Source organism: Halichoerus grypus, chromosome 5 (assembly GCF_964656455.1).
Source record: "Halichoerus grypus chromosome 5, mHalGry1.hap1.1, whole genome shotgun sequence".
In the NCBI taxonomy this organism is placed as follows: domain Eukaryota; kingdom Metazoa; phylum Chordata; class Mammalia; order Carnivora; family Phocidae; genus Halichoerus; species Halichoerus grypus.
In genome coordinates this window covers 178,086,860-178,228,857 of record NC_135716.1, presented here as the reverse complement: position 1 = coordinate 178,228,857, position 141,998 = coordinate 178,086,860, and the positions used below count along the sequence as shown (strand labels likewise).

The 141,998-nt window shown below is 49.3% G+C and overlaps 3 protein-coding genes, 2 long non-coding RNA genes and 1 other non-coding gene across 17 annotated transcripts in view; 4 read left to right on the top strand and 2 right to left on the bottom strand.

The window, feature by feature from the left end:
• Positions 1-5,779, top strand: part of VPS13D (vacuolar protein sorting 13 homolog D) — a 238,146-nt gene extending 232,367 nt beyond the window's left edge. Inside the window, exons 68-69 of the mRNA XM_078071798.1 lie at positions 362-602; positions 2,799-5,779. Coding sequence (XP_077927924.1) covers positions 362-602; positions 2,799-2,930 — 373 coding nt within the window. The 3' untranslated portion in view covers positions 2,931-5,779. The remainder of the gene's footprint in view (positions 1-361; positions 603-2,798) is intronic.
• On the top strand, positions 792-922 carry LOC118553976 (small nucleolar RNA ACA59). Its single transcript, XR_004926295.1, has one exon. It is a non-coding gene; the product is annotated as a small nucleolar RNA ACA59 (small nucleolar RNA).
• Positions 5,780-29,343: 23,564 nt separating the features above from the next.
• Positions 29,344-31,529, bottom strand: LOC144381789 (uncharacterized). 2 transcript variants are annotated; one of them, XR_013447610.1, is made up of 4 exons: positions 30,296-31,529; positions 30,090-30,156; positions 29,648-29,889; positions 29,344-29,542 (listed from the first exon to the last, which is right to left on the bottom strand). It is a non-coding gene; the product is annotated as an uncharacterized LOC144381789 (long non-coding RNA). The 2 variants fall into 2 exon arrangements; XR_013447609.1 differs by having other exon boundaries at positions 29,648-30,156.
• Positions 31,530-40,464: 8,935 nt separating this feature from the next.
• On the bottom strand, positions 40,465-77,983 carry DHRS3 (dehydrogenase/reductase 3). Of its 7 annotated transcripts, none has more exons than XM_036121213.2 (8): positions 77,963-77,981; positions 76,177-76,326; positions 48,829-48,972; positions 48,057-48,176; positions 47,530-47,768; positions 44,992-45,175; positions 43,192-43,317; positions 40,465-40,983 (listed from the first exon to the last, which is right to left on the bottom strand). In XM_036121213.2, the coding sequence occupies exons 2-8, from the start codon at positions 76,324-76,326 to the stop codon at positions 40,858-40,860; spliced, it is 1,089 nt and encodes a 362-aa protein (XP_035977106.1). In that variant the 5' UTR covers positions 77,963-77,981; the 3' UTR covers positions 40,465-40,857. The 7 variants fall into 7 exon arrangements, with proteins under 7 accessions (XP_035977106.1, XP_077929909.1, XP_077929910.1 ...); XM_078073783.1 differs by lacking the exon at positions 77,963-77,981 and adding an exon at positions 77,018-77,144; XM_078073784.1 differs by lacking the exon at positions 77,963-77,981 and adding an exon at positions 76,749-76,772.
• On the top strand, positions 75,003-96,444 carry LOC118553975 (uncharacterized). Of its 5 annotated transcripts, none has more exons than XR_013448378.1 (7): positions 75,003-75,163; positions 75,294-76,121; positions 76,267-77,716; positions 79,194-81,031; positions 93,341-93,505; positions 95,868-95,967; positions 96,227-96,444. It is a non-coding gene; the product is annotated as an uncharacterized LOC118553975 (long non-coding RNA). The 5 variants fall into 5 exon arrangements; XR_013448379.1 differs by lacking the exon at positions 96,227-96,444 and having other exon boundaries at positions 75,294-75,342; positions 75,618-76,121; positions 95,868-96,093; XR_004926292.2 differs by lacking the exon at positions 96,227-96,444 and having other exon boundaries at positions 75,004-75,163; positions 79,194-79,601; positions 80,925-81,031; positions 95,868-96,093.
• Positions 96,445-112,714: 16,270 nt separating this feature from the next.
• Positions 112,715-122,149, top strand: AADACL4 (arylacetamide deacetylase like 4). The gene is given in 3 exon segments (XM_078071754.1): positions 112,715-112,922; positions 115,941-116,000; positions 121,363-122,149. Coding segments are annotated over 3 exon segments (1,023 nt in total). The 5' UTR covers positions 112,715-112,738; the 3' UTR covers positions 122,142-122,149.
• The last annotated feature ends 19,849 nt before the right edge of the window (positions 122,150-141,998 follow it).

The window sequence follows — 141,998 nt, the reverse complement described above, 5'->3', positions numbered from 1 at the left end:
CTCTGGGCCTTAAACCCCCTAAAAACTCTCCCTGCAGAAAACCCCCACACACAATGCAATGTCAGGATATAAAGTGGTTTCTCTCGTTTATACTGTTGGTCGTCGTCACGAGCCGCCTTTCTCGAGCACCCCTGCGTAGGGGGCCCCATGCTGTACAGCCCCGGGAGGTCAGTGACACTTTTATTCCTAATCTGCAAATGAGGAAACTGAGGCTCGAGGTGTAGTAGACGTGAGGGAGCCTGGACTCGCACGGCACCAGGCCTTCTCCCCTTCTGTTGGCTCAGTGACCGGGATTGGCCCTGCTGTCGTGGCTTGAGGCTCGGCTCGGTGTGCCATGCTGATCTTCCCCCTTTCTCGGCAGCTTCATAGCCGTGGAGAACATCGACAGCTACTGTGTGCTCATCTCCTCCAAAGCCGTTTACTTCCTGAAAAGTGGGGACTATGTGGATCGAGAGGCCATCTTCCTGGAAGTCAAATACGACGATCTCTACCACTGCCTCGTCTCCAAAGACCACGGGAAGGTGTACGTGCAGGTGACCAAGAAGGCAGTGAACTCGAGTAGTGGAGTGTCCATCCCTGGCCCTTCCCACCAGAAGCCCATGGTGAGTGCGCAGCTGGCCCGTCTCCTTAGTCCCCCTGAGTGGCTGTAGTCAGTGGTTAAGAGATAGAAAGGGCCCTCGGAACGCTGTTGCCCTGCTTATTATGCTTTTCACCAGGAATTCATTTTAGGTTCACGCTGGGCTGTCCTTAACCCCTAGGGGTACTGCTTCTCAGTCCTACATACAGAAGGAGCTCAGTGTGCGTTAACTGGGGTGAGGCTGTCCTCCCAGCTCTACCAGTGACGACCCAGCCCGTGTGCCCCCACTGCCCATCGATAACAGTTCGGGCAGTAACCAGCTCTAGCAAGTGGCCAGGACCTGCTGACGTGATAAAACGCGACTCTGCCGTGCCTTGGCTCCGCGGTGTTAGGGCACGTGCTGGCTCCCATAACAATTGCAAGCTCGTTTTTCTGTGCAGAGAAGCAATATCTAGCATAGGCCCTTCCCCAGAATAAATTCTAAATAAATGTTTATAAATAAAATTTATAGGGGCGCCTGGGTGGCTCAGTCGTTAAGCGTCTGCCTTCGGCTCAGGTCATGATCCCAGGGTCCTGGGATCGAGCCCCGCATCGGGCTCCCTGCTCTGCGGGAAGCCTACTTCTCTCTCTCCCACTCCCCCTGTTTGTGTTCCCTCTCTCGCTGGTGTCTCTCTCTGTCAAATAAATAAATAAAATCTTAAAAAAAATAAAATAAAATAAAATAAAATTTATATATTGCCTCCAAAGGGTACGAGATATTGTCATGGCAGGACTTTTAAATACTAGCGTTCCCATTAAGCATACGCTGTCTGCCAGGCTAGATAGATACTAAGTACTTCCTGAGGGTTGTTTGGTGGTGTTCTGCCTTTGTGCCCACTTGCCTGGTAAGGAGGCTGGTGAGGGCCGCTGACTCGCTCCAGGTCATATGGCCAACACTGGGAGGAACTGGGGTTCACACCCAGGTGGTGTGGCTCCGGAGCCAGCAGTCTACACCCCTTTGCTTGCTGCGTCCACTCAGAGAAACTGTTGGCTCAGCAGAAGCACGCGGGAGGAAGCTCACCTCCTCTAGCCATAGTCAGACTTCGCTGGCTTTTCATGAGCCTGAGGTGTTAGTCATGCCGTTTTCACCTGGTTTGCCAGGATTTTGAGAATGATGGGCCATTCAAATGGCCCTGCTTATCCCTGGCTCTCTCTACAGATCAGAAACCGCAACCAACCTTATTGGGCCTCTCTCCTCAGGAATCCCTTGACCTTCCCCTGCTCAGGAATGCACTTGGGTTTGGCTTGGCTTGTGCAGGCTCCCCTGGGGTCCTTGGCTTAAGTCAGGGCTGGTAGATTCACAGAGTTAACACCCAGAAGTTGAATATTTCCACAAGTTCCTTTTGATGGTGAGGAGCGTTGCCCAGCTACGCTTTTGCTCCTTTCAAGGCAAGTGAGCAACTAAGCATTCTTGATAAGAAGGGCCTCTAGGCATTTGTCTGAGGATCCTTCTTCCCTCTTCGTCACCAGACAGTAGAATTCCCTTGGTGCAGTCCTTCCTTCTTGCTCTGCGTCTAGCCTCGGCAGACCCTCACCTCCTCAGGGCTGAGGCTGGTGCTCCTGTACACGGGGTTCCAAATGTCAGGTGACTGTGGTTTGGCTCCCCAGTCACCTGGGGCGTGTGTTAAAGATACAGATTCCAGGAATCCACCCCACATCTTGAATCAGCATTCACCAGGAGCAGGCCCTGGGAATCCTTCTTAAAAGTAAACCCATACCAGGGGCGCCTGGATAATTCAGTCGGGTCCGACTCTTGATCTCAGCTCAGGTCTTAAGCTCAGGGTCGTGAGTTCAAGCCCCACTATGGGCTCCACATTGGGCGTGGAGCCTACTTAAAAAAAAAAAAAAAAATGGGCGCCTGGGTGGCTCAGTTGGTTAAGCGACTGCCTTCAGCTCAGGTCATGGTCCTGGAGTCCCGGGATCGAGTCCCGCATCGGGCTCCCTGCTCGGCAGGGAGTCTGCTTCTCCCTCTGACCCTCCCCCCTCTCATGTGCTCTCTCTCATTCTCTCTCTCTCAAATAAATAAATAAATAAAAATCTTTAAAAAAAAAAAAAAGTAAGCCCGTACCGTTCTGATCTGCCGCCAGGCTGGGAGATGCCTGGGCCAATTTAATTGTCCACATCCTGTGATTTGTTTGGCCCCTACCTCTGGGCAGGTTACTGATTCTGTTTTGCTCTCCAGGTCCATGTGAAATCCGAGGGCCTTGCTGTCAAGTTATCACAAGAGATAAACTATGCAAAGAGCCTTTACTATGAACAGCAACTTATGTTAAGACTCAATGAAAATCAAGAGCAGTTGGAGCTGGACTCCTGAGAAATCCCAGCTGCCAGAGAGCCGCTCCCAGACACAAACCCCAGATCAATCAGGACGAAAGGCCCATAGGCTTGGCCTCAGTCAGAGGCAAAACCAGAATAAGGTTTGGGGGACGATATCAAGAAACGAGGGGAGGATACAAATGGAAACCATATTAATTTGTGGGTGGGGTGGAGGGTTACTTTAGATTATGGGGAAGTAATTTTTAAAAGGTTTTGGTTGAATAACGTTAAAAAAAAAGTGTACTGAGATAAATCTAATTTTTAGATTGCCCTGTATTTTGTTAACATGTATATATGTACAACTGTGTGTTTGTAAATATATAGGAGCATTTCTGGACAGGGCCTGTGATGTGTGTAAAGGTTTGTTAACTGTAAAATAATACAAAATTATATTGGATCTTCTATTGCACTAATTCTACACGTCTAATTCAGGGTACTCTCTTTAAAAAGGCATTCTTGAGAGTTGAAGAATGTTCTGTGTTAGTTTTGGAAACCAGAGAAGTCACAGGAACGAAGACTGAGTGAGATTGGAAGTGCTCTCGCGGGCGCCTTTGAGTCCTGTGGCCCCTGGGGCCGGATCGGGGAGCCGGAGCCGCCCCCGAAGGAGATGCAGGACTGTGGCTCGGAAACCCATCTTTTATTTATTTCCCACTCCCATTTTAAAAGTAGTTCCTAGATTATCACAAATTCATTTTTTCTCCTGAGTAATCTCGCCCAACTTTGAGATAAACTGTGTTCCGTTACTGTGTGTGTCTGTGTGTCTGTGTGTCTGTGTGCGTGTGCGCACACCCACGCACACAGCAGCATTATAAGATTTTCTTGGGTTATCATCAGAGAGGGTCAGTTTGAAACACTGGTAGGCTCTGTTGATTTGGAAGGAAAAACATCTCACAGAGCTATTTGTTTTAACAAATCAAAAATCCACAGATTTATCCAAGTCGCCAGTAAGAAGGCTCTTCTTTCTGGGCAACAACAGGGAGAAGGCCCTAGGACTCTCCTTTTTGATAAAGCCACAGGCAGGTACCACAACTGCGCGGCCCTGGCCTCAGCAGTGGTAACACTGGAGGAGAAGGGAGAGAGTCTCAGAAAAGGGAATGAAATCTCAGTGTTAAAAAGCTGTTTTGTCAGTTTTTCATGGAACCAAGATTTGGCTAGAACATATCTTGTCCTTGGTTTTAAATTCCAGCCAGTTAAGAAGGCCTGGTATGAGTGCCCCCTTCCTCCTGGGTCTTGTTTTTGCTGTTTCCCTTTTCTGTAAGGAATAAACACATTGGGAGGGGGGGCTCGCTCTAGAATGAATGACTAGCCTTGTGATTTTTTAATTTTCATTTTAATAAAGCTAATCAGTTTCTATGACCTTGTCACACATAGCTGAGATCTAAAATAACTCAGTGGGTCAGCAGATGTGTAGAAGGTTTTGGTGTTTATAACTCATGACCCAAACCCTTCCGAGACGCAGATGAAGCTGATTTGTCCATCTCACTGCCCCTCACCTCTGCGAGTGCGTGCACGTGTGTGTGTGTGTGTGTGTGTGTTTTCAAAGAAGCGGGAAGGGAGCTTTAGCACAAGTGCTCAAGAGCTTTCGCTAAATAGTGTTTCCAGGGTTATTGTCTTGAACCCCAAGGTCTTTGTCGTCTTCACGGACTCTAAGTTGGTGGATTGCAAAATCGGAAACTTGGCTTGGGAAGGATTGGGGTGGGTTTTGGTTTGTTGTTTGTTTGGCAGTCATGACTCTCCTGCTCACACACAAGATCCACGGCAGGGCAGCCCAGTGTCACCTGCCGCGGGTCCTCCTCACCAGCCGCCCTGTCCGTGCCCCACAAGTCCACCTTGTGGTTTTTGCCATCAGTGACCCACTGCCAGAGACCACGATCTCTTAAAGATAAGACTCTCAGAAGGGTTGATTGCCTTGGTGAGCCTTCTGTCGCTTTCTGGAATGAAGTCAGTGGAATTTCGTGTGACTGAGGAGGGCGGTCCTCAGCCCCTGTGGCAGCTATGATGCAGGGAGCCGAGCTGCTTCCTGTGCAGAGGTTTAGCGATGCCCTCCTCCCTGCTCCTTTCTAATTTTAATCAGCTCTAGAAATAGTCGCCCATCCTGGTGGATTGCGCAAGCCCTCGCCAAGCACCAGACAAGTCTGAGAAGACGCTAGAGCTTCTCAGGCTCTCTGCCCTCGTGGCCCCCACGCTGGGCTCCGGGGGCGGTGGGGGGGGGGAGGCTTCGGGGAGGGGGGGGTCCTTGGACATAGTTTCCTGCTTGGCCAGGAAAGAATTCAAAGCTCTGAAGGAAGCAGGCCCTGCCCCGGGCTCCTTGAATGCCCCGGTTGTTTTTAAATTGGTGTTTAGCCCGTGATGTCTGAGACTTTGTTATGATAATTTCTCCCAATTTTCATGCTGTCCCAAATACAAAGTTTCTCTCTGAGAAAAGTAAAAAAGAAATTGAATGAGGAGAAATTGGATAAGGAGAAATCAAAAGCCATCCTAATTCCCCAGTTGGCCAACCCACAGGGCTGATCGGCCAGAGCCGGCCCGGGGGAGGCGCCTCCACACCCCCAGGGAAGCAGGGTGAGGGGGGGATGCAGCCCCTCACCAGCCCGGCGCGGCTGGCTGCCTGGTGGGGACTCACCTGGATGTTCAGGAGGCTCTAGGGCCACGTTGTTTTTAAGCATCATCTGTGCCTCAAAATACCATAGTAGCTGCTTGATAAAACCTGAAATTAAAATATCTGGTTCTCTATTGTGTAAACATGATTACATACGGTCACCAATCTGTTAAGACTCTTTCGTCTGTTTCACATGTCAGAGTCGTTATTTTTCTTCCTGTGGAATAAAATGCTTTATTGACTTCCCAGACAGGTTGTTTGCTTCTGGTTTCTTGGTATTCCATAGATTCTAGAACCATCGCCAGTGACAGATGCCAAACACATTATGACGTTCACAGTAACACGCAGCCTCTCCCCAAGCTCCAGGAAAGCACAGTACTGGGGCAAAGTCCTCACCTTGAAGAAACCCTCACCTTTCCTCCTCCAGAGCCCAGCTTTGTGCGGGCAGCTCCTCCCCTCCCCCATTCGGGTGACTGACTAGGCTCGGCATCGGCAGGATGGAAGTTGTCATGTTTGCTGAGAAGGGGGGACTTCGGGGGAACAGGTTCAGAGCTCACTTTGTATGTGGTAAGTTCAAGGTGCCTACTTGACGCCGCTGGATATGTCAGGAAGGCAGTGGGGCATGCGAGTCCGGAGCCCAAGAGAGAAGTCCAGGCCAGAGGTGCCCCACTAGGAGTCATCAGCATCCAAATGACAAGTGGAGCCTGGGTGAAATCCCCAAAGCAGTGAGTTGAGTGGGGCTGGCAAAACAAAAACAAGAGGCCCCAGATCTGAGCCTTGGGGCTCCCCAAAGTTTAGAGTGTGGGCAGGTGGAGAGGAAGAGCGCAGGAGACGGCAGGAGCATCCAGAGACACAGGCGTGAAGCTGGGAGGGTGTGGGTCCTGGAAGCTGAGTCCAGAAAGGTTTCAGAGAGGAGGGCGGTTATCAAATGCTGCTGCTAAGTCGGATGAGGACGGACAATACTGGGCTTCCAGCATCGAGGCCCCTGGAGCCTTCTCGAGCAGCTTCAGTGGAGCGGAGAGGGGTTAGAAGCCGGATGGCATTAGAGCCCAGAGGAAAATGGTAGCGGGGACATTGGCAACAAGGAATATCGACAACTCTCTGGAGGAACCTGGCTAGAAATGGAGGGAGAGAAGTGACTGGTACTTCGAGAAGGGCCGGGGGGTGGGGGTTGATAATCAGTCGGGCAGTGAAAGGGGAGAACGGAGACTAGCCAGGAAGAGGAGTAGATGTGGTGGAGACTTCAGGAAATCCTCGTTTCCTCGTTTCCATTGCTTCTCCTTCTCAGATCAGCAGAGAGGGAGCATGGGCGGGACGTGATGGAGATTTGGAGGAGCGGGGGAAACTGGAAGACAGACATCTGAGATCATGGGAAAGTGAGCAGACCAGGGAGGTACGGACAGTAGGTCAGCCAGGAAACATGAAAGGCCCATTCGAGGTTGGGGATCATTAAAGTGAGACCAGGCAGCCTGGTTCTGGTTTTCTCCAGCCACACTCAGCCGCACGATTTAGCGTGGAATAGGCAAAGAATTGGATTTAATCAAGAACCGTCCCCTCCTGCCCATTCAGATGTTCCAGCCACCATGGCCCAACTGGAGCTCAGCAAGAGAGCCAGCCAGAACCAAATGTCAAACAGAAATCCGAGAGCTCAGAGAAGAGAAGGGAGGGGCTACACTTTCCAAACCAAAGCATGCAGCCAGAGACTATGCCCTTCCAAGTGGGAGAGACTCCCGGAGCTGTGGCTAACGCCCCGAAAGGCAGACCGCACAGCTAGAATAGTTCAGGGGCTCCGGGGCAGGGGGGCAATGGGGGAGGACAAGCTGTCCTCCGAGCACTCTGGGCCTTGGAGAAACCTAGCACAGAAAGGGCGTGCCTGTCACTTCTGCCTGCCTTCCAGCTCCTCGGTCCACCCGTTCACGGGGAGGCCAGGTCCTGCCCAGCCGCTACTGGTCCAAGCTTCCTTTCTCTGGCGGGGGAGGGGGGGTGATTCGAGCAATCATAGACACCAGGGGAAGAAGAACTTGTGCTGGAGAAAACTGTTGCAACTTTTAGAATTAGCTTAGATCTTTTTTCATACAAACGCAAACCAAAAATAGGATGTCACATATCCGTTATCGTATGAAAGCAGGTAACTGCAGTATTTGCCCCTCTGCCCCTGCATATCCCCCTCTGATAGCCTCGTGCAGAACAAGGCCACAATAAACAAACATCCTCCCGGTTTATGGGCACGTTTGGGGGTGGGGGCGGGCACTCCCTTGGTTTCCATGGAGTAGACTCCTGGGAGCTGGTTGCAGTGGGGATGTACGCCAGGTCATTTCCCAAACCTGCTGCTGGGGTTGTGGAGGGCTGTGGCGTCTGAGGTGCGGACCAGTCTGATGGGCACAGAGTGGTGTCCTGTCTTTACTTGGCTGTCTTCTCATTTGTAGGGACCCGTCAGCAATGGCTGCCGAAGGACAGCAGCTGACCTCTCAGCATCCATTCTTAGGACCACATTGATTTTTCCCCTGTTTAACCTTTTCTTTTTTTTTTTTTTAATGTCCTCCGTGATGTGGATAGATTTCCTGATAGGGCGCCACCCTTACTCCCTGGAATAAGCCCCATTTGGTCAGAATGTGTTAATGTGTTATTCTTTTGATACATTTCCTGGCTCCATTGGCTAATATGTTGAGTCTTTGCATCTTTAAAGTGAGAGGGCTCCATCATTTTCTCTATGTGCGTCAGCGTTTAGAATTAAAATTACTCCAGCTTCATAAAATGGGGCAGGGAGATGCCCTCCATTTTCTCTGGCTTGTGATAAATTACCTGAGAATTTCCTGTTCTCATTTTTTAAAGTTAGATGGAAGGTTCTAGACTCTTCTTCAATGGCTCCCCCTCATCATCACCCCCCTGTGCATTCTGCTGATTGGAACGTCCAATTTCCATTTCTTCATGTGTCCATTTTGGCAGGAGGTTTGGTGGGGGTTTTTTGTTTGTTTGTTTTTAATTCTTCAGTTCTTTTTTTTTTTAAAGATTTTATTTATTTATTTGACAGAGAGAGACACAGCGAGAGAGGGAACACAAGCAGGGGGAGTGGGAGAGGGAGAAGCAGGCTCCCCGCAGAGCAGGGAGCCTGATGTGGGGCTCGATCCCAGGACCCTGGGATCATGACCTGAGCTGAAGGCAGTCGCTTAACCAACTGAGCCACCCAGGCGCCCTAATTCTTCAGTTCTGATAGGTTTTTCCTGTGTTGCTAGACATTTGCTTGTGTTCTACTTCAGATGATTTGAATACCTCCTGAGTCTGGTCATTTCTCTTTCTCCTTCCTAATCTTGCGTATTAGTTATTTATTGTTCTTTTCAAAGAACCAGTTTGGGATTTGTTTCTCTCTGTTATTTTGTTTTATTATTTTGTTGATTACACCTCTAATCTTTTATTTCCCCTACCTGGCTTATTTTGATTTCTTTTACTGCTCCTATCTTGCTTTCTAAGATGAGTACTCAGTTTTGTTTTGTTTTGTTTTGTTTTGTGTCACCCTTTCTCCTTAAACAAAGATGGCATTTTTAGGTTATAAATTTTCTTCTGAATACAGCTCTGTTTAGCTCAGGTTTGGGTATGAAGTATCCTCTCGTTTTCTGTGTAGTTTTTACTTGTGCTTTAGATTTCTTCTTTGAGCTGAGAGCTACCTAGGAATAGGTCATTTCTAAATATTAAATTTATCCTCGCTAAATTAGTTATTTCAAATATTATTGGATTATAAGCAGTAAATGTAACCGAAGGTTTCTGCATTTTTAAAAAATGTGCTGTAGTTTTCTTTTTGTCCAAGTACTTGATCGATTTTTATAAATGTCCCATGAACATAGGAACAAAAGCGTATGCTCTTTGAGGCTTGTAATGAGAGGTGCGTACATACATCCATACTTATGCAGATAGAAGTTTGAGTTTGTAGACTATATTAATCAAATCCTGTATGGTCTGACTTATTTGTGTGTAAGAGAGCTCTGACCCACATCTTCAAGTGGCCAGAGAAGCGAGTTCAAACTTACACGTACTCCCCTGGAAAGTGCATAAAGTAAACAAACTTAGAAGAAAGAAAAAACCAGCAGCCTTAATTAAGCTGCCTCCAAGCAATCCAGTTGGAACTTCAGAAGGATTTGATGCCAGAACAATAGCACTGCACAGCTGTGTCCCTTCCCCTGGGAGCTGGGCCCACCCACTTGTCGCCTTCAGGGAGCCCGCCCACTTCTCCCACAGCCCTGACCCAAGCAGCACGCCCAGTGTAAATAGTTCCCAGGGGGTAATAAAACCTCACACCTCCTGCTTATTCCGAGCAGCCTCAAAAACACAAAAAGGTCATGGATACATTTTGCCTTGGAGTAAATGGATGCATCCAGACCAAACTGACCCTTGGAAGCCCTGAACAAGTGAGCCCCAGGGGGAGGGAGTGTGGGGAGAGGGGTTGAGATGACTTTAGTGGGGGATGTCCTGCCTTTGGGGCATGTTTTCCTAAGGCACTTAACTTTAGGGGTACACGGAGACTTCTGGGAAGTTCGGCCCAGCCTCCAGAAAGGCAGCTCCCAGTTTGTTTGATGGACCCATTCCTAGGCATGCCCGGACCACGCAGCTGTGGAGCTTCTGCCCGTCCAACAACCGGGAGGCACTGTCCACCCTTGTTGTGAGCATCTACCTGGGTTCAGGCTCAGGACTGGGTGCCAGGGATATGGGATGAGTAGGGTGACACTCTCACTGTCCTACCGGGTTCGTGGACCTCGGGGTGGGGCACGGAAGACTTCACTGGGGAAGGGACAGGGAGCCGGAGTCCAGAGGGCTGAGAGGAGCTAGTGACACAGATGAGAGAGGGGTGCTCCCGTGAAGTCCTGGACATGGGAGCTGCTCGGCACATTTGAGGACTGGAGTACAATGAGCTGAAGCTGAAGAGACGTGGCTAGGGGCCAGGCCATGTTGGACTTTGTAGGCTATATGGGCAAAGATTGTAAGCAGAGGATTTCACTGTAAGACTGGCATCTATAACTACCTCTCTAAAAAATAAAATAAAAGTCTCTCTGGCTGCAAAATGGAGCCTGGGTAGGATGAGTCCAGACTGGAAGCCTGCTGCACAAGTCCAGGTAAGAGATGGTGGGGGCAGTGGAGATCGAAGTGTATAGATGGGATACGCTTTTGAGGAAGAATAGATGAGACAGAGGGATGGATCTAATGTCTAATAAAGATTAGGGGAAAACGGGGCATCAAGGGTAGTTCTCAGGTTTGCAGCTTAAGTAACCAGGTGACCGGTGATGTGATTACCAAGATGGGGGAGCATTAGAGAAAGAGCTGGATGTTTATGGCTGTTCAATATGTGTTGGATGCTAAATGAATAAGTGAATGTCTTCTCAGGTTATGGGCATATTCGGTTTGAGACGTCAGTGACCTTTTAAGCAGAGATGGTGGGCAGTTCAGAGCTCGAGAGAGTGGCTTGCCTGTGAGCAGTGTTGGCGTCATGGAAGTCGATTAGATTATGGGGAGAGCAGCACGTGAGAGGAGGAGGGCTGGACCAAGCCTGGGAACTCCAAAGTCTAATGGGTGAATGTAGGAGCAGGAGCTAGTAAAGGAGGCTGAGAAAGAGTGCCCAAAGATGCAGGTAGAAAAGGAGGAAAGAATGTTTCAAGATGGTGGATGTGATCAGCTGGGTTGAATGGTGTTGAAAAGTCAAGATGTATGTTGGATTCAACCGTCTGGAGGACGTTCCCCGTAAAAAAAGTTTGTTGGAACGATGGAAGCAAAAGCTGTATCAGGGCGAGGCAGGTCGAGTGTAGATAGCAAGTGTCCTTTTCTGTGACAATGACCCACCAAAGGTGAGAGTGGCAAGTCTAAAAATGTATGATAAAATTCTCCTCCTCTTAAAAATCTTTAGTGGGCTTAAGTTCCATTGAGTTTTAATAGTATATAGGTAAGCTCCACATTAGCATGTTTGTAGTACTTATCCTTTAATAAGCCTTGTATTCCACATGGAAATGAATTCCAAGACCCCCCCCCCCGCACCCCAGTTATGCAGTGGTCTCCCAACACACAGACTCAGCTATACCCTTCAGTTGGAGAGGAGATTCTAATGACTTGGAGTTGTTGTTCAAGCCTACTCTGGGCACAGTTCAAGTCTCCAACCCCTGTTTGACTACATGCCTGTGTCTGAGTAGTATTTGTGAAGTCAGTGATGATAGGCAATGATTGTAAGACGAGGCAATAGAACTTGAGTCATTTTATGTGACCACTCGCAGTTTTTAACGTGCTTAAGATTTTAAACAGTGAAAAAGAGTGCAGACCATAAAGTGTAACATCTTTGTGTGGAAAGTGCAAATTTTAGTTTGTAAATGAAATATAAAGAGAATAGAGCACTCTATCAATGGTGTGACTTATTAGTTGCCAAAATTGTACCTTTTGCCAATGTGTTGATTTAATTAAAAGTCACTTACTACCAGACAGTTATTTAAATAAACATTTATTATGTAGGTCTATAACCAAACAAATAAAAATTCAAACCATTAAGTACAAAATATACATAAAAAGATTAAGTAGTTGTGCCCTTCTTTGAACTTTAATACTTATTTAATGCTTACTGACATCTTTGAAAAGTTCAATAAAATTTTAAACAGCATTTCTGTCCTTGTTACTATTATTTGTTTCATTCACGATTATTACTGGAGATACTTTTGATATATTGGCAAGGGGGATGTTAAAACAATCCTCTGAGTTTCAAGTACACCAGGTATGCCATTGCCCCAAGGTGAGGATCCTTGGGGATGCCCAGGTCTGCCATCCCTAAAGATGGGGCAGAAATTGGGTCTGACAACCAGAGAGACCAGACTGAGCCAAGACCCCCAATGGCCCTGATGAGAGGAATTCACAGAAGGCTAGGAACACAGCACACCTTCAGCACGGCCTGAATTGGGGTAGGAAAAGGCAAATGAGAGAGGCGAGATATGAAATGAAAGGACCCTGAAGTGGAATCTTGTACTAGTTTGGAATGAACTCGTTTTCAGTCCTTTGCCCCACTATGCCATGCCCCAGGCGACAATAATCCTGTCCACAGAGGCAACTACTTTCAACTCTTTTTTCAATTTCTTCTGGTATCTACCACATGTTTCTACTACCTGTTCTTGATTTCTTCCCATCAGAGGTGTAATCTACTGATTTCCTACTGTGGAGGTTTAGGATTTAGTTCTTTCTACCCACCCCCAACACTCCCCCTACGCACACACACACAATATTCCATGACGAAAAAAGAAAAGAGGGACATTATTACAGATCCTATAGACATTTAAAGGATAACAAGGGGATATTATGAGTAACTTTTTGCCTTTAAATCTGACAATTCAGATAAAATGGACACATTTCTTGAAAGATACAAATTACCAAAATTGACAGAAGAAATAGAAAATCTGAATAGCCCTAGATCTATTAAAGAAATGAAATTTGTAATTAAAAACCTTTCCACAAAGAAAAGTCAGGCCCGGATGGCTTCATTTGTGAATTCAGTCAAACATTTAAGGGAAAATTAATATCAATCCTATACAAATCCTTTCAGAAAACAGAAATCATTTCCAAATCATTTTATTACTCTGACACCAAAACCAGAGGTTTTACAACAAAAGAAAACTAAAGACCAATATCCCTCAACACAGATGCAAAATTCCTTAACAGTTTTTTAGCAAATAAACTCAATGAGTCATGTAACCCAATTGAAAATAAGCAAACAGTTCAATAAACACTTCACAAGAGAAATATACAGAGGGCCAAAAAGCACATGAAAAATGTGCAGTATCGGGGCGCCTCGGTGGCTCAGTCGTTAAGCGTCTGCCTTCGGCTCAGGTCATGACCCCAGGGTCCTGGGATCGAGCCCCGCACTGGGCTCCCTGCTCAGCGGGAAGCCTGCTTCTCCCTCTCCCACTCCCCCTGCTTGTGTTCCCTCTCTCGCTATGTCTCTCTCTTTCAAATAAATAAAATCTTTAAAAAAAAATGTGCAGTATCACTCAGAAAAATGCAGATTACAACCATGACAAAATACCACCACACACCTATAGAATATTAAAGTTACAACATCTGATAATAGCAAGTATTGGCAAGGGTGTGGAACACATGGAATTCTCATACACCACTGGTGGGAATGTCAAGTAGTAAAACTAGTTTGGAAAACAGCTTGGAAGTTTCTCGTTAAACACACTTACCACAGGACCCATCTGTTCTACTAGTTGCCTGCCCAAGAGAAATGGACACATGTCCACACAAAGACTTCTACACAAATGTTTAATCATAAGAGTGGAAAATTGGAGACAACTCAAATGTCCATCAACAGGTGAATGAATTAAAAAAAGATGGAGTATATCATAAGGATGGAATACAACTCAGCAGGAGGCCTGAGCAAACTACTGACATGCATGCCGAGAGACAGAAGTTCTCCTTAGGGAACCACTGAGATAGTCCAGGCAAAACAACAGACACACAAAAAAGAACCAACCTGGTACTTTGGGCATATGTGATCAGGAAGGAAAGGACAAGGTCATGGTACTTCTTAGGTTGGACATTTGCCTTGTTACCTGACCAGAAATCAGTTCGCCCTTCTTCTGGAAATAGACCCTAAATTCCTTTTGGGAAACCATCTCTCATCCACTGTCTGTTCTCGTAGTTCAAGAGGGGCTCCAGCCCCTAAGGGAGAGGCAGGAACTCAGTCCTGGCCAGCCAGACAACCCGGTCTTCCTAGCGACTGTCTTCCTAACATCCCCTAGGGGGGATATTCTTCCTAGTGACTGTCTATATATATATAATCCAATTGCCAACCGGTGCAATCCTATCTCTGGATGCAGGGATTGATTCTGGAATGGACGCTTGGTCCAATCAGAGTGAATCCAGGGAGTTGGGCAGAAGTCACCAGGAAGAGATACTTTCTTTCCACTGGACTGGAACCTGGAGCTGTCAGGAAGCAGCATGTCAGGAGGGCCTGCCTGCACCTGAAGCCAAATGGAGAGAGGCTGACCCAAGAGATGAAGGGAGGCCACGTCCTGAGGACATCACTCGAGGCACTGGGCTTTTTAAGTCTGTTCAAAGGTCCATTTACTTATGAAGGTCACTTGCAACAGGAACGGTGTTGACTGCACTACTTGAATGTGGAGAACTGAGAGGTGAGTTTCATTTTGGACCCAGTGAACCTGCGGCCTATGGACCATCCATTCAGCAGTGTTGGAAAGATAAGGATTTAGGAGTCATCCCGTTGGAGATTATTCTTTAAATAAACCGCGGAGTAAATGACAGTGCTCTGAGAGGGCATAAGGTGACAAGAGACAGGAGCTAAGGTCGGAGCCCTGGGGAGACCTGATGGAGGGATCGAGAGGGGATGAGGAGCCAGGGAAGATCAGAAAGGAAGTGAAGATGGCCGGGGGAATGTTCTGTGGGAAGGGCCTGAGGAGGGAGAGACTGGGCTAGGGTGTTCAGCTCTGCTCTGAGTTCAGGTTGAACAAGACTGAAAAGAGCCCAACGGATGTGGAAACTAGACCGTTGGTGAGTGTCACCCCAGCAGTTCTGGGAATGGTCGGTGTCAAAATAAGATCCAAGGGTGAAGAGGTGAGTGTAGATGTCTCCAAAATTGGACTGCAGGGGAGAAAGAGTGAGGGAGGGTTTTTTTTTTTCCTTTGTAAGTGCTTTATGAACAGTGGAGAGGTGGGCATGCTTGTGGACAGGAAAGAAGCCGGGGGAAGGGGGATGGTGAAGGAGAGAGAATAATTTAGCGGTGGGTGGAATGCAAGGAAATGGAATCTCAGATGCGGGAGCAGAAGGTCTCATAGTGAAGAGCAGGCCTCTTGCTTCTGAGATGCATCCAGTTGTATTTTGATACATTAATCAGTGTGTTTTATGTTCTCAGTTTTTTTCCTGTGGGTTTTTTGTTCTATTTTGTTTTTTACTCAAACTAGATTAGGGGGCCTCAGGGCCTCCAGAGGGACGGGCATCAAGCAGGGAAGCAGAACCACACGGTTATCAGGGAATCAATCAAGATTGGGTTGTAGGAGTGAGATCACACCCACCTGGCAGGTGAAGGTTTCGAGGGGAGTTCGATCAGAACAAGGTCGTTACGGGCACCTGGGTGGCTCAGTTGGTTAAGCGACTGCCTTCGGCTCAGGTCATGATCCTGGAGTCCCGGGATCGAGTCCCACATTGGGCTCCCTGCTCGGCAGGGAGTCTGCTTCTCCCTCTGACCCTCCCGACCCTCCCCCCTCTCATGTGCTCTCTCTCTCAGCCTCTCTCCCTCAAATAAATAAATAAAAATCTTTAAAAAAAAAACAAAAAAAACCAAAACGAACAAACAAACAAGAACAAGGTCGTTACTGTCCCGGTGCTGCGGAGTGCACAGGACTAAGGAGGGGGCTCAGGAACCTCTTTGGAAGATTCTTGGTTCTTTGTGGCTGCCCTCTTGAGTTTGCAGCAAAGGGTCTGGGGCGGGGTGGGTGTTGGTCCACAGCACCGTCCATCAGGAATGATCAGGGGCAAGAGCAAGGACCGACTGGAACAGCCTTGACCCAACAATGACCTTCAAAGCCCAGTGGCCACTGCTCACCTTTGCCTCCCAGATCTCAGGCGCCTTTCCTTTTGATGACTCTACCTTGGACACATTCAGGAAGAGAGTCTGAGAAACCTAGTTCTTAGTGTGACCAAGTAGATGCAGATTGTCTTATAGAAGTGTAATGCAAGTCACATACATAATTTAAGATTTTCTAGGAGTCACGTCTTACAAAAAGGAAAAAGAAATTGAAAATTAATTTTAATAATATATTTAACTCATCTGTCCAAAATACTATCATTCAGTGTGTAATTAGTATAAACAAGAATTAATGAGATATTTTGCACTACATCTTTCAAATCTGGTGTGTGCTTTATACTTCCGGAGCATCTCCATTCAGACTAGGCACATTTCAAGAGTCACAGGTCGCTGTCACACTGGACAGAACAGAAGGAGATGATAGGACAATCCATGGTTGGCTGTTACACAGAAACACAAAGAAAATGCTTTTGGAAGTGGCTGGCTCCTGAGCCCTCAGGGAACGCAGGCTGGGAACTTGATGTGAAGAGCCCTGTTCACAGAATGGGCCCCTGGCCCCAGCTGGGGAGCAGCCTTCAGCCTTCTTGGCCAGCACATCATCTGTTCCCTGTCTCGATCGAGAGAAACTGTGTCACCCACGACTGTGACCCCACTTGACTCTGCATGTGGACATAATCTTTTGTAATAGCTCAGGGCTCTCCCCAGCCCCTCAAGATGGCGGTGGGCTGGACCGTGGAGGGGCGGCTGAAGGTGGTATCAAGGGGCAGCACCCTTCCCTGTGCTGGACAGAGCCGAACCAGCTGGACAGTGGTGGACGGAGTCCCATGGGATGTCTCCTCCATCCCCGGCCCTCCTGGACCCCCGAGTGTGGCCAGAAAGGCCACCATAAAGATTCACGCCTCTGAGTGAAGTCCTGGGTCCTCGGGGAGTTTCTTGGATGGAGGGCAGATTGCTATCAGATACTCAGCCCTGGTCTGTGGGGGTCATGAATCTGTTTAGTTTTGGAGTTTTGTGGGAACACACTTGGATGAGAGGAGGATGAGGAACAGTCAAGAAGACCGCAGAGAGAATGCAAGACCCACGGGCTCCAGTGTTGGCTGTGGAAGCAGAGAGAATAGAGGGAAGGAGGGTGCTGAGTTGACAGTTCTGTCGGCCTTAGGGAAGGTTACTCCAGGTCTAATTGGCCATGGAATTTGGGGAGCATCTCCCCTGAAGACCCCTAGGGATTCAAAGAGGCAGGAAGGCCATCTGTTTCGCTCCTGTTTGGGCTCCCAGAGCCTGACTTTGTTTGCTAACCACCAATATCAGATTGGGCAACTCTGCAAATAAAACCAAGGCCTCTGGCTAGCTGCCCAGGTTGTTTAAAGTCCCAGCAGAGAGGCAGCAGATGTGGAACAGGACAGGGCAAGAGCCAGGCCTCGGTGGCCGGGTCTGACCCCAAGGCACCTCAACACCTGCCTGTCCCCGTGTGCCTCAGCACAGGAGTTAGTGATGATGCACTTCACTCAGTTCATTTCAGAAGATGACTCTGATGATGTTCTAAAAGCTGAGGTATTGGGGAAGGAGGCATTCTACCATCTTGCAGCTCACATTTTGACACTCAGCGTTGTTCTGTTCATCCAGTCATCTCATCAAGAGAGGCCACCCAGATGACGACAGAGAATGTCTGTGAATATTAGTGTTTTGATTCAATAATCCATAATGCTGAAAGTATGTCCACAGACTGACGTGACCAGGAGACTTGCCTACCACTCATGTCTTGTCAACTTAACCTAGTCTATGGTCGAATTGTTGGGTTTAAAAGTCCTTCAGATTTTCTTGATGGGATTTCTGAAGCATGTCTGTTTAGAAGATGAAATACAGTATTTAGAAAGGGAACAGGAAGTAAAGTAGACTATGTGAGTATTGTTTGTTACACACTGTCTTCTGCCATCTGTGTTTGTTTTTATTTATGCTTTCTTATCTTTTTCCTCCCTCCCACTCTTATCATCCAGAACCAGCTCCCCTCCCTGGTTCCTTATGTATTTTTCCAGGGAGATACACACAAACTATATCTATCTATCTATCTATCTATCTATCTATCATCTATCTATCTATCTATCTATCATCATCTATCTATCATCATCTATCATCTACCTACCTTCCTATCTACCTACCTATCTATCATCTATCTGTTTATCTATCCAGGTAATGACCTATATACCTATATACTTTGCTTGTTCTTTTTTTTTTTTTTAAGATTTTATTTATTTATTTGAGAGAAAGAGAGAGAGCACAAGCAGGGGAGCAGCAGAGGGAGAGTGAGAAACAGGCTCCCTACTGATCAGGGAGCCCTACATGGGGCCTGATCCCAGGACCCCAGAATCATGACCCTAGCTGAAGGCAGATGCCCAATGACTGAACCACACAGGCGCTCCTTGCTTGCTCTTTTCATTTTTATTTTTTTATAAAAATTTTAGCATACTACTTCCTGGCTTTCTTTGCTCAATGATACAACTTGGCTATTATTCCAAATCAGCACATAAAGACCTTTCTGGGGCGCCTGGGTGGCTCAGTCCATTGAGCATCCGTCTCTTGGTTTTGGCTCAGGTCATGATCTTGGGGTCATGGGATCAAGCCCTGTGACAACAGTGGCTGGGGCTGACACCATTTTGGGAAAGCTCCACTTCTCCATGCTCTGACACATGACCCCTCAGGCCAATTCTTCTCCTTGTGTCCATATCCCTTCCTGCCTACTCAAAGATACTGCACCTGCAACGGTCCACTCATTGTCCTGCATCACGAGTCCCCACCCCTCCTCGACTGTCCTCACCAGAATACACACATGCTGTTATTTCTCTCATTTGGATCCACCCTTGATCCCATACCCCAATCCAGCCACTCCTCATGTCTTTGCTCTCTTCAAAGTAAAATTCCTCAGAAGATTAGGGTTTCTCTCTCCACCTCCTCACATTCTCTTTTCCAAATCGTTTATATCTGTATCGAGTCATTGTGTCTGCTTTCTGTCAATATCTCAGAGAGGAGTGTTAAAATCTCCAATTATTATTGTGGATTTGTTGATTTCTTTTAGTTCTGTCAGTATTTGTTTCATGAATTGAAGCTATATTATTAAGACTATCAATGGGGCACAATTAGGATCATTATGTCTTCTTGCTAAATTGACTCTCTTCCATTATGCAATGTCCCTCTTTATCTCTGGAAATAGTCTTTGTCCAGAATTCTTCTTTGTCTGATATTAACACAGCCCAGCTTTCTTTTGACTAGTGTTTTCATTGTATACTTTTTCCCCCAACCTTTTTCTTTCTTCCTTTTTGTGTCCATATATTTAATGAACAGCATATAGTTGGTTTTGTTCTTGTTATCCAATTGGATGCCCTCTGTTTTTCACTTTGGGTATTTTGTCTGTTTACATTTAATGTAATTATTGATGTGGTTGGGTTCAATCTACTATTTCTCTATGTGTCTTCTATTTGTTCCATCTTCTCTCTGTTTCTTTGCTTTTCCTTTCCTTTCTTAATTTGGATTGAAAATACTTTAGAATTACATTTTATCTTCTCTCAACTTTTTTTTAAAATGACTTTATTTTTTAGAGTAGTTTTAGGTTCACAGCAAAATTGAGTGAAAAGTAGAGTTCCTATATACCTCCTGCCCCCAACATGGTACAACCTCCCTCACTATCAACATCCCACACCAGAGTGCTACATTTGTTATAATTGATGAACCCACATTTACACATCATTATCTTTATGGCTTTTAAACTACCCTGCCTTTTTTAAGTGTTACTTTAGATTAAAATACTCATCCTTAACTTACCACAGTCTACCTTGAAATTATCATACCACTCCTCATATTATGAAAAACTTTGAACAGCGTAATTCTCTTTATACTTTTCCTCCTTTGTGCTATTGTTGTTGTATATTTTATTTCTACACTTGTTATAAACACCATCATACATTGCTATTATTTTTGCTTTAACTAGTCAATAGTCTTTTAAATAAATTTTTGTAAACACCCACCATGTTTACCATTTCTGATGCTCTTTATTTCTTCTGGCAGATCTATGATTCCATCTGGGACCATCCTCTTTAGCTGTAAGCATCCTCAGTATTTGTTGTAGCGAAGTTCTGCTGAAACAAATTGTCTCATTTTCATTTTCCTGAAAATATCTTTATTTTATCTTGAGTTTTGAAGGTTATTTTCGTTGGAAAAAGAATTTTAGGCTGGTAGTTTTCTTTCAGCACTTTAAAGATGTCATTCTATTATTTTTTAGCTTCCCATGTTTCTGATGAGAAGACAGCCATTATTGTTGTTCTCTTGAATGTGATGTGTCCTTTTTTACTTTAGCTGATTCCTAAGAATGTTCTTTTTATCTTTGGATTTTAGTAGTTTGACTATGATGATCTAGGTATGGTATTTTTTAATTTACCTTCCTTGGGATGTACTGAGTATCTTGAATCTGTGGATTGATACCTATCATTTTGATACCTTCATTTTGGAAAATGGCCATTATCTCTTGAAATATTTTCTCTCTCCCATTTTCTTTCTCTTCTCATTTTGGAACTACAAATACATCAGCCTATTCAATATTGTCACACAGTCCTTGGATGCTCTCTCCTATATTTTATTACTCCTTTTTCCTCTGTGTGCTTCAGTTTGGATGATTCTGTTGAGAATGACCAAACTCATTCTTCTGCTATGTCCAATATGCTATTAAGTGCTTCCAAAGAATTATTCATTTCATCTACTACATTTTTCAGTTCAAGAATTTCCATTTAAAATATTTCAGGGGTGCCTGGGTGGCACAGTTGGTTGAGCATCTGACTCTTGGTTTTGGCTCAGGTCATGATCTCAGGGTGCACTGTGCACTCAGGGTGGAGTCTGCTTAAGACTCTCTCTGCCCCTCCCCACTGCATGCACTCTCTGTCTAAAATAAATAAATTTTTTAAAAATAAAATAAAATATTTCATTTCTGTGCTGAATTTCCCCATTTGTGCAAGTGTTTTGATCACTTTTTCCATTAAATCCTTCAATACATTTATATATTTTAGTCTTTGTCTGCCAATTCCAAAGTAAGGAATATATTGAGTTTGGGGCTATTGACTATTCTCTTGACTATGGGTCACATTTCCTGCTTCTTTACATGTTTAGTAATTTTTTATTATATGCTAGACATTTTGAATGTTATATTGTGGAGACTCTTAATTATGATATCATACTCTAAAGAGTGGTGTTTTATTTTTTCTGGTAGGCAGTTAAATCACAGGAGGATTATCTTGATCTTGTTGAGAACTGATTTTAGACTTTGTTAATGTGAGTTTATTTCAGTTTTGCCCATAGTCTTAGGATGGAGCCCTTACATGTATGGTGTAGCCCTTCTAAACAGTAAACTTCCTGGGTTTTCAGGGGAATTCTCAGGGTATTCACTGGTATTTCTTCTCTCTAGATGGCCCAGAACTCCAATATCACCTTAACACTAAGACCTCTGAAATCTCTGTTCAGCTTTCAGCCTCCAAGCAGGTTTTCTCCTAGACATGGTGGAGTCTTGTCCTGTACATGCATATCTTAGAATTCAGCTACAGACCCAAAGGGAATCTCTAAGCAACTTTTTGGGGCTCTATCTCTGCTGCCTCTTCTCTGTAGTTCTCTCTTCTTTGGTAATCTGCCCCCAAAATTTTAGCTGTCTTAGCAACCCTAAACTCTGAACTCTCTTTTCTCCACCCAGTGAGACTAGCTCTCTGCTTGGAATCTACTTCCCTGTGCCACAGTTTGAAAATTACTCCCAGGCAGAAAGTCAGGGCGAGTGTGGAGCTTAGCCTTGTGTGCTCTCCTTCTCTTAAGGATCATAGATTTTCATTGACTGTGGTTCAATGCCTGATCTATAGTTATTTATGACAGGCAGATAAGTCCAATACAGCTATTCTGCTCTGGATAGAACCTGAAATTTCTCCTGTTCTTCTCTGAGCCCTTTCCAATTAAGTTTTTATCCTCAAGACCCCATCCTTGGAGGTGCCTGGCTGGCTAACTCGGAAGAGCATGCAACTCTCAATCTCAGGATCATAAGTTCGAGCCCCATGTTTGGTGTAGAGGTAACTTAAAAATAAAATCTTAAAAATAAAAAAGACCCCATCCTTTTCAAGGTTATCATTGACCTCCACTTTGTCAATTCTCATCTTCATCATAAAGTCTCATCTAACCTGAACAATCAGCAGCATTCTTCACTGTTGATCACTTTCTTAATTTTTTTTTTTTTTTTAAGATTTTATTAATGTATTTGAGAGAGAGAGAGAAAGAGCGTGATTGAGAGAGAGCACAAGCACGGGGAGGGGGAGAGGGAGAAGCAGACTCCCTGCCAAGCAAGGATTCCGATGCGGGACTCGATCCCAGGACCCCGGGATCATGACTTGAGCCGAAGGCAGACACTTAGCTGACAGCCACCCAGGCACCCCATCATCACTTTCTTATTCTTGAAGCACTTTTTTTCTCCACTTGGCTTCCCAGAAACCAATTGTTTCTTTGTTTTCCTCCTACTTCACTGACAGCTCCTCTGAAGTTTTCTTTGCTGGTTCCTTCTCACCTTCTTGGCCTCCAAATGTTTGAAAGCCTTGGGACTTACTATGAAACCTCTTCCTTTCTCCATCCATACTATTCTTGATTATTTAATTGAGTCCCAAAGCTTTAAATACCATCTACATACTCAAAATTCTTAGATTTATATCTCCAACCTGGGTCTGTGCCCTGAAATCCAGACTTGGAGCCCTAACTGCCTTTTCAATATCTCCACTTGGAAGTCTAGAAAGCATCCCAGCCTTAACATGTCCACAACAGAACTCATGATTTTTTCCTTCACGAGACTGCCTCTTCCCTTGGTTTTACCCATCTTAATAGATAATTCTATTCTACTGATTGTGTGGACCAACCATTTTGGAGCCATTCTTAAAAACTTACCCACATCCAATCCACCTTAGAAATCTACCCACCTGGATTATTGTGATAGCCTCCTGAACAGCTTCCTTGCTTCCAATCCTTGTCCCCTGTATCAGCCAGGGCCACATTAGGATAGAGATGGCACACTTAGAGGATATGATTGCAGAGGTTATCAAAGGGGTTTTGTGTTAGTTATGGGTGGGTCAAGGGTACCAATAAGAGATAGTGAAGCATCCTGTAACCACCCCTAGGAATGGATGAGAGTTACAGATTCTGGAAAGGGCCACTTGATGTAAGTCATAGCCTTTGGTAGAAAAAGTCCCAACTCCTGCCACACTACAGCCCAGCAGAGAGAGAGCCAGGGGAATCTCCGATCGCCTGCCACTATCTCCCACTGGCTGAACCTAACCGGAAGCAGATGGTCGGGAGTCTATTGAAACAGTCCATGGAGATGGCCTCCCAGGGAAGAGAGGAGGATGGAGACAGGGAGAGTGGATGAAGGCAAATGGAGAATGTCCATCAAATCACATCCCCTCCCCACATATGCACATATAGTGGTCCATTCTCCATATAGAAGCCAGAGTAACATGTTCATTCTAACCAACCAGAGAGGGCTGCAGAGCCACAAGATGGCTGGAGCCTGGGTCTGTGAAACAGTAAATGGAGAAGAGCTGCCTGCCCACCAGGCCTTCTTGTCTTGGTTAAGTGAGTGAGAAACAAACTTCTACTGTGTTTGAATTAAGAAACATTTAGGAGTCTATTTTTTACCCTTTAGCCCACTTAACTGATACTTCTATAAAACAAGGACCAGAAGAGTATCATTTCCATATGGTTGTTGGGGAAATAAATGAGATATCATTGCTAGGGCAATGCTTGGTGTATTGTAAGTTCTCAAGCAATAGTACCAATTATTGTTATTTAATATTTGAAATGAATACATAATCATGCCATTAATAATTTTTTTCACATGCCTTGTTATAGGCTTTAAGCAATTCTTCTAGAGAATAGATGAACTATGGAAGATATATATATATACACAGAGAGAGAGAGAGAGAGAATTACAGCCCCCCCCCCCCCCACACACACCACCAAGAAGCTTCTGGTCCACTTGGCCTCCAGGCCTCCAGAGAACCCAGTACAAAAGAGAACTTGTTCTACCCCTCTCCTGAGCCAAGCACCCCACCCCCCGGGATCACATGGCACATGGTAGCCAGGCTCCAAAGATGCCCTTAAAAGACCTGCCTCCCAGCGTCCAGTGCCCTTGGTAAGCCCCTCCCACACCAGATCTGGGCTGAGCCATGACTCAGTTGAGGATAGGGCCTATTCCAGGCCAATGCCTTAAGAAACCCTAACACCTTCCATTCTTGTCCTTTTGGGAGCCCTAAGGCATGATAAATAGTCTGGCTACCCTGGGGAAAAGACCCCAAGACTCCATGGAGTTGGAGAGAGAGGCCCAATCACCCAGTGAGCCAGGTGTCCCCCCAAAGGCAGCCACCGTACATGCATGAGCTATGTGGAAGCCTTCCAGCCCAGAGGAGCCCCAGATGACATCCCATGGAGCAGAAAATTCACCTCGTGGAGTCCAGTCAACCCTGAGATTCAAGAGAGATTTAAAAAAAGTGGTTGTTTTAAGCCACTGAGTTTGGGGGATTTGTTTTGTTATATGGCAGCAGGTAACCAGACCGGGACCCAAGCTGGCCCATGTGAGCAGCATTTGTGGCCTTGAATTTCCAGCCCCGCCCCCATCGCTCCCTCCCCCCACCCCCGCTCTCATTGCAGGGAAAACCAAAAACCAAAGGCGATGTTGCAACCAGAAGCTTGCAGGCGGGGTGGAACTCTCTGTACTCTCTTTGGTTGGGGGAGTCTGGATCCTGCCCCCTCGGCCACTGGCCACCGGGAGGCTGAGCTCACTCCACTGGCTTCCATTCCTCTTCTTGATTGGCACTTTAATGAGGGCAGAAGGGGCTGACCCCCTGCCAGGGGGCCAGTTCATGCCCCGTTTATCTCACAGCTCCAGGCGGACTAGAACAACACTGCAGGCGAGCAGCCGGCCAGGAGCCCCCGCCCTCGGTGATGGATTGAGTGACCGCGGCGGGTTGGCAGCTGAAGTGTGTGGTGGCCACACTGTCCTGTCAGCGCGCAACAAAGGGGCCAGCCTGCCCCTCCTGCTCGCCAAGCTGCTCCCCCCCCCGGGGGAAAGTGACAGGGGCTCCCTCTGAGGGGCTGAGTTCACTCTGACTGCCCTCCCCCCAATGCCAATGCCAAGTTTCAAAATACAGGCCTGGGGCTGGAGCCCAGTGGGCTGGAGGAACTGTTCGGGGGGTGGTGCAGAGAGGGTGGGGGAATTCTGGGCTTGCAGGAAGAGCTAGCACAGAAAACCTCCTCTCAGGCTCCTAGCTTTGGGGTCCGAGACGGGACGGGCTTCTCAGCAAACCCCCCTGCTGACTGTGCTGGGCCTTTTACTTGCTGTGCAACCTTGAGTGAATTCCCTAACCTCTCTGAACCTGAGAGCCCTCATCTGTAAGGACCACCACTCCTTAGAGCTCCATGACCAGGTCCCTGCACCCATGACAGGAGACCTGTTAGCAGAGCCTCCCCTGCTAGGAAGCAGGGTCCTACAAGTGAGGCCTCAGTTTACCTGGCTGTCTCCAGCATCTCCATTTTCCACATGGAAAGACAAGCTCGGAGAGGAAAATCTGCCTGGGATCCCACAGAGAGTAGAGGCGGATCAAGGATTCTGACCCAGTGTTGTCTGGCTCCAAAGTCTATGCAGACGTTCCCAAAGCCCCAGCTTCTGGGCTGGAATTTCCCGGTAAGGATGGGTGGGAAGGCCAATGACATAGCTCCTGGGCGCTTGCAGAGGGAAAGAGCCAAAGCCTCTTTTGGAGAGCTCCCTTTGCAAATCATGAAGTGCTCAAGGTGGGGGACATCCTCACTGTCCTGGTGCCGCAGAGTGAACTTGAGGTCTGAGCCGTTCCCTGTACCTTGAGGGACGTTCCTCCTGCTCAGGGGAGTCACAGTGGCCTGGCGCAGCCCCAGGGTCCCTCCGTCCAGGGTCCTCCCACCAGGACCCAAACCTGTGCCCGGGACAGGACCCGTGTGGAGTCCCTTCTGCTTCACCCCTAGAGCTGGGAAGTGGTGGGGACAGAGCTGGACAAATGATTCTTTGGGTCCCAGTGAACCCTGGAAGGGGAGGAAGGGGTCTTCCTGGGCCTTCCCAGGCCTCTCTGGAGGGGAAAGAACCAGCCTCCCCTTGGAGGAGACTTCACCTCCCCATGAACTCCCGAAGGCGGGAGGCCAGGCTCCAGCTGAGGTCAGAGAAAGCAGCAGGGCAACACTGGGGCTCTCCATAGCCTTCCTTGCTCCCCGGACACCTCTCCCGCTGTCAGATGAGGTGGAGCGGGGGCAGACGGGCCCCTGGGGGTGGGCTGAACCAGGAGAGGGTCCCCCTAAACACTAACCCAGTGGACCAGGAGGGACCCAGCCTTTCAGCCCAGAATCCCGGTGCCAGACCTTGACTCTAGCTGTGTGGAAGCTTACAGTTCTGTTTCCCACCCCAAGCGTTCTGCATGTGCTATTCCCTTTGTCTCAAAAAGACTTTGCCCACAGCACCTGGTTAACTCCCCGCCAGCCTTCAGAAATCACCTGCGATGTCACCACCTCTGGGAAGCCCTCCCTAACTGACACCCCTGGGCCCCCGGATCAGACTAAGTCACATTCCTGTGTCATGCAGCCCTCTAGCTCCATGAGCCCTTCCTTTGTAGTTCATCCCTGTTAAATGGCACCCTCCGTTTATTTGTTAATGAATGTTATTTGGTTCATGATGACGAGCGCATGAAGTCAAGGGCCATCTCTGTTCACTTGGATGTCCCCGGCCGCCAGCAGACAGGCTGATACACAGTAGATGCTCAATAAATATTCACTGACAATGTGCTGTTAGCCAGTGTGTGTCTCCCCATAAACTGCGTTCCACTGGGGCAGGGACGTGTTTATTTTATTTACCGTTATATCCCCCAAATTCAAGACTTGCACATAGAAGGCTGCAAATTCGCTGCAAAAGAAGAAAGAAAGTGAGAACAACCACCAACACAAAAATCAAGAAAACTAACCCAGTTTGGGGCAAAAGCCACCCAGAATGGGGAGATTCTGAGTCCTTTCATTTCAGAAGAATGATTCCACAGGCTTCAATGAGCCAAGTCCCTGGGGGAACCATGACATCAGGGAAAGCTGACTGAGCTTGACACAAGGTCAACTAACTTACTCCAACTGGTAGACCTCCAGATTCTGGCTTCTGCTCACTTGGGTCTTGGGCAACCAAAGGAGAGGGGGGACTCTAATGCGACCCAGGACACCTTTGGGGAAGGAACAGATGTCAAAACCCAGAAATTTTCCAATATTCTAAATTCTGTGGACAGAGTAAAATGTCAAGGAATATGATGTATAGGAAGAATGGCTACAATATATAAAGAGCTCATTAAAATAAATAAGAAAAGAAAATCACGAGTCCAATATATGTGAACAAAGGAAAGGAAAAGATCGTTTACATACAAAGAAATTGGAGTAAGGCAGTTGGCGTGCCTTGAGCGCTTATCCTGCGGTAGGTACTCATTAAGAGTTTTACACCTCGTTTAATTATCAGAGGAAGTGCAGCAAGAAAATCCAACCAACAAATGTAGAGTTTGGTGACAGTGACATGTTCCTAACTTTTTCCTACATTATCTGTGAAATGCTATAACCCTTTTATTTGTCCCAAGAAAACCCCTGAATTCCCATCTTAATTAAATCTCTCCAACCAAGCAGATTTCTGATATCATCCATTCATTCGGGTGTGAAAGACTGGCAACTGCTTCCGTATTCACAACCCCGATAGCTGTGTCTGGGATAAAATTAACTTATTTCTGAGTTGTCTGGGTTCTGCGAATAATGTAACTACTATTGTATATCCAAGCTACTCTTGAAAGACTCAGGGCAGTTCTGAGAAATACTAGAAAGACAAAAATACATATTGTATTTACATATTATAAGCTCTTGGGGCAAAGAGCGTGTTTTGATTTGGGTACTCTGAAAGTGCTGTGTGGGCCTAAAGCTCCTATAGATATGCAAATAAAAAGAAAAAAATTGGCTGAATTGGAAAAATAAATGATGACAATAAGGCCATGAAGAGGTGGAGGTGTTATTCCCTTTCTATGTGATGAGCTGGGGCTCAGAGATGAATTCACTGGTCAAGCTCACTTGCTCCAAATTGCTACATTATAAAACATTTCTTTACACTAACAATCTAAAAAGGGCAGATTAAGGAGGCACTGTGAGATTATTTTATATTTACTAAATTGGCAAAAAAAAAAAAAATGTTTTTAAGGCCACACCCAGCATTGGCAAGAGTGCAGAGAAATTCATATCCTTACCCTGCTGCTGATGGAATTGCCAATTGGCGTCACCCTTTTGAAAAGCAAGGGGCTGACACCCAGAATAAAAGTCATAAAACTACTTGTGTTCTTGGTTCCTGTACCCCCCCCATTGGAATCCATCCCAAGAAAAATGTTTAAAAGGTGCAAACCCCCACAGCTGGTAAAATATCCATGACCACAAGTTATCAATGGCAAAAAAAAAAAAAAAACCCCGACACAACCTATACACCCATTAGGAAAGGAATTTACCAAAACTATGGGAAAGGTGCATGAAGGAAGAGTCCGAAGCCATTGAAATGATCTTTAAAGTGAGAATTCTGAAGGTTATGCACAGAAAACATCAGGGTGTTAAGTAAAAATTGAGAATCATAAACATAAGTAAAAAGCCTGGGCACATACAAATTTTGTGTGTGCTGAGCTGAGTCCCAGGACCATTCGCAGGCAGGAAAATGGTACTTGCTCGGGCAATGGGTGAGTGCCCTATTTTTTTTTTTTTTCATTTTCTTCTTTCTTGACACGACACCATCTTTTTAATAATACTAAAGAAATACTTTAGAACAATGAGCCCATGGGCGGACCATCTGCTCCGGGAAGCCCCTGGCCCAGGAACTGTGGGAAAGACAGGAAGCAGAAAGGTCAGTGTGCCCCAGGGAAATCCCACTGTTGGACAGGCCGGAATTCAGGGAGAACCTGTTTCTTTGAGCGGGGGGGCAGGATGCTGATGGGGGCATGATGCCCCATTCTTAAAGTTGTCAGCTCTCTTTGAAGGATCCTATAATTTTCTTCCTCCTTCCTTCTTTCCTTCCCTCACTCCTTCGACACATCTGCGTGGGACACCTGCCCCGTGACAGATGCGGCTGTCGTGGGGTGATCAGGGAAGGCAGCCCTCACACCGCAACATGGATGCTGACACCTGAATGCCTTTTAACAGTATTTTAATTTTTACAAATAATGAGTGTATATTATTTTTATAACCAGGGAACACAGAGCTAATTTCATGTCAGGAAGTGCAAGAAAGGTGATGCTTTATGGAAGATTTCCTGGCATCAGGGTCTCTTTGTAGGGAGGGCCCAACTCTCATCTTTCCACGCCTGGCCCAAGTTCTCTGCCTCCGTGGCCCCGCTCTGGAATGACGGGGTGAGGTAAGCGGGGCCCATCCCCAGTAGCGCCCTGTCCACCACAGCCAGGGTCCTGAGCCCCAGAAGCCCCAGGTGGGAGGGAATGACTACCTCCGTGCCGCAGAGCCCCCTCCTGGGAATGCAACCCGGGGGGACCGGGTTCTCCACATCAGTTGGCCGCAAACCAGATACACTTGCTGACTGGGGAGATGGCTCTGGGTCCGATGGTGGAGCAGGCAGCTTCTCGGAGGCCTCCTCCCCACCCTCCTTGCCTACAGACGGCCCGGGCCTTCCTGCTGGTGGGGACCAAAGCAAGTGGGTTCTCATTCCCCCCAGGGGCTGCGGCCGCATTTCTGTGCGGAAGAAGAACACCAATGCTCACGCCTTCCTGCCGGGCTGCCCTCCACCCTCTCCCCGGGGCAGTGCCGACTCCCAGGCAGCTCTCCTCTTCCTCCAGCCCCGGGATGGTCGGCACTGAGTTCCCATCTTGCAGAACCTCCACCGAGGCTCCAGAGGCCGCTGTCAGGTGCTCAGGTCCACCCAGACCACCCACCTCCATCCACAGGGCTTGTCACTGCTTAGCCCTCCGTGCTTCTAGGTGTCCCTGTCCGGGAGGCAGGCTGCCTTGAGCAGATGACAAGAAGATAAGCTACCAGAAGGGCCAAGGGCAAATCCAAGGTCGTGGCCTTGGCCCGGCCTCTGCTGCTGCCCATCAGCCCTGTGCCCCAGACAGGGGCGTCTCCTCCTTACGATTCTGACCTCAGCTCCCATAGCACATCCTGCAGGCAGCCTTCGTCGACCACCCCAGCCACCGACGGCTATTTGCCCTTGTGGCTGGTCCGTGTCCTCGTCTATCCGTCCATTCACCTGCTCCCGTGCTGTCCACTCAGCTGTCCCAGGCTCCTGAGCCCAGCTCATTCTGTGTCCCTGGGCCCGGGCCCAGTGCTTAGCATGCAGCGGGCGCTCATCCGCACGTGCCCCGAGAGCCAGTGAACACCTGGCAACATCCAGCCCCCTCCCCCTGCTGGTCTCCTGGCCCCGCGTACCTGCACGTTAGGGTCGTGCATTTCTTCCGAGCACCGTCTATGCATCCAGGCTGGACGGGAGAACGGGACAGTGGGAGGAGACAGCCCGGTGACCGTCCTCAGGACCTCCTCCTGCTCTTCTGCAGACTCCCTTCCTGGTGATGCTCCCTGGGCTCTGCTCAACACCGGTGGCCTCCCCTGGCACACACTTTGTAGCCTGATGACCCATGAGGCTGTGTCTGTCCATGGGACCTGGCACAGACCTATTTGCGGCACCGAGCCTGGGACAATGGCCATTGCTTGGAGGACCCCTCAGGCCCGCTTCGCCATAGAGAGGGCCTCTTGTCTTGCCCCCGAAGATGGAGCTGGTCCCCCTAAGGTGTGGCTCAGGCCAGAAGCAAGCCAAGAGAGGGAGGTCTGGGGTGAGAGGTCCCGCTGGAGATCCTGCCCTAAACCTCTAGGGCTATTTTCAGGAAAGACAACTCTGGCCCCACCGTAAGAGTCTCCGGCTCCATCAAGGACACGTGCCGGGTCTCAGAATCGTGCGACCCTCTCAGGATGAGGGTGTTGGGTGGGGGGAGGGCAGGGCGGGGGGTGCAGGAGTTCAAACTTCAGGCTGGGCAGGCGAGACAAGAACAGCTCCTCACCGGGCCGATGGCCTAGAAGCCAGAGGGCTCCATCCTCACCCCCTCGCCTCAGGTGGTCGTGGTGGTGGCTGGGGGAAGAGGCGGGTGACAACCCCCCCGAGAGGTGACAGCCAGGGGGCGGGAGATGCTACCACCTGAGTGGGTGTGGAGCAGGTTAGCTGGGGGAAAAGTTCACCGAGAGGGGAGCTGTCTGTTTCCCTCGCTTAATTTATCCACTATTTGGCTAACCTTGCTCTGAACCCAGGCCCCGAGACCCCTTCCTCTCTCCCCCGCCGCCCCACTGGGCTCCTGAGCCCCGCCACCAGACCTCCCGCCCTGTGCGGGGAGGCGGGGGACACACCGGCCTGGAAGAGGCCTCGGCCCGCGGGCCGCCCTGGGGGAGGGGCTGGCTGCCCAGTCAGGCTCTTATTTATGACCTGAACCTTCCCATCCTTAGTAACCAAAATAAAGTCCCGTTGCTGTCGAGGTCCAGGCTCCCAAACGCCAGACTTGGGCCAAGCAAGCGCTCGGAAGGCGCCCCACCCCGCCCGCCTCTGCCAGACACACAACCACTGCTCGGGACACACTGACCTTTCCTTCGGGGGCCATCTGTCATCCTGGCCTGGGGCATGTCACCGGCCACATGGACCAGCTGGTCGTGGAGAAGGGGCTGGCCTCCTTCCCTGGCCCTGGGGTGGCCTCTGGCCCGGCCTCCGGTCTGTCTTGGCCTCTCCGGGGGCTGGGGGCACCGACCCCTCCTCATCTGAGCCTGCTTTATTCCTGACATGTGCAGGGGGGTGGGGGGGGGTCAGTGGGTTGGGAGGGATTTGTGGGGGGGGAACCGGAGAGGACAGCCATAGCTGTGACAGCCGGCCCTGGCACTTACCACGTGCGATCTCCGGGACCCACCCGGTGGCCCCGGTCCTGGCTGGCAGAAGGGACTGGGCTGGGCAGAGCCGCCATCCGAGGCCTCCGAGCCAACCCAACAGGCCCGCGCCGGGAGCCAGCACGCTCCCTCTCGCGTTCTCACCTTTCATTCATTAGATCTCTTCTCAGAACTATGAAAGTGCCCCGTGTGGCAGCCACCAGTGACAACAGAAGACGCATAAAGCATGAATCGTCCCATCCCGCCCTCCCCCACATCTCAGGCGCCCTTCCTCCGCTCGCTCCGTGTGCACACATGCTCACAGATGGGGGGGGGGTAGGTGGGCAGATGCAGGGGTGTGTGAGTATGCCCGCGGGCACCGCGAGCGGCCGGGGACCCCCTTGCTTGTGTAATCACGGGACCCCACAGCCCCGTCACTGGGCGGCTGTTGACTAACTGTCTGGAGTGGGGGCAGCCCCCAGGCCCCACGATGCCACCTCCAGCGAGCTCACCCATCCGTCACATCCGCCCCTTTCTGTTGGGGGCCACCCCCCTCTCATCGGGATTACCCAGTTGCTCCCCACAATCAGTTCCCTGCATCCAGAAAGACCTTTCTAAAAGCCTGATCATGTCACTGCCCTTGGGAGAAGGGCCCAGATCCTTACCAGGGCCCAGCAGACCCTCTCTGGTTCGGCCTCCCTGCTTCTCCAGAGCTGGTGTACCCCTCCCCGCCCCCCAGGCTGCTCTAGTCTTCTTTCCCTGCCTCAGACACTCCTCTAGCCGGGCCTGCGCTCTCGGCTCCTCCGGAGGGAACAGGCCCGGGCCTCAGCTTACATGTCCCCTCTCTGGAAGGCCACCTCCACCCCCATCAACATGGCACATCTAAGTCCGGATCACACGGTCGCCGAAGAGACCGGTTGCAAGCTCAGTGAGGGCAAGCCCTGCCTGTGAAGTTCATGGCCCCCACCGCTCCCCACCACCCTCCCCCAGCCCCAGCACCTGACCCGTGATGGGCCTTTCAGAACTCTTGGTGGAAGCTGAGTGGGACGGACCGTCGGGGGCAAACCATGCGCCATTCTCACATTTCCTGAATCCCTGCATCCCGGGACCACTGTCCCCTGGCTTTCAGGGGCCACAACTCGCCCCAGAAAGTCCTCTAGCTCCGGCCTTCCAAACGCCATTTGCTCTCGGCCGCGGCTGGGGAGTGGCGGTGCAGGGAGGGGCAGACAGGGGTAGCGGCGAGCCCGGGAGATTTCCCTGTCCCCCTCAGGGCAGCCCCACGAAGGACTGCCAGATAGGGCTGGTCAGCTGCCAAGCATGCCAGGGCCAACTGCCCACCGGGGTGCCTGCTGACTGCCAGCCAGTAGGGGCCAGGGGGCAGCAGGGGGCCGCCAACCGCCTGTCACCACACCGGCCAACTGTCAGTCAGGAGAGGCCAAAGTCCCGCTCCGGGAACTCAGGACGGCCCATCAGGCACGGCCCAGGGGCAAGTCGGGGAGTCCGCCAGCGCTCATTCTGCCGATCGCTGCTTTCGCTACCCAGCATCCTTTCACCTTTCTTCTGTCCAGGGCAGCCCATTGGACTTCTGGGGACCCACCCCGGTTCCAACTCTCAGTCCAGGCGTTCCAATGGGCTTAATGCCCTTCCAGGCTGCAAGGACAGACCGCACGGCTCAGGTCTGGCCAATCAGAGCATTGCATTCCTCTGGCTTCTGTGATTGGATCACAGTGGACACGTGACTCAAATCAAGCCAATCATAACCAATCAGAACTAACTTGGATTGACTAGGAAAATCCGGTCTGGCTTCTTTCTGCTGCCCTTGAACCTGGGAGGGTGCGAGGCTGGAGCTGAGCAGCTGTCTTGCCCTCACTAGAACAAAATGTCTGAGAGTGAAGCCAGCCCGGAGGATGTGAACTGAAGGACAGAGAAAGAGAGACTGGGTTCTGAACCAGGTCCTGGAAACATTGCTAAAACTCCTGGATCCAGCCATACCTGAAATCATTTATCATTGGGATTTCTGATTATGTGAACCGATAAATCCCCCCCCCCCCACCTTTGGCCTTAGCAAGAATCACTGTGGGTGGGACCCGTAGTCACTCAGGGAGTCCGCCCGTGTCCCATGCAAGGCCGTCTGCTGGGTAGGGTACCTGCTCTTGTCTGAAGCCCAGGCTGGCTCCCAGGGAACTCCTGACCGAAAGCCAGAGGCACACAGCTTCCATATGTGCTTTCCCCGCTCCTGGCTGCTGAGGCGCGTGATCGTGACTCCCCTGATCAGATCCTCCCTCAGCCTTTGACTCAAATAAGTGATGGAGAAGTGGGTGGTGGGGATTCTCTTCGGTGGTGCCCAGAGCCAGGATTGTACAGATGAGGAGACAGGCTCCGGGAGGTTAAGGGACCTGCCACACAGAGCTGGGACTCAGATTTGGCTGGCTCCAAAGTGCAGCCTCTTCCCCTCTCTGTGTGCACCCTGGCTCCTGGCTAGGTCAGCTCCCTGGGCCGGCAGCCGACCCTCAGCCAGTGGGGGCCCTGAGAAGACATTGGCCAGGCCAGAATCCTCCTGTTCCCCCATCCACGCCCCCACCCCCGTAAGAAGCCCACTGCCACGGGGCATCCATCGTGGCGTTTTGGGGCAGTTTGCCTCGCTCTGTGAACACGCCAGGACTACCCACAGCTCGCCCCAGGCAGGGATCTGCGCACGGTCCCCAGTGTGACCTCCCCAAGCAGGATCCAGTTACATCGCAGCCAGCAGCTAAGGAACAAACGCAGCTTGTGTCTTCCTCCAAGTGCTTATTTCCTTTGTCTTGTGAACATTGAAAAATGAAAGGAATGATAAGGATTTGGGGGCGGGAAAGGGGGGGAGAAGCCCGGAAAATTCTGCAGTGTTGGCAGAACTTGCCAGGAGGGCGGCGTGAGGGAGTTTTCAAACCGAGTCCAAAGACAGAGAAACTCAAGTGTGCTGCCGGCAGGGGAGGCCGGAGGGGCCTGAAGCCTCCTGGGTTCCGGGCTCCCGCCTGGGAGTCGGGGCGCACCCTGGGGTGGGCGCTTCCCGTCCGTCCTCCTCTGGAGCTGGCCTCTCCTCGGCCAGGCCACCGAGCCTCCCTGGGCCTCCGCCTCTCTGCCGGCAGGTGCCCCGGGTGCCAGCTCCCATTGCTCCGGCTCGTGATGGGAGAGAAAGGGGGCAATGTGTGTGCTCAACCGGGGGCCAGTGAGCCCCTTGGGGGACACGTGGGGAATGGCTTGGTTGTCACAACTAGGAGGGTAAGGCGCTCCTGGCGTCTAGTGAGTAGAGACCAGGGATGCTGCCAAACATCCTACAGCGCCCAGGACCATCCCCATGGAGAACTGTCCCCATCTAAATGTCCGTAGTGCCTCGGGGAGACCCTGGTGTGGCGCCCTGAACACTTCATGGTAAATGTTGGTTTTAGGATTCAGGGGCCCATCTGGAATGTAACGGGAGGTGGGTGGGGGAACGGGGCATGCTGTGAAGAGGGGAGCCCACCGTGGTGCTGCCTCTGGCAAAGGCTCCGTCTGACGGGCTTGCGTCGGCGCCTTGCGCTCCTGCGTGGACCTGCCCTGCTGCTCACGGGGCGTCCGCTCTCCAGGGGAAGGGAGCCAGATGGACCCGGGGGGCAAGGAGACAGGATGGCCCGGAGTACCCTCCCAGAGTGCGGCCTGGGTGAACAGACCATGGTGGACACACACGCTGGATGATTATTCGGCCGTGCAAAGGCCCAGTTACCCTCGGCCACGGGCAGGGTGAGGCCTGAACACGTTTGCTAAGGGAAAGAAGCCGGCCACGAGAGAGCACATCCTGCACGCATGTTCCCAAAGGTGTCTGTGCGGCTGGTTGCACACCCCCGTGACTATAGCGAGCGCCACCGCACTGCGCACTCGGAGCGCTTGAACTGTGCGGCACGTGGATTCTGTCCCAACACAGCCGCGCACACGGAACCTTCGTCAAGGCTCGAGCCCACCTCCCGTCCGGTGAGACAGGCGCTGAGGGAAGGAAGGGAGCGGCTGCGGTGGGGCAGCCCAGGCCTCCGGGGGCAGGTGCACACCTCCCCGAGGCCCCCTCCGGGGCGGGCTGGTGTGCGCTGGAGAGGGGGCTATGCAGGCGCGCCCAGGTGACCTTAGCGACCTGGCGTCTAGGCTTCAGGGCCCTGCAGAAGTATTCCCTCCCAGCTGCTTCCATCCAGGGAAGTCGGTGACCCCCGGGTCACACAGCTGAGCGCTGGCCGACCAGGCTGCCCTGCCCGGGCTAGTTTGGGGTGGCGGCCCTGCCTCCAAGGCCTGCCATCCACCTGAGAGGACCCACGTGCCGAGAGCAGCTCCCCAGCAGGGCCGTGGCCATCGTGCCCCTCCCGGCGATGCCTGCCCGGGGGACTTCTGTGCTTATTTTCTTCCCGAGCCACCGAGAGACTTGGGCGCAAAGGACCTGCCCCGAGCCAACCATGGTGGGAGGGGCCAGAGAAATGTCCTGCCCCCCACCCCCCGCCGTGTGCTGGAAGACAGCAGTCCCCCCCACCCGCCATGAAACACCTCCCCGTCGGGCCTCTTTGCTCTGCCCTCCCCGGGGACCTCCTCCAACCGCTGCACCTACTACCCGTGCTGGGGCCTCCTGAGCTCCAGCTGCGTTCCACCCCAGCCTGCTGTCACAGGGCTGGCCAGGCCAGGCCAAGATGGTGACGCCAGGTGCCCTGAGGGGCACTTGGGTCCTGGCTGGGAGCTGTGGGAGCCGCCAGCATCATGTCATGCCCTTGAGTTTCCGGAGCCTTTGCACTGGACACTCATCCCTGCCCAGGAGGCCAGAGGGCAGGAACATCTCGTCCTTTCTACAGGAGAGGAGGGGTGGCCTCACATGCAGGAGACGGACGAGCCAGTGGAACTCCAGAGTCTGGAGTCCTCGGGGGCCTCCTACCTCTTGGGGAGCCTCTGGGCCTTGGTGGGCTGGGAGAAGCTGGGTGCTCAGGGGTCTGCTGGGTTCCTGGACGCTGAGGGCCTCAGGGGGACCGTGAGAGGTGAGAGGCGACAGCAGGCCCAGGCTCCGCACCACAGCATGCAGCCCCCAGCTTATGAGGAGAAGCGTGTTAACAGATGTTGGTAAATTGGACCCCAGGATGAGAGCCGTCCGGAAGGGGAACGGAGTGGCTGGGGTGCCCACGGGCGGTTCCAGGCCTTCCTGCTGTGCTGAGGGACAGGTCGTCACCCCCTGCTTTGCCTGAAGTGAGGGGTGTCTCTATACCGACGTTCTCTTCACAAACATAGACCTCTGGGCTCCTATGAATGATTCCCCCTTTACAAGGCCCTTCCTGAAAATCCGAGAAGCCCCCTCCGAGGGAGAAGTCCCGAGGTACTGTGGTGGGAGGGAGAGCCCCCACGGCGGCCCTTCCCTGACCCCCGGCCCCCATCCACCGACCTGCAATTGTTTTTTCCCTCTGCGCTGCTCAGCACCCAGACAGCAGGATTCATCTGTCTGTGACCTGGCTCCTTTTTGTGTCCCCCATCAGACTGGGACATCCCCGGGGGCGTGGGCTGTCCGCCCCGTCAGAGGGGCTCTTGTCAGGGAACGCAGGGCAGGGCCGAGCCCTGTCGTCACCCTGGTCCCTCCTGGCCATAGGTTTGGCCCGAGAAGAAGAGACTCCACTTCTCAAAGCGTTCTGGCCCCGGGAGCGGGGCTGCGGCCACAGGATTCAACTCTTGGCCATTTGCCAGGCCAGATAGCCTGGTGCCTGGAACCCTGCCAGGATGGGCTCGGGTCTGGTGCCTCCTGGGTTTAGTGCCCACCTCCGATCTGGTTCTCTTCGGAGGAACCAATGGCATGGCAACTGGGTCATTTCCCAGGGCCCAAGCCTTCTTTGCAGGGTCGGCATGCCCTGTCCTGCCCCTCGGGGGGGTCAGGGAGCCAGAGTTCAAGGTTTGTCACCCTCTCTCCCTTGGCTAAGCCCAGGGACAGAATTAGCTCTCCTCCCTCACTCTCAAGGCTTTCCAAGCACCCAGACCATCCCGGGGAGGGACCAGGCTAGGGCCTCCTGGGAATCTGCCCAAGGCTTTTTCCCTGGTTCCTCTGGGAAGAGATCCAGAGAAAGACTGAAAGTGTCCCAGCAGAGAGGGAGGGGACGGGGTAGGACCTGGCCCTGCCTGGCTGTCAGGAGAAACCCCTGGGGCTCTGGAAAGATGTGAGGTCCCAGTGGAGCCAAGGCAATTCCCTTCTCAGTGGGCCCTGGGGAGGGCTGGCCGGCCCTTGTCACTCCCAGAGTCCTCACTGTGTTCCTGGTCTGCAGGCCAAATGCTGCATTTCATGGAAACCTTAGGAGTCAAATCCCCTCCAAATGGTTGGCCTGGAGCCAGCTGGGAGCACAGAAATCTTCCTGCCGCTCAAGGATGATCAGAAAAGTCGGGGCTCAGGGGACAGGATCTCCCCTTCTCCTTCCTCATCTACCCCTGCCCACGAGATGTGCCCCCGCTTTCAACCTCCCTCCTGTGAGAGCCAGTGACAGGCTCCTGGGACAGCTGAGGGGCAGGCCCAGCCCATGGACCAACCCCACCATGTTGTCCAGAGAGGCCACAATGGGGTGATCGATACGTGTGGGCATGGACGTTCCAGGCCTGCCCTCACCGGGCTGGCCAGGGTGCCAGGAGGACGCCTTTAGCAGCTTTCTCTCCCCTGCCCCCCTGCCCCCACACTTTGGTGACACATATCCTCAAGCACCAAAACACGGGTGACGAGTCACTTGCTGCAGTGCGGGCGCTTGCCGGCCAGGGAGAGCCACGTTCGAAGGCTGCCTCTGGAGTTACAAGCCCTCGGAACCCGGGCAGGCAATCTCCTTGCTCTGGACCTCTTCGCTCACCTACGAGACCATCTTTCTGGCACCACCCCCACAAATAGCTCAGTGCTTCTTTGGGGCTCCGCTCGGGACCTGGTGTGTGCACAGAGGGGCCACCACATCCCAGAGCAGCATCTGTCTGCTTCCCTCCATCCTCCGCCATTTCGATTTTTCCCCACGTTCTCGGGGACAGCTTCCGCTGCGTGGCAGACTGCATTATGGTTCAGAGTGATCGATCACGCTTCCACGGAGTGCATGTCCCACGGCAGCCACGGCAGGCTTGACCACATGACCCGCCCTGGCCCGTGAAATGTGAGCCGAAGTGACGCGCCCTGTTTCCAGGCAGAAACCTTCGGAGCCCGGGCTGGGTGGCCGGGTGCGTCTACCTCTGCCCCCAGACAGCGGCCCAGATGGAGGCTGCTCGCTCAGCCAGGCTCCCAGCGTGAGGAGGACACAGAGCAGAGCTACTACACCCTCGGCGGACAGGGGGCAACCCTAAGACAAGCCTCCGTTGTCGGCAGTCAGGGAGACCTGGGGTCACACCCTGGCTGACACAGCTTGTGGCTGTTGGAAGGGGTTCCCAGGAGCTGCTGCTAGGTGCGGTGGGGCATTAGCGGTTAAAATGTGATGCTCTCGACTTGGTGGCCGCTTGGCAGGTACTCCACAAACAGTGGATGTAACCACGACTTGGCATTTCTGCGCGGACCCGACTGACGAACGTCCGGACTTGGAGATTAATCTCCCGATAACGTGAATTGTGCATAAGGGCCGCCATATGCAGAGCCCAGGGAAGCTCCTACCTTGAACTTGCGACCTTCTCCTTCATCCCTGGGGAGCTGCTGCCCATCCCCCTCCCCCCGCCTACCCACCCACCTGCGAGAGCCTTGTAGACAGAGGCCACCATCCACCTGTCCCCCTGCCCGAGGTCAGGTTGATAAGCTCACTGTAGCAGGAGAGAACACATACCAGAGGAACCATGGGGCATCTCCCCCACGTCTCCTTGGCCGTAAACCTCCTCGGTGACTGAGCCCGGGTCCACTGTGCCATTCCAGACCTCCCCGTTGCTTTCTATTTCACTTCTAGCCCCTGCCGTCAAATCTGGCTCAGGGGCCTGTAGCAGACTCTTAGCAGGGGACCTCTGGTGCTGGTGGTCTTCAGAGTTTTGGCTCCTCGGAGACATTGCCTCTCAGTACCCAGTCATGCTCAGTAGACTGACCCGCCGCTCAGTGGGTGCTCACTAAGGACTGGTTCTGCTCTCCCGAGCTGGTCGCTTTGCGGCTGGTGGGGCTGTGGCAGGGCAGAGGGCAGCTCTCTGCAGACTAGTTCATTCAGGTCGTGGGTGGCGAGGCCAAGTGCCCCCCAACCCACGGCTGTTGGGAGGGGCCTGGCAAAGGTGGCAAGGAACCACATACCCCAGGCACGGGCCCCAATTTCTCTCGCCGTCTCTGCCCTCTTCTTGCCCGCTCCACTCCTGGCAGCTGGGGACCCCGAGCAGACCGACCGTCTCTTAAAGGATGGGGTTTTGTGGTGGGGATCGGTCCCCTCCCCACTGCTAAGGACGAGGGGTCGGGGATTTCAACAAAGGAACTCACAAAAACCATCTCTTTATTTTTCATTCCTGCCATTCAACCAGTTTGCACAAGCTGAGGATGGGTGGATTTCGGAAAGAAGAGAGCATCTGGGTATAGACCCTCCTGGCAACAGTCTAGGCACACTGCTAAGGCTGGTTAGACTCGAGAAGCAATTTAACAATAAACTCTACAGAATTAGAAATGTATCAAAGTGTCAAGGTGGCTGCTGGCTGGTTTCTCGCCTCCCCATGGGGGTCAGAGTTACACCCGTCAGTCCTGTGCAAAGGTCCTGGGGCTGGCCTGGGGGGGGGGCACCCGGATTCTTCCTGGGGCCAGGAGCAGTCCTGCTCACCCAGCAGAAGTGTGCCAAGGGACAGGCGCGTGGGTGTGTGCCCAGCACCGTGGCCCCCTCAGGTTCCGTGGCTTGCGAGCGTGTCTCTGTATCCGGCCTTTATGTCCGCCCTTTGAAAGTGTTCATGCAGGTGTAGGTTCCTGAGAATTTGTAGATCTCCTCCAGTGCGGCCTGTGGGAGTATGCTGGGGGAGTGGGGAGGGAGGAAGGAAGGTGGTTAGCAGGGGCGCCAGTGGCCAGGTCACTGTGGGCCACGGAGGACCACACAGTAGAGCAATGGTTCCCGTAAACCACCACCCCCCACCCCGCCCTCCATGGAGGAAGGGCTTTCAAGTAAGTGGATAGACAATGTTTCCAAGGTAAAGATGGGTGGTAGAAACAAACTTTCAAAGCCACATTCTTAGCATTTTGGGGCCAACAGGTATCTGAGAGATCAATTAACTCCACATGCTACTTATTCAACAAATATTTGCTGTGTGGGACCGACGAGTCAGGTACTGCTGTCACCTCCTCCAGGGAAACTTCCCAGACTCACCCCCAGGCCTCTCCTCGGGCTCCCCCACAGCCCCTCTGCTTCCCCAGCGGGCCCTGCGGTGTCCTTGTGTTTGCTTGTCAGGCCCATGCGTGCCTCGGAGGGAGATACTTCATCTCTGATCCAAGCCCCACACGCAGGGCTCAGTCCGTTTGTTAAATCAAATCCAAGGGCCCTGGCCTCGGTGCAGGATGGGAAGGGCTCTGGAAGGCTCCCTGGGGCGTGGGTGGCGCTAGAGTTGAGCTTGTAAAGATTTTTCTCGGGACGGTGAAAAGGGGGTACCGTGCAGGGGCTGGGAAGGGGGTGGCCTCTGCTTCCTGTGGAAAGTAGTGGGGGACAGAAGAGGGAATGTAGGCTGGGGGCTTACTGTGGGAAACACTGACATGTTCTAGACAAACCAGCTTTTTTCTAGAAGGTTCAGAAAGGCTTCTGAGACGCTCCCTGCGGTGGAGGGTGGCAGTCTCTACTCTCCTAGGGGCTCACAGAGGCAGCAAGGAGCATCTCAGAGCAACAATCAGGACGGCCTAAGGGACGCAAAGATGTGGCCCAAATGCCCCCAGGTGCCCCCTGCCCCTGCCCCCTACCAGGTGTCTCTAAAAGAGCTATGAGTTTGGACTGATTGATGTGTCTCCTCCGTGAGGAGGTCCCCATGCCTGCAGTTGGAGCAGCTCAGCCAGAGGGGAACCGGTTTCCTGGGCCTTGATGTCTCATGAAGTCACCTGGGTCCTTCACTTCCTGAAAAGGCCTTTCAGGTCAGAGGGGTCCAGTCAGCTGGGGGCTGGGGGCAGGAGACGAGGCCCACAGGAGCCAGGAGTCCACGGTCACGGGGCTCCAGCGTCCAAGCTCTCCCTGAAGCAGCAGGTTTAGGTGGGCACCTGGAATGGCCGCCCCTTCAGGGCAGGACTGGGAGGGGCAGGGTGTGCTGCTCAGAGTCTAGAGAGTTCTAGGAAATGTGATGCTGGGCCGATTCTGAAGGAGGATGATCTCCTCTTTAAAGCCTACCTCCTGGTACATCCCACCTGACCAGCCCTGGAGCATTTCTGGGAATCTCAAACATTGAGATCCCTGTTTTCCCCCATTAGATTGAATTTCCTGGACCTCAGGGCTAAGTACTAGTCTCTGGAAACGGTGGTTCTCAAAGTGTGGCCCAGGAACCCTCAGGGGATACCTGAAACCTCTTCAGAGGTCAAACTGTTTTTTGTAATAACACTAAGACGTATTTGCCTCCGTACGTCTCTCCCCCACATGCAGCTGAGTTTTCTGGAGGCGAGGTGACATGTGACATCATAACCGATTAAAATCAGAAGCAGATCTAAGCATCCAGTTGTCTCCAATTAAGTCAGGCAATAAAGAACTTTGCAAAAATCAAAACAATGCCATTCTTCCTACTACTTTTATTTTTGGTGGAAAATACACTTTTTATATAAATATCATATTTATGTCAACAAAGGATGGAAATGGATTTATTACTGCTGTTTATAAATGAATAAGTATTTTAAATATAAACAAATACATAAATCTTGTAAAACTTTTTCCATTTTAATTTCTCCTATGGTAACTAATAATAGATACAACTCACATTAAAAAAAGGGGAGGGGCTTCGGGTTCCTCTAATTTTTAAGATTGTACAGGAGTCCTGAGACCCACAAGTTTCAGAACTGCGGCTCTATCCTAAGTGTAGGAAATCCCTGGCACACAGACCGCCTCTGTTCACTCTCGCGCCCACAGCAGACATAACTAATCGATCACACGCGTCGTTTCTCCTGCCTGCCACCCCCTCCCCACCAGCGTTCCCCAGCAGAAGGGGAAATGGCCAGCGTGAGCCTGCCTCGGAGCTGCCCCCCACCCCCCCAGCCCTTACCTTTTCAAGATAATGAGGGCATGCATGGTCCACGGGAGGAGGAGCAGGGCCTGATTGAGCTGCACGGCTTCCACCGTCCTCCGGGCCACCGTCTCCGGCTTCAGCGGCGGGAAGAGGTTGGGGAACCTGACGTAGGAAGAAACGATAGGGGATTCTTCTAGAGAAGTCAGTGCTTCTGCTGACCGTCTCCGTGCCTAAAAAATTTGGCCCATCCCTCTGGTGTCTGCTCTTTGGGAGACTTGAGTCCCCTTTAGAAGGTTCTGCCCACCCCCCACCTGCTGCCCCAGAAGGGGTGGGAGTCCACCCTTGAGTCTCCCCTTGAGAATGGAGATCTTGTAGCCCATCCCCTGGGACCCATTCTCCAAAATGCTTCCCAGGGATCCTTTATTTAAAATGTCACTCTGATCATGGCGCTGCCTGGCCCAGACCCTCCCAGGGCTCCCAGTGCCCTCCACCGCCCTGCTCCTTGTGGACCCTGCTCACCCACTGCCTGACCCCTCGCCCTTATCACTCTGCTCCAGCAATCCCGGCCAACCTTTCTGTTCTTGCCACTTAAACTCTTCGCCGGCTCAGGGCCTTTCACCAGTTGTCCCATCAGAGAGGGTTCTCGGCCCGTCCCCTCGGGGTGGCCTCTGATCTCCTCCCCCTGCTAATTCCCTGGACTGCATTGGCCACCTCGAGAATGGCCTTGCTTGTCTGCTTGTTTCCTTGCTCATGGCCTGTCTCCCCGCCTCAGACTGTGCATTCCACAAGGGCAGAGGTCTGGTCGGTCTTGCTCTCTGTTTTATCCCCTCTGTGCAGAGTCTGGTACCTAGTGGGTGCTCAATCAATGCTCACTGAACGGATGGACACAGAACAACCTGCTGTTCCCCAAATGTGTCCTGCTCGTCCTGTCTGGAGGCAGGGGTCTGCGGGAACTCTGCCCAGCTTGCTGCTTCCCTCGCTGGTTCATTGATTCACTGAGCCATCCAAACATTGACAGAGCGCTTTCATGGGGTTGGTAAATGAACCACTGAATACACAAACGCCAGGGAGCTTTCTCATGCCTGTTCAGAGGCCTCTGACCGGAGACCCACACATCTCCCTAAGTGCCAGGCCCGTGCTAAATGCATCAGGAGCCGTTTGCTCCAATTTATAGGGAAGGAAGCTGAGGCTTTGGGGGAGATTAAGGGGGGGGCCTAAGGGCTCAAGCCAGGCCAGCATGGGCCCCAGGCCAAAGCTCTGTCCTCATCCTCCCTCGCAGCTTGTCCCATCCCTCGTGGGCCCTAGGCACAGGGCTGACCTCAATCCCACGGAGGGCTTGTGTGCTGTTCGGGCCCCAGGAGCACTTAGGGCGGTAAGTCACTCAGAGCTGATGTTACCTTGAGCAAAGGCAACTCTTGGGACCCGAGCATGGGCTGGGTTGGCCTCAGAGAACCCGTGGGTGTCCCCTCCTCCCCATTCTCCGCCAGGGGCTTCCTTCCCTATCCCAACATGCAGCCAAGATGCTCACAGCCCTGTGATCTAGAAGGGCAGCCACCAGGGGCCTGCAGAGCTGAATGTGCTGAGGCCGCTCACGGAGGCCGGAACAGACACCGCGGACAGTCTGGTTTTCCAGCCCCGACCTGGGCCGGTCCTGCTCGCTACTTGGGGGATGGGAAGACAGGATGGATAGGCCAAGCTCCGTGGGTTCAGGGGGGCCCTTCCTAGTAAGACCCCTGTAGGAGAAGCTGACAGAGGATGCCAGAGTGCCCACTGGAGGGTCCTTCTTTCCTTCTTGGTGGGTGGGATGGGTACACAGGGAACAGGCAGAGCCTTTACCCCCACGGAGGCAGCCCAGACTTGTGGAAGAAGCATGTTCAGCCGATTTCCCTCTGTGTGGCCCTGGGCAAGTAACTTCGCTCCTCTGAGCCTCAGTTCCCACGTCTGTGAAATGGGAACAAGAGCGCTCTCACGGGGCTGCTGAGGGTCAAATGCAGCTGCGTTTATAAAGTAGCTGTTGTGGCTGGAACATAGAACAAGGTCAGTAAATAGCGATTTGCAGACAACAGCTCCCACCTCTACGACTCGCTCTTGCCAGAAAGCCCATCAGTTTTTTCATGGTTGGGGAGGAAGCCAATGCTTTTCTTTTTCTTCTTCTTTTTTTCTTTTAAGAAATGAGAGTTGGTTAAACACCAATCACCCCTTTATGACTCTCCCCACAGTGTGCACAGATGTGCTCAGCTGCACATCCACAGGTCACTAACCTTCACCTGGTGGGTACCAACTGCCAGGCAGGCTAGTGGATCCCCACTAACCTGTGAAGCAGGGGGTACATTACCAATCCCTTCTTAGAGATGAAACCAAGGCACAGAAGAGCTAAAGTAACTTGTCCAAGGTCACACGGAGCTGGGGTTTGGCCCGAGGCTGTGTGGGCCCCCACTCGGAACCACTATAGAAAGGTGGCTTGGGGGAACCTTGAATTTCTTTAATGTGCCAGAGAGGAGACTGCCAGAAGGTGAGACAGGCACCCTGCCAGAGGTCTGCTGATATCCTGCCCACTTCCGTGTTCCGGAGCCCAGTGGAAGCCCTGGATTGCCCCTGCTGCATTTACAGAGCACCTCCTGTGTGCCCAGATGAAAAGAAGCCAAACCAAGAGGAGATGGGGGTGGGGGGGAGCCAACATGGAACATTAACTGTCATTAATCCAACCTCCTCCACATACAGAATCTACGATGCTTGGCACGTGAGTCGGGTGGAAATTTCAGTGGCGCACGGAAGGTGTGATCTCTGAGGAAGGTTAATCACCTACGCCTTCTTTGAGATGCTCACTGTCAGTAAGGACAGGTATGCGCCAGGCTTTGCACCAGAACCTTCTGTGTGTTACTTCGACCCCTTCTCATGAGCCCCTGAGGGAAATATGATTTCCACTCGTTTACAGGGGAGCAAAGTACGGCTCAGAGAGGTAGCAAAACTGGCTCAAGATTTTGCAAGTGCAGAGATGCGGGGCTGTCACCAAACCACTCTCGATACTAACAGTTCGGGGGGACTGAGGGATCCCCGTATGGTTTGCTCTCTGTGAAAGGTCCTCCACCGGCTGACTCATTCGATTCCCACCAGGGCCCTCCACGTTGTCCTCGTTTTTGGAAGAAGCTGATGTATATAATTTGGAAGGCAAATCTATAATTGTATGCCATGTTGCAAAAAGCAAGGAAAGCAGCTGTTGGGTAATCCCGCATTTACATTTATCTATGACTTTATGCCCCTTCACAACCCCACATCATTATAGTGCCAATTATTGGGCAGGTAACATGTGGTGTTGCCTGCCAAGTCCCATTTTATCCTTATCACAAAACCCTAGGTGTGGACATCCTCATCATCCCATTTTTTTTTCTTTTTCTTTCTTTTTTTTTAGAGAGTGAATGAGCAAGCTGGGGGGAGGGGAAAGGGGCAGAGGGAGAGGGATAGAATCTTAAGCAGGCTCCACACCCAGCATGGAGCCTGAAGTGGGGCTCGATCTCATGACCCTGAGATCATGACCTGAGCAGAAATCAAGAGTCGGATGCTTAACCGATTAAGCCACCCAGATGCCCCTCTCATCATCCCATTTTATAGATGAGCAATGGAGGCTGCAGTGGGGACTCATTGGACCCAGGGCCACAGGGGACATTACAGGTAAAGGTGAGTTGGCACCAAAGCATGAGCTCTAAACCAAGGGTTCCCATTCCCTTTGATTTAACTGGCCTGGAGGAGAGGTGGTTGAGCTTCAGGATTTCTTTAAATTGAGCTATAATTTGCATACAATAAAAAGGCATAAATCTTTAGGGTATAGCATGATTACTTTTTACCTGTGTAACAGCCATTCAGATCAGGAAGAGAGAACATTTTTAAAAGCCTAGAATGTTCCCTTGTGCCTCCTCCCAAGCTATGTCCCCAGCCCTCCAGGGACGGCCACTGCGCTGGTTTCTATTGCCATGGCCTGGCTCCAGAGCTTCATACAGTGCCTTCATGCAGAAAGCACTCTTCTGCGTCTGGCTTCTTTTGCTCCACACAAGACTTTTGAGATTCATCCATGCTGTTCATGGATCAATACTCTGTTCTCTTCTGATAGTTGGGGAATATTCCACTGCACCCATGCATGTAGAACTGATACTTTATAAAAGTCCCCTGACCTGAGAAGCAGGACCCTAAAGCACTACGGATGGAGAATCGGGTCTGAGGCCACAAAGCCAAAGATTAACGGGCGTCGGAGATAGTTTTCACTGTCAGCTCTCCATGCGCATACGCTGCATGGCCCTGGTCCGATCTGCTGGGGGCCGTGGCGGGGGGTGTGGAGGGTTGGGGGGTGAGGGTGGGGAGGCGAGTCCCCCGCTCACTCACCTGACCCTCATGCCCTGGAACATCTCGGTGCTGGTGTGGAAGGGCAGCACGGTGGTGGCGCTGACTCCAGGACAGTCCAGCAGCCCCAGGGTGAGGCTCTCCATGAAGGCGAAGGCCGAGGCTTTGGACGTGCAGTAGTCAATGGCGCCGGGGATGGCAGAGAGCGCCAGCACGGAGTTGAGACACACGATGTGGCCATTCTGCAGCTCCAGCATCCGCGGCAAGAAGGCCTTGGTGGTCTGAGGGTGGGCGGGAGGTCAGTGGAGGGCCTCCAGCAGCCCCTCTAAACTTCTTCAGGGGAGAACGGGCCACCCCGAGGCACGCGCGCCCCGCCGATGATGAGCTCTCTGAGGACGGGAGGGGAGGGGGCCGAGGCCTGTCCGCCGCAGGGCCCTGACCTCCACATTCCTGTACGTCCACATGCCCCAGCCCCGGTGAGCCTCTCCCCGCGCCCAGACGGCACCCAGGAGGGAAGGAACGGGTCACTGTCACACCCGGGGCTGGCTGCGGCCCGGGACAGCCCTTACCCAGAACTGGCCCAGGGTGTTGATGTGCTGTGACTTGAGAAGGGCGTCATCGTCACTGTCCATGAGGCTTTTCCCGTGGACCACGGCAGCATTGTTCACCAGGATGGTGATATCGCCCACCTGCGGGCAAGGGGGCCGCGGGGCCGTTAGGGCACAGGGACCTGCCCCCTCAACACTGGCTGTGTGCCCCTGGACAGCCACATCGTCTCTCCGGGCATCAACCTGGATTTGTGAGACAGGGCTGCCAGCCATCCCGGGGTCGATCTGAGGGTCCGAAAGACTTTATGGTACAGAGCAGGTTTATAATCAATGGGGTTATTGTTACATAAAAGCAGTTAACATTCACCATGTGCCAGATACCAAACAGGGTGGTTTTTGCTCCCTTAGAGCTCACTGAGACATTCAGTGCAAACAGATGGCTGGAGTTAGGGCAAGAGCCCTAGAGAGCAATGGGACATTTGCCCCCCAAGCTCTAGGACAGAAACTCACAAGGTCTAAACTTCCAAAGAGGACAACAGGTGATCACTCCTGTTATGCAATCAACCCACACCCCTTATCCCTGCCCCGAATAGCACTCACATGCACACACACACTCACGCACACACAGCAGGGGCCGGCTTCCCAGGAGAGTCCCCAAAGATGCCCCGGAAACAGCCATTCTGCCATGAGCAATGCTCTTTCCCAGGCCAGGTGTGATTGATCTCTTTGGCTGGCATTCTCCTGGGTGTAGCCGAGCTAGAAGGGTGCAGACAGACCCTTCTAGGCCACTTACCTTCTCCCGGACAGCTTTGGCCGTCTGGTACACCTCCTCCCGGTTGCCCACGTCGCAGATGAAGTAGTGGCACTCGGTGCCCATCTGCCGAATCTCCTCCATCGTCTCCTTCAGGCATTTCTCAGTCCGGCCCCAGAGAACGATCTGGAAGGAGAGGATGACAGAACTGATAAGTGGTCATTGGGTAAGCTGTTGTGATTCAGTGATTGGCATCAGAAATTCAGCAATCTGCCCGAGTAATTGGCAAGTGAAGTAACTGGCCTCCCTGATTGCATCCAAAGAGCGTATGCAAAGCACATGGACAACAGGCTTTTCTAAAGGGATAAAGCCTATTCTGAAATGAACAAGTAGTTTCTGAGCCCATTTATGACCGATCGATTGATGTGTTATTTACAAGTCCCTCTTAGACGTTGCTTTCCATAGGACGCCCTCTGCCAGCTCGATTCCAGAAGCCACAGCAAAACTCCTTCTCTACAGTGTTCTGGAATGCTCTCAGGAACATTAGAGCTAGAGCCAGGTTTATGAGCACCAGCCACCAGGAGGGACTGGAAGGTCCTGGCCGTGAGGCCCACAGAGGCGAAATGGGGCTCCCCACCTCGCTGCAGGCCCACTGGGAAGGAGGGCATGAGGAGAGTCACCAGGCTTCCACTGAGCAGGAGATGCTGCTGCCCCCACCGGTAATGAATGTGGGACCCGCCACACCAGGAGGAGACCCTGGTAGGGCCGATAAATGGATTCCTAATGGGGTGGGACAAATTTATGAATGGCTGGCCATAAAAGGCTCAGAAGAGAAGCCTGGCTAATTCTCAGCCTTGACCTAAGCAGGAACAACCCACCTACTTCCCCATGACATGAGAGAGAGGCCCCTCTTGGTAAAAGGGCCTGAAGATGGGGAACTAAGAATCCTCGGCGCAGAGGGATAGAGGGGGCCCGGGAGGCATCAGAAAAAGGAAGAGGGGAGCCTGGGTGGCTCAGTCAGTTAAGCATCCAACTCTTGATTTGGGCTCGGGTCATGATCTTGGGGTCGAGAGATAGAGCCCCACATTGGCTTGCACTCAGCACGGAGTCTGCTTGTCCCTCTCCCTCCTCCAATGCCCCTCCTCTCTCTATCTGAAATAAATAAATAAAATCTCAAAAAAAAAAAAAGGGAAGAGATGAGGTTTTCCTGGGGATTAGTCTAATGGGTTTCTATTTTTGTTTCTTCTTTCTTTCTAAAATTATCAATGAAATTCCTCCTTGAAGGGCGCCTGGGTGGCTTAGTTGGTTAAGTGTCTGCCTTCAGCTCAGGTCATGATCCCAGGGTCCTGGGATCAAGCCCCAAGTCAGGCTCCCTGCTCAGCGGGAAGTCTGCTTCTCTCTTTCCATCTCCCTCTGTCCCTCTGTCCCTCCTCCTACTTATGCTCACTCTCTGTCTTTCTCAAATAAATAAAATCTTAAAAAAAAAAGGAATTCCTCCTTGAAAAATAAAACTCAACATGAAACCCAGTGTGTGAAACGAGGGAAAGGAAGAAATTACATGTCCAACTGCATATTTTCTTCCTCTAGAAACAACTAAGGGGTCCTAGGAGAACAAGTGATCACCTCAGAAGGTCTGGAGCAGCGGCACGGATAGGGTGCCCTTCACTCTGGGAACCTTAGGTTGCTTTTCGGCATAAACAGGTGTGCGGGGGATTCCAGCAGAAGGGGCACAAAGGGCCCAGGGGCTCCTGACCCCCCAGTTCTCAGATGGGGCAAGGAGGGTAGAGTATAAATCCCCCTACCCCTGGTCTGCCCAGAAAACCAGCAGCCAGGAAACCAGGGAGGCCAGGACTCTCTACGTGGCTGGAAGAACACCCTGAAGAGGGAAAGGGGCTGGAGTAAGGGGGTAAAATGAAAGCTGGGTCCCCTCGTCTACCATGGGCAGGGGATACACCCAGGCAGGACCCCCAGGTTTGACCATTTCCTTTTCGGGGTCTGTTGAGGATGCCGTGGGGGGCTGGCTTCTTCATACTCTGTGCTCAGAGTCCCCACCTCTGCCTGGGCACTGGGACAGGTTTGCTTTCTGCCCGCCTCACCCCAAGCCCACTGGGCTGGGAGCCCCGTGCGGGCCTCAAGTCTGGCTTGTTCATTTTCGTATTCCAGTGCCCAGGAACGCATGTGCTGTTTGCTGAGTGAATGTTCGGGGCCACAGGTGGGATGGGCTGGGAGGAGGTTTAAGGCTGAGACCATCCCATCTTCCTTGACTGAGCCATTTAGGGTCCCAGAACCTTCAACACAGAGTCTGCTTGGACCAAGATTCAGTGAGATCCAGATTTCCCCAGCGTCTCAAAACAGTCCTGGGGCTGAGCTGTGAGATAAAGAGTAAGTCAGAAGATCGGACCCTTGAAGGGGGGCAAGCGGTCAGTCTCAGGTGAAAATGAGGCTCAGGCCCATGCGTGCGTGCCTTGCTGGGTGGCCCGGGGCTGGTCCTCCAGGGATGGGAGGTGCGGGAGAGAGCTGAAGGGACGAACAGTTGGAGCTGCTCCTGCCACTGTCCCTTCCTGGCTTCTCCTCCTCCGATCCCCTGCCCGGACCCCTCTGAGGACCCAGAGGCACTGAGCAGGGAACCGGCAGGTTCAGCCCAGCAGGCCTGCCCTTGTGGTCCCTGCCCAGGGTCACCTGCGGGTGACCTGGGCAGCCGACAAGACAAGAGTCCCACCCAGCGCCAGAACGAGGGAGAGGAGAGGACGGGCAGGCAGGCGGCAGGGGTCTGAGGAGCGTGAGGTGAGCAGCCTGAGGAGGGGGCAGATTTGTAAAGTAAGGGCTCAGGGTGGCTTCACATCTGCGGCCTCCCTGCCCCTCTGGGGGGAACAGTTAGCTCCCGTCCTTCGGGCTGCGTGGCTGGCCTACGTGCAGGGAAGGGGAGCAAGACCTCCAGCCTCCCAGGGGCGGTGGGCCCACACTGTCTGCCTCAGGGAGCCAGTGTTCCAGCGAGGGAAGGCAGTGACTGGGCGAGAAAACCGTCGGACACAAATTATGGCGAGTGGGGTAAAGAGTAAGTGGGGAGAACTTCATTTAAGTTTGGGGATTGATGAGGTGGCCATGTTATGCCCATTGTACAGATGACGAAACTGCGGCCCAGAGAGGCTAAGAAACTTGTCTGAGGTCGCACAGCAACTGAGGGACAGAGCTGGGATTTGAACCGAGGTTTCTCACCAGCATTCACTCTCTCCCAGTAGGAGAAAAGCCATTGCCTCCTGGAGACAAAGAGCTGAGAAAATCAGCACAGCCTCTTGATATATCCTCACCTGCAGCCGTTAGAATGACGAGTGTTCACGACGCGGGAAAATGCTGAGGGATCTAACGCTGGGGAAAAAAGACTGCAGTCTTGTCCATATAGGATAATCTCAACTCTAAAAACTTAACAGGTTTTTTTTTTTTTTTAAAGATTTTATTTATTTATTTATTTGAGAGAGAGAGAGAGAGAGAGTGGGGGGGGAGGGGCAGAGGGAGAGGGATAAGCAAGCAGACTCCCCACCCCAACCCCCTCGCTGAGCAGGGAGACAGATGTGGGGCTCGATCCCACGCCCCTGAGATCATGACCTGAGCTGAAATCAAGAGGCAGATGCTTAACCGAATGAGCCACCCAGGCGCCCCTGAAAGCCTAACAGGTTAATGGAAGTTGCCAGGCTAAGTAAGAGCAGGGGTTATCTCAGGTGGGATCGTGGCTGATTGTGGTTTGCTTCTTTATGCCTGGGTGTACTGAGAAACTGTCTCTAAAGGACGGTGACCATTATTTATGATCTTAAAAAAGGAAGGCAGAAGAAAAACTTCCGCACAGGTCATCCCCCAAACAGCTCCTTCACACACAGGTAACTCAGCACTGCGGGTCCCAGCCCTGCTTGCTTCCCCAGCCCCCAGGCGCTGCCTCTCGGGAGCTCCCCTCCATCGTGAGGTGGCTGTCTATTTGGATCTCTCTCCCCATCGTTGTGTGAATGAGCGAGGAAACTCCCAGAGGCCCCACAGTTAGGGTTTACGCCCACGCCTCACACACTGCACTTGGCCCCAAGTGCACTGTCGTCACCATCTCCCTTTTAGATCCTGTCTCTGGGAGGGCAGGGAATAAATCTCACTCATTCTGAGTTCCCTGTGACCCTACCTAGTGCCCAGCACAGGCTGTTTTTCTCTGTTTTAAATGCCAAGGCTACTGTGGACTCCTGTTCATCCCACAGAACCCTGCTTGAATGCCCCCTCAGGTCTGAAGCTTCTCTGGTTACTCCTTCCGTCCTCCCTACAATAGCAATGCCCATTATATAGCAGCTAACATCTAGTGAGCGCTTTCCGTGGGCTGGGAACATCCATGGGTTTTTTTCCTTTCATCCTTACTATTCCATGAGTGGGTAGAGTTATTCTGTTCAGGGGAGGCTCAGGCGGGTAAAATGACTCGCCCAAGGTCACACCACTTATGAGCAGTGGTGCAGTGTGACTCGGGACTCACATTCCCAGCTGCCAATACTAACCTTCGTTCGTGGATACCCCTGCCTTCCCCACAAGCTTGCAAGGTCCTCTGGGGAAGCCTATCCTTTCTTGTAACCTTAGTACCCAGCATGGGCCTGCCACAGAGTAAAAGTCAACTAACACTGTCAAACGGCGTTGGCCCGGGGAGGTCTCTAGAAAAATCTGCTGACCAGAGAACAGTGGGTGACTCTACTCCACACAGCCTGGCCTTCTTTGCCCAAAGGGGCTTGCATGAGTGCCTGGACTTGGCATTCATTGCTGGAGCTCAGCTGCAGAGCACAGTTCCCCCCGCCCCCCTCCCCCAGTGACGTGAGCTGGGTGGTCTCTGGGTGGGTCCCAGGAGGAGCATCTGTTTATAATTGGCAGCCCCGGAAAGATCCAAGTCCCTGGGAAGGTCTTTAGCAGAACAGCTCATGTCTCATGGGCTCCATGTCTTGGAGCAAAGTGGTGCTGAGTTGGCTTCTCAGAAGGAAGAAAATACCCCCGAGAGACCACAAACCATGGCAGGGCGGCGGGGGGGAGGGTCACGATTTGGAGGGTGCACAGCTCTCCTCCACTCTGAGCACCTCCAGTGGGAGGACATTAATAAGAATCCAGCCTTGTGGACAGATGAGAACGAGCAAACACCAAAATTCAGTGTGCCCAGGAAGGGGCGGGTGAGCGGTGTGCAGGGGTGTGGGCAGGTAATGCTGAGAGCGTGGATGCGTACTTTCCAGTGTAAGTTGAATTTTGAGTTTCCCCTTCTATCATAGTCCTGTCCATTTCCAAAAAGAGATCCCCTACCTTTTGAGTAGAATGGCCTAGAACACAGGCTCAGGAGCCAGACTGGCTGGGCTCCATTCTCTGATCTACCACTCAGGAGTCACACGAACTTAGCAAACCCATGGAGCCTCTCTATAAATTAAGGTTATTCATTTCAAAGGGTGGCTTGGAAGATGCAGAAAGGACATGATAAATGCTGGCTATTCTTCTTTGTATTAATCCAAGAACAGAAATAGGCCCCCCCCTTGCTCGCAGAAGATCCCACTACCCCCCCATAAAAATGGAGTCACGGGGTGACAGCTGCCTGGAAGACTGGAACCGGGACTCCGCTGCCTTGTTTCTAGCCGCAGCCTTAACTGGGGCAGAACCACAGGATCTTAGAGACCCCTCTATTTCCATCCTTCCAGCTGACTTAGAAGACACTCCTTTGTCCACACCCCTGGCCCACGAAGGTGGAGACCATCGTCAATACTGTCCAACCTCAGAGTGGGCTGCAGGGCGCCCTGTAGGAAGGTTTCCCAGGAGAGGTTTTTATGCTGAGCTCTGGGAACCCTGGGGGATCTAGTGAGGAGCCCCGAGGGCTGTTGAGGGGTGGGAGGCTTGTAGACAGGGTCCCAGCCCCTTCCCACTGGCCATCCAGAGCAGGGGCACGTTTTTAAAGAAAAGATTTATTTATTTATTTATTTTGGTGCAGGGGAGGGAGGGAGAGTCTTAAGCAGACTCCCTGGTGAGTGTGGAGCCCAACACAGGGCGGGACCCCACGACCCTGAGATCAGGACCTGAGCGGAAACCAAGAGTCGGGCGGGCGCTTAACCGACTGCACCACCCAGGTGCCCCAAGAGCAGTGGCACTTTTTTTTTTTTTAAGATTTTTTAATTTATTCATTTGAGAGACAGAGTAAGGAGAGCACAAGCAGGGGAGAGGGTCAGAGCAAGAGGGAGAAGCAGACTCCCCACTGGGCAGGGAACCCGATGCGGGGCTTGATGCCAGGACCCTGAGATCATGACCTGAGCTGAAGGCAGACGCTTAACGACTGAGCCACCCAGGCGCCCCAGTTGGGGCACTTTTATTAGTTTTCTGGAACAGCCATTTCTACAAAGATTCTGTTGCTAAAAATAAAATAAAGTTTGAATGCTAGCGCTCTGGATCCTTAGCCCTTTCTTCTCCAGGACAGAAGCTTTTTCTCTAGGAATGAACCCCAGTTTCTGCCTCTAGCTCCCACCCATTGGGAGTACCAGCCGGTCCCCCCACACACGCCACCAGCCTACCAGTCCTTCTTCCAAAGACAACACTTCAAAATCAATGACAGTGATGGGATGTCTCCTCGAGACATTCTGGACTTTCTAACCTTTCCACCTTCCCTTCCAGGAGCCCCGTTTCCACACTCCACACATCCCTGTCCGTACGCTGCCTTAGGTTCATTATTCATGTCCTACCACCGATGCCTGACCCCAGCGGGTCAGAGGTGGCAAAAGCACCGGGCCTCTTTGCTAGGCACTTGGGCTGGAGGCGGCTCCCCCTTCCTGTGCCTGCACTGCCGAGCTGCCCGAGTGACAGGCAGGACAGGCTCGCGCTGCCTTCGTTCCCTGTTCCGGCCTGCCGAGAAGGTTCTGGCTCCCACTGGCTCGCTGTTGGAGGGGACTATTACGGAGCTCCACCAATGAGATCAGGCAGCACTGTCCTCCTGCGAGTCCCTGACCACAGCCCGGAGCTGGACAGAGACTTCCTCCCTCCAACGTGCCGCCTGGGACTGGCCCTTGGGCATGGCTGGGATAACTATGAGCGTCATGCAGGACACCTGCTGCAGTCTCTCACCTAGTCCTCTGACAGCTCTAGGAGGGAGGGACTGTGCCTGTCCCAGGCACTCGAGATGGAGTGCTCACAGCTGCCCTGTGGGTGTGTTAACAGCTTGACTTGCGTCCCCCAAGAAGATACGTCCGATTCCTGATCCCCGATACCCATGCATTTGGAAAAAGTGTCTTTGCAGATGTAATTAATTAAGGATCTTGAGATGAGATCACCCTGGATTAGGGTGGACCCTAAAATCTAATGACAGGTGTCCTTATAAGAGACAGAAGAGAGACACACAGAGAAAAGAGGAGACTCCTCCCAGGCAGCAGCCACAGAAGTGTGGTCCTGGAGAAATGAAGGAGGGAGTCTAAGCCACCTTGGGGCTGGTGGAATGGAGCCCCCAGGAAAGGATGGTAGCACGGACGGGTGGAGGTAGAGTCCAACTACACAGTGCCCTTGGCCACGAGGACCAAGAACATGTGTCTGATCCATAGATAATATGCGGCCATTGGAGGATTTTTTTTTTTAGAGCAGTTTTAGGTTCATAGCAAAATTGAGCAAAAGATACAGAGATTTACCCCCCGCACCCACTCCTGCACAGCCTCCCATTACCAACAGCCCCTCCCAGAGTGGTAGACTTGTTACAGCCGATGAGCCCGCACCGACACATCCCAATCACCCAGGGTCCATAGTTGACATTAGGGCTCGCTGCTGGTGGTGTACATTCTGGGGGTTTGGACAAATGTATAATGACATCTTATCCACCACTGCAGTCTCATACAGAACAGTTTCAACTGCCCTCAGAATCCTCTGTGCTCCACCTGTTCATCCTTCCCTCTTTCCAACCCCTGGCAACAACTGACCCTTTTAAGGTCTCCGTAGTTTGGCCTTTTCCAGAATGTCATATAGTTGGAATCAATCACAGTATATAGAGCCTTTTCAGATTGGCTTCTTTCACTTAGTAATATGCATTTAGGGTGCCTCCATGTCTCTTCATGGCTTGATAGCTCAGTTCTTCTCAGTGCTGAATAATATCTCATTGTTTGAATGTTTCCATTTATTTATCCATTCGCCTACTGGAGGGCATCTCGGGGGCAAGTTTTGGCAGTTATGAATAAAGATGCCATAACATTCTTGTGCACGTCCTTGCTTTTTTACTTTCCAGATCTCTCCCAGTCCCTGGGACACACATCACCCTCCATGACGGAAGTCTTATGTCCCTGAGGATAGAGGGCGCCCCCCCTCCACCCCATACTTCCCACCTGCCAAGAGCCATGTCTTCAGCAACTATTCGGAAACCAAATGTGACAACTGGGAGTCCCCATCTCATCCCAGGGTGTGAATCTTTCTGGTTCCAGGACCACTGGGAAAACCCTCCAGGGAAACTACCTCAAAGGCCGACTCTACAGAAGAGCAGACAACTTTTCCCTTCCAGTCAGAAACTCAAGAGCTGATGCTCCTTTTCACAACATTCACAGCCTATGAGCCTGGCCCAAGGGCTCCACCCCCTTCTGTCTACCCTTAGACCACACTTGGCAAAACCTGGGGGTGGGCAAACTCGAGCCAGAGGTGTTAGCTGAAGCCCCATGACCTTTGCCTCAGTCCCTCCCTCTGGACCTCCTGGTAGAGAACACCACCTAACCTTGAGGTGCAGGGACTGGGAAGGTGGGGGGCAAGGAGAGCCAGCGGTTACAGGCCACTCTATAGCACGGTGTCCATCTTCAGTGGCACCAGCCCGAGAGATGGGACCAGAAGGGCAGTGCATGGATGAAGCTCAGACCAAGTAACTCACGCAGGCTGCACGACCACAAGTTTCAAAGCAACGCTTCAACCTAGACCCCAAAGCCAAGCTTCTTCACTGCTCCCTGTCCTGACTCACGCACTCACGCACTCACACGTTCAAGGGGGATTACTGAGCAGTGACTACGCGCCAGGCAGTGTTGGAAGCAGGACATAAATTCATCGCACTCTCCTGGCGTTTGTTTTCATGTGTGTATGGTGAAGACGGGGACAATGAACACAGGAACAAACTGACTATGTAACATGTATAAAGGCGACTGAAAGTGCATGGGAGGAACAGGAAGCTTTGTAGGGGGGCTGGATGGAATGATCATGGGGTAGGAAGCAGGGGACACAGAAACTCTCTCTGGTAGGGTAACATCTGGGCAGACCTGAGGGAAGTGAAGGAGGGAACGATGCAGACATCTGGGGAAAGAATATTCCAGGCAGAGGGAACAGCTAGTGCAAAGGCCCTGGGGTGGGAATGAGCTCAGGATGTTGGGGGAAGTCCAGGGGCAGAGCTGAGTGGGAGACATGAAGTTGGGGACTGTAGCTGGGAGGGGTGTGGGGGCCTGTGAATTCTATTCCCAGTGAGAAGAGAAGCCCTTCAGAGGGTTGTGACCAGAGATGACAGCCTCTGACTTGGACTTTGGAACCAGTTCTGACTGCTGGACTGGGGGTTTGGAATGAGGGTGGGAACCAGAGCAGAGGAGGGGGGCGGAGTGGGCAGGTGTCAGATGAGCTAGATGGAGGACCCCACCTGGGGCAGTTGGGTAGAGCCCATGGAAGAGGAGGGGTGCAGGACTGCGCTGCCAGAGGAAGAGGGGTTCCAAGAGGCCCCCAAAGGGTTTGGCCTGAGCAAATGTTAGAACGGTTGTCATGCCCTGAGCCCCTGAGCCTCCCTCTCCAGGAAAGGTTGGCTTTGGCAAGCCCCAGGTATGGAGGAAGAGAAAGATCCTGACTTGGATCCCCAGGTCCCTTCTACTCCAAGAACACTCCGCTTAAGCAAAGTGAGGGGGAGGGGTGGCGGTGAGTGAGGGAACAGTTCCAGGTGGCAAGGGCAGCCTCCCCAGGAAGAGGGTGCCTGGATGCCAGCCAAGCAGGCCAGCTACCCACCTAGGGCACTGGTAAACACACCAGTTCCAATAACAAAGCGCCGGCCACCACACCCCTGCCCCCCCACCCCAGCTAATGGGCCCCTGCAGCAGGCTCCGAGCTGGGAGGCAGACTTGGGAGGCAAGTCTGCGCTCACATGATGGGGTGAGGGGGTGGCAGGAGGAGCCGCCGGGCGAAACCTCAGCGGGTCTGGCAGGAGGCTCCAGGAAGTCTCTGAAAGTGGGCCCAGGGGCGGGCGGAGGGTGGGGGCCCGCGGGGGTCCAGGGAGGGGGTGGGATGGGGCTGGGCTGGAGTCCTGGGTGGGGATTGGGCCCGGATCCCATTTGGCGGAAGGAAAAGGAAGGGAAAGGGTAGGGGAGAGGAGTGGGAGGTAGATGTGGAGGGGGTGGGGCAGGGCTATGGTCCCGGAGGTAAGGAGGGTGAGGAGGGGCGTCTGGAAGGTGTCCGGAGCGTGGTTGGGCTAGGGTGTGGGGACCAGGTTGGGCTGGGTTGGGGTGTGGGTGGGGGGGCACGGATGGAGAGGGGGTAAGGGAGTTGGGGAGGAGGGCCAGGTTGGGGATAGGGGTGGGGGCGCGGTTGGGGCTGGGTGGGGGGCAGTTGGGGAGGAGGGCCAGGTTGGGGTGCAGATCTGGGGTACTGATGGGGAGGGGGTTGGTGGGGAGGAGGGCCGGGTTGGGGATAGGGGTTGGGTGCGCGTATGGGGCGGGGTGGGGGGGGAGGCGGGGAGGAGGCCGGGTTGGGGTCGGGTCGCCGACGGGGGGGGGGGGGGGGGGTGGAAGGGGTGCCCCTCCAGTCGCAGGGACCGCCTGCGCTTCCTCCCCGCGGCCGAGGGGTAAACAAACGCGGTGACGTCAGGGGCGCCGCTGGCCCGAGGCTGAACCCGGCGCTGTAAATGAGATGCAAGGTGCCAGCAGGCTCCAGGCCGCGAGGCCTGCGCGCCACACACGCTCCTCCGCGCCGGCCTGAGCCTACCCCAGCTGCACACACGGACAGGATGCTGCAAACGCCACCAGACATTGCAACACGCAGCCAGTCTGCTGGCCGCAGCGTGAACCCTCCGCCGCCCCCCTGGCAGGCACCGGCCCAGCTGGAGCGCAGCCTCCCTCCTCCCGAGCATCCCGGGGCGGGGGGGGGGGGGGGGGGGGGGGGGAATGGGGGTGGCAGCTTCCACCCAGCTGGGGTCAGCCTCTCCGCTGGGGACCCCATCCCCTGCCTCCCCAGGGGGCCTCCCAAACCGAGGGCTGGGCCTCTGGGGTCAGCTTTGGGCTCTCTGCCCAACAGATTGGGGAAATGCCTGCCTTTTTGTGCGGCTTTCTGGGAAGTTCATCCCTCTTCATGGAAGCAGAAGTGCTGGGGTGCAGAGGCCCTTCCTCCAGGTGTCAGCAGATGCCAGCCGGTGGGATGGCTGCCCCGCAGCCACTCCCCACCTCCCCCGAGCAGGGGACCCCGGTTTATTCCGGGGAGCTCCCAGAACAGCCCTGGACGGCATGCCCTTGGGAATGGAAGGCAGCCTGGCTGGGGCCCGCAGGCGGCACTGTGCTCTGGAGTGGATTTGCTGTGTGACTTTTGGATGAGTCACTTGGCATCTCTGGGCTTCACCATCTCCCTCTGGGGAAGTGGGGAGAATCGAAACTGGCCTCCCTGTGCTGGGGTGGGAAGGTCAAAAGTACAAGAAACCCTCACCAGGCTGCAGGGGCTGGCTAGCAGCCTCAGACGCAGGGGCCCGACGCAGAACTTGGAGACTCCCAGAGAAACTGAGGCAGGGCCTCTCCTCACCCACCTACCAAACTTGCCTTCTGGGTTTACTGTGAGTGGTGGGAGCCGTGGGGATATATGAGTAAACAGTCCCCTGGGCCCAAGGAGCCCCCACACTGGCTCCCCTACTTGGACTCCACAAATTCAAGTCCTTGTGGGGGTTGGGGGAAACTAGAAATGACCACAGATGTTTAAAAAGGACCCCAGGAACGTAGCAAAGCACAGCTTAACACCAGCTTCCCTGTCACTGAAGTTAATATTTAAATCTCTCTCCCTCCCATCACCCTGTTTTATGGTCTTGACAGCATCTTGTCATTGTCCGAAATTTTAACAGTTAGTTCTTTGCTCCCCCAACACACACATTCTAGAATGTAGGCTCTCAGGATGAATTCCCAGCACCTGGTATGGTCATGTGAATGAATGAATGAAATCATGGCTATCACAAGGAGCGGTCACATCATTTGTGGGGCCCTGTGCAAAATATCAACGCAGGGCCCCTAGTTTAAAAATTATTGAGGATTTTAAGACAGCAACAGCGGGACATTCAGAAGTGCAGGACCCTCCTGAGCGTGGGGCCCTGAGTGTCCGCACAGGCGCCACACCAGGAAGCCGGGCGGGGCCATTCCACAGAGGGTGCTCGATAGCAATACCCAGGGGTACCCAATGCCGTCACCCCTCAGCCTCAGTTCCCAAATCCCAAATCTCCAAAGTCCTTTTTTTTTGTTCTTTTTTTTTTCTCTCTTAATTTCACCCACACATTTAAGCAAGTCCTCAAGGGGCTTTGGACCTGAGCTATTGGCCCATCTTACAGATGGGGCACTGAGGTCCTGGAAATGTCAAGGCCCTGGCCAGGAGTGGCTAAGCTGAGAAACCAACCCTGGCAAGACTTGTAGGAGCTGCTGGTAGAGGTGAGAATATAGCTGTTGTTTTGGGAAGGAAAAGGCAGATTTTTTTCACTGGGGTATCTCTTTCAGCATCCCCTTCCTATCTCAACCAGACATTCGGAGGTCCCTGAGCTCGTGTGCCCAATAACACACAGCTGGTGTGTCCCAGGAAGACCTCGGGCTAATTAAGCATGATTTATGGCCCGGTCTCCTGAGGACAAGCTTTAAATTACTTGCAAGCTGTGCCAAGGTAACTATCTATCCTACAGGCTGTTAATTAGGAATTGGTTTAATCTCTGCTGGATGAAGGTCAAACGCCATGGAGTTGACCCTGCTGGCTGCCTGGCGTCATGCTATCAGGCTGGGGATCTGGGCCCGGAGGGCTGGGGGATTCAGGGAAGCAGTGGACACTGCAGCGGGAATCGGTCTGGCCGACACATCCTGCACAGGCGTGGATGCTGGGAGCAAACCCGCATGGGCCTTGCGTGGCCCAGGAAGCTGGGCCAGGAGGGGTTTCCCCTCAGCACCAGCCTAGCACAAAGTGGAGAATTCTTCCAGAAAACCAGCCTCCCCTCACCTTCCAGGAACCCAGTCTGGTCCTGCACCGTGTAGAAACCCTTCTGTGGCACCCCAGTACTCTCCCCATCAAGTCCCAACCACGCTCCGTGGCCACTAAGTGCTGTGAGGGGTTGCCCTGCCCACCTACCACCACCCTCCTCACACTTCCCTTCCAGCCAGGCCACGCTCTTCCCCTTTGCCTGGGGTATTTTCTTTCTGTGGTCTCCACCTCATCCTCCTCAGTGCCTCCCCTGAGACCCCCGGCCTGGCCACCGCCAGCCTTCCTTCCCCAGAAGCCAGACCACGTGGCTTCCAATCCCATGACTATGGGTGCTGTGTGACGTGAAGTGAGTACTTAGCCTCTCTGAGCCTGAGTTTTCTCATTTTAAAAATGGGGACAGGAATAGTTCCTACCTCATAGGGTTACTCTGAGGAGCAAACCAGATTGTCCCTGTAAGTCACTTCATGTGTAGGAAGAACTGCGCGGACAGCAAAGTCAGACATTGGTTGGAAAGCCCAGGCCACTGGTCCATTTCCCCAGCTAGACTGAGGCTGGGACCCAGACCTGTGTTTTTTCCTTGTGATGCCCACCGGGTCCCTGTGACCTGGGAGAGCCCCCTACATATGTCCTGCCCTCCTGTCAAATCTATTCCCAGTAGGAAGCCTTCCGGGTTGACCCAGAGTATTCTCTCCCGTGGAGCAGTTGCCCACCCAGTGCAGGGTCAATAAAAGTCCCCTGTTTCTGTTTTGCTCTCCAAGGGCAAACCTTAGGCCACAGCCTGCCCTAGTCACAATGCCGGCCACTCTGTGGCGGGAACTGTGACATCTTCCATCCCTGGTGACTCTGGGGGGGCACTTGGAACAGAGCTTTGTATTCAGCAGGTGCTCTGGGCAGGGGCAACCGGCATTTTCTGAGCCCCTGCCCAGCATGTTGGACCATCTCCTGGAATCCTACCAAAGGCCCCGGGAGGGAGGTTGGGATTAGCACTGTCACTTTGTGGATGAGAAAGCTTCCCGGGGACACCCGGTCCTAATCCCCAGAAGTTGTGAATGTGTTACTTGACGTGGGAAAGGAGGATTAGGGTTGCAGATGGAATTAAATTTGCTAATCAACTCACTTTAAAATAGAAAGGTTATCCCGGATTATCCAGGCGGGCCCAGTATAATTACAAGGGGCCCGAAACCTGGACAAGGGGGACAGAAGAGGGGAATAAAGGGAAGATGTGAGCATGGAAGCTGCTGGCTTTGAAGATGGAGGAAGGGGCCATGAGCCAAGGGACACAGGTGCCTCTGGAACCTGAAAGGGCAAGGATATGGATTCTCCCCTAGAGCCTCCAGAAGGAAGGCAACCGTGACCCCTTGACTTTAGCCCAGTGGGACCCGTGTCGGACTTCTGACCTCCAGAGCTGGAAGAGCATAAATGCATGCTGTCTCAAGTCACTGAGGGTGCGGCAATGTTAGAGCACCCACAGGAAGCTCCTATGGAGAGGTGGAGGGGCTTGGCCAAGGCCACCGGCCAGAGAGGCTGGGACTGAAACTCCATCTGTCTGCCCCAGTCTGTGGGCTCCCAGCGGCACAGCAGCCCCTCCCCAGCTCACCTGTCAGCATTACTTAAAACAAACCTGTCACAGGGGCACCTGGGTAGCTAGCTCCGTCGTTTAAATGTCCGGTTCAGGTCTTGATCTCAGGGTCATGAGATTGTGGGATCGAGCCCCACATCAGGCTCCGTGCTAAGCGGGGAGTCCGTTTGTCTCCCTCCCCTTCTGTCCTCCCCCCCCCCCCAGGCCTCCTGTCATGCGGGTTCTCTCTCTCTCTCTAATAAATAAATAAATTTTTAAAAATAAAATAAAATAAACCAGTCAAAAAGAAATGCTTTTGTAGAGAGAGCACGGGACGGGTGGGAGTGAATAGTCAAACAGGATTGATAGCCTTACCACCGTGACCAGCACGTCCTGAGCACTCATTTTGTGCTCAGGACTCTCTATACATTATCTCCCTGAGTCCTCATTTTACAGATGAGAAAACTGAGGTTCAGACAGGTCTAGAAGCTTGCCCAGGGTCCCTCAGCAACGGACATGGAAGAGCCAACGTATGACCTTTGGTTCATTGGTTTCCGAGCTTAAAATCTGAGCAACTATTCTATACTGGCCTCTTGAGCAAGAAAAACAAATGGATGTGGGTGTGCATGCTCAATAAGCACGGGTGCGTGTGTGTGCGGGCAAACACATGCACACCCCCCCTCCCAACACAAAGGCTCAAGAGATGGCCCCCCAAACAGGACAATGGGTCTGCCAGCCAAGGGGTAGGGGGCCTTCGAGGGCACTTGGGGTCCCAGCCCACTCTGTTCCTAGCGGGCCTGGAGGACCCCACCCGCTCTGCTCTGTGTTCACAGGGAAGTGGCCTGGAGAGGTAAGGCAGGAGCCCCTCTGTGCCAAGGGGGAAGTGAGGACACGGGGTGTGGGAGCCAAGGGTGGCCTGATGTCATATGGGCGTGCCTGGCAGGACTGCTGGCCTGCCTGCAGGAAGGTCGTGCTGCCCTTTGTGGTCACGCCGGCCCCAGCTCCCCGGGCTGACCTGCCTTCGAGGGTTGGAGCCGGCTTTGCTGGCTGGCTGGGCTCTCAAAGGACCCTGGTCCTGGGAGTTCGAGTCTCTAGGGCCCCAGAGACTCTTCTTCCCGCCCTGGAAGGGCCCAGTATGGGCTCCCTTCGGCTCACCTGCCCGTAGCCAGAAAGGAGGGAGAACTGGCTCCTCACACCCAGGAAAACACCACTATGAACAGTGACCCAGTAAAGGGGCTTCCTTTCCTTTCCTATCATAGTGTCCTTAAAGCTGCTAGAGAAGGTCACAAAGAGTCTCTTGACAACTTGCTAGGCCACCTTGACTGGCTGCTCATTTTGCCTCTTTGGGAACTACAAACTCCCTGAGGGCAAGGAGGTTTCCGCTCAACCCTGAAAGAAGCATTTTGTCCTTTTAGCCCCTAAGTGTCTGTAAATGGCCTGATAAGGCCTGCAGGACCAGACTTGGGAGGACTGGCTAACAGGTGGGCCTGGATCTCCTGGAAGTTTCCACTTGAGAAGGACTGGATTGGTCCTTCCACAAGGAGTCCTGGACATCTGCTCCCAAGGCCCTTGCTCCTGGTAACAGCAGTCCCACTGCCCCAACAGGAGCTCACTTCCCCACTCTCAAACACTGTGACTTGGCCAGGGCTGGTCCACCCCTGACTCCGAAACAGGCCTGTGACCCATCACGAGTGACTGCTTCAGGCTCAACCCTCACAGCCAGGGAGACTCAAGTCCCCTCCTGGAATTGCTGGAGCAGAAGATACGGGTCTAGCCCCTGCACTGGGAGCTGAGGGGGGCGGTATTTAAGGCAGCAAGGGGCAGACGTGAGCAGCCCCGTGGCAGAGGACCAAAGAGGCCAAAGAGAGACCAAATCCTGACACCACTGTTTGGGCCCCTAAAGCAATGCCCGGAAGTAGACCGACCCATAGACATTTTGGTCACAAGAGCCAACAAACCAACCTGAAGGATACCTCCAGCCCCACCATCAGGAAAGCTGTAGTTATGGTGGTTTGATCCATTTAGACACCCTGGCTGCCAAAGGCACCCGGCACAGAGTCTGCTAGGGGCTGTCCACAGACCTGTTCTGTTCCACAGAACGATTAATGAAGAGACACCAAAACTCCCTGGTTCAAGAGGACACCCTGGGTTTAAATCCTGCTTGGTCGCTCGCTAGCTGTGTGATCTCAGGTTACTGACCCCCCGAGTCCTGACCAGTGGAGAGAGGATGGTAACAGTACCAAGGCTGCCGCTCACTGTGGGGAGCTAATGACTTTATTACATCTGCAGTGCTCAGAATGGCCCCTGGGCCCAGCAGGTCCTCAGTAAACACAGGCTCTCACTAGTAGGATGGGTGGGTCATGCCGTTGCCCAGGCAACCAACATTTATTAAGCACCTGCCTTGTGCCTGGTAGTGTGCCGGGGTGCTGAGGGCACCTGGTGAGAAAGAAGACCTGTCCCCTGCTCCCAGAGGGTCTTACAGTCTTTCGGAGAAGACACCTGGCCACCAGCAGCTGCAGAGCTGAGTTGTCATGGTAACATGCGCCTTTGGCCTCACCACCGCCCACCCCTGACCAATTGAGTTACTTGGATGCAGAGATGAAGATGACTAATATACCCATGGAGGGGAAGCGGGGTGGTTTGCAGGGGAGTGGGCAGCCGGGAGCAGAGCAGAGGCCCAGCCCTTGGCACCCTCTATTCTTCAGCCACAGAAGGGCCTGCACTGGACCAGCCCCTGCTCATGAGAAAAGGGATGGTCGTTACCAGCTATCTCAACAGGACTGGAGGCCTCAAGTAGGAGGGAAAACACCAGGCTTTGAGCCCTCTCTGTGGGAAGAGAGATTCCCTCCCACTATCTCTAGAAAGGGTCAAGAGCTAAAATCGCCGAGGGTTTCTGTGGCGTGGGTGGAATCTCCACCCTCCTGGGGAATCTCAGAACCAGAACAGATCCGACCAGCAAGTTCTTTGTCTTTTGCCCCCTGTGCCCAGCTGAGGACCTGGTTCCATAAGCAAAAAGTAGACAGCCACGGTTGGGGAGTGTCCACTGTATCCCCCCCCCACTGCCCCCAGTCCCTGACTCCCCATTCCCATTTTGTGCAAATGACGGACTAGGAGGTTTACACCTGTTACTTCACTGAATCATCACACCCTCATTTTTCAGATGGGGGAACTGAAGCCCAGAAACATAAAGTCCCTTGTCTGAGGTCACACAGCAGTTTGCTGAGAGGCCCCCTAGGTATTTATGGGATTAAATAGTACATGAGTGGTATTTATGGGATTAAATTTATGCATGAGTGCTGTGGCCAGTAGGCTGGCCTCTCCCTCTCAAAACGCCATAGCAGCTGTGACATGGCTGGGACACAGCCCGTGGATCAGTCCTGGGCTCTGGGGCTGGGGTGACCAAATCACATGCCTTCAGGGCTGGATGCTGAATTTGGGAGGCCGTCTCAATCCTGGTTGAGAAATTAGGGTTTCTAGCTCACGGATGCCCTAGTGGTGGTGGAGGGGCCCTGGCTGAGGGCTGAGCAGGGCCCGGGGTTCCAGGCGCCTGGGGTGGGAGTGGTGGGGGTCTCTCTCCTGTAGGGCAAAGGAACCGGCTCAGATGAGGACCTGTCAGTGCATAAGCTTCCTCACCTTGGAGTAAAGAGCCAGAGATTGAGGGGACGCCTGGGTAGCTCAGTTGGTTAAGCATCTGTCTTCGGCTCAAGTCATGATCCCAGGGTCCTAGGATTGAGTCCCGCATTGGGCTCCTTGCTCAGCAGAGAGCCAGCTTCTCCCTCTGCCTGCCGCTCCCCCTGTTTGTGCTCTTTCTGACAAATAAATAAACAAAATCTTAAAAAAAAAGAGCCAAAGATTGAGGACCTATTGAGATGACATGCGACACACCCAAGTGAGGATCAACTGGGGAGAGGGGGGTGTCCTGAGCATTTCCTGGAACAGCTATTTTTAAGCTATGTTTTTTCTTTAAAGTAATGGCATTCTTTCAAAATGCACACAAGAATTTTATGGGAATTCAAAAGTATTAAACAGAAGTGAAGCTGATCTAGTTAAATGGAGGTTGGGGGCCCCTCCGAACCCTATTTTCTCCACCTCCCATGTGGTTCCACCTTCTTGGAACCCCTCAGATGCTCTGGAACCCAGTCTGAAAACTGGGTCCTAGAACCTCAAATGGTATTGGGGCCTGCCTGGGGGGCTGCTGGGGCCCAGATGGGCCAAAGGCCTGTAGAATGAGGCATACAGATAGGAGACCATGACCTGTAAACAACTCCCCAGGAGTATGTTTCAGATGTGGACAAAGTGATCATATCATTCACGATCAGAATGCTTTTCTAGCCACTTCCCTGAAAGGCCACTGAAAAGGGAATTCAACATTGCGTTCCCCAAAGCAGGGGATGGTCAATCGAGTCAGAAAGGCTTGGGCCGGGTGGCCCGTTTCGGGTGACTCTTGTTGGCATTAAGCACCACCAGGCCACAAATCTGTGTTGTCCACCTGGGCTTGGCTCTGGCTTCTGGGTCACAGGACCCCAGAGGGGCCCCTGACTGTGCTATGAGCTCTAGTCCTCCACAGGAATCCAAGCCTGAGGAACTTAGATGGATTGTGATTAGATCTAGCACCAAACTTCTTAACCCGTGGCTGGGATAGGCATCAGGGGCATCCAAGGACCCCACAGAAGTTTAAAAAATGTGTATCATGTATTCTTAGGACGGGGTTTATACTTTCTTCAGGTCCTCAAAGGGTTCTACAAACAGCAAAAGATTAAGACTTACTACAAATCCCTCAGTTGCCACTTCCTTCAAGAAGTCTTCTAAGATTTCCCCTAATACAGTGATTGCTCCCTTCTCTGTACCATCAAAGCTCTGGGTCACTTGGGAGGATCCAGCTGGGTAGCCTCAGGATTAACTGGAAGTTGCTAGCATTCACTCTTCCTGCAAATCTAGCTCCTTGCATATTTGAGGTGTTACCCTGGTCATCCAAATGAAGTACAACTGTGTTGTTTTCCTGCTTATCAGTTGGTTGTTGAAAGCAAACCCTGATAACCACTGACTACCTTAACCCTTTGGCAAGCATCCCATTCATTGTATGCAAATACTGTTACTCGGTGCTTAAAAAACTACTTTTGTAAAGGGGACACGAACTCACTCCATCCCCAGCCCATCCTGTTGACTCCGGTACAGCTTATCAGTCCTCTGTTCAGAACCCTCTGTGTACTGGTCCCTACTATTGAACACCTTGTCTCTCCACCCCTCTGTAACCCTGACTGGGGCAGGCGGGGCCAGGCTGAGATGATCGGTCCTCACGGCAAAGGGCCTCGTTTCTAAGCTAGGAATAATTCAAAGCCTGCCTTTGGCCAAGCATCCGGGGCTACTCACTTAACCCGAATCTGACAAATGGGGATGGCTGATCACACCTGACTCTGGGCACGGGCAAGACAGTGGGTGTGAAAAAGCACTGAACTGTCATGAAGACTATTACAGTGATGTGGGGGACAGTACCACTGTCACATACGGTGTCACAGTCATGTGGGGGGACAGTACCTGTCACCTTAGTACAACAGTCACCCAGCTGCAGATGGCAGTCACCGGGACCACCAGGAGCCCAAGGAGGCCCTCAGCATCCAGTTAGGGTGTCGCAGGGTCTGAGTTATGACTCAAGGTCGGTGTGAAGGATGTGAATGGGGGCCTGCCCCGCACCCTCCCGTCCTCTCTCCAACACCCTGAAAAACCCCAGGTTTTGGAAGGAATGACAGAACCTCTGAAGGCCATTGGGGAGGTCATGTGGAGAAGAGCTGTCCTCTTTTGGGCCTTGGTTGATGGATGCTGGTATCTTCTCCTCCGGCCCCTGCCTGGGTCACTGTCCTCACTGAGGTTACCCTGCTAACAAGGATGCATGGACCCTAAAGGGTGGAAGGGACCCAGGTGGTCACCCAGAACCTAACCTCCCCGTTGCAGGAATCCACGGCATACTCACTTAAAGAGCAGCCCGCTGGGTTGCAGAAGGCTCCAGAGGGCAGGCAGGCATTCCTGGGGCAGGAGCCCAGCCCCCACCCCCGAGCTCTCCCCACTGCCTGGTGCGACCCACCATCCCACCTGGACCAGGTCGCTGAAGTCGTCAACTAAACACCCATGGATTTGCCATCCAACCTCAGCCATGGCTTCTAGTCCTTGTCATCCTGAGCCCGCTTCCTGGACACCCTCCAGAGGCTCAAGGACTCTCTCAAAGTGTTGACCAATACTGACCACAGTGCTCCAGAAGTCCTTCGACCAAGTGGAACAGAAAAGTGTCTCCTTCACTCTGGGCACCAATACATTTGCTTTTATTTTATTTTGGGGGGGTGGGGGTGGGGGGAGTTAATCTTTATTACCATTAAAGTCATCTTGCTGGAGTTGGTTCATCTTTCCAAAGCATCAGGGGCTGGCAACCTAGAAACAGTCATCACAGACCGTTAAGTGCCACTGGGAGGGAACCTCGTTTATGTGCTTGCCTGCGGGAGCTCCAAGGCCTAGCTCGCTGAATCGATGGACCCATCTGACCGAGTCACAATTACCCAGAGCCAGGTCCCCCTCAAGCTGCTTAGCATTCCTTGCCGGAGGCATCGGGAAGAACAGATCAGGACCTGGCGGACTTCTCTGCTCAAAACCCTCCAGCTGCCCCCAGCTTCACTCAGCTTCAAAGCCAAAGCCAGTTCGTGAGATTGATCCCCACCTGCCCCGCCCTGCTCCCCACCCCCTGCCTTGCACCACCCCCACCCCTGGCCTGCCTGGAATGCTGCTACTCCCGCCTTTCCCACTAGGTTCTCTTGGTCTGCTTTGCCTCCTTGGGTTTCCCAGTAGCACTTAATACGACCTCATGTGCTCTCCATTTTATGTCTCTTGTTTATTATCTGTCTGTCCTCCTCCCTAAACTGTCCGCTGTTTACATGGCTAGGGATTTTTGTCTGCTCATTACTGTATCCCCAGTGCCGTTTGTTGAGTGAATGAACGAGTGAATGGATGAATGAATGAATGAGTTCCCACCCACCACTCATAGGCGAACCCGTTCTGGTATTTGGCACTCTCTTTTTGCGAATCCAGAGTACTCGGATTTTTGGAGCTCAAATCCCTCCCGCACTGGTCCTGCCGTGGACACATGTCCATCTGAGAATGCTAGTGTCTAAACAGATTCCACTCTTTCCTTTTCATTGGGCTTTAATATTTCCTGACCTTCACGGTTCATCTGAATAATAGGTTTCAAATGTTTCCTTTCAAATATCTTATATACTTGATGTATTTTTAGATTGTGTCTTTTGAAGGCAACAACCAGGCAAGCCTCTTCTAATATTCTAGGTGCGGTCGTGCTTTTGCACAAGGATAAAGGAGAATATGTTGGGTCTGGAATCGTTCCTGTGCCAATGCCCAGAACCCTGTGGGATTCTGATGGTGGTGGCAGGTTGGGACAAGGTCCTTCCAGGACAAGTTGCAGTGACTGGGACAACCAGAGAGCTTTCCCAGGTAGAAAAAGATGGCCAAGGGCTACCTTCTCCTAAATCTGGCTGAGATTTCTCAGTGATGACCTTGACAAATAACAAGCTGGAAATGGAGCAGGGAAAGTAACCATAACGATAGAGAGATCAGAGGGCTCTGGGCAGGGATCAGAGCCAGAGGCTCTGAGAAGCTTGAAGCTCAGGAGAGCCTGGAGTGTAAGCGAAGATTCGCGGATGGGCTGTAGACCGAACATGAACTTGTCAACTGAGCTCAGTATCACCAGATCTAGTGAGCATGCTCTAAAGCCCTAAAAGACAATTGGGTGACTTTAGGATAAAAGCTGGAAGTTCTCCTTGATATGCTAGTTGGGGAATTTGGGCCTCTTGATCTCCTGAAAGCTATAGGTTGACAATATTAATATCTTCTATAAGAGTTGAAATAAACCCATGGCTGACAGCTCGCTGGAGGCTGCTGAGATAGTTGAGCAGTGGGAGTGAGCCTCCTACCCACTGTAGGCATGTTTCCCAACACCAAGCTGCTGCTTTTTCGGTCAATGGGATCTGAGGACTAGCAAGAAAGGCTGAGATCAGCAGGGAAGAGGACAAATGTGTTCTGAAGAGGTCTCTTCCTCCCAGCTCGGGAAGCTTGGCAATGTGTTGCTTTCCTGGGATGGCTGATCCATGATATGACACCTTTAAGGCATGCCAGGATCTTAGGGGTCATTGTGTGCTCTCTCATTTTATAGGTGTGCTTCTCAGCGGCTGCCCAGAGAAGGTAGTTACTTTCCTAGGGTTGTAGCAGAGCTGGGTCTAGAACCCAGTCTCTGCCTCCCAGCCCAGGGACGCCAGGCCACAGCTGGGATAGCTCCACAGTTCTGCGCCTGGCCCCCCACGGGAAGTGGGTGGGGCAGTGGGAGGGAGGTGTTTGCCCATTCATAACACGGCCCAAAGTGCAAGGCCCATTGTTTGAAACCCAAGGACCTGATGCTCCAAGCTGAAAGACTTTCCCTAGATGCCACAGGAAGGACAGGTGGTCTACCTTCTTGCTCCAAGCCGCATCAAACAGGAGCCTGGTCCTTTTCCCAGGAACTTCCAGCCAAGTCTGCATTCAGGGTGAGGGCGGGGGAAATGGGCCATTGCTGTCTCCCATAGCACCCCCTTTTTTGTGACCTTCACACATCATTGTTTAATAAGCTGTTTCGTCCTGGTGGCTCTGGGTCCCACAAGAATCCCTGTCTGGACCCCTCTCCTCTCTTCCTCCTTTTTCCTGTTCTCATCTGTACTGGCCTGACTCAGGGTCCGAGATACCAACTTCCTGCTTACCTCCCCAGCTCCCTATCCCACAGTACAATACTGTCCTTCTTTGCCTTCCGCCTCCCTTCCCCAATTCCAGTGGGGTACATAGTCTTTGATCAGGTGGTTTCTTGCACCTGGAGTGATCTTTTCACATCCCTTCTACTTGGAACTCTTGACTCAAATGCCACCTCCTTCATGAAGCCTTCTGTGAGCCTTTGTTATGGATTAACAGCTCTACTAGGCTCCCACTACGTAGTGTCCCCCCCCCCCCCCCACCCTACCACCAATGAGCACTTCAAGCCCATTTAGAACCTCTGAATGTGACCTCATTTGGAAATAGGGTTTTGGAGTTGTAATTAGTTAAGCCTCATTACTGGTTGAGGCTTCATTACCCATTGACTGGTATCCTTATAAGGAGAGGACAGGACATAGAGTTGGACAGAGACAGAGGTTAAGGCCCCATGAGGAGGCAGAGACTGGAGAGTTTCCACCACAAGCCAAGGAACACCAGGAGCCACAGAGCTGGAAGAAGCAAGGAAGGAGTCTCCCATCGAGTCCTTATAGGGAGCAGGGCCCTGATAACACCTGGATTTCAGACTTCTGGCTTCTGCAACTCAGAGAGAGCAAATTCCTGTTCTAAGTCATCAAGTTAGTGGTAATTTGTTACGCGGCCAGAAGAAACGAATACATACTGTAATTTGTGCCTTGACTCTGAGCACCCAGCCATGTCTCTGGGTCTTTATTCGTCTTTGTTGTACCCACTCACACCCCCACCCCCTCCATGCCTAGAGCCGTGCCAAACACCTGACAGACACCTCAAGCAGGTTCGGTGAACCAGCCGGTCATCGTGGCATCGATGGACCTGGGCCTGCCCCAGCGTCAGGAACGGGATGGAGGTGGGACTTGCTGAACGGATGGGGCAGGAGAATAGGATTCACAAATCTACATAAAGGACTAGTTCCTGGCTAGCTGCTTTAGGAACAAGGCTCTCGACCCACATATTGTAAACTCAGTAACAGCCAAGCAGATGCAACTCTCAGCCAGCTCTCATACTGCCTCCCGGAAATGAAGGGGTCCCTGAGTCCCGGCTGCACCCCTCCTTCATGTTTGGACTCGGCCCTCATCTGTTGCCCCTGTCTCCACGGGCCTGCAATTGCAGCCCAGGACTTTAGTCTAGCCACTTGCCTCATACTGGAGCAAAAGCTGTAAAAGCCACTTCGAATACCATAGTCCACTTCTCCTCCCAGGGGCCCCTGCTAAAACCCGGTCAAAGTCAGAGGCTTTGGAGGCTGTGCCAGCTGACTAGCTAGCCAGGAGCCTTGAGGGGAAGAGGGATGGGCCCAAGCTCTGTGAAAGCTTTTGTGGGAGGAATTCCAGGGGAGCACAGAAAATTAAAAAAAAAAAAAAAAAAGAGTGTAGTGGGAATAACCCAGCAGCAACCTTTCCCTTGGAGACCCTAACCATGGTGGCCCTGCCTCGGTTAACCTCCGTATGTTGTGGGTAAGGACAGATGCCTCCAGGTGAGGCACTTTCCAACTCCCGGAGCCTTTGTGTCCCTTTAAGAAAAACCCTCCTTTGGGTCACCTTGCAGCCTAAGGCACACTCCCACCCACAAATATTGCCCAAGGTCATTATGGGAAGCTGGGTTGTCACTCTTTCCCAAAGGTAAGCGGACTTCTCTTCTGGATACGCCATCTGTTGGCCGAGGCTCTGGTCTTCCTTCCTTCTTTCCCTTTTGGGGGCCTTCCCCCTCCAGATCCAATCCCACCCAAATCCAGGTTGGAAGGGCTCTCAGATGTGGCCTCCAACTCCCCACTCCACAACGAAGGGCCCTCTGTCCCCAAGCCCAATGGGCCCCCAAACACTCCTGGCTTGGGATTGTCCCAGGGCCCCAGACGGACTCAGGCAGATTCCAAATTCCCCACCATGGCAGCAAGTGGAGGGCTCATTAAAAAGTAGCTTTAGTAATTGGTCAGACAGTTACGAGTTATAGGGAGCACTCTGGTTCATCCTGAGGGCTGATGACTAAACCCAGCATGAATGGCACTGGAAGTTTCACAGGCCTCCATGGATCCCATTTCTGGTGACCCGATATCAATTTAAGACATATTTCTCATTGGCCCTGAGTTTATTCCCTGGAAGAGAATGTCCATTCCAAGTCAGGTGGGACACAGCTCCCAGTGTATGAAATTGCAGGGTGCCACTCGGGACTATTTTACTAACCGCCACCCCCCCCCCCGCCCCCCAGCCCTCGCCGCCGCCAATGCCATATACTTCTTTAATTTAGGATTGTTTATAGTCAGTCAAGTTTTTCCAGATTGACTAAAAGAGTTCTTCGTAAACCTACTGCAGCCAGTTACAAAAGCAGTAAAAGAGACCAGGACTTGGGCCAGCTGGAAGAGTCGGAAGAAAGTTTCTGCGGGATGCAGACAGCTAAGGAATGACAATCACACGCGACTGTCCCAAACCTCACATACCCCTACAAGGACACCTCCTGATCCCCCTCCACAAAGGGCTTTGGGAACCCTCCAATGGGGCATCACCCCAAGGAAATGAAACTGCTGAGAACAACTCTTACTTCTCCTTTTTCAGTGTGTCCAAGGGTTAAAAACACTTCCGAACTACCCTTCCAACTGCAAGGTCAAGCAGCTGTCCAAACCACCCAAGGAGAAGCAGGACCCAGGGACAAGCAGACTCCAGCTAGCAAGGCCACCAGGGTCCTCCCCTCCCCCACACTGGCCCGGCAGGGGAAGAGTTAATCTGCCATCGGCTTTGGTTGATAGTTCAGGCTCCAAAGTTCAGTCCCAGTCTGAGCCACCCCGGAGGAATTGTAAATCTCAGGGCAGTATTTAACAAAACAAAAGCAACCTGGAATTACAGGCAGGTTTGCTATCCTACAGTACGTATTTACTTAATCCCCTAGGTATGTGGCTCCATGTCAGATCAGCTGGCTTTGCTGGCCCTTTCACCCCCCCCACCCCCCAACAAGTTTCAAACTAATTCCCTGTTTTTGCTCTTCCTCCTCACAGGGCCAGCCTGCCAGCCTCCAGTCTTTCTCTCCTTTGCTCTAGTCACCGGGTGAGTCAGCCTGGCTTGGGTCAGAGTTGGGTGACAGCCGGCTCACCCTCCCCACTCTCAGGCACCAGGTCTGGGAAAACCAGAGGAAGAGATGCTGTAACCACCAAAAAGCTAAAGGCAGCCCTGGGGAAGGAGGGCCCTCCCCACAGTGCCACCCCCTCATTTAATGGGGAGGGATCCCCTCTGGGGCTGTATCTGGGGGGAGGGGGCAGGGTTGAAGGTGAGAACAAGGGCTCTTTATCAGCTGCTGGTTACCCCTGTCACCCTCTTTCTAGATTTCCAAACACCTGGGCGTGGGAGAGCTTGTCCCGCGGGCTAGACATCCAAGACCGCTCCCCCCTCTCAAACCCAAACCGAGTATCCCCTCTCTTCGTGCCTCCAGAACTGCAGCCGCCCAGGTTGGGGCTGGGAAGCGGGTTGCCAAGGAAAATACGAAGCCAGCTAGCAGGCGGCTCCCAGCTCTACCCAGGAGCGCGCACACCCTGCACTCACCAGGGTGGTGGCAATGGGGGAAAGGCAAAGGGGGGAAAACACAACACCTTCCTTTGGGAGGGAGGAATATGGGAAATGGGTGGGTCCCCTCGGTTTCGGGGTGGGGGTGAACGGCCAGACAGCCACCGACCCCAAAGGAGCAGACCAGCTCCGGACCTGCCAAAAAAGACAGCCTGGTGCCCGGGAAATTTACAAGGTGAAACTGACTAGCACAGCACTCGCGGGTGGCGCCGAGAAGTAGGATGGCCGGCGACTCTCCCCGGCGCGGGTTCCGGCTGCGGCAGCAGGTGGGCGTCCCCCTCACCTTCAGCCCCCACCCCCTGGAGTCGCAGTGCCCGGTACCTTTCTGGCGCCGCGTTCTGCGAACTCGCGAGCGAGCTGGCGCCCGATGCCTCTCCCGCCTCCCGTGATGAGGACGTTCTCCCGCGACAGGTCCCGCAGCTTGGCGGGCAGCACCAGTCCGACGGCTGCTTTGGCCACCAGATAGATCATCTGCAGAGGGAACACCACCAACGCGCCCAGCCGTTTCCACACCATCCTCCGCGCCGCGGAGCCGGGCAGGGGGGCGAAACTCCCCGGACCGAGCAAAACAGGAATTAAAAAAGAAAACACCCCAAACAATAATAAATAAACCGAATTAAGGGGGGAGGCGTCCCACCTGGCCACTCTTGAAATCACCTCTTCCCAAATGCAAAACACCGGGTGAGGAAAAAAAAAAAAAGATAAATCCTCCTCGGGAGGAGAAAAAGCGTCTGAGAAGGTTGGGACAGTAAGAGGGCTGGAGGGGGAGCCGGAGGTGGAAAGTTCTAACAAGAAGTTTCTTGCCCCAGCAGCCGTTTCGGCTGGGGAATTCTCAGGTAATGTTTACAGGCTGACAGAGGAGTTTAGGCAGGGGGGAAAAAAAAGGCACCAACCACACGCGCGCACCCTGCTACAGTCCCGCGGTTTCAAAGTGCAAGATTAAAAAAAAAAAAATGCCGTTTCCAAATTGTAGCGCCCCCCCACCCCTTCTCCAGGAAAAAAAAAAAAAAGTGGTGGGGGGAGAGTGCTTGGAGCTCCCAATTTCAGCCCGCGAAAGTCTCCCGACTCATTGCTATTCTTGGGCTCAGGAAATTGCTTAAACGCGATCTGATTGCCAGCAACGTGCAGGAGAAGTGGGGGGTCCGGGTGTCAGTTTCTTTACGTGCATGGCTCGCCCTCGCGCGCGCTCGCTCTCTCCGGCTCTCGCCCTCCCTCTCCCAGCAGAGGCCGGGAGTTGCCGCTCGATCCGGCTCCCTTTCTCTCCCTTGTTAGCATTTATTGCCTTCTTTTTGTCCTTTCCAACTTGGAGAGGGCCCGGGTGCGGAGCGCGTGTGGATCGGACGCCCTCGTCAGCGCCGCCTTATTCATTTGCTCCCGGGGCAGCAGCGGCGCGGAGCGAGAGGGCTGCCCTTTCCTCCCCCCTCCCCATTTTTTTTAATACCCCATTAAGTCTGATTGACAGTTAAAGTTGTTCGGAGGCTTCACTACCGTTCCTCTGAGTGGCTGCCGCGGCCTCCCCTCCCCCTGCGCAGTGCGGGGCGCGCGCGCGGGCGCGCACACGGGCTCGCTCCGACTTGCGCTCTCCCCGGCTGGCTCCCCTCTCTGCAAGCCGGGACTTGCCCGCGGTGTCCCTGAGGGCTCGCGGCAGTAACTCGAACACGCTGGAACCGACTCCTGCGAACCGGCTCCCTCCCCGAGACAGTCCTCCTGGCCCGGGCCGCGGTCTCCCCGAGCTGGGGCGCCCGCCGGCCAGGTGCCGGGTCCTGCGCGCGGGGCAGGCCCGGGGGAGCTCGCGCACGCTTTGATCCAACCAGGTCGACCCGGGGTTATTTCAGGCTATTTGGTCACCCCCTGCCTCCAGGTAGGACCAGGAAACCACTCCCGCCCTTTGCCCAGACGCCTTCTGTCTTCACTTAAGAGTGCACTTTCTTAGTCTGCCCGGGTCCTTCTTGTTGCTGGGGTGGGGGTTGGGGGCAGCTGGGAAGCAGGATTTTGCTTTGAGAGGAGGGGGTGAGCCGGGTGAAGGAACCTCTGCCCCCAAGGTGCCAATAAAATCCCCATAAGATTAGCTGGGAGCATATTTATTGCTCATCTGGGGTAGAATTACCTTGACTGACAGCAATTTCTTTAGTAACAAAAGCCTGTAAACAAGATGCCCTGGGCGGGAGCCCCCTCCTCCCTGCAGGCTTCGACTTCTGTCTTTGGGTCTCCTTGGGCTGCCCTAGCCTGCATCCACCTTCTCACCTCCTGCCCTCTCCCTGGGGAGAGTGTCTCCTGTGCTTCAGGGTGGGACCCTGCTATTTAGAGATGTCTGTTGCAGGAAGTCTGGGAAGTGAGTCACACAAAAGCAGCCCCAGTTAGAAGTGCTGATGGGACTTGCCTCCCACTGACCCTGACTGTCCCAGGCCAGGAGGTGAGAGGATGAGCCAGGGATCTACTCTGTAATCTGGGGCAGGAGTTCTCCAGCCAGGCTTGTTGGGGCGAGGAAGCCGGGCCTCACCCCCAGACGTTCTGATTCAGCAGGGCTGGGTGCACTGGAATCAGGTTGTTCAGTGCTCCATCTGGGAGTTCTGCTGAGGATCCCGGTGAGAGAGTAGCTTTCAGAAAAGCTGATTTGGGGAGGGGGGGGTGGGCAGTGGCTGGGGATGACCTTCCCGCCAAAGGCTCTGTAGTTAGGGGAAGAAGTTCTGCAGGTGAGGATCTTCCTTCCAGGTGAATTGGGAAACTCATCATCTGGAGAGCCACTGCAAGAGTGGGGTTGGAAGAGAGCTTCTACACGGAGGGCTTATATTCTGACATTTAATCCTCCCACTGACCTTGCAATAGGGTTGTAGTATCTCCATTTTCCTGGTTACCCAGCCAGAAACTACAGGAAGGAGGGATTCGAATACAGACCTGATTTCTCCCCCAACACCACCCCACTCAGGCGCAAGGGGAGGAGAGAGTGGGGATGAGACTGCCTCCCGTCTCCATGCAACCCTTTCAAAGTGTGACCCAAGGGTAGGCCTTGTCTTCATCTGACTCCCAGACCATGGCAAAAGGCAGGACTCCGTCAGAGTGCCTGCACCCTCCCACCTTGGAGGTCTCTAAAAATGGAAAAGAAATCCCAACCCGAAAGAGACAGGCCGTTTCTACCCAGTCACGCCTGGTGTCAGCGGGCCTGCTAATAAGACGCTGGGGAAATCTGGAGCTGGAAGCCGGCACTCAGCCTGTTGTCATCTGTCATCTGTTATCCTCGGGGCCGCCTAGTGGCCTGCCTGCGACATTGCGCCTCCGAGCTGCCCCAGCGGTGGCCTCCCCTGTTCCACCTCACTCACCAGCTCTCCTTTTGCTTCCAGACTTTTCTCCTACATCAGGGCAACACTCCAAGCCTAAAAGGGCCTGCGAAGATCATAGCCCCACCTCCGCATGTGCCTGCTGCTTGACCGAGGAGAAAACCAGCACAGAGACGTTAAGCCACTCATAAACACTGTGGAATGTTCACCCGTGCCCCCTGGTCCCCAATCTACCTGCCCCATTCTGACGCCAGACTGGCTGGGGGACCACTGGGTCCTGCTTATGTTTCCCCTGCATGTGTCTTTAGGATGGAGGGCGGGCAGGAGGCAGACAGGAGGTTGAGGACCCACATTAACCTCCAGGGTATCGGGCCCTTTACACATATTCTGATTTCAAAAATGAGACTGCCTGCAGAGATGGGTGCCATCCCAGCCGTTTAATGCAGGAGGAAACAGGCACAGCATATCCAGGTGACTCACGGAAGGCCACAAGGGAGGGGCCCCTTCCCTCTCCCAGCCATCAGCTTTGGGGGGAAAGCAGAATAAAAAGGAACAAGTCAGGCAGTCCTAAAAGGGGGTGGGGATTGGCTTCTGGCTGAGAAGCAGACCCCTTTTCCTACTTGTCCTACCTTCAGGATGTGGGTTTTGTGGGCCTGCCATCTCTGTGGGCCTCAGGCTTCTTCCATTATCAGCTGCCCAGAGGGGTGCTGTCTGTCACCTCCTCTGTGCCCCACCCCCAATCTGGTCCCCAGGAAGATGAGGTTGAGGGGGCACTGGGCTGGGGGGTGTCCAGAGGGTCCCTGTGGCTTGGCTTTAGTGAGAACTGCACGAGACAGGATCCCCCCCCCCCCCCCGCCCTCCCGCCTCTCCCATCCCTTGTCCTTTGCTCTTGGTACCCCTCCTCCCTTAGTTTCCTTGGGGGCAAGGGGTGGGGAATTTAACTCCAGGGCAAAGTTTGAAATTTCACATCCCAGCCCAGGGAGAGGGCCCCACAGCCAGCCACCCCCCCCCAACCAAAATCAGTGAAAGGAGCCTTTGTGGGTTTGATGGAGTGGGGGGTGAGCTGTAGCCTGGAGAACTAACTTTTTCCATGACTCAGCTCTCCTGGTGCAGGGCGGGCACAGGAGGTGCAAGGACCCAGCTGGGCAGTTCTAGAGCTGCCTTCCAGCCCAGAGCCGAGCTGCCTTCCAGCCCAGAGCCAGCCGGGCATCAGGGTTAGAGGTGGGCCCCCAGGAGAGCCTCCCCTGCAACTAGCAGGGAAACTTGCTGGCCTTGGATAGGCCACCAGCCTGTAAATGTGTCCCTCCCCCCTCCCCCACTGGGTCCCCTATTCTTTACTTACTATTGCAGCCCCGGTGCCAAGCACTCGAATGTTCATGGCTTGTTGCTTATCACCATCTTAGCAGAGAGCTGGAAAGATAAACGGGCATCAAGCCTTGCCTTTTATTTATGAGGCTCAGAGAAGTCAAGAAAGTCACCCAAGATCACACAGCTAAGAGATGGAGATAGGATTTGAACCCCTGGTCGAATGCCATGTTCTGTCTCCTTTATCCATGGATGTCTCTCACAGAGTGTAGGATCACCTGGGCGCTTGTCAAAATGCAGATTCCTGGGCTGCCAGCCTAGACTACTAGAACCAGCATCCTAGGGTGGGGGCCCGTGAGTGTGCATGCAGGCCAGGCAGGAGATTGTTGGGCACCCAATGTCCGCAGCCCCTTGCTACTTCCGGGCCCTGCAGGAAGTTTCCCTTGCTTTTACACTCCTGGGCAAGCCCTTCCTTCCTTTGCCCTTAAGGTCTATCAGGGCACTGAGCCCTCACTCCTGGGCTGTTCTGGGTTGGTGGCTCTCAGCAGCTCTACAGATACCTAACAGGGAAGAAAACAGAAGCTGGAGGAGCAGAGGTACGTACACTCACCCATTCAGTTCATCCTGCAGCCAACCCACCCTGGTGGGGTCCTCTCCCTGGGCTGCCCCGGACGGGTCCGGAGGCTTGCGGGGTAGTGAAGCGTGCTGGGTCAGAGAGGAGCAGAGCCCGGCAGCTCTGGTTCAAGTCCCAGCTCTGCCAGCCCCTCATCCCCAGCTTCCTCATTTGTAAAGAGTGGATAACAATGAAGATAGATTCAGCTACTTGGAAAATCCCCTACCAGGAGCTCAGTGAGTACTAGCTCTTGTTTTTATGGTCCCTGCTTGTCAGGCCCTTTCCATCTTGCTGGGGAGCCAGTTTGGCCCCATGCAGAGATTATGGGGCTTATGTTTTGCGGCGTTCCTGGACCGCCCTGGAGCAGGGCTCCTGAAACACCTTGCCAGGCTGGGCACTTTCCCTCATTTCCTCCCGTCACCTTCTACCCCCACAACCCCCACCGCCCTCCGCCCCAGCACACTTTCTCTAGGACCTTTTCTCTCTGGCCAAGGAAACACCTATTCGTTTCACAATGTTTCCTTTAGCTCCTATGCTACTTTTTTTACCCCCAGGAAACTCTTCCTAGCTGCCTCCTTGGTCCCCAGTGTCCTCACCTCAGCCAAAGATGGCCCCAGGGTCCCTTCACTTGACCCCAGGGTTTCCCTCCCTCCCAGCACACTCACACTGCGCTGTAACTGGTTCCACATGGGACTCTCACAACAGACTGGGAGCTTCTCAGGGGTAGAGGTTGGACTGCCTAGGTGGGCGTGCGACCCACTCAGCGGTGCTGGATCCCCGTGGGGGTTAATACTCTGCTGTCACCATCTTGAAATTGATCATTTTTTACTTGTGTGTTTTGTAAGTGAAGTCAGACCTGCTCTCCCCCAGTGAAGAAACTGAGTCTCTAACACTAAGCCTCAGAAGCAAAAGTAGTGAAAGATTTCATATGTATATTCATTCATTCATTCATTCATTCATTCATTCACCAGCTGTTTATTGAGTAGTCACTGGGTGCCAGGCCTTGTTCTAGATGGTGGAGAGATAGTAGTGAGAAGGACAGCAAGGTCCCTGCCCTCATGGGGCGGGCATTACTGCCTTGCTGGGAGGTGAAGAGAGGAAGGATGTAGGGGAGATGCTCCTGCTGCAGGGTCCAGAGCAGCCTGCAGGGAACCGGGAGTGGATGCAGCGATAACTTGATGTGCTCACACGTGCGCGTGCACACACACACACGCGCGTGCACACACACACACGCGCGCGCTTGCTTCATTTGACCATTGGCAACTTTGCCCTGAGCAGAACAAGCTAGCAGTGTTGAATGAGGGGGTTGGATTTGGAAAACCTCGTGGTCTAGTGGAAACCAGTGTTTCGTGAAGTTTAAGATGGGCTGCCTTGTGTGTGTGTGGGGGTGGGGCATCTATGTGGAGACGGACACCTGGGGGGAAAGGAGCTGTGTAAGATGGCCAGCTAGCCAGGGGAACCTGCCCAGCCAAAGGAAACAGGACAAAACAGGCTTCAGACAGCGGAAGATCCCTGTGGGGAGGGGGACACTTGGTCTGCAAAGGCTGGAGACTTTAAAAACCTAATAAAACACCCTGCCCCCTACCCCAATCCAGAACATTTACCAGGTGGGCCCCTTTTCTCCTTGGTGAGACTGGATACATATATAAAAAACCAAAACCAAAAACCCAGAGCAGATAGAATGGCTTCTCTCCTCCGTGAAAGCCTGCCCCCCACAGGTGAGTATTTTCCGTGGAGTTACGACTCCTGTCCGCTCCAGGGGTGTGGTCGGCTCACACAGGCAGGTTTTGCTGGTGGGTTCTGTGGGCTCCATGGGAGTGGACGCTGGGGCAGGTCGTGTTTATTCCAGCTGCTGGGGCTGGGTGGAAACGCAGACCACAGCCAAGGCGGACACGTGGCAGGAACACAGACAGGGTGGGGTGGGGTGGGGGTGTAATCCGAGAAATCTTGGGCGGAGGCCAGGAGGGCACCCAGCGGTTGTCTCCTGCCTCCTGTCTCCGGGTGGGTCACACAATCCTAAATCAGGGCGTGGAGTCTTGGTCTGAGGGTGGCTCTGGGGTTGGCATGACAGGCTTTGAATCTAAGCTCTGCCTACTTGGTTGCTGTGTGAGTTTGGGCTGGCTCTTTGCCTTGCTGAGCTGAGCCTCTGTGTTCTCATCCCTAAAATGGAAATTACCACCTACAGAGATGTCTTTGAAGGGCTTGGTACCTGGCAGGGAGAAGATTCTCAGTGGGTGTTCTTTTCCTTTGTCCTGGCAACACGTCCTCAAGGAACTCACAGTCTGGGACGGGGTGGGGCGGATGGAGAGCCTGAGTGACAGGGTCCCCGACTGGGGGGAGGTGAGTGTGGGGGATATCTGAGTGGCAGGGTGTAAAAAGCCTTCCCTGCACCAGAACGGGCCCAGAGGTGGGGCCCGAGGAGTGCTCCATCCTTACCCCACAAACCTTTTCTGTAGACAGCTCTATGGGCCATGTAGCCTCTGTTGCAGCAGCTGGACTCTGCTGTCTTAGCGACAGACATTATGTAAACAGACAATATGTAAAGAGCTAAAGATGTGCCCTCTCTCATGATCGTGGCTGTGTGCCAATAAAACTTTATTTATGGACACTGAAATGTGAATTTCATATCATTCACACATCGTGAAATATCACTCTTGTCTTGATTACAAACATTTAAGAGACCCGCAAACTTTAGACAAAAAGGCTTGGGCCAAACTTGCCTTGGGGACTGTAGTTTGGCAATTTCTGCCCTAGACTACCACCATTGAGCCAGCAAATATCAGTCTTTTGAGACCTAAGAAATAAATGAAGTGCGAACCTCAGTAAAACAGAAGCTGTTTTCTTGCCCTCTTTCTGGAAATTGATCATAGGGACTGGTCCACATTAATGTCCACCATAAGAAGTAGAGAATCACTAGGGAGACCAAATGTACTGAGTTTTTTAAAAAAAGCAGTAAGACATGAGAGTCTAGTGATGGATTTAAGTCCCTACAAACAGCTAACCTTTATTGAATGTTCACCACGCCCTGGGTGCTATTTGTAGATGCTCAAATGTAATATCTCATTTAGTCCTAACAGATGGGGACACTGAGACTCCAAAGGTTGTCACTTGCCTCAGGCCATTTGGAAATTCTCAAGCAGGAGGTAGACCTCTCCGGGTCTAACTTGCGATCCTAGGGCCTCCCCTTTGTTGCTTCTCAACAATGGACCTGCCTTAAGATTGATTACATCTCTGCCATTTATTATGAGAGTGCTCTTTGTTATGATGACAAAGAGAGCCCGGTCGCCTGTCCCCTTGGTTCTGCATATGCGTCCCAGATACTCCAGACTCTGTTTCTTTTGCCACATCCGGCCTGCTGTGGTTCAGTGGGTGGGGACGCAGGGCTCCCTCCTGCCAACTCTGGTTCCATCATCGAAAAGCCCTTGTTTGGGCAATTACTTCAGTGTCTTTTTGCATGTTGCCCTAATCAATTTATAAAATACGAGTAGAGAAATAGACAAATGGAAGCGCGTATATTCATGATATAAAGATTATGTCTCTTAAATATAAGAAAATTAATAATAGGGACTTCTGGGTGGCTCAGTCGGTGAAGCGTCTGCCTTCAGCTCAGGTCATGACCCCAAGGTCCTGGGATCGAGTCTTGCATCTGGCTCCTTGCTCAGTGGGGAGCCTGCTTCTCCCTCTGCCTGCCACTCCCCCTGCTTGTGTGCTCTTTCTCTCTGACAAATAAATAAAATCTTAAAAAAAAAAAAAGAAACTTAATAATCATTATTATTTTACTTTTTCCTAAGTGCTTATTAGACACCAGATTCTGTGCTTTGTGTGGATTTTGTCCCTTAGCTGTCATGGCCACCGGCTGCCGGGGCACTGTTGCTGTCCCCATTTAACAGATGAGGAAACCGAGGCCCACATGGGAGGAGCAACTTGTCCAAGTTGTGCAGTCTTGGGTGGTGTCGCTGAAACACAGATGGTATAATCCAATCTTCTAAGCTCTTGTTGAGTTTATGGTAGGGTGGTCAGTTATAAAGAAAAAGAACAATACCCCCCAGCCCCCAAATCATATGCACACTATTGACAATATATTACCTCGTTACAGAGTCAGTCTAATAAGCAGGGCATAATTAGGAATTTTATACTTTTTTTTTTTTTAGCTCCCTGGGAAGAGAAGTCTGTTTTCCCACAGTTAGGGCAGTAAAACCCTTAAAGCGTTAGGATACACATTTGTATCACCAGCATGATCCCACATTTGGAAAGAAAAAGCCAAAAGTACATATTCGTATTGATTTAGTTACCATTTGGTCAGGATTTACTGTGTGTGGGGCAGTATACTAAATGCCTCATGTTCATTGACTTTAATCTCATTTAATCAAAACGGTTCCTTTGAGGAAGGATCTATATTCCCCGTTTACAGCTATGGAAATGAAGGTCAAGCAGCTTGGTCAAGGCCGTGGAGTCAATGAGTGGCAGGTATGGAATTCAAATTTAACTCGTTTTTTTTTTTTTTTAAAGGTTTTATTTATTTGACAGAGAGAAAGACAGCCAGAGAGGGAACACAAGCAGGGGGAGAGGGAGAGGGAGAAGCAGGCTTCCCGCAGAGCAGGGAGCCCGATGTGGGACTCGATCCCAGGACCCTGGGATCATGACCTGAGCCGAAGGCAGACACTTAACGACTGAGCCACCCAGGCGACCCTCAAATTTAACTCGGTTTACTGCAGAGCCCATTCTCTCTGCTTCTCTCTCCCCCTGCTCTGGACCTTTGTCTTTCCCTGTCTCTCTCTGCATGCACGCACACGCGCGCACACCCACGCACACCCACGCACACGCGCGCACACCCACGCACACGCGCGCACACCCACGCACACCCACGCATGCAGGTGTGCGCACACATCCTCACGCAGAAAGAAGACAGGAAAAGAATACATCAAAACGTTACCTGTGGCTGTCTCTGGATGATAGTAGGTGCATGTGGTTTTCATCTCCTTTTTAGGTCTTTTTACATATTCCTAACATTCTATAATGAGCTTATACTAAGAAAAATCTACTCAATCTTTTTGTACGAGTATCTTGTTTTAGAGTCAGCAGGATATAGGAGTTCTGGTGTGAGGCCACAGAGCCCCTGATCATGGGCCTCCTCAAAAAATCTGCTAACAAATAAGACAGGGGAGCCAGAACCTTTGCTTCTTGGAACTGCCTAATCCGTCCTATAATACCTTGCTTTGTAGGAAAGTTCTATGCATAAATCCCATAAAATCCCATAATGTGGAGCTGACACTGAGCCTACCCAGAACAAAATCTGCTAATGATCACTGCTTGCCAGGAGCCTGCAGAAGTGATCAGACGTGTCACAACCCCCATGCCTGCCTCCCGCCTAAACCTTTTCCGATAAGGGCTCTTTTCACGAGTTTATAAAAACCCTTTGTTCGGATCACGTTGGCTTACTTTTTGTAAGTATTTATTTTGTCTTACTTGTGTGCTGAAATTCTGCGGGGCCAGAGGGGCTGAGGCTAATCCTGAAGTTTGGGACCCAGGGAAAACCATGGGTTTGGAAATCCAGCCTGACAACCCACCTCCCCCAACCCACTGCCTCCCTGCGGGTACCGGCCCTCCTCCAAGGCTGCTGCTGGAGGTGAGGGTGGCCGCCCCACCCCAGAGTGGCCGCTGGTGGTGTGCCCTGCCCTAACAAAGCCAGAGTGACTCCGGGCAGGACTCTTAAGCACTCTGTGCCTCCACTTCCTCAGACTGAAAATGAGGGTGATATTAATTACCTGGCTGGGCCACCTGACGCTTGAGATAGGTGTCCTCCCCTTCCTGCCCTTCCCCCAACATACTGCCCCCCCACCCCCGCGTGCGGGTACCTACTGGTTAGGTTTTCACCACTCAGGGATTGATGGAAGTTTGTAAACTGTAGGTCTGAAAAGACTAACAGAAGAGTTGCACAATCGGGACTAAGAATTCCTGTGTACTCTTCACTCATGTGTTAGCTAACATTTTATAGTTGCTTCCATCCATCCATCCATCCATCATCTATCCATCATCTGTCTGTATATTTTTTTTCCTGAGATTACGTCACAGACCCAATTGCCTGATAGTCCCAAATACTTTGTGTACGGTTCTTAAAAATAAGAACTTCCTACCACATAACTACAGTACTTGTTTTTTAAAGATCTTATTTATTTATTTGAGAGAGAGAGACAGAGACAGAGAGCACAGGGGCAGAGGGAGAAGCAGGCTCACTGCTGAGCAGGGAACCTGATGCAGGACTCGATCTCAGAACCCTGGGATCATTACCTCAGCTGAAGGCAGATGTTTAACCAACTGAGCCACCTAGGCGCCCCTACAGTACTTTTGTTTTTTCAAAATTAGAAAGTTGCCATCGATACGATGCTATTATGGAATAAGCTACAGGGCTTATTCAGGCCAATTGTGTCACTAAATCCTTTATAACAAAAGAAAAACATTTTTTTCTTGGATAGCATTTTTTTTTTTTTCTAGTCTGGGAACCCAGCCAAGGGAACACGTGGAAGTTAGTTTTCATGCCTCTTTTGACACCTACATTCTGGTCTTCTACCTTTCTTTGACTTTCATGACCTTGACATTTTGGAAAAGCACAGTTTGCTATGGGCTAAACTGTGTTCCCCATAAATTCGTATGCTGGAGCCCTAACGCCGGTACCACAGAACACAATTGTATTTGGAGATGGGACCTTTAAAATGAGGCTGCGAGGGTGGTCCTAATCCAGTCTGAGTTGTGTTATAAGATGAGGAAATCTGGGCCCACAAAGAGACCCCAGGGATGTATGCACAGATGGGAGAGACCATGTGAAGACACAGGGGAGGGAGGAATTTCCTTCTTCCCTCTGGGTTCTTCTAGCTGGTTTAGGAATTAAATTGATACCAGGCAGATTAACAGGAGAGAAAACCGAAGTTTTATTACACGTGCATGGAGGCCCAATAATGAAATTGAGACCCAATGACCAAGGCAGGTGGTCTTTATACATTTTAGACAAAGAGACAATAAATTTGTGAGAAATTGACAGGATAAACGAAATCAGGTGTTTGGGAGCTTTAGTTAGTAAGGAATTCTAAGCAAATTTAGGCTGAAACCCTAGATTAGGAAAAAACCCAGCAGGGTTTGTTTCTACGGTTTTCTCGACTTTAAAGTCCCTAACTCTGGTGAGGAGGATGTCTTTTTGACTTCTTAGTACAGGGAGGGTATTTTTCACGTGGGAGATTTGTGTCCTGCTCTCAGGGGGTTGGAGGAGGGTCTGAGTGTCCTTGTTCTGCTGGTTGTTTTCCAAGGAGCTTCAATTCAAGATAATCAATATGCCATTGGGGTACATTTTGGGGCGGCCTGCCTGGGCCCTTATAGTTCCCTCCTCTGGCACTGTCCTGGAAGCTCACATTCTAAACGCTGAGCTGGGGACCGGGGAGGGAGAAACCGAGTTAGTCAAGGAGTGGTAAGAGATCTGCAAAGAGAGGAAAGAACATAGATCCGAATGAGGACGGAACAACAGGAAAGGACAAATCTGAGTACATTTCTGCACACCCCACCAGACCAGTCTCCCACTCTGGAAATAGATCAGTCCAATATAATGTCTATGCTTCATTGACCTGGTGAAAAATATTCACTCTTTCTTTTGACAGATTTAAGTTACATGTTACTTGGCCCGGTTTGGTTTACACAGAGGCCACATTTTCCACCGATGATTGGACCAGCTCCTCCTTGCCAGGCAGTCAGGATATCCAGAGCACGCAGATTTTGGAGAATCATAGAGGCTAAGCTGTAAACTCTTGATCTGGGTGTTGTCAAAGTTGGCCCAGTGGTATATTGAACTCTTGTTCCATTACCAGAGAGAGAGTTTTGGATTGTCTTTCCTAATTTGTAATCTCTGAAATTTGGGACTAAGACTTTTAATGCAGTATAGACATTGGAATTGTCACATCCCAGTGGATTTTCTAGGATTCCTCAATGGGCACATTTGGTGGCATAATTTTATGAACAAAGGAGCCCAAGTTTGCAATTTGGCTGGCATTTAGGGTGGAGTGCTTAGTGAAGGAAGGAGCCAGGCATCCAGCTCCACATCATTCAGACCATTTAGGTGGGAGCACTCTATGTACTTTGTTGCCACATGAAAGTAAGAAAGCCCAGTGTGGTTTATAGGCAAGGTTAGGTTGGAACCTGCAGCTTTCAAAGTCTGGAAGGTTCAATGACCCTTGCCACTGCTAATGTTAATATCCATCTAGCTTTGTTCGTCATGTGGTCCTGTCAGTCTCCAAGAGCAGAACAGGTTGAGAAATAGCTGATGTAGGAGGCCTATGGTTGGTTCTGGCAGCAAGAAAGCTTAGTATTGTCACCTCCCCAAGTAAGTCCAGAATTTCAATCCACCCAAATATAGTCTGTGGTATTGGGCAATCTAATGAGGGGGACAGCTGAGATACCCCATGTCATACAGGGCTGATCTGCAAAAACATTTTGGTGATTTGGCAAATGTCTGTGCTGGTTATTTTTAATCTCCTTGCTAAGTTTGAAGATGCCATCAGCAGCAGCAGCCACAGGGTTTGACTGCAGGAGAGTCCTGGTCTGTCTCCCAGGAGAAGTCCGATGGCACATCTGTTTTCAGTACAAAGGGAAACACTTTCAGCCATCATTTCTACTCTGACAAGGGATAGTCCTTAAGCTTCTGTGGAGATTTTCTGGGGTCCAAGTAACTCTCCGGGGAAAAGGCAGAGTGACATTCTCCTGGTCGTGGATACCATACCTGTGGCCCATCCATCTTCCGTGCTCAGTCTGCCAGGTGTCAGACCAGCAGGGACAAAGACCAGTTCGGGTTCTTTGCATTATCTGAATGTTGACAGCCAACCATCAGACTGATTAGTTAATGTGGCCAGCTTTGGTGAATTGGCATAAAGGGGGTGTTCGGTTTGTGCCCCACCTGCTGAAAAAGAGAGTGTCAGTAAGAGCAAGACAGGTTGGGAAAAAGCTCATAGTACAGACTTAGGGAAGTAGGATAGAGGGAGACCAGCACTCCCCAGTCAGCCTTCTATTAAGGGACTTAAACTGTGACAAAGTATTCAAAGAAAGTTGTTTTAGTTTTTGTTCTTTATATCACAAAACCTGTAAAGCGAGAAGGGTAGGTGAAAGAGAAGTTTCTTGATCTGTGCTCTTGGGAAAAGCTGTCTCCATGGTGGTGTGGTCTGCTTCTGGGGCTTGGGACTTGGCCATGGAAACCCTTATTTTTAGGTCACCTGTTAGAGCTGTCTCCCAGTCGTCTTGAGAGGGATATGCTGGGTCTACTTTGGTTGGTGCAGCTTGCACGAATGCAGGACGATCTTTCTTTTATTTTGATGGCAGTTCAGGTGCTCAGCAATACCTCAGAGGGTCATTCCCAGCGAGGTGATAGAGCGTGTTTTCTTCTAAAGATCTTGATGTACATCTGGTCCCTGGTCGAAAGGGGTGGCCAAGCTCATCAGGTGGTGGCGGGCATGCCTCTTTTGCTGTGGGTGATATGCTGCAAGTATACCAGTTAGTCCTCATACAAAGTTAGTCATGGCATCGGATTGTTCCCTTAATCCCTGAATGGAAGGTTTAGAGATACCCATAGGCATTGGACCACCAAACATTTTTTCAAAGGGGGTTTAAGCCATATCTTCTATTTGGAGAATCCCAGATCTTCGTAAGGGCCAAGGGCAATGGTTCCGGCCATTGAAGACTGATTTCTTGACAGATCTTTCCTAAGTTCCTTTTTATGTCTAGATTTTTAGATTTCCTTTGCCCTGATAATCGAGGCTGACATAGGGTATGAAATTTTAATGAGTACCCCCGAATTTTTGTAATTGGGTGATTTATCTCTCTGCTAAAGTGAGTTCCTTGGTCTGACTCAATCCATAAAGGAATGCCAAAACAAGGAATAATCTCAGGTATTAATTTTTTAACCATTGTGGCATCAGGACATCTAGTTGGATAGCATTCCATCTATCCACTAAACCTGCAGACAATAATCAAACAATGAGAATATCCCAATGCTGAGGGAAAATCTATAAAATCCATTTGAAAGGCCAAAAAGGGCAGTGTGGACCAAAAAGGGTAAACTGAGTTCTTCCAGAAATCTGGTGAGATTTACAAGCAGCACACTGGGAAATAATTTGGCCAGAAATTTTGTGGATGCCAGGACAAAACCAATGGTCTTTTAGTTCCTTAATTGTCCCCTGTTTGAAACATGCCCATTTTGGTGGGAGATAAGTACAAGGCAAAAGGTTACAAGAAAAGGGGCTAGGGAGTCCTTTTGGCCCAGGGTAGAATCCGTCGGATAATTGTTTGGCATCCTTTTGGGTCCAAGAGTCCTTTTCAGATTGTGGGGCATTTGCCTGATAATGAATAATATCACTCAATGGATAAAGGTAAAGTTAGAAATTGGGTGGAGAAAGAATAAGGAGATCCATTTTGGGCTGCATACTTAGCAGCTCTGTTTTCTTAGTAGGACTGAGCGGTGAACAATGACAATTTCAGAAGGGGGTGAATAAATCGTAGTAGGTCAGCAATTACATGCCCATTCGCAAAGGGAGTACCCGCAGAAGTTAAGAATGCCCAGGATTTCCAAATTTTGCCAACAGCGTGGCCGACTCCAAAAGCTGACTTGGAGTCTGAGTACATAGCAGCTTTTCCTTCTACCAACGTGCAGGCTCTAGTAAGAGCTATGAGTTCAGCCACTTGGGCTGAGTTAATGGTGGGTAAAGAATGTACCTCCAGTGCTTTGTGCGGGGAAACTACGACATAACCTGCTATTCTGTTTCCCTGGAAATTGTATTTATAGGAGCCATCACAAAATAGAAGTACACCTGGATTGTCTGGAGGGATGTCTGAGAGGTCCTCTTGTGGCTTTGAGACCATGTCTATGGTTGTAAGGCAATCGGGAATAGAGAGGGGTTCTCCTACATCAGGAGGGGGAGTAAGGCAGCTGGATTTAAAGGTTACCCTGATGGAAGAGGATGGGTTAGTCAAATGAGCTTTTTCTAAGTGGTCTGTTGCTATGTAGAAAGGTGCTGTGTCCTATGAACTTGTAAGCGAGAAGACCCCCCATGGGAAACATACAAGTGGTGGGGGATCCTTGGCTTTGTCAATCAAGGTGGCAGCTTCAGCCACTGTGCGTAGCATGGGAACATACCTAATGCCATAGCGTCTAACTGGCCTGAGAAATATGCTATAGGCCATGTCTGAGAAGCCACAGTTCGTCCTAGAATGCCCACAGCAATGCCATTATTTTCATGGCAATATAAATGAAAGGGCTTGTCAAAATTAGGTTAAGCCAAGAGCCGTGGGTGTGGACAGAGCTAATTTGAAGGCTTCCAAGGAGATTCATGCCTCTGAAATCCAGGAAATAGACTCTAAGCTGATATCAGAGAGAATAAACAAGCAAAGGTTTAGTAAAAACCACAAAATTAGGAATCCGTTGGTTAGCAGTAGCTGGTGGCCCCTAAAAATTTCCGGAACTGTTTTCTCATTTTGGGGAGAGGGGTGGACAGAATTGACTCACGGTGTTTTGAAGTGAGCTTTTGAACGCTCATATCCTAAGTGGAGAACAATTGTTGGCACTCACTGGAGTTTAGATCCACAGGCTTCATGGCCTCGTCCAGCTGGTGTTGGCAAGAGAATGGGGAGATCTGGAAGAGCTCCCTTCTTAGTTTGATTACAGAGTAAAAGGTCATCAACATATGGCACTAGGGTGGAACCTTGGGTAGAGGTTATAGAGTCTCGATCTGCTTTAAGGACTTGAGAAAACCTTGAGGGAGACCCACAATATCCATGCGGTATGCAAGTCCGGGTTGCCTCCCTCTAAATGTAAATGCAAAAAAGAAAAATTGCGAATCAGGGTGCAGTGGGATTGAAAAGAAAGCCAAGGAGAGGTCACTCTCTGTAAACCAGGCCGCTTCAGCAGGAAGAATGTATCAGCTGTGTTGGGGACCACAACTACCAAGGAATTACAGAAGAGTCTATGGCCCTCAGGTCCCGTATGAATCAATAAACTTGGTCTCCCTCCGAGTCAAATTTGCCTGCTTTCTTTACTGGCAAGATTGGGATGTTCCAGGGTGGGAGAGTAGAGAGTAGAGAGTAGAGAGAGTTGCAGGAGAGTCTATTATAGGCTCAATTCCTTGCTCCCATATCTTTGGAGAGAAGGTTTCTTTTCCAAGAAATGTGCACACATTCCCCACTTCGTAACAATCCAACTTCACTTGCATGTGTAACCCAAAGACTGATTGGGACATCTTTTAACTTTTTTTTTTTTTTTTCATTTAAGTAAGCTCTACGCCCAACTCACGACCCTGAGATCAAGAGTCCGTGCTCTACCAACTGAGCCAGCCAGGTGCCCCCGATTGGGACACCTTGAAAAGACTTATCTTCTTCAGAGGAGTTTGGAACAGAAGTAGGAAGAAAGTAGGAAACGGGGGAGCTTGGTCTGATGGTAAAGAAACAAAAACACCCTTCTCACTGTGATTTATAGGGGCATTAAATTTACATAACAGATCTCTATCCAGAAGGTTTGCTGGTGAAGAGCAGCATGCTCGAAAGAAAGGCTGGGTGAAGGAGAGGAGGCTTACAGATCGATGCTGGGCAGGGCAGAGATCTAGCTGTAGGACAGGTCTCCCTGAGACTGACAGCCTGGAGCAAACAGGGTTGCCTGGTGGAGACAAACTCTCCGAACTAATGGTAGAGAAAGTCGCGCCCATGTCAGCTATGAAATCTGGTTCCCAGTCTTATATTTAAATTTTATGGTGGGCTCTGTGTGACTTAAGATTGGCTGACCTTCTCATTTTTGGGGGGTTCTGGGTATAAGGGAATTGCTTTTTAAACCTTCCCTTTTCTTAGCTGTGGGACAATTTCTCTTCCCGTGTCCTGGGTTGTTTTGTTTTGTTTTGCAATGTCTGCAATTATCTGGAGGCAAATAGGGATATCTCTGAATGCGCTTCAAGTTATTCTGAGTCGTGCTCTTGCCTTTGCAAAGATTGACATTGCATAGGAATGTCTGAAGCTGGCCGAGCTTGATGACAAAGCCCTGGAAAATATGAGGAATTAAAAGACACAGCAAAATGAGCTTTATGGCCCTTCCTGGGTGCTCTTATTGGATTTACTTCCTGACATTTCACAGTTACACAAGAAACCGGTATTCCCAGAGCCTGGAGATCCGGCCCAAGTGCTCTCTGCAAAGCTAGTAGAAGGGAGCTTAAAATAGGCAGCTGGTTCTTGAAGGTTCTTCTGGAGAATCTGGGGTTTTAGGATTTAAGGAAATTGGCTGAGGAGCTGAGGTTGGGTTTGAAAGATCAGGGGCCCAGAGATCCAAAAGCCTAAGGATCTTTTGGAGGGTCAGGCACAGGGAGTTGGGGATACAGGGAGCTATAAGAAGGGGGTTTGTGTCAGACTTGGTTTTTGTTTTTTCTTCTTTTTTTTTTTTAAGATTTTATTTATTTATTTGACAGAGAGAGACACAGCGAGAGAGGGAACACAAGCAGGGGGAGTGGGAGAGGGAGAAGCAGGCTTCCTGCAGAGCAGGGAGCCCAATGCGGGGCTCGATCCCAGGACCCTGGGATCATGACCTGAGCCGAAGGCAGACGCTTAACGACTGAGCCACCCAGGTGCCCCTTGCTTTTTCTTCTGACTTCTGTTCTTTCATTTTTGAAGGGATTCCCTAAAGCTAGTCATGTTATACTTTTTTTTTTTTAAGATTTTATTTAATTGAGAGAGAGAGAGAGAACTCGAGCAGGGGGAGGGGCAGAGGGAGAGGGAGAAGCAGACACCCCACTGAGCAGAGAGCCTGTCGCAGGGCTTGATCCCAGGGTCCTGGGATCATGACCTGAGCTGAAGGCAGACACTTGACCAACTGAGCCACCCAGCACCCTAGCCGTTATAGTTTTGGTTTTGTTTGTTTGTTTGTTTGGGTTTTTTTTATATTTTCCTTTCAATTTGATCTTCCCATAAATACCAATAAGGCAACTGCTTGGAATAAGAGCTCTCTAAAAAATTTTTCAAATATAGAAGTTTTTCTGATTCAAAAGATCTATCATCTGGCCACTGACAAAGCGGGATCACCATTAGAATATTTATTCCAACAGCAACTCAATCCAGTAAGTCTCTTCCTGGAAAGCCCTGGAGGCAACTTTCCAGGCTTAGACTAAATCTTTACCATGGATGCAAGAGGTGTCCCTGGAGAGGGCATAGATGATTCAAAATTTACTCCCAAGAATGGTCAAAGAAAGCGGAGACCTTTGTTGCATACGTGTTAGTCTGATCTCGCAGGAGGACGTGAGATGGTAATCTGTGACGCCAGGCAGGTGCTACGGGAATGGGACTTTCTAGCACTAACAGACAACGAAGATGGAAATGACAAAGGCCCTGATGGGCTGGGACCTCTCATGACAAACTTCCCTGATGCTTATAACTGCCTGTCTTGGGTCCCCAGTCTATTTGACTGGCCACCAAGGTGCGCCCGGGTAAGTGTAGCCTCTGGATGGCAGAGACCAGAGAGGATGTTCTCACTGGTCACAAAGCCAAGCTCTTAGGACACAGAACAAGACCAAAGGAAAAACCTCATCTGCACTTTTTTTTGAGAGGGAGGGGAAGAGAGAGAGCGAGACAGAGGGAGAAGTAGGCTCCCCACTGAGCAGGGAGCCCAATTTGCGACTCGATCCCAGGACCCTGGATTAGGACCCGAGCTGAAGGCAGATGCTCAACCAACTGAGCCACCCAGGCACCCCAGGTCAGTTACTTTGTAAACTGTCTCTCAGCTTGGTCCTAGATCATTCTTCGTTTGTCTCTTCTTGCCATTCCAGGTACTCTGGATGCTTCCTCCAGCTAAAACAGAAAGCTCTTTCCACGTGCCAGCCCATGCTAAGGGCTTTACATGCGTGATTCTCAGAACAGCCCATTGAGGTGTGTACTGTTATGATGCTCTTCATACAGATGAAGCAAACCGAGCATGGAAGGGCTGAGTTCACACAGCTAAGAGGTGGAGGTGCACGTCGGTTTGGCTAGAGGATGTGGGTCCCAGAAAGGTAAACTAATGTGAACAAGTACATAAAGCACAGCCAGGGAGGTGAATCTACCACTATTACAGTCCTATAAATCGGGGGTGAATGCCATATGGCTTATCTCTGTTTGTGGGGGACATGCATTTGCATTTGTATTTCAGGGCTCAGCAGACTCAACACCGCTTCCGATGGAACTGCTCCCCCCACATTGGCCCTTCTCTCCTTTTTGGAACCTACTGGGATGATAATAGCTATTATTGATTGCTGATCTACTCTACACTCGTTTCTGTTCTAGTACATTTATAAATATAATTTATTTAATGCTCAGGGCACCTGGGTGGCTCAGTTGGCTTAAGCGTCCGACTCTCGATCTTAGCTCAAGTCTCAATCTCAGGGCTGTGAGTTCAAGCCTTGCCTTGGGCTCCACGCTGGGCGTGGAAACTCCTTAAAAAAAAATTCATTTAATTCTTATGAGAACCCAACATAAGAGGCAGGTACAAACCCAATTTACAGATAAAGAAGGCAGAGGGGAAATAACCTGTCCAAATCTTACATGAGACTGGGAGCTTCTCCAGGGTAGGGCTGGGTGGCTTTGTGGGTATGTGACCTACGCCGTCACACGGGGCCCCACACCAAGAAGGCTCCCCGACTTGGTCTGATGCTCTACTGTTGCCAATTGGAAATCCCTGATCATTTTTGAACGAGGGGGATGCATTTTCATTTTGCACTGGGCCACAGGACAGCAGCTAGTCCTGTGCCTGGCCCCCATGACCTTGCACTGTTTCTGCTCTGCACCCGGTGAGGACGGCCGGATTGCCCGAATGCCAGAAACACGTGTTTATTTGCGTGGATGGCCCTCCCCAGCCTGGGGATTAGGAGCGGGCTGGGATTCCACAGAGCCTGGCACGGTGGAGATGAGCAGGACATGTTGCACAAATTGACTAATGAATCAACTATTGATTCAACTGAGACAAAGAAGGGCTGCCATCCAAGACAGGGGTTTTCCCCAAGGCTGGCCTGGCAGGAAATAGTCACCTGCCACATTTACCTCTCACCTGCTCCCAGATTCAGACTGGGGAGAAGGGAGAGGGCAGTGATCTGGAAAGGAAGGCCTGCTTCTGGGAAGGGAACACAGACTTCTGTTGTGGATGGGGAAGGAAGAGAGCAGTGTTGCCTGCAGCTCTCCAGTCGCCTAAGCTACGAGCCCTCCCCCTTCCTGAAGGCAGCCTGGCTTCAGAAAGCTCATCTACTTTCCGGCTTCCAGCACATAGATGCTGCCTTCAGAGGGTGCAGAAGCCAACTGGAGAGCCCCTGATGGTGGAGGCTGGAGAGTCAGCCAGGCCTTCTTCATGTCTTCAATCCCCGGTTGAATGCCACCTCCTCCCAAGAGTCCTCCCAGATTTCTCCAAGGCAGAGGGGTCCAACCATCCTGTGTGTTCATTGCTCTGGGTTTCTAATGAATTTAAAATGGTGGTTTGGGGCCTCCCTTCATAAGAACTGATGCCCAAGACAGTGAGGACACAAATAATCAACACGGCTACATTTGAATCTGGTAAAAAGATCCTGCAAGTAGGGGTGATTGCAATGTACCCAATCCCTGAGCCCCCAGCCCCTCCATCTCTACAAGCCTCACTCCCTCACCTCTCCTGGGTCTTTGTACAATGTCACCGCCTCAGTGAAGCCTTCCTGGAGGTCCCATTAACTCTGTGACACCACCCCCGTTCTGCAACCCCCTACACTCTCTTTCTCTGCCTTCTTTTCCTTAGTAGCACTTTTCATCAGGCTTATTATCTTTAAATTATTGTCTATTTATGATCCAGATCTCTCTGTTGGAAGTCTCTGAGTGGAGGAATTCATCTGCTGTGATCCCAGCACCTAGAACAGGGCTCAGCCCATAGTAGGTAACCAATAAATATTTATTGGGTGAGTCAGTTCCCACCATACAATTGAGGGATCTGAGGCTTGGGAAGGTCAAGTTACCAGGCCAAGGTCATGTGGCTGGTGAGGGGCAGTCAGTCTTTTATTAACCCATGGGGGACCTCAAACATGGAGTTCCCACATGTCCTAGTGATTCCGCTCGTAGGCACACACCCAAGAGAAGTGAAGACACATGTCCACACACAATCTTGTATGCGAATGTTCATAGCATTATTCATAATAACCAAAAAGTGGCCATCAACTTATAAAGGGAAAAGCAAATGTGGTGATCCATATACTGGAGTATTATTTAGCCATAAAAAGAAATGAAGTACTATTACAGGCTACAACATGGATCTTGTCAACATTTATGCCAAGTGAAAGAACCCGGGCAGCAAAGACCACATACTGTAAGATTGTAAGATTATGTGAAATGTCCCAGATGAGGCAAATCCATGAAGATAAAAAGCAGATCAGTGGTTGCCTGGGTTGGGGTGGAGGGTGGGAAAAAATGGCAGAGTGACTGCTAATAGATAGGTTCAGGGCTTCTCTTTGGGGTGATGCAAATGTTCTAGAATCTACTGTGACGATGGTTACACGACCCTGTGAATATGCTAAGTATCACTGAATTGTATACCCAAAATAAGTGAATTGTATGGCATGTGAATTATATCTCAAGAAAGCTGTTATAAAAAAACCCCCCACCGGAGCTCCAACTGGGTGTTGGAGCAGGGAGAGGTCCAGCAAAAGTAGGCATAGACCCTGTCCTCCCATCTCACACGTGGTGGGGAGACAGAACTCACTGGTCACAAAAGCAACTTCACAGTTGTAGGGATGTCCTGTAGGAGATGGGGGTATAGCGTGTGTGGCAGGTAAGTGGGGATCTGCCCAGGGCAGGGTAGATGGGGTTGGGGAAACCGTACTGGAGGGGGGAAGACCACCTAGGATCTCTGTCCCCCCACACTTAGAAGCCTCAGGTTACGCTGTCCCCATGGGACCAGGCATCTGGTGTGTCGTGAGCTCCACCGGGGGCAGGCAGGGGCCCCTCCCTAGGGGCTGGCATCTGGGCACCTGCAGGGGGTGCCTAATGCTTTTTAAATCCCTGGCTGACCACCAGACTGGTTCAAATCCTACCGTAGTGAGATGAAATGTGGCCCCCAACAAGATATGTCCACATTGTAATCTCCAGGGCGTGACCTAATTTGGAGAAAAACATCTTTGCAGATGTGATTAAGCTAAGAATCTAGATCATTCTAGATTTTCCAGCCAACACTTCTGAAGAGCAGCTCACAGAGAAGAGGAGAAGCTGTGGAGAGCAGAGGCGGAAGCTGGAGAGGGGCACCCACAGCCAGGGAACGCCTGAGCTCACCAGAAGCTGGACGAGGCCAGGAGCGATTCTCCCCTGGAGCCTCCCAAGGGAGGGAGCGTGGTGCTGCCCTCACCTCGACTTTCAGACTCCCAGCCTCTGCAATCATGAGAGAATGAATTTCTGCTGTTTTAAGCCAAGTTGGTGGTCATTTGTTACAGCAGCCCTAGGACATTAATTCACCTGGCTCCTCCACTTACCAGCTACCTTACCTGGAACAGGTTTCTTAACACTCCTGAGCCTTGGCTTCTACGTCTGTGAAACGGGGCAGCTTCTACATCCGGGGGCATGTGAAGACTTGAGATGGATATGGGTGAAGCTCTCAGAGGAACGCCTGGCACTGGCCGTGGGCCTCTCACTTAGTAGCGAGCACTGAAAGTTCTATTGCCAAACAGTTCTGGCCCCAACCAGTTCTGTCTCTGGCAGGGGCACGGAGGGACTTGAGAAGCCCCCATGCCAGCCTCCGTGTATGATTTGTCACACCTAAGTCGGAACCCTGGCTCATCAGGGCCGATGGAGGCTGTGTTGCCCGAAACGGTGTTAATGACCCCTTGTGATGCCATTTTTAGCCCCGTGAAAGGGATGGCACGACCACACGGTGGTCAGAGTATGGGAATTAGTGGGAATGATCCCAAGGATGTCGTCTTTAACACCCATTGAAGGGATGGCAGGATCTCACAAGTGGTTGGAACACAGATTCTGGGTTAGGCTCCCTGCTCAGCTGCTTCGCTTGCTTTGTGATCCTGGGTACATTACTTAACCTCTCGGTACCTCAGTTTTCTGACCTGTAAAATGGGCATGATGTTCACCATGCTCCTAGCCTGTAGTGTTTGTAAATGCTTAGATTGGCGTTAGAAAATGCTGTGCTGTTGTTAAATACATGTCCAACTCAATAAAGAGGGTATTCCTTTGAATCTGAAATCTACCCAAATTTCCACTGGAGGCAAAGTTCCCTCTTCACTGCTTGCCCGCACCCTGCCTCCAAAGGGAAGCTCACCCTCACCCCCCAGGAGGGTTCTTGGCGCTTAGGGTTTTCCCAGCCAACACTTCTGAAGGCTGGGAGAAGTGGGTGAGTGCTATGGCCCTTGGCCCCATGTGCCTGGGTCTCTCCCTCTGGGAGACACACCCAGCTTCGTGGTGTGAGCCCTCCCAGGCCAGGCATGGAAGTGCTGCCTCAGCCCCATTTTCTCAAGGGCCCCACCCCCTGAATTATTAGAATTCTTGGCTATCTGGGAGTGTCCCCAAGGGGTCTGCTTCCAGTTAGCTGGGCTGAAAATGGAACACCATTTTCTCACCCATAGAGTGGGGTCCGTAATGTCATCCCTCAGCCCGGGGTGGAATTCTGAGGCACCACCTTGCTTGGCATCCCCAGGAGACTCTGGGGGCTTCTGGGGTAGACAGGGTGGGGCCCCAGCCCAGCCAGGATGCCCTGTCCTCATGGCACAATGGGGATCTTGGCTGGCGGTGTGCAGGGAAGTTCTGATCTGCCCACCCAGAACGTTCTGTATTTCCCCTCTGGAGTCTGTTTTGGGACCTTGGTTCAAAACCCTGCTGTGATCAGCGACGCTCCATGTGTCCCCCAGTTTCTAATTCCAGGAAGGCACCCACCCATCAGTTCAGGTGTGTTGAGTCAGCTTCAGAGAATGTGCGGGGCACTGGCCTGGGAGACAAGGGAGTCCTTGAGGTAAGCTTCCTTCTGTCCACGTGTTCATCCACCCATCTGTCCATCTGTAAATGAGGGTAAAGTTAATTAGGCAACTGGGGCCTCAGTGTCCTCGTCTATACAATGAGGATGACATCAGTGCCTACCTCTTGGGGTGCTTTTGGGCATTAAACAAATTCATACAGTCATGCCTGACTAACCGTAGGCATGAAACTACTATTGGACCTCATTTATTATTGTTGTTGTTGATGTTGTTATTATTTATTTTTACTTTTAAAAAAGATTTTATTTATTTATTTGAGAGAGAGGTAGAGAGCAGGGGGGAGGAGCAGTGGGAGAGGGACAAGCAGACGCTAAACTGAGCATGGAGCCCGATGCAGGGCTTGATCCCACGACTCCAAGATCGTGACCTGAGCCAAAATCAAGAGTCAGACGCCTAACCGACTGAGCCACCCGGGTGCCACTCTTTTTTTTTTTTTTTTTTAAGTTTTTACATATTTTATTATGATAAAAATAGAGAAGAAATATATATAAGCATTAACTTCACAGAATACCAGTGAAAGGAACATTTGAAACTGGGTCGTGTTGAATGGTCACAATATCTTGGACTTAAATATCCTTTTTCTTAAATTTTTATTTCTCTGTGATAGCTAGCTTACAACTTAATTTTATTAATTTCTCAGGGGTGAAAAAATCTTTTGTATTTGAAAGATTTCATTTATTTATTTGAGAGAGAGAGAGAGCACAAGCTGGGAGGAGGGTCGGGGGTGTGGGGAGGGAGAAGCAGACTCCCTGCTGATCAGGGAGCCAGACGTGAGGCTTGATCACAAAACCCCAAGATCATGACCTGAGCCAAATGCAGACGCTTAACCAACTGAGCCACCCAAACCCTCTGAAAAAATCTTTAGTAAACATGATTTGGTACCCATGGAATAAGAGGCTGTCAGTTACAGGACAACACTTAAATACAATACATATAAGAACACACTTTTTTTTTAAAAAGATTTTATTTTTATCTATTTGACAGAGAGAGACACAGCGAGAGAGGGAACACAAGCAGAGGGAGTGAGAGAGGGAGGAGCAGGCTTCCTGTCGAGCAGGGAGCCGATGCGGGGCTCGATCCCAGGACCCTGAGATCATGGCCTGAGCAGAAGGCAGATGCTTAACGACTGAGCCACCCAGGCGCCCCAAGAACACACTTTGAAGAAAAAGATACTTATCTTTAGTTATTTCTCAGATGAGAAAATTAGATGCAACACACTTGTTAGAATACATTACAATAAAAGACATTTTCTTTCTTTTTCTGTTTTTTTAGTTTCAGATTAGAAATTTAGCTCTTTGAGGGGGCGGAGCAAGATGGCGGAGGAGTAGGAGACCTGGATTTCGTCTCCTCTCAGGAATTCAGCTGGATAGGGATCAAACCATTCTGAACACTTACGAACTCAACAGGAGATCGAAGAAAAGAATAGCAACAACTCTCTGAACAGAGAAGCGACCACTTTCTGGAAGGTAGGACGTGCGGAGAAGTGAATCCGTGGGGATATTCGGGAGGATAGACGGCGGGGGAGGGGCCTCCGTCGGCCATTTCTGGCAAGTGATAGAGCCGCGGAGCACAAAATCGGAACTTTTAGAAGTCGGCTCCGCTGAGGGACGTCACTCCGGTGGCTAAGCGGGGGGTGGAACCCTCGCTGGGACAGTGTGGTCTCAGGACCCTCGGGGTCACAGAAAGACCCGGGGTGCCTGAGTGCGGCAGAGCTCCCAGGTATCGGAGCGGGGAAGCCGGCTGCAGAGACGGAGCCCAGGCGCGGGCTCTCAGCTCAGGGTTGTCATAAACCGTGATCCGCGGCACAGTCGGGCCACTGCTCCTCCAGCAGGGACCCAACAAGCGGCAGATCCGGGGAGACTCCCCTTCTTCCCCCGGGGGAGCAGCACGGGAGCGCACCGCGGGGATCTGCTGGGTTTGGAGACTCCACCTGGGGTCGGGTGCCAGATAGAAAGGCGCGGTCACAGGCCGGGTGAGCATGGAGTGCGGCCGGAGACCGGGGAGACGGGAGTGACTGATGGCTTTTCTCTGGGGGCGCACTGAGGAGCGGGACCCCAAGTTCTCGGCTCCCCTGGGGCGGAGACTGGGAGGCCGCCGTTTTCACTCTCCGCCTCCAAAGCTGTACGGAAAGCTTGCAGGGAACAAAAGCTCCGGAGAGCAAACCCGAGCAGATTACTTAGCCCGGACCGGCAAGGGCGGGGCAATTCCGCCTCCGGCAAAGACATTTGGGAACCACGGCAACAGGCCCCTCCCCCAGAAGATCAGCGAGAACAGCCAGCCAAGACCAGGTTTACCGATCAGTGAGAACGGCAGAACTCCAGTGCTAGGGGAATACTGCACATAGAATTCATGGCTTTTTTACCATGATTCTGTAGTCTTTCAAAGTTAATTTTACTTTTAACTGTCTTTTTTTTTTTTTGAATTTTTCTTTTTCCCTTTTTCAACCAACATCTTATCAATCCCTTTTTTAAAAAACATTTTTATTTTTCATTTTTAGAGTCATATTCTATCCCTTCATAGTAGTTACCTGTATTTTTGGCATATATATATAAGTTGTTCTCTCTTTAAAATTTTGAGATAGTTTCTTCTAACAGATCAAAATATACCCTAAATCTCTAGTGTGTGGTTTTTTTCTACTCCCCTGCCTGATCACATTCTCTCCCTTTTTTTTTCTTTTTTTAAAAATCCTCTTCTTTCTTTTTTCAAACAACTTCTTATCAATTCCTTTTATAAAATTTTTTATAATTTTCATCTTTACAGTCATATTCCAACCCTTCATCATATCAACCCTTATTTTTGTACAAATATAAGTTTTTCTTTCTTTAAAATTTTGGGAGGCACTTTCTTCTAACAGACCAAAATACACCCAAAATCTAGTGTCTAGCACTGATCTATGTACCAGCCTGGTCATATTTGATCATATTCTGTTTTTTTGTTTTGTTTTCTTCTGTTTTTGTTTGTTTTTATCTTTTTTTTTCTTTTTTTTTCTTTTTCTTTTTTCTTTCTTCCCTTTCTTTTCCCCCGGCTTCAGGTCTTTTCTGATTTGTTTAGAGTATATTTTCTGGGAACATTGTTACCCTGTTAGCATTTTGTTCTCTCATTCATCTGTTCTCCTCTGGACGAAATGACAAGATGGAAAAAAATCACCTCAACAAAAAGAACAAGAGGTAGTACCGACTGCCAGGGACCTACTTAATACGGACATTAGTACGATGTCAGATCTAGAGTTCAGAATCATGACTTTAAAGATACTAGCTGGGCTTGAAAAAAGCATGGAAGTTATTAGAGAAACACTTTCTGGAGAAATAAAAGAACTAAAATCTAACCAAGTCGAAATCAAAAAGGATATTAATGAGGTGCAATCAAAAATGGGGGCGCTAACTGCTAGGATAAATGAGGCAGAAGAGAGAATCAGTGATATAGAAGACCAAATGATGGAAAATAAAGAAGCTGAGAAAAAGAGAGATAAACAAGTACTGGATCAGGAGGGCAGAATTCGAGAGATAAGCGATACCATAAGATGAAACAACGTTAGAATAATTGGGATCCCAGAAGTAGAAGAAAGAGAGGGGCAGAAGGTATATTGGAGCAAATTATAGCAGAGAACTTCTCTAATTTGGGGAAGGAAACAGGCATCAAAATCCAGGAGGCACAGAGAACCCCTCTCAAAATCAATAAAAATAGGTCAACACCCCGACATCTAATAGTAAAACTTACGAGTCTCAGAGACAAAGAAAAAGTCCTGAAAGCAGCTCGGGAGAAGAGATCTGTAACCTACAATGGTAGAAACATTAGATTGGCAACAGACCTATCCACAGAGACCTGGCAGGCCAGAAAGGACTGGCATGATATATTCAGAGCACTAAACAAGAAAAATATGCAGCCAAGAATACTATATCCAGCTAGGCTGTCATTGAAAATAGAAGGAGAGATAAAAAGCTTCCAGGACAAACAAAAACTAAAGGAATTTGCAAACAGCCCTACAAGAAATATTGAAAGGGGTCCTCTAAGCAAAGAGAGAGCCTAAAAGCAACATAGACCAGAAAGAAACACAGACAATATACAGTAACAGTCACCTTACAGGCAATACAATGGCACTAAATTCATATCTTTCAATAGTTACCCTGAATGTAAATGGGCTAAATGCCCCAGTCAAAAGACACAGGCTATCAGATTGGATAAAAAAACAAGACCCATCGATATGCTGTCTGCAAGAGACTCATTTTAGACCCAAAGACACCTCCAGATGGAAAGTGAGGGGGTGGAAAACCATTTGCCATGCTAATGGACATCAAAAGAAAGCTGGGGTTGCAATCCTTATATCAGATAAATTAGATTTTAAACCAAAGACTATAATAAGAGATGAGGAAGGACACTATCATACTTAAAGGGTCTATCCAACAAGAAGATCTAACAATTGTAAATATCTATGCCCCTAAGATGGGAGCAGCCAATTATATAAGGCAATTAATAACAAAAGCAAAGAAACACATCGACAACAATACAATAATAGCGGGGGACTTTAACACCCCCCTCACTGAAATGGACAGATCGTCTAAGCAAAAGATCAACAAGGAAATAAAGACTTTAAATGACACACTGTACCAAATGGACCTCACAGATATATTCAGAACATTCCATCCCAAAGCAACAGAATACACATTCTTCTCTAGTGCCCATGGAACATTCTCCAGAAGAGATCACATCCTAGGTCACAAATCAGGTCTCAATCAGTACCAAAAGATTGGGATCATTCCCTGCATATTTTCAGACCACAATGCTTTGAAACTAGAACTCAATTACAAGAGGAAAGTCGGAAAGAACTCAAATACATGGAGGTTAAAGAGCATCCTACTAAAGAATGAATGGGTCAACCAGGAAATTAAATAAGAATTAAAAAAATTCATGGAAATAAATGAAAATGAAAAGACAACTGTTCAAAATTTTTGGGATGCAGCAAAGGCAGACCTAAGAGGAAAGTATACAGCAATACAAGCCTTTCTCAAGAAACAAGAAAGGTCTCAAATACACAACCTAACCCTACACCTAAAGGAGCTGGAGGAAGAACAGCAAATAAAGCCTAAACCCAGCAGGAGAAGAGAAATAATAAAGGTCAGAGCAGAAATCAATGAAATAGAAACCAAAAGAACAGTAGAACAGATCAACAAAACTAGGCACTAGTTCTTTGAAAGAATTAATAAGACTGACAAACCCCTGGCCAGACTTATCAAAAAGAAAAGAGAAAGGACCCAAATAAATAAAATCATGAATGAAAGAGGAGAGATCACAACCAACACCAAAGAAATACAAACCATTATAAGCAACTATATGCCAGCAAATCAGATAATCTGGAAGAAATGGATGCATTCCTAGAGATGTATAAACTACCAAAACTGAACCAGGAAGAAATAGAAAACCTGAACAGACCTATAACCACTAAGGAAATTGAAGCAGTAATCAAAAATCTCCCAACAAACAAGATCCCAGGGCCAGATGGCTTCCTAGGGGAATTCTACCAAACATTTAAAGAAGAATTAATACCTATTCTTCTGAAACTGTACCAAAAATAGAAATGGAAGGAAAACTTCCAAACTCATTTTATGAGGCCAGCATTACCTTGATCCCAAAATCAGACAAAGACCCCATCAAAAAGGAGAACTACAGACCAATATCCCTGACGAACATGGATGCAAAAATTCTCACCAAAATACTAGCCACTAGGATCCAACAGTACATTAAAAGGATTATTCACCACAACCAAGTGGGATTTATTCCTGGGCTGCAAGGTTGGTTCAACATCCACAAATCAATCAATGTGATACAATACATTAATAAAAGAAAGAACAAGAACCATATGATCCTCTCAATAGATGCAGAAAACGCATTTGACAAAGTACAGCATCCTTTCTTGATTAAAACTCTGATTCAGAGTATAGGGATAGAGGGTACATACCTCAATATCATAAAAGCCATCTATGAAAAACCCACAGCGAATATCATTCTCAGTGGGGAAAAGGAGCTTTCCCCCTAAGGTCAGGAACACGGCAGGGATGTCCACTATCACCACTGCTGTTCAACATAGTACTAGAAGTCCTAGCCACAGCAATCAGAGAACAAAAAGAAATAAAAGGCATCAGAATCAGCAAAGAAGAAGTCAAACTCTCACTCTTTGCAGATGATATGATACTTTATGTGGAAAACCCAAAAGACTCCACCCCAAAACTGCTTGAACTCATACAGGAATTCAGTAAAGTGGCAGGATATAAAATCAATGCACAGAAATCAATGGAATTCCTATACACCAACAACAAGACAGAAGAAAGAGAAATTAAGGAGTCGATCCCATTTACAATTGCACCCAAAACCATAAGATACCTAGGAATAAATCTAACCAAAGAGGCAAAGAATCTGTACTCAGAAAACTATAAAATACTCATGAAAGAAATTGAGGAAGACACAAAGAAATGGAAAAACATTCCATGCTCATGGATTGGAAGAACAAATATTGTGAAGATGTCAATACTACCTAGAACAATCTACACATTTAATGCAATCCCTATCAAAATACCATCAACTTTTATCAAAGAAATGGAACAAATAAACCTAAAATTTGTATAGAACCAGAAAAGACCCTGAATAGCCAGAGGAATGTTGAAAAAGAAAAGCAGAGCTGGTGGCATCACAATTTCGGACTTCAAGCTCTATTACAAAGCTGTAATCATCAAGACAGTATGGTACTGGCACAAAAACAGACACATAGATCAATGGAACAGAATAGAGAGCCCAGAAATGGACCCTCAACTCTATGGTCAACTAATCTTTGACAAAGCAGGAAAGAATGTCCAATGGAAAAAAGACAGTCTCTTCAACAAATGGTGTTGGGAAAATTGGGCAGCCACATGCAGAAGAATGAAATGGACCATTTCCTTACACCACACACAAAAATAGACTCAAAATGGATGAAAGACCTAAATGTGAGATAGGAGTCCATCAAAATCCTAGAGGAGAACAGAGGCAGCAACCTCTTCAACCTCAGCCGCAGCAACTTCTTCCTAGAAACATCGCCAAAGGCAAGGGAAGCAAGGGCAAAAATGAACTATTGGGACTTCATCAAGATAAAAAGCTTTTGCATGGCAAAGGAAACAGTCATCAAAACCAAAAGACAACTGACAGAATGGGAGAAGATATTTGCAAATGACATATCAGATAAATGGCTAGTATCCAAAATCTATAAAGAACTTATCAAACTCAACACGCAGAGAACAAATAATCCAATCAGGAAATGGGCAGAAGACATGAACAGACATTTTTCCAAAGAAGACATCCAAATGGTCAACAGACACATGAAAAAGTGCTCAACATCGCTCGGCATCAGGGAAATCCAAATCAAAACCTCAATGAGATACCACCTCACACCAGTCAGAATGGCTAAAATTAACAAGTCAGGAAACGACAGATGTTGGCAAGGATGCGGAGAAAGGGGAATCCTCCTACACTTTTGGTGGGAATGCAAGCTGGTGCGGCCACTCTGGAAAACAGTATGGAGGTTCCTCAAAAAGTTGAAAATAGAGCTACCATACGATCCAGCAATTGCACTACTGGGTATTTACCCCAAAGATACAAATGTAGGGATCCGAATGTTTATAGCAGCAATGTCCACAATAGCCAAACTATGGAAAGAGCCAAGATGTCCATCAACAGATGAATGAATAAAGAAGATGTGGTATATATATACAATGGAATATTATGCAGCCATCAAAACCCCAAAATCTTGCCATTTGCAATGATGTGGATGGAACTAGAGGGTATTATGCTAAGTGAAGTAAGTCAATCAGAGAAAGACATGTATCATATGATCTCACTGATCTGAGGAATTCTTTTTTTTAAAAGATTTTATTTATTTGACAGAGGGAGACATAGCGAGAGAGGAAACACAAGCAGGGGGAGTGGGAGAGGGAGAAGCAGGCTTCCCGCTGAGCAGGGAGCCCGATGCAGGGCTCGATCCCAGGACCCTGGGATCATGACCTGAGCCAAAGGCAGACGCTTAACGACTGAGCCACCCAGGCGCCCCTGATCTGAGGAATTCTTAATCTCAGGAAACAAACTGAGGATTGCTGGAGTGGTGGGGGGTGGGAGGGACGGGGTGGCTGGGTGATAGACACTGGGGAGGGTATGTGCTATGGTGAGCGCTGTGAATTGCCTAAGACTGATGAATTACAGACCTGCACCTCTGAAACAAATAATACATTATATGTTAAAAAAAAAAAAAAAAAAAAAGATAGTAGGAAGGGAAAAATGAAGGTGGGGAAATCGGAGGGGGAGATGAACCATGAGAGACCATGGACTCTGAGAAACAAACTGAGGGTTCTAGAGGGGAGGGGGGTGGGAGGATGGGTTAGCCCGGTGATGGGTATTAAGGAGGGCACGTATTGAATGGAGCACTGGGTGTTATACGCAAACAATGAATCATGGAACACTACATCAAAAACTAATGATGTAATGTATGGTGATTAACATAACATAATAAGATTAAAAAAAAAAGTTGAGCTAAGTCTTCCCATTGGTCTGCAATTGACAAGGAGCTGCACCTCCAGAGGGCTCCCCCTGCTGGCCTCCCACTCCATCTTCCCAGAGGTTTCCGAGTCATTTCACAGATCTGAAGACACTTGTGACGTCCCATCCTGGTCCCTCCAGCACTGGCTGGATGCCCCCAGGACACACTGCCCATCACAGGGTACTGCTGCTGAAGATAATGATGTCCAAGTGGTTAGGGTTCACTCGGTTCTGGAAGACAGATACAGGAGGGATAAGAAATTTAAAGAGGAGGAAAAACCTAAAAAGATTTTTTAAAAAAGATTTTATTTATTTATTTGACAGAGACAGCAAGAGAGGGAACACAAGCAGGGGGAGAGGCAGAGGGAGAAGCAGCCTTCCTGCTCAGCAGGGAGCCAGACGCAGGGCTCAATCCCAGGACCCTGAGATCAGGACCTGAGCCGAGGGCAGACCCTCAACGACTGAGCCACCCAGGCGACCCACCCTAAAAAGATTTTAAGGCCTAGAAATCAGGTGCCTTCTTTTGGTGTCGGAGAACCCTTGGTCTGAGCCCCAAGTTTCCCACTTGTTAGCTTTGTGGCCTGATGTCTTTGAGCCTCCATTTTTTTCCTCCGAAAAATGAGGATAGTAAGAAATGCTTTTTATAGGGGTGATGAGGGGATTGACTGGGAAATGCATATCAAGTGCGTGGCACAGTGCTGGGCACTTAGAAAGGGCTCAATGAAAGTAGATTATTGGTAGTATGCATGTCAAGTCCCCAAAGACAAAGACAGAATATATCCTGAAATTATTCTGTAATAATTTTGGAGTTGTTATGAATGATTTCAGCTTTACTAAAAGATTTAAAGAACAATATAGCAAACACTATTGATTTTATTTTAAAGGGGAACTGCTGCTAGAATATTTTGTGAAAGTGTTTCAATCTCTAAAGTTCTGGACCTCAGGTGTCCCTAACCTATTGATGCTCCCATTTATACTACTACTGATACATTATTATAAATTTTATAACATAACTATAGTAATATAGTATTAATATTATAATGATAATATTTATATACAAGCAATATATTTATTATAGTTATCTATAAATGGTATAGTTACAATATAAGTAATAATAAGTATTAGCTTTTCTTCACTTGCCTTTGTCCTAAATTACCAGCTCTGGGAACTATGGACTCATGGTTGGAAAAACCACAGCAAACCAAAACTAACTTCCTAGCCATATCTAGTGACCTTTCAGAAGGTCATGCTAAGAAAGGCTTGTCATCACACTGTCTTGTTCAAAATCCCTGAAACATTTACTCTTCTAGATGCTGGAGGAAAAGAGGTGAATGAGATGTGATGACAAGCAAAATGCTGACAAGAAGCATTCAGTTTGGGGGAGGGAGACACATGGGTGACCATAGCCATGTGATAAAACTTTGGGGGGGTTCTGAAGAAACCTTAGGGCTTAGAAAACTTAGGGCACTCAAGGAGGCAGCAGCCTTCAGTGTGAGTGGGAGGGATGACATCAGTAAATGAGAACACGGCCTTGAGCTTGGAGCTGAAGGTCAGTTTAATGTCCATCTACCTGGTGGGCAGGTAGAAGGGCTCCAGGAAACAGTGTGAGCCATGGGTGAGTACAGGGAGCATGGGGAAACTGCTGGGGAGGAGGTGAGCATTGGAGCCCACCTGAACTGACAAGAGGCATCCTGACGCTGAGTTGAGTTGGCCAGTGAAGTTCCGAGTTCTCTTGTTACAGAGGTCTGGTGGCCTGAGATGGGGGCCAAGCAGGTCATCTTCACCTTGCTGCTCACCTTGTTCTCCTCCAGCTCAAGCAGGGAAATAATGGTTTTGTTTGGAGTTCTCTTTCAAGAAATCAAAGCCTTGGGTCTCTCAGGAGGGAATGCACTGGGGCATTCCAGGGGACCTGGGACAAGACCCAGTGGGTATGAGCAAGAGAAGGGGTGGAGCTCACACTTGCCGGGACCCACCAGTGAGACACTCTACATGGTGGTCACATCTAATTCCCAAGCCTCATCCTCGGGCTATGGACACCATTCTATTTTATAAATGAGGGAAATGGAAGCTCAGAGAAGGTCATGCCCAAGGCCATTCAGTTAGTTGGTGATAAGCTAAAACTTGAGTTCCAATCTGCTTGACTCCAGAATCCAAGCTCTTTCTAGTTTAGTGGTTTAGAACACATGTTCTGCATCTTACCTGTTGGCGGGCAAGACACTTGACCTTGATTTGCCTCAGTTTTCCCCATCCATAAAATGGAGCTGATAACTGTGCTTGACTTAGAAGGGTCGTTGAGAGGCTTAATCTAGTTCATAACCATTTGGACCAGTACTGGCAAGCTGTAGGTGACTCATAAGTGTCAGCTGTTCTTATTTTATTATTATCATCCCATGTTGTTTTCCCTATGACAAAGACACGTGCTTAATGTGAAATCCTTGGAAGAGATGATCCAAAATGGTTGAAATGCATTTAGTACATGCAATATAACTTGTAACTATATTTCATGTATATATTCAGACATTTGTTTATAGTTAGAGTGACCATATTAGTTTAAAAACAATGGAATTCTATACACACGTGGCAAATGAATGGCCCTTGCGCCATGGCCCCCTCCTCCTGAGCCAACAGCAGACATCCTTAATGGATCCCGTTACTTTCTTCTGTTGAATACAAACATGGCTTAAGAATCCATCATAGCCCAGGCTCCGGGTGGGCGATGGCAGTTGTTGACCCAGGTGATGACCCTTTTTGCCATCTGAGGCTAGAGAGCCAAAGAGGAGGGTTGCCAGCCAGTTTCCTTGGACAATTGGCTTTGTTCAGTTCAGTGACCAACCACTCCGACCAAACGTGGTCAAGCTCTTTGGCAAATTCCTACCCTTATTCAATCCAGGTCTTTTGGGAGGAAATTCTGCAAACCAAGCCTTCACTCTGGACACAACCCAGAGCCTGTCCTTCCTGATGAGCCCAGGGTCCGTGTGGATGAGGCAGATGGGAGACTGCAAAAACATCCTAGCAATTATAGATGACAGGTGCATCTACAATCCATATGGGTCCTGACCTCTCCTAAAGTTTCCCTTTCTTTCTCTTACCTCCAACAGGCAAAAATATTGGAGAAGCTGGGAATTTGCTCCATGCTCAGATTTCTCCAGTTATTGCAAAGCAGTATAAGAATAAAGAAAGATGCTAGACTTACCGTAACTGACCTGTATTTTGGGACCATACTGGTGAGGCTGTTCCAGCCCAAAGCAGCATCCTCTGGCCCCCGGTGAGGCATCATCTTCTTCCCTGGAGGAAGCGGGTTCATGGGGAGCCTGGGTAAGAACTTCATCTATGTGCACAACTTTGCCCATCCTTCCCACAAGAACCTTTTTGGGAGTAACTCAAAGGAATCATCGGTTGGAGATTTTTTAGGGAGCCCAGACTAAGGGCTTTGGGCTCACGTCAGCAGATTGTATGCAAATTTATATGGGAGATGTTCTTTTCTGTACTATAATAGTCTTGGTCAAGGTGAGGCTAGAGCTGTGTCTCAGTAGGGCTTTGACAGATGGCACTGGGGTACTGATTCGTCTCTTCCCTCACCACTCACAGACAGCACTGGCTAGTCCTAGCTGTTCTCCACCCACACTACATCCCAAACCCATGCATTTCTCCTGGGCTCTGAACCCCACCGTGATCTAAGACCCCATCTTCTCTTGCCTGCCCCCTCGACCTTCCTGCTTCTCTTGTGTTTTGTTTTCTGCCTCATCCCCAGTGCCTTGCCTGTGGTTTTACATTTTTGAATGACTCTATGAGTACATGAATACGGATGGGTGGATAATTGGGTGAAAGGATGTGTTGTTCATGAATGAACACACAAATGGATGGACGGATGGTTGGACTCCCGTGACTTCCCTGGAATTAGGGTGTACTGCCACCTGGTGGTGGAAATAACAATAGCCTCATTTGCTGCCAAGATGCTCTCCTTTTTCTGAAGTTAACAATGGCTATCTCCCACCTACTGGCCCCAAGATCGTTCTTCCCTGTCAGAGGCCCCCCATTAGTCGGCTAGGACTGTTAGTCTTCCTTCTGTGGGCCATGATGCTATCTCTAAAAGTAAAGCCAGGACGCATTCAGCAAATATTCCCTGAGTAACTACCTCATGTCAGACCCTCTTCCAGGTACAGGGGACCGAGTGGAGAACAAGGAAGGCCCTCATGGAGCCTACTCAATGAGGAGGCTGGACAGTGAAAGAGAAAACAAACAAGTAGGGTAATTTCACAGAGTGACAGCACGGGGAGATGGAATAGAGAATGATTCAGAAGCATCTTTAGTTTTTCCAGAGAAAGCGTCTCCAAAAAGGTAAAATTTGAGCCCAGGCCTAACCAACCGATGAGGAGGAGCCAGCCCTACAGAGGCTGGAACACATCCTCTAGGGATAGGGGAGGCAAGGGGGTCGCCTGGGGCTCTATCTTGAAAGGGGCACCAAGAAACACAGTCTTCAAGATAAATAACATTTTTATGCACTATTTTAGAAAATTCAGTATTAATGCAAAAAAAATCTATGATGAACACAATATCAACGTTTATCCAATGGCGGGACCCGACAGGGTGGGAGAATTGTACAAAGGCAAAGTAGGCTCTTGTCTACTTGAGACATCGCGGATACTTGCGGCATTTACTTGGATTCCTTAAAGTAGTATTTATCTTGGTTGCTGAGCGTCTCGGCGCCCGTGGCAAGTGCCTCCCTTGCCTCCCCTGGGTCCCAGCCCTGTTAAGTCTAAGCAGAAGGGAGCTCCTCCCAGATGATGCTGATCTGCAGGCAGGGCTGAGGCCTCCTTAGGAGCTGCCCACTCCCCACTCCGTTTTGACCTCCCCTCCATCACCTCCCTCAAATGGTGTCAATGAAGCCTGCACCCCCCATCACTTCTCTTGGTCAGATCAGTCATTCACAACCTCTCCGGATGCTGGCCTTGTCTGGCGGGATTTGGGAACTCCTGCTGCCCGTGCCCCTACCCCAGAGACACTGGTTCAGTTGGTTTGGGGCTCCATCTGAGCATCAGGACTTGGAAAAACTCCCTGGTACAACTATGCCCAGCCAAGGTTGACAACCACTGAATTAGAGGCTTATTTGGTACATTCTGTGTCTGGCACTGTTGATGATGGATTTGTCCTCTGAGAACCTCAGAGGTACCACTTGGCTAGTAGAAAGGGCCCATCCAACCATTACTTATTTCTTAATAACATATATCTGCAGGCACATGTATGTAATTATCATTAATATTCTGGGGCAGGCACGCTTTCCTTCCCTGGTCTTGGTTTTGTAGGTTTCAAATCAAGCCTTCCCCCGCCTCAGTCCCCTCCCCGCCCCGCACACTGTAAAAGGAAACGTTGCAGCTGGTGACTCCCGAGGTGCATCGGGGCCCCGACATTCAGGAGCCGGGGGCAGATGTCAGGCGTCTGATATGTGGCCTGGCTTTTTGGTTTTGCCCAGGCAGAGCCAGCCGGAGTCACTGCAGAGGAGGCAAGAACAGGAACAGAAAGAGAATGTCACACACAAAGCCAACACTGCTGGCGGGCTCTCCCTGGGGGCCGGGGGGATGGGTGGGAGGGGGCGGAGCAGGGCTGGGCCCTGCATGGGGGGCTGGGGGCCACATCCCTAGAGGCCACTCAGGGTGGCTCCTGCTGTGACCGGTTCTATTCTTTTTTTTTTTTTATGTTATGTTAATCACCATACATTACATCATTAGTGTTTGATGTAGTGTTCCATGATTCATTGTTTGCGTATAACACCCAGTGCTCCATTCAGTATGTGCCCTCCTTAATACCCATCACCAGGCTAACCCATCCTCCCACCCCCCTCCCCTCTAGAACCCTCAGTTTGTTTCTCAGAGTCCATGGTCTCTCATGGTTCATCTCCCCCTCTGATTTCCCCCCCTTCATTTTTCCCTTCCTGCTATCTTCTTTTTTTTTTTTCCTCAGGAAACAGAGGGTTGCTGGAGTGGTGGGGGGTGGGAGGGATGGGGTGGCTGGGTGATAGACATTGGGAAGGGTATGTGCTGTGGTGAGCGCTGTGAATTGTGCAAGACTGTTTTTTTGGTTGTTGTTTTTTAAAGATTTTATTTATTTATTTGACAGAGAGAGACAGTGAGAGAGGGAACGCAAGCTGGGGGGAGTGGGAGAGGGAGAAGCAGGCTCCTGAGGAGCAGGGAGCCCGATGCGGGGCTCGATCCCAGGACCCTGGGATCATGACCTGAGCTGAAAGCAGACGCTTAATGACTGAGCCATCCAGGTGCCCCATTTGTGTAAGACTGTTGAATCACAGACCTGTACATCGGACCGGTTCTATTCTTGCAGTCTTCTGCCACAACCAGTGCAGTCTGTTGGTCCTGGAGACGGACTCTGTGCTGCTGCTGGTTGGGTGAGTCGCTGGAGAAAGTCAGTGGGTGTCGCATGGGTGGGAGAAGGCAGGAAGGAGCACGAGGCTAGTTTGTAGAAGAGAGAGAGAGGCCCTAACCCCCAAGAGGCACTCTTGCATGTGCACACATGGACCCAGGCACCACACTGTTCAAAAGAGCAAAACCCCAGAAACAGCCCAAATGCCCATCAACACGGAGTGTGTGAATAAACAGTGACAAGAAACAGCAAGTGTTGGCGAGGATGTGGAGAAAAAATAACCCTTCTGCACTGTTGGTGGGAATGCAAACTGGTGCAGCCACTGTGGAAGACAGGGCGGAGATTCCTCAAAAAATTAAAAATATAACTACCCCATGATCTAGTAATTGTACTCCTGGGTATTTACCCAAGGAATAGGAAAACACTAATTTGAAAGGATATATGTGCCCCTGTGTTTACTGCAGCATTATTTACAAGAGCCAGATTATGGAAGCAACCTAAGTGTCCATCAATATAGGAATGGATAAAGACGTGGCATATATATACAATGGAATATTATTTATCCATAAAAAGGAATGGCATCTTTTTTTAATTTTTAATTTTTTTAATTTAGTGAGTCATCACTTACATATAACACCCAGTGCTCATCACAAGTGCCCTCCTTAATACCCATCACCCATCTAGCCCGTCCCCCACCCACCTCCCCTCCATCAACCTTCAGTTTGTTCTCTATCATTGAGTCTCTTATAGTTTGCCTCCCTCTCTCTAAAAAGAATGAAATTTTGCCATTTGCAACAATGTGGATGGAGCTAGAGAGTAATGCTAAGCAATATAAGCCAGTCAGAGAAAGATAAATACCATAGGATTTCAATCATATGTGGAATTTAAGAAGCAAAACAAATGAACAAAGGGGAAAAAAAAGAGACCAAAAAACAGACTTTTTTCCTTTTTAAAAAAGGTTTTTATTTAAATTCCAGTTAGTTAACATACAGTGTACTATTAGTTTCAGGTGTACAATATAGTGATTTAACACTTCTATACATCACCTAGTGCTCATCACGACAAGTGCTCTCCTTAATCCCCATCCTCTATTTCCCCCATCCCCCCCCCCCGCCCACCTCCCCTCTGGTAACCATCAGTTTGTTCTCTATAATTAAGAGTCTGTTTCTGTTTGCCTCTCTCTCTTTTTTTCCCCTTTGCTCATTTGTTGTTTCTTAAATTCCACATATGAGAGAAATCATATGGTATTTGTCTTTCTGTGACTGACTTATTTCACTTAGTGTTATACTCTCTAGCTCCAACCATGTCATTGCAAATGGCAAGATTTCATTCCTTTTTAAGGCTGAATAATATTCTCCTGTGTATATATATACCACATCTTCCCTATCCATTCATCAGTAGATGGACATTTGGGCTCTCTCCCATAGTTTGGCTATTGTTGATACTGTTGCTATAAACATCTGGGTGCACGTACCCCCTTTGAATCTGTATTTTTGTATCCTTTGGGTAAATACCTAGGAGTGCAATTGCTGGATACTTTGTGAGGAAACTTCAGACTGTTCTCAGAGTGGCTGCACCAGTTCACATTTCCACCAACAGTGCAGCAGGTTTTCTCTTTCTCCACATCCTCGCCAACACCTGTTGTTTCTTGTGTTGTTAATTTCAGCCATTCTGACAGGTGTGAGATGGTATCTCATCGTGGTTTTGATTTGTATTTCCTTGATGATGAGTGATATTGAGCATCTTTTCATGTGTCTGTAAGAATTCTGGATGTCTTCTTTGGAAAAGTGTCTATTCATGCCTTCTGCCCATTTCTTAACTGGGTTATTTGTTTTTTGGGTGTTGAGTTTGGTAAGTTCTATATACATTTTTGATACTAACCCTTTATCAAATATGTCGTTTACAAATATCTTTTTCCATTCTGTAGGCTGCCTTTTAGTTTTGTTGATTGTTTGCTTCGCTGTGCAGAAGCTTTTTATCTTGATTAAGTTCCAATAGTTCATTTTTGCTTTTATTTGCCTTGCCTCCAGCGATGTGTCTAGTAAGAAGTTGCTATGGCCGAGGTCACAGAGGTTGCTGCCTGTGTTCTGCTCTAGGATTTTGATGGTTTCCTGTCTCACATTTAGGTCTTTCATCCATTTTGAACTTATGTTTGTGTATGGTATAAGAAAGTGGTCCAGTTTCATTCTTCTGCATGTGATTGTCCAGTTTTCCCAACACCATTTGTTGAAGAGACTGTCTTTTTTCCACTGGATATTCTTTCCTGCTTTGTCAAAGATGAGTTGGCCATAGAGTTGTGGGTCCATTTCTGGGTTCTCTGTTCTGTTCCATTGATCTATGTGTCTGGTTTTGGGCCAGTACCATACTGTCTTGATGACTACAGTTTTGTAATAGAGCTTGAAGTCTGGGATTGTGATGCCACCAGCTTTCCTTTCTTTTTCAAGATTTCTTTGGCTATTCAGGGTCTTTTGTGGTTCCACACAAATTTTAGCATTGTTTGTTCTAGCTCTGTGAGATATGCTGTTGGTGTTTTGTTACGAATTACATTAACTGTGCAGATTGCTTTGGGTAGTATAGACATTTTAACAATGTTTGTTCTTCCAATACATGAGCATGGAATGCTTTTCCATTTCTTTGTGTCCTCTTCAATTTCTTTCATAAGTGTTCTATAGTTTTCAGAGTACAGATCTTTTACCTCTTTAGTTAGGTTTATTCCTAGTATCTTATTGTTTTTAGTGCAATTGCAAATGAGATTAATTCCTTGATTTCTTTTTCTGTTGCTTCATTATTGGTGTGTAGAAATGCAACAGATTTCTGCACATTGATTTTATATCCTGCAACTTTGCTGAATTCATGTATTAGTTCTAGCAATTTTTGGTGGAGTCTTTCAGGTTTTATACATAGAGTATCATGTCATCTGCAAATAGTGAAAGTTTGACTTCTTCCTTGCCAATTTGTATGCCTTTTATTTCTTTTTGTTTTCTGATTACTGAGGCTAAGACTTCCAGTACTATGTTAAATAGTAATGGGGAGAGTGGACATTCCTGTCTTGTTTCTTTTTTTTCAAGATTTTATTTATTTATTTGACAGAGAGAGACACAGCGAGAGAGGGAACACAAGCAGGGGGAGTGGGAGAGGGAGGAACAGGCTTCCCCGCTGAGCATGGAGCCCGATGCAGGGCTTGTTCCCAGGACCCTGGGATCATGACCCGAGCTGAAGGCAGATGCTTAATGACTGAGCCACCCAGACACCCCTCCTGTCTTGTTTCTGATTGTGGCGGAAAGGCTCTCAGTTTTTCCCTATTGAAGATGATATTAGCTGTGGGTCTTTCATATATGGCCTTTATGATGTTGAGGTATGTTCCCTCTATCCCTACTTTATTGAGGGTTTTTATTAAGAAAGGATACTGTAGGGGTGCCTGGGTGGCTCAGTTAGTTAAGCGTCTGCCTTCGGCTTGGGTCATGATCCCAGTGTCCTGGGATCAAGCCCCGCATCAGGCTCCCTGCTCAGTGGGGAGCCTGTTTCTCCCTCTCCCGCTCCCCTGCTTGTGCTCTCTCTGTCAAATAAATAAATAAAATCTTTGAAAAAAAATAAAAAAAAAAGAAAGGATACTGTATTTTGTCAAATGCTTTTTCTGCATCCATTGACAGGATCATATGATTCTTATCCTTTCTTTTATTAACATTACATAGCTATTTAAATAAATGAACTGGGAGGACACACCAGAATGGAATGCATCTTAGCAGTATAAAATTAAGTGAAAAGTTTTCCAAAAAATTACATAAAGCCTGAGACTCTTTTTATCAAGTCAAAAACAAAATCAAAAGAGTATTTATAAGGAATATGCATAGACATTATAAACCTATATAAAAAGGAAGGAAAAGGGATGATGGTTGGATACAGGATTCAAAGTAACTGTTTCCTCAGATGAGGAAGGCAGTGAGATGAGATGCTGGCGGGGATATTACAGGGCTGGCTGAAGGTTATGGTCAAGGTCCTGGCTGTTGTTTGCAGTGATGATTCTGCACGTGCGTACTGTGTTGTTACAACAACCAACTAACTAGCTGCAGGGACCAATTCCTGGAGTGTCTCAAGACACAAGAAGACACTGGGCAACAGTTTCGAGAAGGCAAGTGAGAGAAACTAAAAACCGCTCTTTTAGATTCAACCTCGACACTCAAGGCCTCTCCAACCTTGGCTGCCCCCAGGCTGAGGAGACAGTGCATCTGTGTGACTTAAAGCAGCTTACTTAGCATCTCCGGTCTTCTTGATGAGATTGAGGAAGGCAGCGTCTTTCCAGTACTCGACATACTTCCTGACCGGCTTAGCATTGGGTCTGAAACCCCACTGATACAATTTCTGTCAGACTTTACATCTGAGAAGGCCTTTGTGGTAATGAAAATACTCCTGAACACATAAAAGTATTAACAAACACCTGTATGAATACCTTGCAGGAAATTCTGGATAGCTGAAAAGACCCAGGGGGCGCCTGGGTGGCTCAATCCATGAAGCATCCAACTCTTGATTTCAGCTCAGGTCATGATCTCAGGGTTGTGAGATCGAGCCCCGTGTCAGGCTCTGTGCTGGGCATGGAACCTGCTTATGATTCTCTCTCCTTCTCCCTCTGCCTCTCCCACCATTGCTCTCATGCTCTCTCTCTCTAAAAGGATTTCCTTCTTTCTGATGGCTGAATAATACTTTACTGTAATTTACACATCTAGAAATTCATTTTAAAGTCCTTTCTCTTTGCCCTTGAATTCCCATGAAGAGACACACTTTGGGGGCTTACTCAGAGCAGCCGTCCGGATTCTGTCCACCACCAGGGCAGCATCTGTTACCTGCCTGCTAACCTTTCCTACACTGTCACCCTCAGGGCGCCCCCCGACCCGCTCCCTCTTCCGCAAACCCCGAAGAGAAGGGAGCTTCTTAAGTCATTGGGCAAGAACAAACCTTGGTCATTAGATTTTTGATGAAAAAAATTTTTTTTTCCTGAAAGGAACTTCCCCTTCATTTGAGCTTTAGTTCCCTCAGCGCTTTCTCTCCAGACAGCCAGTGGGACGAACGAATTTCCTGGAGTTCCTGGTTGTTTTGCTTCCATTTCAAATAGCTTTTGAGTTGCATAATCTTATGCGGAGTGTCTGCATCTCTGGACAGCAGACAGAGCCTAGAGTTCGAGTCCAGAATCTCCACCCAGAAGACAAAGGAGAGGCTTTTCACATCCTCATCTGAGAAAGAAAAAAAAAGGGGGATAAAAATCCTTACCTCACAGGGCCATTCTGGGGATTTAGTCAGAGACAGTATTGCAAGGAGGAGTCGAGGACACAGTTAAAATGGCTCCCAAACAGCAGTCCACACCGCTATGCTTTTGTTCCCTGCTTGTTCCTCGGGTACCGCCAGCTTCCTGATCACCACTACCCCAGAATTTCCCAAGACTGCCTGAACACCTCCATTCACTTCCTGAAGGCCCTGAAAACCTACGGGGTGGACCCCTCCCAGGTCGTGATCTGTGGAGACAGCACTGGGGGTGCGAGTGTGGCCTCCGTCACCCAGTCCCTGGTGGGAAGATCAGATCTTCCCCAGATCAGGGCCCAGGTCCTGATTTATCCAGTGACTCAGGTCATCAATTTGCAGTTGCCGTCCCACTGGCAGAACCGAAACATCCCGTTCCTCTCCCGGGAGTTCATGATGATATGTATGTTCAAATATATGGTTATCAACTTTCACTGGTGGGATGCCATCTTGAATGGTGCTTTCATACCCCTGGAAGTCTGGAGAAAGTACCGAAAGTGGCTCAGCCCTGACAACATACCCAGGAGATTCAAGAAGCCAGGCTACAAACCTCTGTTTCCCGGCCCTTTTAATGAGGCTGCCTACCTGGAAAATGGACATCTTTTGGATGTAGCAAATACCCCTCTGCTAAGGGATGATGAGACCATCGCTCAGCTTCCTCCAGCCTTCCTGGTGAGCTGTGAGCATGACATCCTCCGCGATGACACCTTGCTCTATATGAAGCGTGTGGAGGACTAGGGGGTCCCCGTGATGTGGTATCATGTGGAAGATGGCTTTCATGGGTCCTTGATGTTTTTTGATAAGAAGTTTTTCTCTTTCCCATGCTCCCTGAAGATTATAAACGCTGTCATTAGTTATATAAAAAGCATATAGTAACCCTGGGGTGCTGTGTCCTTTGGTGAATTCTCTTTTGCTGATTAAGGAGATGCTAAGTCAGTGCTCAGCCCACACGAGAAGGATAAGGAAGCTTAGAACAGTCTTGCTTAGTATCCAAATCCAAAATGTTGCTTTCTTTCTGGCACCAACAACGGTTAATCCTGGATGTAGAAACACTTGCCAACATTCTCATTCAGGTGAAATAAATATCAAAGGGAGGAAAAAACATCTTTAAAAATTTCTCAAAGCCCTAACACACAATGTCTGTGTGTAGTAAATGCCAACAATTGGTCATACTGTCCCTGGTGAATCTGTACTCATGACACCAAAGCACAGCTTGGGGCCATGATGCCTGTTGGAGGAGGGAGCTGGAGCTGGAGGCTTTCCCTTCTCTTCAACCATAGCCTCTCTTGGTACCAAAGACCTCACCTATGATCAGTGGAGGAAGGGGTCTTACAGGTGTCTTGAATCCTTGCAAAGAAGGCAAATATCTACACAGGCAGTTTGGATTGGGCTTCTCAGGACATGGGTAGGCATCACGACCCATGTGTTATATGCGAGCAGCTTTGATGGAAGAGTGTGTTGATTATCCATTACTGGGTGACAACATTACAGTGAACTTAATGGCTTAAAACAATACACATTTATTATCTCACAGTTTCTGTGGATCGGGAGTCTGAGAATAGCTTACCTGCAATCGAGCTGTGGGGCTGTGGTCTCATCTGAGTCTTGACTGGGGAAAAGTCTACTTCCAAACTCAGGTCATTGGCAGAATTCAGTTTCTTGAGGTTGTAGACTGAGGGCTTCAGTTCCTTGCTAGCCAGAGGTCACCCCTAGACTCTAGAAGCCACTCACTGTTTTTTGCTATATGAGATACCCCAAATGACTGCTTACTTCCTTCAAGTGACTAAGGGAGAGACAGACTCCAGCAAGATGGCCACTAAAATCTAAAGTACTTACAAACATGTAATCACATATATGTCATCACCTTTGCCATATTCCGTTAGTAGCAAACTGCAGGTCTTGCCCATACAGCGGGATCATACAAGTGTGTGAATGACAGGGTGTGGAGATCATGGGGACCACCATAGTCTGTTCACCACCAAAGGTCTCATCAGAAGTTTATTCAATGGACAATGGATCGTGGATCACCACATCAAAAACTAATGATGTATTGTATGGTGACTAACATAACATAATAAAATTAAATTTAAAAAAGAAGTTTATTAATTAAAAAAACAATGGTGGAGACAAATGAAAATGAGAACACAATGGTCCAAAATCTTTGGTATACAGCAAAAGCTGTTCTGAGAGGGAAGTTTATAGCAATACAGGACTACCTCAAGAAGCAAGAAAAATCTCAAATAAAAACCCTGACCTTATACCTAAAGAAGCTAGAAACAGAACAACTAAAACCTCGAATCAGTAGAAGGAAGGAAATAAAAAAGAGAGCAGAGATAAATAAAATAGAAACAAACAAACAAACAAAAAAACAAAAAAACCCCAATAGAACAGATCAATGAAACCAGGAACTGGTTATTTGAAAAAAATCAACAAAATTGATAAATCTTTAGCCAGACTGAGAGAGAGAGAGAGAGAGGACTCAAAATAAAAAATGAAAGTAGAGAAATAACAACTGACACCATAGAAATACAAAGGATTGTAAGAGAATATTATGAAAAATTTCATGCCAACAAATTGGACAGTATAGAAGAAATGAATAAATTCCTAGAAACGTGGAAAAACAGGAAGAAAGAGGAAATTTGAACAAGCCAGTTACCAGCAATGAAATCAAATCATAATCAAAAAGCTCCCAACAAACAAAAGTCTAGGATCAGACAGCTTCACAGGTGAATTCTACCAACATTTAAAGAACAGTTAATACCTGTTCTTCTCAAACTATTCCAAAAAATAAAAAAGGAAGGAGAACTTTCAAATTCATCCTATGAGGCCAGCATTTCCCTGATACCAAAACCAGATAAAGACATGACCAAAAAGAGAGAACTACAGGCCAGTATCTCTGATGAACATAGATGCAAAAATCCTCAACAAAATATTAGGAAACCAAATCCAACAATGTATTAAAAAAATCATTCACCACGATCAAATGAGATTTATCCCTGGGATGCAAGTGTGGCTCAATAGTCACAAATCAATTAACATGAGACATCTCATCAATGAAAGAAAAAATAAAAACCATATAATCATTTCAATATATGCAAATATATAACATTTGGCAAAGTACAACATCCATTCATGATAAAAACACTCAACAAAGTAGGTCTAGAGGGAATGTACCTCAACATAATAAAAAACCCACATATATGAAAAACCCACAGCTACATCATATTCAGTGGTGAAAAATTGAGAGTTTTTTCCCTAAGATCAGGAACAAGACAGAGATGTCCACTCTCACCACTTTTGTTCAACATAATACTGGAAGTCCTAGCCACTGTAATCAGACAAGAAAAAGGAATAAAAGGCATCCAAACTAGTAAGGAAGAAGTAAAACTTTCACTATTTGCAAATGACATGATACTATATATATAAAACCCTAAAGACTCTACCAAAAAACTACTAGAATTGATAAATGAATTCAGTAGGGTCACAGAATGCAAAATCCATGGACAGAAATCCTTTGCATTTCTATACCCTAATAATGAAGCAGCAGAAAGAGAAACTAAGAAAACAATCCCATTTACAGTCATGCCAAAAATAATAAAATACCTAAGAATGAACTTACCCAAGGAGGTGAAAGACCAGTACTCTGAAAACTATAAAATACTGATGAAAGAAATTAAAGATGACACAAACAAATGGAAAGATATTACATGCTCATGGATTGGAAGAACATTGTTAAAATGTCCATACACCCAAAGCAATCTACACATTCAATGCAATCCCTATCAAAATACCAACAGCAATTTTCACAGAGTTAGAACAAACAACCTTAAGACTTGTATGGAACCACAAAGACCCTGAATAGCCAAAGCAATTTTTTAAAAAGATTTTATTAACTTATTTTACAGAGACACAGCAAGAGAGGGAACACAAAAAGGGGGAATGGGAGAGGGAGAAGCAGGCTTCCCACTGAGCAGGGAGCCTGATGCGGGGCTCGATCCCAGGACACCAGGACCATGACCTGAACTGAAGGCAGATGCTTAACGCCTGAGCCACCCAGGCACCCCACCAAAGCAATTTTGAAAAAGAAAAGCAAAGCTGGAGGCATCACAGTTCTGGACTTGAAGTAATATTATAAAGCTGTAGTAATCAAAATAGTATGGTACTGGCACAAAACTAGATACATTGATCAATAGAACAGAATAGAAAATCCAGAAATAAACTCACAATTAATCTTTGACAAAGCAGGAAAGAATACCCAATGGGAAAAAGACAGTCTCTTCAACAAATGGTGTTGGGAAAACCAGACAGCTACATGCAAAAGAATGAACTGGACCACTTTCTTTTACCATACACAAAAGTAAACTCAAAATGGATTAAAGAGCTAAATGTGAGACTTGAAACCATAAAAGTCCTAGAAGAGAGCACAGGCAATAATTTCTCTGACATTGGCCATAGCAACATTTTTCTAGATACGTTCACGAGGCAAGGGAAACAAAAGCGAAAATAAAACTCTTGGGACTTTATCAAAATAAAAAGCGTCTGCACAGCAAAGGAAACAACAAAATTGAAATCAGAGAAGATATTTTCAAATGACATATCCGATAAAGGGTTATATCCAAAATGTATAAAGAACTTATACAACTCAACACCAAAACCCCAAATAATCCAATTAAAAAGTGGGCAGAAGACATGAACAGACATTTCTCTAAAGAAGGCATCCAATGGCCAACAGACACATGAAAAGATGCTCAACATCACTCATCATCAGAGAAATGCAAATCAGAAACACAATGTGACATCACCTCGCACCTGTCAGAATGGCTAAAATAAAAAATATGAGAAACAACAGGTGTTGGTGAGGATATGGAGGAAAGGGAACCCTCTTGAACTATTGGTGGGAATGTGAACTGGTGCAACCACTCTGGAAAACAGAATGGAGTTTTCTCAAAAAAATTAAAAATAGAGCTGCCATATGATCCAGTAGTTCTATGGACTACTGGGTATTTCCCAGAATATGAAAATACTTCGTACTTACAAGAATACAAAAACACTAATTCAAAAGGATATATGCACCCCTATGTTTATAGCAGCATTATTTACAATAGCCAAATTATGGAAGTAGCCCAAATGTCCATCGATCGTCATGAATGGATAAAGAAGAGGTGGTATATAATGGAATTATTCAGCCATATTATTCAACCACAAAAAAGAATGAAACATTGCCATTTGCAATAACATGGATGGGTCTAGAGAGCATAATGCTAAATGAACTAAGGCAGAGAAAGACAAATACCGTATGATTTCACTCATCTGTGGAATTTAAGAAACAAAACAAATGAATAAAGGGGGAAAAAAAGAGACAAACCAAAAAACAGACTCTTAACTATAAAGAACAAACAGATGGTTACCAGAGGGGAGGTGAGTGGAGGGATGGGGGAAATAAGTGGAGGGGATTAAAAATACACTTATCTTGATCTGAGATTGGTTATGCAGATTCCTCTGGTGGCATCTGTGGGCTGATGAGGGTCTGGGGTTGTCTCCTGCTGTCCTTCCTGGTGTGAGAGAAGGGAGGGGAGAGATCTGTGCGAAGGGGAATTTATGTCCTACGTTTATGCAAATAGGGGAGAGCAGAGATCTGTTTTGGGGTCACTGTTTCTCAATTGTCTTTAGCTCACAGAAACCCTTGTGCCAAAATGGTCCATTTTGGGCTGGCATCTTCTGATCCCCTACAGTAGTCTTCACACACTTCTCACTTCATTTCCCGAGTCTGGTAATATTATCATTCCTCTTTGTCAGATTAAGCAACTCGTCAAAAGTCAACAGCTAGTTGGGTGTAGAGCCGGGACTCAAACCCAGGCATTCCAGCTGTGGAGCATCTGCTGATGATCATTATGCTAAACTGCCTTTTCATACCAATCTGGAGGCAAAGTAGGTGCCGTGTTCTTAGACGGGACATGGGATGTGGATCCATGTTGAGTGACGTCCTGTGTGGTAGGGTCCGAGGTACCATGATGTAGTGCAGCGGTTCTCAACAGGGGCAGGGGTGTGTGCGATTTCGGCCCCCAGGGGACATTTGGCAATGTCTGGAGACATTTTTGGTTGTGACTCCTAGAGGTTGTAGTCTCTACTTACTAGATGCCAGGATGCTGCTAAACATCTAAGATTGCGTAGGATGGCCCCTACAAGAATGAGTTATCTGGTCCCAAATGTCAAGAGCACCCAGATGGGAGCACCCTAAGTAATAGAAGGAGGTAGTATGGATTTTATTTTGAGGTCACGTCCCCTTTCTCCTGGATGCCCTTGAGCTCTACTGAGTGGGGTTCACGTCCCCTTTCTCCTGGATGCCCTTGAGCTCTACTGAGTCTCAGCTTCCTTAGTGAAGAATGCCCACCTGGAAAGCTCATTACAGAAAGGAAAGGAAATGACGTAAGGGGCCTGCACACCGCAGCTGTGCAGGTGGGTGACACAGCCTTACGTCCTGGCCTGGCCGGGGGTGGTGGCTCAAGAAGGTTATGGGGGCACAGGAACAGAGACGTTCCATCTAAGACAGAAGGAGGGATGCCAAGCCAGCTACAAAAAGTGAAGGTACATTTCAATATTTGTTAGTTCCCTTGTTCAAAATCTGACTTAAAAGTTGAGGCAGCTGGGGGATAATGGAGAGATGGCCAAACCCTAAATCTGCCAGCAGCCAGCTGGGTGACTCAGAACAAGTTTTTTATAACCACTCTGGACCTTAGTGTTCTCACCTTTCTGTTTTTGAACTTTCTGCCTTTGATAGAGCCGAAGCTGGAGCTGATTTCATTTTGCTGCCAGCCCCATCCCGGGACAAGGCCCAGGAAACCCTCTGTTCTCAGGACGACCTGAGAAAGGAAACAAAAAAATGAGCCACCTGCCAGCGTTCTTAAATAAATGTAAAGATGTGTGTCCCCTGAGTCGAGGATGGTACTGTATACGGGCTTCGCAAGGTTTCCGTGGTAGGAATGTAGAACGATAGAGTTATAGATCATTCAACAAGCATGGATCAAGCCCACGCTCTGGGTCAGGCGTTGCTAGAGGTTCTGGGAACACGGTGGTGAATGAAAAGGACAAAAGTCTCCCATGGAGCTTACTTGCTTGCAGGTAGGTGGGTAACCAATGAACGCACTCAGCTGCCCACTGAACTGGACAGTGCTGGGTGAGGCCAGGTACAATGGAGAAGAAAAGGCAGACAGGGGGATGGGAGGGCCTTGGTGAGAGGTGGCACTTGGAGCAATTGCCCCAGGAGGTGAGGGAGTGACGCACAGGAGCCTCTTGGTGGAAGGGTGGTCCAGGAGCATGTGTATTTGGGGGATGGCAAGGAGGCCAGTGTGGTTAGGACGGAGTGAGCAGGGGACAGGGAAAGCTGGGGTGGGGAATCAGGTGGGGCCCCGGGGATGCTCAAAGGTCTTTGGTGTTTCCTTGAGTGAGATGGGAAGCCATGTGGAGGGTCCACAGTTGGATATATACCCCCTACAGTCAGCTTCCCGTGTGTCGAGTCACCTTTGAGCAATGACCCTGTTTGCAGAACAATTGATGAAGCTCCTACATTCAATCCCAGCCACAGCTGGCAGTAGAGCTGATCAGCTAATTTCTGTAAAACATTAGTGGCCAACAGGATCCAGTAACACCTTTTCCACCTTCAAAAACCAAAAGTTATCATTACCACGGGCTTACCTGTGGCCCCGTATCCTTGAGTGTTGCCCCTGTCACACTTGGAAGTGTTGTGCTGAGTTCCCGCCAGGCATGTCGCAGATGCTCAAGAAATCATGGGAAAGGTAACTAGTCTTTGCAGAGTGCGTTCTATGGCAATTTCCACAAATAAATCTATTTAATTCACCTAGAAACTCTTTGAGGTACATTTAATCACTTCTTTTGTTGATGGAGTCACTGAGATGAAGGTGCAATTGGTTTAGGTAAAACCACACGGCTTCAGGAAGGAGTGGGAGTTGAATACAGGTCTTCCAGCTTGCAACGTCTGTGCTGCAAGGGGCCTGAGTCAAGGGCAAATTCTGGGTCAGCCATTTGGCTTTGTTGTAGACTAGGAATGAAGGAAGCGGGGTGGGGTGGGGTCCATAAAAGTCATCATGTGTCCCTGGGCCTAGAGAAGAGTGGCTTCCACAAATATTTGTTGAACGAATGGAAAAAGAAAAAATGAAGACACCCAAGTGCTTTGGAAACGAGGTGCTGGGTGGTCAGAAATGAGTTAAGAGCCCATGCAGAATCAAGACTAACTGGGCCAAGGGTGTTTTGTACAGAGGCTGGGGGGTGGGGGGATTCAGTCCAATGAAAAGGAATCACTCCCTCTTCTTTCTTGTTCACATCCACCCTACCTCTTAGAGATTTATGAGCAGTTTGTGTCAATCCATCCTCCAGATGGGAGGACCAACTCAGAGTACATCCAAAATGGTAATTTTGTCTGTGAAAGAAACCTCATCAAAAGAGGCAGCAAGTCTGGGCAGTACCAGGTGGGTGAAAAGGATTGCTTCCTCCTGAAGCCAATGGAGTGGCCTCTCCTTCCCCCCTCTCTTACAGGGGCATATTTTTGAGAAGTTGAGAATTTGCTCGATGTCCAGATTTGTCTGTTTTGTACATGGTGAAAATAATAATTAAAAAAAAGACCCCAAACCATACCCATGAGGCTGTTCCAGCCCCGAGTAGTGTCCCCCAGCCCCACCAAGGCATCATCTTCAAGCCCAGAGGTGACTGGGTATTCAGGAGCCTGGGGAAGGGGCTTCCTTACCCAGCTTCGTAGAGGAAGGGTCTCATTGGCTGGCACATAGTAGCTACTCAACAAGTATTTGTGAGATGGATGAATCAGTGAAGGAATGAAGGGTATCTTCTTCCAGCTTATCCTCTCTACTATCCACTGAGTCATTCCAGTAGTGCCTTACTGGAATTAGGCCATTCAGAATTATTTACCAACAGGCTCTGAATTCTCTTTTTTTTTTTTTTTTTAAAGATTTTATTTATTTATTTGACAGAGAGAAACACAGCGAGAGAGGGAACACAAGAAGGGGGAGTGTGAGAGGGAGAAGCAGGCTTCCCGCTGAGCAGGGAGCCCGATGCGGGGCTTGATCCCAGGACCCTGGGACATGACCTGAGCCGAAGGCAGATGCTTAACGACTGAGCCACCCAGGCGCCCCCAGGCTCTGAATTCTTTATCTGCTAGGAAAATTGAGGATTTTTTTCATAACTTGTTTGACAACCAAATCTGACCTGAACTCACTGGTTGGCACATTTAGATTTAAATTGGGATGAGGATACGTATTGCCCTTACTTACTCCACTTACGTGAACGTGCATAGGTTTGCTGCAGAAATATTGACGTGTATAATAATGGAATTATTTTCCTGTGTCCTGCCAGGATGATATATATACTATCCAGTTCATGCACCATTTACGCCATCTTGTTCTAGCTATGAAATGATTGGACATACGTAGACAATCACAAGATGTCCCTGGACTCCCATCGGGTTGGCTAAAATGCGAAATAGTGAGAGCCTCAAATGTTGGCAAGGATGCAGAGAAACTGGCTCCCTCATTCCTTGCTCATGCAAATGTAACATAGTACAGCCTCTCTGGAATATCCAGCAATAGACGTCATTTATGGACAGCCATAAAAACCTGAACTTGCTGAATAGGGTCTGCATTCATGATCGCGGCTTTTGGATCTTTCTTTCTTCGTCTCCACCAGCAATTAAAATTGTTTCTTTTAAATTCTCATGAGCTTAGGGGAGCCTGGGTGGCTCAGTTGGTTGAGCATCCGACTCCTGATTTCAGCTCAGGTCATGATCTCAGGGTCGTGAGATCGTGCCCCGTGTAGGGCTTGGTGCTGGGAGTGAAACCTGCTTAAGATTTGTCCCCCGCTCCATGCTTGCACGCGCACACACTCTCTCTCAAATAAATAAATCAATCTTAAAAAGAATTCTCATGAGCTTATTATTAACCTTGATTTTAACAACCAAGCTCCAAGTGCCTCTAGCAAAGGAAGGGCTGTGTCTTAGGAGGAGCACCTTTCTCCTTTCCCAGTTCTGGTCCCCCATGGGTCCCCATCATAACCATCATGGTTCTGATGTAAAGTCCTCTCCCTCATTGATGGATGCCATGGAGCCCATTGAAGTTGTGAAATGTCTCCTGTAAGAGAAAGCTTTGACCAGGTTCTATTTAGATGCTTATGCAAGGAGCTCTTAGATAGAAAACAGATATAAGTTTTTTGTTTTTGTTTTTTAAGAGAGGGGAGGGGCAGAAGGAGAGAGAGAGAGAGAATCTTTTTTTTTTTATTTAAATTTTTTATTATTATGTTAATCCCCATACATTACATCATTAGTTTTAGATATAGTGTTCCATGATTCATTGTTTGTGCATAACACCCAGTGCTCCATGCAGAACGTGCCCTCCTCAATACCCATCACCAGGCTAACCCATCCTCCCAACCCCCTCCCCTCTAGAACCCTCAGTTTGTTTTTCAGAGTCCATTGTCTCTCATGGTTCTTCTCCCCCTCCGATTTCCCCCCCTTCATTCTTCCCCTCCTGCTACATTCTTCTTCTTCTTTTTTTCTTTCTTAACATATATCGCATTATTTGTTTCAGAGGTACAGATCTGAGATTCAACAGTCTTGCACAATTCACAGCGTTTACCAGAACACATACCCTCCCCAGTGACCATCACCCAGTCACCCCATCCCTCCCACCCCACCCCCCACTCCAGCAACCCTCAGTTTGTTTCCTGAGATTAAGAATTCCTCATATCAGTGAGGTCATATGATACATGTCTTTCTCTGTTTGACTTATTTCGCTCAGCATAATACCCTCCAGTTCCATCCACGTCGTTGCAAATGGCAAGATCTCATTCCTTTGATGGCTGCATAATATTCCATTGTATATATATACCACATCTTCTTTATCCATTCATCTGTTGATGGACATCTTGGCTCTTTCCACAGTTTGGCTATTGTGGACATTGCTGCTATAAACATCGGGGTGCACGTAGCCTTTCGGGTCCCTACTTTTGTATCTTTGGGGTAAATACCCAGTAGTGCAATTGCTGGATCGTATGGTAGCTCTATTTTCAACTTTTTGAGGAACCTCCATACTGTTTTCCAGAGTGGCTGCACCAGCTTGCATTCCCACCAACAGTGTAGGAGGGTTCCCCTTTCTCCGCATCCCCGCCAACATCCGTCATTTCCTGACTTGTTAATTTTAGCCATTCTGACTGGTGTGAGGTGGTATCTCATTGAGGTTTTGACTTGGATTTCCCTGATGCCGAGCGATATTGAACACTTTTTCATGTGTCTGTTGGCCATTTGGATGTCTTCTTTGGAAAAATGTCTGTTCATGTCTTCTGCCCATTTCTTGATTGGATTCTTTGTTCTTTTGGTGTTGAGTTTGATGAGTTCTTTATAGATTTTGGATACTAGCCCTTTATCTGATATGTCATTTGCAAATATCTGAGAGAGAGAGAATCTTAAGCAGACTCCACACTGAGTATGGAGCCCAATGCAGGGCTCGATCTCATGACCCTGAGATCATGACCTGAGCCGAAATCAAGTCGGACACTTAACTGACTGAGCCACCCAGGTGCCCCCAGATGTAAGCTTCAACGTGAGCATGAAACCATTTATTTTTGCCCCATTTTCAACCATCTAACAAATATTTATGGAGTGTCTGTGGCATGTCAGGTACAGTCCTGGCTCTGGGATATAGGACGAAGTAAACCCAGACTGGGTCTATTGGCTATCCTTCTTTAGACGTTTACCACGAGCCATGTGGTTATTTGTCCAAGGAGTGGGACTCCGTACTTCTGTCAGTTGGGTGAGGTGAGGATATCAAATGGGGCTGGAGAGGGAGGAAGAGGATCAGAACTCCCTGGCCTGTGAGGACTTCCCCACCCTCCCCCCGGGTGGGTCCTGGATTGTTGTTGCAAGTGAAGCCATCACAAGTTGGGGATAATTTCTCAAGGTTTGGGATTGGACATCCGAGTACCTGGAGGGGTCTTCTTGACTAGACACTCGTGTGCCACAGACTACGTGGCCATGGTTTCAGTTTGAAGCTGGTGGCTGCACTTGACCTAACTACAAAGACTTTTTTTTTTTTTTAAAGATTTTATTTATTTATTTGAGAGAGAGAGCGAGAGAGCAGCAGAGAGAGAGGGAGAAGCAGGCTCCCCACTGAGCAGGGAGCCTGATGTGGGATTCGATCCCAGGACCCTGGGATCATGACCTGAGCTGAAGGCAGACGCTTAGCCTACTGAGCCACCCAGGCGCCCCCTAACTACAAATCATTTGTAAATTTGGTCCCAGGAATGGACTTTTCTTCCTCGACAACACCTAGTTTCACGAAGGCATTTGTTTCCTCAAACCTGCCACTTCATGAACTTGGACACTGTCATTTTGCTCCTCAGATTTGGCTAGCTAAACCTGGGACTCACCTAATCTTTTGGGGTGCACGTTGCTGCTGTTCCTGAGCTCTGACTTGATGCCGATCACTTCTCTTCTTTAGCGCAAGGCAAACGGTTCTCCTGATGTTTCTCCATCCTTGTGCATTTTGAAGAAAGACTCCTTTGTTAAGTCTAAGCTCATGTGCTTAGAGGAGAATTCAAAATGTTAGAAAAAGTAAAATTAAAACCTTAACTAAATAGCACCTAAGTATAGCTACCTATAGCAAAATTACCCAGTATAAAAAATACATTAAATTATATGCTTTGCAATCTTGGCTCCATTGTTACCTGCTCTGTGACCTTGGGCAAGTCACTTAAGCTCTTTGGGGCTCAACTTTCTCATCTTCAAAATGGAGGTAATGATAGTACTTACCACATCAAGTGGTTGTGGGGGTTAGATGAGGTTATGTATGTGAAGAACCAGGAGCAATGGCCAGCACATTGTATGTGCTCAGTTAAGTGTCAGAGTCATTACGGATATCATCATCATGATGTTTTCATAAAACTTGGACTTGCCCTTGAGTTTACTAGGATCCTTATTTTGATTATGCTACTGAAACCAAACAAGTACCAGGGAAGTCTGAGTTATGCAAGAGTCTCTCTCTCTCTCTCTCTCTGTTTATTCAAATGAAGGTGGGCAGGAGCTCCTGTGGTTCCAGCACTTACTCTTGGCTCCTTGTTCTAGCACATTCCTGTTGTTGGTGGGGTCCTCTGTTTCTTCTCCTTCACTGAGGAGGATCCCCCATCTCCAAACATTTGTCCTCCCCTTCTCCCTGTCTAGCAGACCATCCATCATAAAGCTGGGTCAATAGGGATAAGCTAGTATTTATAGTCTTAAAAACTACAATAATGTTTAAGAAACAAAACAGAGGATCATCAGAGACGAGAGGAAAAAATAAAACAAGACAAAACCAGAGAGGGAGACAAGCCATAAGAGACTCTTAATCATAGGAAACAAACTGAGGGTTGCTGGATGGGAGAGGGGAGGTGGGATGGGGTAATTGGGTGATGGACATTAAGGAAGGCATGTGATGTAATGAGCACTGGGTGTTATATAAGACTGATGAATCACAGGCCTGTACCTCTGAAGCCAATAATACATTATGTGTTAACTAATTGAATTAAAATAGTTAAAAAAATAAAGCTGTTACAAAATTGAAAAAAATTATAATGTCATATATGGAAGGACAACCTCTGAGAGGGATTTGGAACATAATAACAGTCCCTTTTTTAAGTTATAGGACCTTTTTATCAAATGAAAAGGAATATGGTACCCTGATGTATAAAACAGAGAAAAGCAGAGCTGTCTGGTTAAAGTCCAGATAGGAGGTCTACTTACTCAGCCTCTCCCTTGAACCCAGACCAGCTCCAGAGCCTCCTGAAGCATGGTTTACAATCACCAAAAATGACTGATGTCGCTGAGACAAGGCAGAGTTAGAAGAACTCATCTCCATTGCTGTTTATGGAAGATCAAATTTCTTTTCTGTTTAAGTCTTAGGTTCTTGCCTTTGGCTTTTCACTGCAACTGCTTTCTCCACAACCATCCTAATTACTAACTGGCCAAGGATCTCTGTGCTCTACCCTTAGGAAATCTGTCATCTCCCCATTTTCACTCTTTCATGAATGAAAAGGTAGATGTAGCTGGGCCACTTGGTGGCAGCGTACTCAAAACTAAATTTGTAAATTTATTTGATTTGTATTTTAAACCTAATTACAGGTTTAAATTTCTAAGGAGGATATGTTTTGAAGATTGATTCTGCAACCTCAGATTAGAAATAATAGTAGTAAGATGACAGAATGACACATAAGACCGACAAGTTTTGGTAAATAAGACAGTATATAGAGGAAAGAAAGTCTCATCAACTAAGTAAGGAGCAGATTTTGATGAAGAGAATCCAGGTGACTTTAGGGCAGCATACAGGCATAACAAAGAAAGCAAAAGGTAGTAGGCAAGTTGCTAACCCACAGTTTTGTTCAAGGCCAGCCACGTGTGCTGTGGGAAGTTACCCTGGCGCAATAGTAGCCCCAAATACTACCAAGCAAGGAATTCTGAAGGTCGTTGAACAGAAAGGCTCACAGACTAAATTAAGGTGGTCTAGTCACAAGGTTTAAATCCATTTAAAACATAGCAAGAAGCAAGGGGAAAGTCAGCTCACAAAGAATAAGGTGCCAGAAGGTAGAAGCTTTATACCTACTCTACCCTGGGTTGTGCAATATTCATATGTCCTCTCTCTGTGCCACATCTGCCTTCCCCTATGTTGGTGTGGTTAAAAAGACCAGACGGGTTCTAACAGATGCAGGGTGGCTGGACTCAACATATATTCTTCACAGGAGAGACACAGGAGCCGCTAAACCTGGTCACAGCAGTAGCTCACCCATCAGCTTGCTGAGTCCTTGTGAATTTCATCTGCATTCTTTGGGAGAGGACATGTAGAGTCAGCATGGGGCCATACTGGGTGTTACCAATGGGTGACCAGTTTAGGATGATTTGGCTTGTCAATCCAGACATGGCATGCTCATGACTTTTAGGGAGGAAGCCCATCTGGTGAGCAGAGAGATCTTTAACTTAAAACATTCACCTCTTGTTGCTGGTGATGACATCATCCACTGTTCCCCAAGAGCTTTTCTTGTGAGCCCTGAGTATGATGTCCTTTGAGATGTTACCCTGATGTATAAGAAGAGGCTGGAGGACCAAGGGGTACCAGTGGCCTGGTGCCACACTGAAGGTGGCTTTCACAGAGCCATCAACACTGTGGCATTAGTGGGCTTCCTTCCTTGTGCTGAGAAGATTAGGAATGTTGCTGTCGGTTTCATAATGAATCTGTGAATGGTTCTCCCCTTCATCAAAGCCAAAAATGGAAGCTCTCCATCTAAGATGGCAGGTACTTTTCTCCTGCTCTGGTTGGAAGGGGCACAGACAGACAGTTGCTGGAAATGGAAAATGAAACCAATGGGTCCCATCTCCTCAAAGCCTTGTGGACAACAATCCGGAAGATAAAGGAGAAATTGTTACTGTTAACAGCTCAGTTAGGGCCCTGCTTCTCAAACAGTGGTCCCTGGGCCAGCAGCACCATCATTGCCCGGGAGCTTTGTTAGAAATGCACAATCTGGGGGTGCCTGGGTGGCTCAGTCATTAAGCTTCTGCCTTCGGCTCAGGTCATGATCTCAGGGTCCTGTGATCGAGCCCTGTATTGGGCTCCCTGCTCAGTGAGCCTGCTTCTCCCTCTCCCTCTGCTGCTCCCCCTGCTTGTGCGTGCTCTCTCTCTTTCTGTCAAATAAATAAATAAAAATCTTAAAAAAAAAAAAAAGAAATGCACAATCTGCACAATGAGATACCACATCACACCGGTCAGACAGATGGCTAAAATTAACAAGACAGGAAACAACAAATGTCAACGAGGATGCAGAGAAAGGGGAACCCTCTTACACTGTTGGTGGGAATGCAAGCTGGAGCAGCCACTCTGGAAAACAGTATGGAGGTTCCTGAAGAAGTTAAAAATAGAGCTACCCTGTGACCCAGCAATTGCACTACTGGGTATTTACCCAAAGATACAGATGTAGTGAAAAGAAGGGGCACCTACACCCCAATGTTTATAGCAGCAATGTCCACAATAACCAAACTGTGGAAGGAGCCAAGGTGTCCTTCAACAGATGAATGGATAAAGAAGATGTGGTTCATATATACAATGGAATATTACTCAGCCATCAGAAAGGATGAATACCTACCATTTACACTGATGTGGTTGGAACTGGAGGGTATTACGCTAAATGAAGTAAGTCAATCAAAGAAAGACAATTATCATATGGTTTCACTCATATGTGGAATATAAGAAATAGCGCAGAGGATCATAGGGGAAGGGAGGGAAAACTGAATGGGAAGAAATTAGAGAGGGAGACAAACCATGAGAAACTCTTGACTCTAGGAAACAAACTGAGGGTTGCTAGAGGGGAGGTGGGTGGGGGTATGGGATAACTGAGGGATGGGTATTAAGGAGGGCACGTGATGTGATGAGCACTGGGTGTTATATGCAGCTGATGAATCATTGAGCACTACATCAGAAACTAATGATGTTCTATATGTTGGCTAATTTAATTAAAAAAAAAAAAGAAATGTACAATCTGGGGCCCCTTGCAGACCTACTAAATCAGAATCTGCATATCTAACCCGATTCCCAGGTGATTCATGTGCTCATGACAGGTTGAGCTACATTACCCCAGGGGAAAGAGAAAGACACTGAAGTCAGCCGGGCCTGGGTGAATTCTGACCCTGGAGATTCACTGTCCAACTTTGAGCAAGTTATTTATCTGTTACCAGCTTTGTTTTTCTTATATCTAAAAGGAGGAAATAACACTTTTCTCAGATCAGACTTTTAATTGTGGTAAAATCCACATAACATGAAACATCACTGTTTTAAATTGTGTAATTCAGCAGCATTCAGTGCATTTGCAACTTGGGTAACAGTCACTACTGTTTAGTTCCAGATCATTTTCATCACGCCCCAAAGGATACCCTATACATTAAGGCATCATTTCCATTCTGGTACCCCTCCAGCAACTGCTAATTTTCTTTCTGTCCCTATGAACTTTCTTGTTCTGGTTATTTCATATGAATGGAAGCCTCCAATATATAGCCTTGTATGTCTGGCTTTTTTCAACTTGGTCTTTTTGAAAAAAAGAGTTGTTACTGAAAGAGAATAAATCTAGAGAAAAGTGCACAAATTATAAGTGTACAGCTCGATGAGTTTTCACACCAACTATATTCAGGTAACCATTACCCAGATCAAAAAACAGCATTTTGGTGTCCCAGCAGCCTCTCTCCTGCCCTCGTCCTGTTACCATGTCATAGACTGGATTCATTTTGCCTGCTTTTGAACTTTATAGAATGGAATCATAACTGTTATCTTTCATGTCTAGCCCCCTGTTGCTCAACATTGGTGAGATTCATCTACGTTGCTATATGTCCTCATAGCTTATTCATCCTTTTTGCTCTCTAGTTCCCCATCCTGTGAACAAATGATCATGTATTCATCCCTTCTGCTCTTGATGGGCATCTGGATAGTGTCCAGTTTTTAGCTATCATGAATAGTGCTGCCATAACCATTTCTGTCCATGCTTTTATCACACATGTTCAACTTCTGTTGGCTCCATCCCTCAGAGTAGAACCACTGGCTCAGAAGGTGGACGCTTCGCAACAGTCTTCCAGAACGGTTGTGCCAAGTTATCAGCGGTGTATGAGAGGTTGGGGTGCTCCATATTGCTTCCCACACTTCTTGATATCCAGTTGTCCTTGGGAATATTAGAAGCGGTCCATTGAAGAGCTCTCATAGGTTCTGGATTTATACAGCTACTCTGCAATATGAAACAGCACAGAAAACCCAGTAATTGTGTTTCCCAATATGGCTTTGCTTTATTGCCTTTCAAATCCAGAATTGATTATTAGGATCTGAACCTGTCAAGCTACTAACCAGCTTGTGGCTACAGAAGAGAGTGGATTGTATCTACCTAGTACCTAGTGGGAAAACTTCCTTCCTCTGAGTACATGAAACCAACATAGTCCCTCATCTTTGGGAAACACCAAAAGTTTATTTTGCAGTTCAAATATTTTCAACAGAACTATTGTACCTTCAAAAAGGGGCTCAATGGTTAGCAGTCAAGGAGTCATGAGCTTGACTGGGGAAAGAAATCATATTGTTATTTTCATGAACCTCTCATTGAAATTTAGATTTTTTTTTTTTTTTCTGGCAGAAATGTGGACCACAAGCCACAGTGATATTGCTTGTACAGGGGACCTTATCACTGATAGAAATCACAAATATTTTCATGTATTTCAGTGGTGGCAAGTATTACAAAACATCTTTTATGTTCATCATTTCGAAATGTGACGTTCCTAGACCTGCCACTAGATTGTGCTATTTAATGTTTTTTTTTTTTTTAAAGCACTTCTATTTCTGTATCAGAAATTGAAAAACCATCTCTACAACTCCATTTTATTGTAATTAATTTTCTTGGTAAAACTTGGTCTGTTTCACAGTTATTTAAAAACATTGTTTTTGCCAAAAAGAAAGTACTAAAAATATTCTGAAAAGGGGTTTGCAGCACAAAAAGATGAAGAATCCTTGCTTGAAACGGACAATCAGCCGCCGGCCATGAGTGATCAGGAAGGAGTGGAACATTCCAAAGGGTTCCTGTGCATCCGCCTGTCTGCCATTCTGTCTGACATTAAGCCGTCGTGACGTTAATATGGATTATTAACGAAGATATTGTGAAGATTCAGCCAGGATTAGTTACATCAGAGTTTGGAAAGTTGACTTAACCTTTAGCAACTCAAAGCTTGTTTACCTGTCCTGAGGCAGGAGGGGCTCCCTTTCCCAGGGGGCTTCCTCAGGAAGTGTTGTATCTCTGCTAGGAAAGCTCTCCCCAGATAATTGCTTGGAGAGCGAGTACCCTGAACATTTATGAATGAGTGAGTGCACTTTCTGATGCTGCAAAGAAGAATTACACATAGAGACGCGTTTTTCCAAATCCGGCGCCGTACAGGTGCCACAATGTCCTTCAAAATCCTTCACCAGGGACTCAGTTTGGCTCCAGGGACTTCCACCTGGGAGTTTCAGCCCAGGAATGTGATTTCGGGGAACAACTTTCAGCTCATTTCCCCCTTAAAATGTGCACCACCTCCCCTGCCCCCCAGCCCCTCCACCCTCACTGCCTTCCCCTCTACCCTTTGCAGCTCGCATGGATTCTTTTTTTTTTTTTTCCCCTAGGTTACCTTTTATTTTTAATTTTTATTTTTTAAATTTTATTATGTTATGTTAGTCACCATACAATACATCATTAGTTTTTGATGTAGTGATCCACGATCCATTGTTTTTGTATGGATTCTTCTAAGGAATTAGGAGCCCTTCCATGACGATGTGAAAGGTGGGGAAAGAGACAAAGACGTCCTTGGTATCCATTTATGGAGCAAGTTCTGAAGGCAGAAACTGTACTAAGGAAGATTATTCTAGTCGTTTTTTCATACCTTCCCCCTTTATTCGCTTGAAAGCTGGAAAACAAAGTTAAAGATTCCTGATGGTTCTTTTCACAGAGGATTTTTGACAGCCTACAGCGAGAACATGTGCAGTGAAGGCAAAGTAAAATGTGCACAGAAGTGGGCACATGGCCGGATGTTGGAAGGAAGAGACGGAGACAAGCATGCCCCCTAAAAGGGCCAACAACGTGCCACATTATTATTATTTTTTTTGAGATATAATGGACATACAACATTGCATTAGTTACAACATAATGATTCGGTATACGTATACATAGATATTGCAAAATGATCACCACAAAAAGTTTAGTCAATATCCATCACCACGCATTGTTATATATCTTTCTCTCGTGATGAGAATCTAACAACTACTCTCTTAGCAACTTTCAACGTACGGTATTGTTCACCAGAGTCCTCATGGCATGTGATATCCCTCAGACTTATTTATCTTGTAATTGGAAGTTTGGGTCCCTTTTGACCCCCTTCACCCATTTTGCCTGCCCCCATTCCCCGCTTCTGACAAACATCAGGCAAGTAATTCTTAGAGAAATTCTTGAGTGAGGAGAAAAGTCTACTAAGTCTTTTTAGATGGTGTCCTGAAAAGAAGAGTTTTAAGTGGGAGTTATATTGGTGACAGTAACTGGTATAGCAAAAAGTTCTTGCAGACACATTGATTGCTTTTGCAAAAGCAAATCTCAGATGCCTATTTCCCAAAGCCAAGGGGGGCTTGAAGGGGTCCGCTGCCCCCTGAGCTGTGGTGGGCTGAATAACACTCCCCCCAGAAATGTTCATATCCTAATCCCCAGCCCCTGCAAATATGTTCCCTTCCATGGCAAAAGGGACTTGTCTCGTGTGATTAAGGATTTTGAGGTGGGGAGATTATCCTGGATTATCCAAGCGGGTCCAATGTCATCATAAAGGTCCATATAAGAGGGAGACAGGGGAAGTCAGCATCAGAAAAGGAGGGGGGATGACTGAAGTGGGGGTCAGAGTGATGCCAAGAAGGGATCCTGAGCCAAGGAATGCAGGCGCCTCTAGAAGCTGAGAAAGGGAAGGAAATGGGTATGAGCCTCTAAGAGGAACTCAGCCTTGTGAAACCTTGATTTTAGAACTTCTTTTTTTTTTTTTTTTTTAAGATTTTATTTATTTATTTGACAGAGAGAGAGATAGCGAGAGCAGGAACACAAGCAGAGGGAATGGGAGAGGGAGAAGCAGGCTTCTTGCCGAGCAGGGAGCCTGATGTGGGACTC

Excerpts from the sequence above, each read along its gene's own strand:
- DHRS3 (XM_036121211.2), bottom strand. The coding sequence starts at position 76,371 with ATGGTGTGGAAACGGCTGGGCGCGTTGGTGGTGTTCCCTCTGCAGATG. Across the intron at positions 47,769-48,056 it reads ACACCCTGGGCCAGTTCTGG|ACCACCAAGGCCTTCTTGCC; the intron begins GTAAGGGCTGTC and ends GCCCACCCTCAG. Across the intron at positions 45,176-47,529 it reads TTCCAGGGCATGAGGGTCAG|CCACAACAGCTACTTTATAA; the intron begins GTGAGTGAGCGG and ends TCTATGTTCCAG.